This window comes from Terrapene carolina, unplaced genomic scaffold, assembly GCF_002925995.2.
Source record: "Terrapene carolina triunguis isolate 2854851 unplaced genomic scaffold, T_m_triunguis-2.0 Scaffold66, whole genome shotgun sequence".
Lineage (NCBI taxonomy): Eukaryota > Metazoa > Chordata > Testudines > Emydidae > Terrapene > Terrapene triunguis.
In genome coordinates, this window is record NW_020664417.1 from 84,414,550 (window position 1) to 84,516,760 (window position 102,211).

The window sequence follows — 102,211 nt, forward strand, 5'->3', positions numbered from 1 at the left end:
GTATTCACCCACGAAAGCTTATGCTCCAATACATCTGTTAGTCTTTAAGGTGCCACAGGACTCTCTTGCTTTTTACAGATCCAGACTAACACGGCTACCCCTCTGATATGTAAATAAAAATATGATTCATTCCTCGTTCTCATACTAGTTAGGGGAAATTTTTAAAGCAGTGCTGGTACAGGCGGTATGCTGATCAATCTTTTTATTTCTAACTGGGATTTGTGAGGATACAACCTTCTTTGGCTGTCTATGTTTAATAGGATCAGTAACCAGAAAAATGTTCACCCCAGCCATAAACAAAGTAAACACTTGCTTTTTTGAGCTGTGGAATAGGAAAATGTGATTAACTGAAAATTTCCTTTCTTCGAGTAATAAGGGAATAGGAGCAGGAGGAAATCCCCTAGGAGGGGAAGCAATGGGAATATTCTAGAGGGAAAAGGGGACTCCAGGGAGAAAGCCCTGGGAGGCAATGCTCAGAGAAAAGGGCAAGGAACATAGGCGCCGACTCCGTGGGTGCTCCGGGGCTGGAACACCCACGGAAAAAAATTGGTGAGTGCTCAGCACCCACCAGCAGCTCCCCATGGCCCTGCCCCGCCCCCCTGCTCCAGCTCACCTCCGCCTCCTCCGTGAGCGCGCCGCTGGGTCCTGCTTCTCCCCCCTCCTTCCCAGCGCTTGTGCCGCGAAACAGCTGATTTGCATGGCAGGGAGGGAGGGGAGAGGAGAGGGAATGTGGTGCACTGGGGGAAGAGGCGGGGCGGGGATTTGGGGAAGGGATCCAGTAGGGGCAGGGAGGGGGCGGAGTTAGGGCAGGGACTTTGGGGATGGGGTTGGAATGGGGGTGGGGCCAGGGGCAGGGATGGGGTAGAGTCAGGGCGGGGCCAGGGGTGCAGGCACCCACTGGCGCCGGAGAAAGTTAGCGCCTATGGCAAGGAAGAATCCTGCAGTAGACCATGAAGCAGGAGGGACAGATTGAAGAAAAGGGGAAAATCCCCTGGGAGCTGTAGCCCAGGATGGGCTGAGGAACTGGCATTGTGGTTTTTTGCCTATGTTTGGAAAATAAAACTGTACCTGGAAAGAGACGTGGCAGGGGTCCTTTGTGGTCTGGGACAAGCCAGCACTTTACATACTGCTATTGAAAATATTATTTATCTTAAAGAGCTTTCCTTATCAAGTCTGAATTCAAGAACCTAGATTATATTGCAAAGCAAGAAAAAAAGCATTATTGTATTTGAAATAAAACACATCTCTTAATCATTCAATTCCCTCCTTCTTCCCTTATTCAGGATTTGACATGATAATAACATCTGTATCTCAAGTTAAACCTCCAATACTTACAGTAGGTAAACTAATATACAATTCAGTGTAATGTTACACAATTAATTGGCCCAGATTAAGTCTGGGACCAAGTCTATACTAGAAACTTTTGTTCATATAGTAATATCATTTAGGAGTGTGATTTTTTTTTTTGACATCTCTACCTGAAAAATCTCTAGTGTAGATACAGTTATACCAGCAAAAAAGTGCTTTTGCTGGCATAGCTTATTCTGTTCAGAGAACAGATACAGTAACTCCTCACTTAATGTTGTCCCGGTTAACGTTGTTTCGTTGCTGATCAATTAGGGAACATGCTCGTTTAAAGTTGTGCAATGCTCCCTTATAAGGTTGTTTGGCAGCCACCTGCTTTGTCCACTGCTTGCAAAATGAGCAGCCTGTTGGAGCTAGCTGGTGGAAGCTTGGAACCAGGGTGGATCGGCAGCCCCCCCATCAGCTCCCCACACCCCTAAGTTCCCTGTGAGGCAGCCACCCAGAAGGCTATCAATTGCTGGGCAGTTCAGCTGTCCCTCCCCCCACTGCCCTGTGCTGCTCCTGCGAGCCTCCTGCTTGCTGTGCAGCGGGGCAATTGTGCCAATTGGGAAACTGGCCCATATCATCTTACTGAATTAATATAAATCAGTTGTAAACAGATTTAAAAGTTTTGTCTACACACGGACTTTGTATACATATGAAAGTTGCACTGGTTCAACTTCTTTAAAAAACTATTTTAGTTAAAAAGGTGAAAAATCCTTTGTAGACACCCTTATTTTGGGTTAAGCGGGTGTATTTCAATTTAACTTAAATTGGTAAAATATCAGATTACGACAAACTGAAATAAACTACCCTTAAACTGAAGTAAGGGTGTCTACACACAAATTTGCACTGGGTTCAATAAATCTGTTTAAAAGCTTTCCTTTAGTTAAAATGATACAAGTTTGTGTGTAGACAGGGCCTTAATGTGTCCTCATAGGGGTTTGCACTGGTTTAAATAGACCAAATTAAAAACCAATTTAGTTAAACCAGTTCGAGTTTTGTTTGTGAATCAGTCAAGTGCGCTTCTTTTTTAAAGTAGGTGTAATTAATTTTCTAAATATATATTTATTTTAATTTCATGCAAAAGTGAGACTCTTGTAACTTCATCAGTTAAACAAGCCTACTTCAAGCTGTGATAAGTACTTCTTATCATCGGCTGAGTATGTAAAGAAGTTTATAACTTTAATTGTATATACTGGTTAATCTCTTTTTAATAAAATTTGTACCAACTGCAAACATGCCATTGAAGTAAAAACATTAAATCAGGCATTCATAGGCACTGAAATAGTTGGAAAGACAAAACTTGACCTTCTTGAACATTGTTATACTCTTTAAGAAGTGTCTTTTAAATTTTTCAGTAAAAAAATTTTATGGAAAAAAATCTCTTCAATTTTTTTTTTTTACTCTTCTATTTTTATAGGCTTTTTGCAAGGATATTGTGTTGTTTTGCAAAGGAACAGAAAAATAGTTAATTCTATAACCAGAACCCTGTTCCATGAAATACACAGGTAACTGCCAGCTTGGGAACATAGCAGTAGATTAATACCCAGGTCCAAGTGTTTGCCCAAAAGGTGCATTGGGGCCTCAGTCTCAAACTCTCATCCTCAATGCATTAATCTACTGCTGTGTTGCTAGGCTGGCATCTTACTTTGCAAAAGATTTAATGGAAATGAGATGTGCTTTTCACAGGGTGGCCATGCAGGTTCAGGGGTCTGCCTGCATGGATGCAGTTACATACGCTGGGTTTAATTCAATGCTTTGTTCCTCAGTTAGTAGAGGCTGACAACAAAGCAGAATCAACAATTCTCTCTCCCTAGAAGGAGAGAATGTCTTGGCTTGCTCTCTTGGGCTCTTTCTTTTTTTAGGAGGGGTATTATTGGGCTCTGGGAATAATCACAGCAATTTGTTGGGGGTGTGGAGGAGGGAAGTGTGATGGGGTTGGATCACAGAAACCCCCTTGGGAGATGCCACCTAATGTACCAAGACTACCTCTGCTCCTGTTTTCCCTGCCAGTTCAGGGCTCCAGTAGCCTGTCTTGCTGAGCCAGACACCCAAGGTCTGAATTACTTGCCCCAAAGCTGCAGGTTTACCTGAAAACAGCTCACAGAAGTGTGCTTGTCTTTAGCACTCAGATGCCCAACTCCCAATGGGGTCTAAACCCAAATAAATCCGTTTTACCCTGTATAAAGCTTATACAGGGTAAACTCATAAATTGTTCACCCTCTAACACAGAGAGAGATATGCACAGTTGTTTGCTCCTCCAGGTATTAATACATACTCTGAGTTAATTAATAGGTAAAAAGTGATTTTTTTAAATACAGAAAGTAGGATTTAAGTGGTACCAAGTAGTAACAGACAGAACAAAGTAAGTTACCAAGCAAAATAAAATAAAATGTGCAAATCTATGTCTAATCAAACTAAATACAGATAATCTCACCCTTAGAGATGCTTCAGTAAGTGTTTTCCTCAGACTGGACACAATTCTTTCCCCTGGTACAGCTCTTGTTCCATCTTAGGTGGTAGCTAGGGGATTCTTCATGATGGCTGTTCTCTCTCCGCTCTTTGTCCTGTTCCACCCCTTTATATATTGTTTGCATAAGGCGGGAACCCTTTGTCCCTCTGGGTTTCCACCCCCCCCCTCCCCCACTGGAAAAGCACCAGGTTAAAGATGGATTCCAGTTCAGGTGACATGATCACATGTCACTACAAGACTTCATTACCCACTTGCCAGCACACACATATACAGGAAGACTCACAGGTAAAACACAGCCATCTGCAGACAATGGTCCTGGTTAATGGGAGTCATCAAGATTCCAAACCACCATTAATGGCCCACACTTTGCATAATTACAGTAGGCCCTCAGTTATATTTTATATTTCTAGTTTTAGATACAAGAGTGGTACATTTATACAAATAGTATGATCACACTCAGTAGATTATAAGCTTTGTAATGATACCTTACAAGAGACCTTTTGCATGAAGCATATTCCAGTTACATTATATTCACTTATCATGTTTTTATAAAACCATATAGATTGCACAACATCACAGGAAGTACAGCCCTAGTCCTGCAATCTGATTTCCTATGTGAACCCTGTTGTCTTTGGTGGGCCTCCACACAAATGTAAAGGTGCGCCCACAGGAATAAGCTTTCACAGTAAAAAGTCTCCCAAATGGGAAGAAGAGTGTAGGAAAAGAAAGGTGATTTTCCCCCAAGATCCAAAAAGTTACAAACAATGGTTTCAAGCCTTCTAATCACTGACATAAATGGGAGTTTTGCAATTGACTTAAATGGGAAGATTGAACCCAGTGGAAAATGTTCAAACAAACAAAAACTACCCTATTGGGATCATATCTGTGTTCAGTTTAGCCCAATATCCTGTCTCCAACAGTGGCCAGCATCAAATGCTGCAAAGGAAGGTGTAAGAAACTCTGCAGAAGCCAGATGTGAGATACTCTGCCCCATGGAGCCAGGGCCGGCTCTGGCTTTTTTGCCGCCCCAGGCAAAAAGCCCTCCCCCGGCCCCGGGGCCGGGGGGGGGGGGGGGCGGCCGGCTGGAGCCGGGGGGAGGGCGGCTGGAGCCCCGGCGGGGGCTCCGCTCTCCCCCCGGCGGCCGGGGGAAGGGCGCCAGGGGGGAGGGTGGCTGGAGCCCTGGGGCGAGGGCAGCGAGCCCCGGCGGGGGCTCGGCTCTCCCCCCCACCCCGGCGGCCAGAGTGCCGGGGGCAGGGCCGCGAGCCCCGGCTGGGGCTCGGCTCTCCCCCCGGCGGCCAGAGCGCCGGGGGCAGGGCGGCGAGCCCGGCTGTGGCCCCGCTCTCCCCGGCGGCCGGAGCGCCGCGCCGCCCCCCTCCAGGTGCCGCCCCAAGCACCAGCTTGGGTGCCTGGTGCCGGCCCTGCATGGAGCCAAGAAAGGGAGATGGAACAGGGGACTGGGATGAGGATCTGAGGTGTGGTAATGGGGGGAAAGGGACTGGGATAAGGAGCGGAAGGTTCTCACCACCAAAGTACACTCCCCTCAGAACCATTGAAATAAGGCAAAGGGGCCTGTGGAATAAATAGTATGTGATCATGTAATTAAAGACTATCCAAATGCATGGGTAACCTTAATTCTGGCATTTCCTAACCTTAACATTCTTTCAGTGTGGTTTTTGTATGTAATTCTATATAAATTCCCAATACTCCTTTGAATCTTGCTGAGTTATTGGCTTCAACAACATCCAGTGGCACTGAGTTTCACAGATGAATTATGCATTGTGTGAAAATTTTTCTTATCATCAGTTTTGAGTCCAGTCCCCTGCACTCAAGAGGACTAAGTATTATCTAGACCATCCCTGACAGGTGTTTGTTTAACCTTAAAAATCTCCAATGATGAAGATTCCACAACCTCCCTAGGCAATTTATTCCAGTGCTTAACTACCCTGACAGGAAGGTTTTCCTAATGTCCAGCCTAAACTGCCCTTGCTGCAATTTAAGCCCCTTGCTTCTTGTCCTATCTGGAGAGGTTAAAGAGAACAATTTTTCTCCCTTTTCCTGGTAACAACCTTGTATGTACTTGAAAGCTATTATTATGTCCCCCCTCAGTCTTCTCTTCTCCAGACTAAACAAGCCCAATTTTTTCAATCTTCCCTCATAGGTCATGTTTTCTAGACCTTTAATCATTTTTGTAGCTCTTCTCTGGACATTCTCCAGTTTGTCCACGTCTTTCCTGAAATGTGGCATCCAGAACTGGACATAATTCCCCAGTTGAGGCCTAATCAGCACAGAGTAGAGTGGAAGAATTACTTCTTGTGTCTTGCTCACAACACTCCTGCTAATAAATCCCAGAATGATGTTTGCTTTTTTTTTTTTTTTTTGCAACAGTGTTACACTCTTGACTCATATATAGCTTGTGATCCACTATGATCCCCAGATACCTTTCCACAGTACTCTTCCCTAAGCAGGCATTTCCCATTATGCATGTGTGCAACTGATTGTTCCTTCTTGCATTTGTCCTTATTGAATTTCATGCTATTTACTTCAGATCATTTCTCCAATTTGTCCACATCATTTTTAATGTTAATCTTATCCTCCACAGCACTTGCAATCGCTCCCTGCTTGGTATCATCTGCAAACTTTAAAAGTGTACTCTCTATGCCATTATCTAAATCGATGAAAATATTGAACAGAACCAGACCAAGGACTGTTCCCTGAGGGACCTCACTTGATATCCCCTTCCAGTTTGACTGTAAACCACTAATGATTACTTTTTGAGAATGGTTTTCCAACCAGTTATGTACCCACCTTACAGCAACTCCATCTAGGTTGTATTTCCCTAGTTTGTTTATGAGAAGGTCATGCAAGACACTATCAAAAGCCTTACCCCACAGCTATTGCTTCCCCCCTATCAACGTGGTTTGTTACCCTATCAAAGAAAGCTATTAGGTTGGTTTGACATGATTTGTTCTTGACAACTCCATGCTGACTGTTACTTATCTTATTATCTTCTAGGTTCTGCAAATTGATTATTTAATTATTTGCTCCGGGACTAGGTTCTTTAGTAGCTGTTTCTCCTATATCCATTACTTTAGTGACATTTTCAAATAATTTTAAATAGGATTAGTGAGGCCTGATTTTTCCTTACAGAAACTGTGTTAATTTTATTATTCCATTTTTAATTAACTTTTGACAAATTTACCAAATGCAGATGTAAGGCTTACAACTAGAGCCTTTTTAAAATCCAGGTATAACATTTGCTTCAGCGTCTGGCATCATGACTGTTTTTAATGAGAAATGGCATACTTTTGGTAGCAGCTCAGCCTTCGTTCTTAAGGTCCTTCAGAACTTTTTGGTCTTACTGTTTTTCAAATTTAATGTAATTGCTTTTGCACCTCTTTCTCTGTGGTGAACATTGATGCAAAAAATCATTTAGTTTCTCAGCAAAGTCCTTATCTTCCTTAATTGATCTGGGCCGGATGGTCAAGAAGGGAGTGGAGGAGTCAAGAGGCACCAACTTTATCATCAATCACTCTGATGGCAGATTGACGACCCTAAAGCAAAGGCATACACCCCCCCCCCCCCACAAGATAAGGAGTTGAGCCAAAGGGACAGATAAGAAAGAGCTGTGGATCCTCCCACTAACAACTCAAAATAATGCTAATTAAGAGCAACCTTGAATACCTCGTGATTGACAGTTCCAGTGTGACACAGCAAGGTCCATAGACTTGTATGGAAACTTATCACTATAAAAGAAGGGTGTATTGCCATGGGATTTTGGGTTAGTTCTACATCAACATCGGCGCTTCGAACGCATTCGACAGAGGCCCAGCTCTCATGTGCAGGGCAGTTTCAGCTGGCCACTGAAACTGACTGAGCAACACTAAGGACTGGTAACTATAAGATCCAGCTGCAGAACCTTTTGGTGTGTGTGTGAGAATGGAAGCATATGCTGATTTCAATGCTTAAATTGTACTCTCAAACACAGTGAATTGCCCTTTGCTTTAAAAGATTCCGTGTGCTTCTTATAAGAAGCTCTGCAGCATGTAACAAGACTCTCAACTGAGTCTAAAGTGGCTCATTTATTATACCCTGGAGAGAGGAAGGGTCAAATGGTGTCTAGGACCCTTAAACCGGTCCTACACCACCAGGTACAAGTACCTATCCCCCACCCTCTCTCAACTCATTGGGCTTTGGAACCCATGTCCCCTGCCAAGTGAGTGGCATTCAGTTGAGGGTGAGTCCCTCCATTGGGGTATACCAGGTACAGTTCTACTGCCCTCGGTTCACACAACAAGGATAACACTTTTTTACTCCTGCCCCAATAACAAGGAGACTAAGGATCCAATACCAGCCACAAGTGATCATTTTGGCAAGCAATCCCATCATGCTGAGCACCTAGGCAGGGTGGGTGTGTCCATGCAAATGAAATCAGCTTCTGAAGTCTTTTTCCACAGCTCACCACTAGATGTCAGGGGAGAGCTCATTCAGAGACTGCTTACAATGTTTGCTGTGTCAGGGACACGTTCTAAATCTTGGTATAAGCTTTATTAAAATAACATTGATTAGTTACTACGAGACTTTATACATTTGATGTACTGTAGGCATGGTAAATAATTATCACATCTTATAATGAATCTCATAGTTTTGCAGTAAAGGAAGCATAAAAAGGATTATTTTTCAGAAAACTGAACGCAGCTCTTTTGTAAAAGACATCACCGTAAGACACAATGATATTCAAAATAGTATAGTAAGATGTTAAGTTTTCTATTATACATATAGTTAATTGGTCCCTAGAGGTTTCAGATTTAACAGTCAAGTCTCAAAAAATGTACCTGATACTTACTAGCCTGAGGATTGATCTAGTAGAATAAAAAATACTTGAACAAAATTTTAAACACAACTTATTTTCCTAGTCTAGATGTAGCCTAAAGTTTGCATTCCTCAGGCAGTCTTCAAGTTTAGATGTGGGGGCAGGTAGCTGTTTTAGGGCAGCCCCACTTGGAGTGCCCTTCTGGGGCAGGTTGCAGCATGACAGGCATGCCTGCCTCAGTTTCCCCTCAGATGACCCAATAACTTCATTTCAGGGTTTCTTGTCTCAATATTACTTTACTTGGACTATGTTGTTGTAAGAAACCAGCCCCAAGGATATCTATAACAAAAGTCCCAAACACATCATCCATTTCTCATCCCTCAATGCCCCATATACCACACACTGGCACCTTTGCCCACATCTGGACACTCTGTCAGTCCTCTTCTGTCCTTCTACCAGGACAGCCACTCCAGCCCTTCCAACTGGGGAGTGCAACCCCTGTCTTCCCAGTAGGAACCTCCACAGGTTGCTGGAAGCATCCTTGCCAGGGGAGCATCCCTCATTCTTTTGGGACCTCTCACTGTCTCCAGCCCTGGAGATGTCAGCTTCTCCCGTTTTCAGCTCTCCTCGGCCCTTGGCACCAGCTCTGCAGATGACAGCCAGCAGGCAACTCCTTTGGCTGCTGCTCCTCCTGCCTTTAGCCCTCTCTAGTCCTTTGGCCCTGACTTAGGACACCAGTCAGCAAACCCATCTTGCTGATCTCCTGCCGTCCGCCAACAACCACCTTGTGCTTCCTTCCAGGACTCCTCCCGTCACTGGAGCTGGCCTATGGCAACTCTCACCTGCCCTTCCTGACTGAACCAATCTACTCTGACTCACTGGGTTTCTCGCTGATCCTTTTATAGTGTCCAGGAGTTGCCTCACCCTCTTAATTGGCCAAATTGGAGTACCTGCTCTGGCACAGGGGCACTGGACCTACTTCATGTACTGAGGCCAACCACCCTGTGATAGTGGTGTTTTAGGGATGCTAATTTAAAAAAAAAATTATTAACCTCTTTTCAAAGGTTTAACTTCCTGGCCATGCAAACAGACCCTGGTCTACCAGATGACATCCATTCTATATCTCCCTTCATGCATTTAAAAATTGAGCTTGTAGATGTCCATAACTTAGTTTTAACATAATTCTATTCCATTTTGAATATCGCCTGTTAACAAATACTACAGGACCTTCTCACACAGGAGTCTTATTATCTATTTAAAAAAATTGCAGCACAGAGTGACTGATTTAGAGAAATGGATTTAGAATTCAGACCACATTCTCCATTAAAACAACAATTTTAAGATGGTTCAAAATGTGGCCTTGTCAAGGCTGGATCCCCACTTTGAACTTTAGGGTTCAAATGTAGGGGCCTGCATAAAAACTTCTAAGCTTATCTACCAGCTTAGCTTTGGTCCGCTGCCACCATCACAAGAATTCCCTCCCTGGGAAGCCTTGAGAAACCTTTCACCAATTCCCTGGTGAACACAGATTCAAACCCCCTTGGATCTTAAAACAAGGAGAAGTTAACCATCCCCCCTCCTTCCTTCCACCCTCCTTTCACCAACTCCTGGTGAATACAGATCCAAACCCCCTTGGATCTTAAAACAAGGAGAAATCAATCTGGTTCTTAAAAAAAGAAGGCTTTTAATTAAAGAAAAAGGTAAAAATCATCTCTGTAAAATCAGTATGGAAAATACTTTACAGGGTAATCAAACTTAAAGAGCTCAGAGGACCCCCCTCTGTCTTAGGTTCAAAGTACAGCAAACAAAGATACACACTCTGGTAAAAAGGTACATTTACAAGTTGAGAAAACAAAGTAAATCTAAGACGCCTTGCTGTCTTTTTACTTACTAGTTTGAAATAGGAGAGACTTGTTTAGAAAGATGGGGAGAACCTGGATTGATGTCTGGTCCCTCTCAGTCCCAAGAGCGAACCACCCCTTAAAACAAAGAGCACACACAAAAGCCTTTCCCCCCCCAAGATTTGAAAGTATCTTGTCTCCTTATTGGTCCTTGGGTCAGGTGTCAGCCAGGTTACCCGAGCTTCTTAACCCTTTACAGGTAAAAGGATTTGGAGTCTCTGTACACAGAGAGCTGTTACCCTTCCCTTCATAGTTATGACAGGCCTAAAGGAAGTTGAGAATCTGTCTTTAGAAATTAGCCATCTGTAGCTAATTTGGATACATTTTCACTTTTGTTAATGAACACACTTAGAATTACTCATTCTCATTATGAATGTTTGTTCTGATAAAGCACTTGGTCTGACTTCTGCAGAAAAAAATCTGTGGGAAAACGAAAGTGTGTTAACCTGAAAAAATTATGAATAAAATCAAATTGCAAAAAAAAATAAAGGGCAACATGGTTGAAACTTTTTGTCAAAACATTATAAAAAATAATGAACACTAATTTAAAGATGTATCCTCAGGCATATACACAAAGGAAGTATGCTACCCATAAAACTTGGGGAATTGATTTAGTAATTTAGAGGACAGATGGTTGGTATTTGCTTGCTGACACAATAACACCAAATGTTCACAAACTTATTTTTCAAATTTTCCTGTCAATTGCATTACCATCATAGGATCTGATCCTGGAAACATATACATAGCTTAGTAATGTACTCACCTGAATAGTCTCATTGACCAGTGCAAACATGCTCACAGGATCGGTATTGTCAGCTTACACCTTTGAAACTCTGTTCTCGTCAATGTTTCATATGCATCCAGAGAACCACAACAAGGTGGGTAAAAGGTAGGCCAGGGAATCTAGATGAGAACCTGAATAAGAGTTTTAGCTATGTAAACAGAAAAAGAATGCCAGACCTCAGAAATATTGTGGAGGAAGAAATGGCAAGACTTGTAAATAACCTGGATTTGTGGGGCTAGAAAACAGAATCAAAGATGAATGTTTTTGAGGATGATGGTGCTATCAGTAGTTATGGAGAAAGGAGGGAGCAGAGGGCTTTGAAGAGAAGATAAGGCTTCCATTTGCCCATATTAAGATTAAGTTGATTGGGAGACACTACAAGGAAATGTTTTGTTTTTTTCTTTTTTAAAGTTCTAGGCTCTGTGTACATGAGCAAAAACAAGAGAGGAAGAGTTCTGGGTATGCTCAAAAGCTTGACACTCTAATCTCATCAACATAAATTGGTTCAATAAAAGATATTACCTCACCTACCTTGTCTCTCTAATTGCTATTATCAACATAGGAAAATCTTTTCTACTTACAATGGAATCCTGTTATAAGCAGGGCTGGGAAAAAATTACCTAACATCTTTTTGGGGTAAAAAATTCTTGTGCTGCCATGCTCAGAGTCTTCTCTAATAAAAATAGTAATACCACTTTGTGTATACCATTAATTATTGGACTAACATTTCAGAACAGGGCTGCATAAAATAAATGTTAACGTACTGAATTTGTCTTGCATTTGTTCTTTTATTCCTTGTTACTCATTTTCTCTCCTTCAACATTGTATCTGGGTGTCTTTTTCTCCATTTTGTTGTTTCTAAGTCTAGTTTTCCCTCCCTCCCTTTCTTTCCTTATTAGTTTTTGTTTGCTCCCTCCTTCTGCTATGTTCTCTTTCAGTCTCTCCTTCCTTCACCATTCCTTTCTCCTTATTTGCTTACTTGTCTCCAAGTCTCTCACTTGCTCATGTCTCCCCTTAGCCTTCTTTAACTTCTCTTCCACCACCATGCACACAGTTTTCTTTCCTCTAAATCACATATGTGCACAGAATAGGGTGACCAGACAGCAAATGTGAAAAATCGGGACGGGGTGGGAGGTAATAGGAGCCTATATAAGAAAGAGACCCAAAAACCAGGACTGTCCCTATAAAATCGGGACATCTGGTGACCCTAGCACAAAAGCAATATCTCAGTCTTGCAAAGACTACCAGAACAAGGTGTTCAAGTTATAATTTAGCCCACGAAAGCTTACGCCCAAATAAATTTGTTAGTCTCTAAGGTGCCACAAGGACTCCTCGTTTTTGCTGATACAGACTAACACGACTACCACTCTGAAACCTGAATATCTCAGAAGCTTAACAATCTTTACCTGCAGCCAACTCACATAAGGGTGTGAAATTTGTTCTTACATTTGAAAACAAAATTGGAGAAATTACAACAAGGCTGTGTGTTATCCCTATGCGCATATACCCAAGGTTAGAATTTATCACCATCACATTGTGCTTTCTGTTTACTTAGGGAATGTCTACATTTGCAGTCATAGAGTGTGATGGCAGCTCATGCTGACATACCCAAGATAGCTTTAATCTAACTAGTTTGGATACCAGAAGCAGTGACAGCTTGCTTTACTCATGTGGCAAGTCCATGCTGATTGCCTAGGGTTCCAGGCAGGCTTGTACCTCCCTGGCTGAAGCATGAGCTGCCTTGGCTTCACTCTTCTGATACCCGAGCTAGCTAGATGAAAGCTAGCTCAGGTATGTCCACTCAAGCTACATTCATAACCCATGACTGCAGTGTAGACAAACCCTAAATCAGCAGTTTTAAAATAATTTCTTAAACTGAGGGAGACACCAGCCAGTGTGACACAGATTAAGCACAAAGGAATTTGGACTGAGTATGAATGTGTCTCAGAGGAAGATTAGGCTGTTTGTTAACTAAATTAAACCACTAAAAAAGTAGCTTCTTTTTGAATGAGAAAACCTACTTCTTAGTGACAGAGTAAAACCTTCCAGTATAACTATGGAGGTAAAAGTCAAACAGCATGTAAGTCAGGATGGGGGCTATGCAGTTTACTGCACAAAGTTCAAAGATGTGCTGGGCCTGTTGTTGCCAAGTGATGGAATTTAATTATTTTAAGGTTCAAACAGCTTCTTTAAATAAAATTATAAGTGTTATTGCTTCCGTTGTGGAGTGAGATGGGAGTTTCTTTAATAATAGATAGCACAAGCAATAGGTACCAAAGTGAAATTATCTGAATTTGCCAGACAGGGAGCATTGTCTGAATGCATCGGCCCACTTAAAGTTTGACCAGGGATGGAACCAGAGTGATTATGCGCCCAAGGCCAATTATAATTTTGCCAAAACCAAAGTGCTCAAAAATAAAATAAACTAATATGAACTAATACATTACACTGACCAAATATATCTTTGAAGTAAGCATTAGTATATCTTCATCTCACAGGGTGCTGGTATCAGAAAGATATCAATAGGTATATATGTATATAGAAAGAGCAGTAGCACAGCTAGCTTTATGCTAAATAAGACAGACTATACAAACAACTTCAAAGATAAATGCAGAGAGGGGATGTAGTCTAGTGAATAAATTGGAAAATGGCACAGGTCCTGCCACTAGCTGTGGACTAGGCCCTAGGGCAAACGATCTATGACTTAGGGTATGTTTACACAGCAGGTGGGAGGATGCTTCCCAGCCCAGATAGACAAACACGCTAGTTCTGGTTGAGTGATCACTCTGAAAACAGCAGTGTGGTTGCGGTGGCATTGGCAGTGGCTTGGGCTAGCCACTTGAGGACATACCCAGGAGGTAAGGTGAGTTTGTACTCAGCTAGCCTGAGGCACAGCCTGTGTCACCATGGTCACACTACTAATTTTAGCATACTAGTTTGAGCAAAACTAGCATGTCTGACTACTCATGCTGGGAAGAACCCTCCCAGCTGCTGTGTAGACATACCCTTAGGCTACAGCTACATTACACACTGATGGCAGTGACATGTAAGGTCTATGTAGCTACATGCTGCAGTGAGAAAAGCAAGCTGTGTCCACACTGTGGTGTGTAGCTACTTGTATCAGTGAAAAGCTTCAGCAGCTCCCCACTGCTGGGAGAGGGGAGGCAGTGGGCTTTCCCAACTGCCTCCCCCAGCCAGAGTCTTTCCCTACAGCAGGGAAAAGTGCCAGCAGTAGGGAGTTGGCAAAGCAGGAAGCCAGCAGGGAAAGATTTAAGCAGCCAGAAGCTGGCACAGCCTTTCCCTGCAGCTACTCCTGGAGGCATTCTGCATCACTGCGCGGGTGCAGAATTCATGTCATCCACAGATTTCTTTGCTTCCCCACAACAATAAAAAATACTTCTCAGGGGAAGCAAAGAGAAGCCACAAGAGCAGTCACTTGCTCCTCCCAGGCAGACCAGAGCAGCCGGCAGAGACATAAATCAGCCTGGGAGGGAACTGGGCACCGGGAATCAACATCGGGGTGGGTGAGGCTGCTCAGGCATGTGAATGAGTGAACAAAAGAGGCTGTCCCTCTGGCTTGCTATTGCAGCATGCTTGGTGTGGAGGGGCAGGGCTTTGGGGTATTTGGAGGTAGGCATGAGGCAGGCTCTGTCCCCTCAGGCAGAGCATAATGTTGCAGCCTGCCTGCTTAGTTGTTCCCATTGTTGTTAGTGAATTGTTCCCATCAATTCCCCCAGGAGCATAAAGCAGGTGTAAAAGTTTTAAGGCCCCTTTACATTGCCAGAGTGATGTAAAGGGCCTTATTGTAAATGACAGTGTGACGTTGTGCAGTCTACATGGTTTTATAAAAATATAATAATAAGTCAATATAATGTAACTGGGATAGATTTAGAGAAAATACGGTAATAAGTGATATAATGTAACTGGGATATGCTTCATGCAAAAAGTCTCTTGTAAGGTATCATTACAAAGCTTATAATCTACTGAGTATGATAATCTGCTTTGTATCAATGTACCACTCTTGTATCTAAAACTAGAAATATAAAACATAACTCTGAGGGCCTATTGTAATTATGTAGCGTGTGGGCCATTAAGGATGGTTTGGAATCTTGATGACTCCCATTGTCTGCAGATGGCTGTATTTACCTTTGAGACTTCCTGTATATGTGTGTGCTGGCAAGTGAGTAATGAAGTCTTGCAGTGACATGTGATCATGTCACCTGAACTGGAATCCATCTTTAACCTGGTGCTTTTCCAGTGAGGGGGGGTGGAAACCCAGAGGGACAAAGGATTCCCGCCTTATGCAAAAGATATATAAAGGGGTGGAAGAGAACAGAGAGGGGAGAGGAGCCATCATGGAGAAACCCCTAGCTAACACCTAAGCTGGAACAAGAGCTGTACCAGGGGAAAGAATTGTGCCCAGGCCTGGAAGGTGTCCAGTCTGAGAAAAACTTACTGAAGCATCTCTGAGGGTGAGATTATCTGTATTTAGTTTAATTAGGCATAGATTTGCGCATTTTATTTTATTTTGCTTGTGACTTACTTTGTTCTGTCTGTTACTACTTTGAACCACTTAAATCCTACTGTCTGTATTTAATAAAATCACTTTTTATTTAGTAATTTACTCAGAGTATGTATTAATACCTGGGGGAGCAAACAACTGTGCATATCTCTCTATCTGTGTTATAGAGGGCGAACAATTTATGAGTTTGCCCTGCATAAGCTTTATGCAGGGTAAAACGGATTTATCTGGGTTTAAACCCCATTGGGAGTTGGGCATCTGAGTGCTAAAGACAAGCACACTCCTGTGAGCTGTTTTTGGGTAAACTTGCAGTTTTGGGACAAGTAATTCAGACCCTGGGTCTGGGTTGAAGGGGACTGGAGTGTCTAATTCAGCAAGACGGGGTGCTGGAGTCCTGAGCTGGCAGGGAAAACAGAAGCAGGGGTAGTCTTGGCACATCGGGTGGCAGCTCCCAAGGGGGTTTCTGTGATCCAACCCGTCACAGACAGTATGCATTTATAAGCTTGTGATGCTTTAGTGATTAGAACCGGTCGAAATTTTTGAACTGAAAAATTTTCATATCAAAATGTGCTTCATGAACTGTTTACTACTGACCTTTCTGAAGATGGTCAATAGCCAATATAAATTGTGAGTTTGATGCCCAGGGCCGGCTCTGGCTTTTTCGCCGCCCCAGGCGAAAAAGCCTCCGGCCGCATACCCCTTCCGGGGGGGGGGGCGGCCGAGCCCCGAGGGGAGGGCAGCGAGCCCCGGCAGGGGCTCCGCCCTCCCCCCGGCGCCCGGGGGCGGGGCGCCGGGGGGGGGGGGGGCCGGGGCCCTGGGGGGAGGGCGGCCAGCCCCGGCTGGGGCGCGGCTCCCCCCCTCCCCCCCCCCCCCGGCGGCCAGAGCGTCGGGGGCAGGGCGCCGGGGGGGAGGGCGGCCGGAGCCCTGGGGGGAGGGCGGCGAGCCCCGGCTGGGGCTCGGCTCTCCCCCTCTGGCGGCCAGAGCGCTGGGGGCAGGGCAGCGAGCCCCGGCTGGGGCTCGGCTCTCCCCCCCGGCGGCCAGAGCGCAGGGCGGCGAGCCCCAGCAGGGGCTCGCCGCTCTCCCCCCGGCGGCCGGGGGGAGGGCGGCGAGCCCTGCTGTGGCCCCGCTCTCCCCGGGGGCCGGAGTGCTGCGCCGCCGCCCCCTCCAGGTGCCGCCCCAAGCACCAGCTTGGGTGCCTGGTGCCTGGAGCCGGCCCTGTTGATGCCTCAGCCCTCACTTGCCTATGATATGCATACTGAGCATATGGTTGCTTATATTTATTGACTAATAACTAGAAATAAATGGTCAAACCTAGCTACACTACTATTAGACAAAGGGGTCTGGGGATTTCCTCCAATGCTCCCCACTGCCATTCTCCATCCAGGGTATTGAAGCTTAAATATATTATCAAAATAATTGAAACTGGCGTGATTATCTTGTGTTATTTTGACAAATAAAATATGCAGAATTTTGCAGAATTTAAAAATATTGTGCACAGAATTTTTAATTGTTTGCCCAGAATTCCCCCAGGAGTACTACAGCAGAGACAGACTCTAGCAGCGGGGAACTGCCAGATCCTCTTCCTGCTGTGAGTGTTTTCCTGTGGCAGAGGCTCTAGCAAAAGGGAGGTAGCTGGAATAATATACTGCTAAAAATAGCAATGTATTTCTAGTTTCTCTGTATTTAACATGGGTATATGAACAATAGTTTCCTTATATTTAACCTGTGTACATGATCAATATTATCTACATCACAGAGGTGTTCTGAGGGTTAAATTAAATGTCAAGTGCCTTGAAATGCTTGGATGACAAGCACTATTATGCAAAAAGAACAGGAGTACTTGTAGCACCTTAGAGACTAACAAATTTATTTGAGCATAAGCTTTCGTGGGCTACAGTCTACTTCTTCGGATGCATAGAATGGAACACACAGACAGAAGATATTTATACATACAGATGGTATGTATAAATATACATATATATTTATACATATACGATGGTGATATAAACACCACCCTATACCGGAAACCTACTGACCGCTATACTTACCTACATGCCTCCAGCTTTCATCCAGGACACACCACACGATCCATTGTCTACAGCCAAGCTCTAAGATACAACCGCATTTGTTCCAATCCCTCTGATAGAGATAAACACCTACAAGATCTCTATCAAGCATTCTTAAAACTACAGTACCCACCTGCTGAAGTGAAAAAACAGATTGACAGAGCCAAAAGAGTACCCAGAAGTCACCTACTACAGGACAGGCCCAACAAAGAAAATAACAGAATGCCACTTGCCGTCATCTTCAGCCCCCAACTAAAACCTCTCCAGCGCATCATCAAAGATCTACAACCTATCCTGAAAGATTATCCCTCACTCTCACAGATCTTGGGAGACAGGCCAGTCCTCGCTTACAGACAGCCAGTCCTCGCTTACAGACAGCTTACAGAATCTAATACTCACCAGCAACCGCACACCATACAACATAAACACTAACCTATCCTTGCAACAAAGCCCGATGCCAACTCTGTCCACATATCTATTCAAGTGACACCATCATAGGACCTAATCACATCAGCCACGCCATCAGGGGCTCGTTCACCTGCACATCTACCAACGTGATATATGTCATCATGTGCCAGCAATACCCCTCTGCCATATACATTGGCCAAACTGGACAATCTCTACGCAAAAGAATAAATGGACACAAATCTGACATCAGGAATCATAATATTCAAAAACCAGTGGGAGAACACTTCAACCTCTCTAACCACTCAGTGACAGACTTGAAGGTGGCAATTTTGCAACAAAAAAACTTCACAAACAGACTTCAAAGAGAGACTGCTGAACTTGAATTAATATACAAATTAGATACAATTAACTTAGGTTTAAACAGAGACTGGGAATGGTTGGGTCATTACACTAATTGAATCTATTTCCCCATGTTAAGTTATCCTCACACCTTCTATGGGTCATCTCGATTATCACTTCAAAAGTTTTTTTTCTCCTGCTGATGACAGTTCATCTCAATTGATTGGCCTCTTACAGTTGGTATGGCTACTTCCACCTTTTCATGTTCTCTGTATGTATAAATATCTTCTTTCTGTGTGTTCCATTCTATGCATCCGATGAAGTAGGCTGTAGCCCACGAAGGTTTATGCTCAAATAAATTTGTTAGTGTCTAAGGTGCCACAAGTACTCCTGTTCTTTTTGCGGATACAGACTAACCCAGCTGCTACTCTGAAACCAAGTACTATTATATATATGCAAAGCACTATTTGAGAATTCTGGTCTGTAGCCACTAATAAGAATATTCTCTTATGATTGAGTCTAATCAGCCCTTAGATGGGCAACTCTTGCTTCACAAATACAGCAGGAGCAGCGTTAACCTGACAGTAGAAATATTTGTTTCTCAAAGAGATAGCACATCAGCAGTTCAGTTAATCTAGATCTGAGTTATTTGTTCAAGGTGATTTTTAATGAAATACTCTATAAATAAAGACAATAATGCTGCTAGTACTTCATCTTGATGACTTCTATACCATCCTTTAAGGTTTCAGCTGCCTCTTGTGGTATATTAATGTTGACCACCCTCCCTTCATTTAAACTACTCCTTATAACGTACTACTTCCATGTACTATATAAAAATTATTTCACCAACAAGAGAGATTGTTCTGGAAAAGTGTTATTAAAAATAAATGTTCTGCACACTTTGAGATAGCCATATATTTGGGTCATTCAGGGTATTAGATCTCTGTATTGTGTTTTAGAATGAAAACTCCTTGGGGCAGTAGCAATATCTTCCACTATTTTGCACTATCCCAAGCACACTATCTGCCCAGCAAATAATAAATAAGGTTATCTTTGTCTTTATTTCACTTGAGGGAGATTTTATATATATACTGTATATATAGTATACACGCTGTACAATATGTTTCTTTTATGATAGAGAATAAACAGTTTTCTAATTGTTCGTTGATCATAAAGTCAACAGATTCCAGTTAAAAATGAAAAAAATTATACATTTAATATCAAAAGCAACTTCAAGTACTTTCAATACAGTTTAGTATTCAGTATATAGTTTTTATTTTTTTTTATCAAAAGTGTATTTGGGTAGATATTTAATATTTCATTTTTGAGCATTATTCATTTTTGCATGGAATTTAAAATGACATGTGTTTGGTGATCTTAACTAGTTCTTCATAAGAATCATAGTTCACACCACACAACCACTGCATGTGTTTCAAAACTGAGTCTGGCTTGGACAAAGTCAGAAATGCAGTGAATGTGTCTGGAAAATACACTACTGTATTCTCCCACAGTAGGTCAGGTTGCAGACCTTGGTATGAAGCAGTCCACAACACTGCTGCTTGTAAAAGAATACCTGACCTTAGCATAAATAGTACAGTAAATTTCATTTCCCAGAGCTACTCGTCCCTTAACCATTCAGTACAAAAATAGTTACAATTAGGTATATATTGCACCAATTTCCTCATTGTTATTACTTAACTCCACAAGATCCTGGATAGCTCTCACCCTGCATTAACTGTTCTCTTTGTTTCACTAGGATTACACTAAGATTTTAGAAAACATGGGAAAAGGGCAACAGACACACACATAAGGTGTGTGATAGTGGATTTCTATAACATTGTTAAATAGTGTAGTTAAGCAGCATTCACAAAGGAAACTACACATTAGACTTGGAGATCATTTTCTCCAGTAGGTTCATCATTCTCTCCTGTAGCTGCAGGCTTTGAACTTGAATGATGTTTTGCTGATCCAGGATCCTGCGCACCTCCCTACAGGTTTCTTCCATAGCTCTGCTTAACTTCTTTTGTTCTTCCAACATGGCTTCCATTAGTTTTAGTTTCTTCTTTTGGAAACTACAGCTTTGAAGCTTTCTTTTCTTAACTGGTCTTTCTTCAGCTCTGAAATACAAATATTTTTTCAACATTAAATTCATACAACTGTTAAACTATATCTGGGGCCTAAAATTCTATAGCCCTTTCTTGATCAAGTTATGTCTACTAGGGCTGATAAAAACCAACTTTATCCTACCATAGCTTTAAGAAAGTGCATTTTTACAGTTATATCATTTAGAAAAAGTTACTACTGAGCTTCTGGAAAAGACCCAGGAATTTCCTTGTTTTTAACAAGGGTTTAACTTTACATAATGCAAGGCAGAATATTAGCCTTTTATCCAGATATTTCTTACCCTTTAAGCACCAAAGTTTTATTGTGAGAGGTTGGTTGCTGTCTTTGAAGAACTCATCTTGTTAAAAATATATTTATCCTGGACTTGGAATTCTAACTCAATAGCTGCAGTAAACATCTCATCACAAGGCACTGCTACTTTAGGGCAAGATTGTAGCCCACTGTTACAGATCCTGCAGAGCTCTGCACCAATAAGGCTGTTCCCACTGTGGTGTAAGCCAAATCTCAAATCGTGCCCTTGCGGTACTCTCCGTGTGTCCCTCAATCAGTCTTTAAATTGTTGCCTGTAGTTTTCCCAGAAATCCACCACCATATGGGGAGGTGTGTGGTAAGAGAAATTAAATACTACTAGACAAAATAAAGTTCTTCAGAAAATCAAATAGACTATTTCTGATCTTTGGAGAAAAATCTATGAGTTAAGTCAACTCAGAGGCTACATAGGTGGATAAGACTACACATCCAGTCATGTTATAAACTAGCTGATGTTCCTCTGCCTGGACGTGTCAGAGCTCCCTCAACTAGGGAGATAACATCTTTAATAGCATGCACCTGCTGTATGTCCTTATCTGAAATCTGTAGGACTGTTACTTTTTTTTTTTTTTATTTTATTTCTGGGTGGGGGGGTTGTGTGTCACACCTTCACGAATCACTATTTGCTCAATGGTGTATCAAGAGCAGTTTCTAGGTTTTGGAATATAGTGTTCAAATTGTTAATCAATTAGCAATGGTCCCCCTTCAGTGCACCACCTCTGGATGGTCAGTGCTAGTCAGTCTTCTACACTGGGGCTTTGCGGCAGCAATGGTAATGAAGAAGAAAGGGGGGTTACAGACAAACAGTAACTCTTGTTCCCCAAATGTATTGCCGCCAAAGAACCACACTGACCTTCCCCCTTGTTCATTCTCCTTCAGAACCTACCTGTAAAAAGGTGCTTCAAGAAGTGGAGAAAAATTGGGAGACTTAAGGGGGGGAATGAAAGGGGTATTTGTATCCTCAGTGTATGGAAAATAGGGATCAAGACAATTGTGTGTGCCTCTCAACTGCCAATCACTGCTCAAAAGGTTTCTGTGACCATGTGGCTAAGCACAAATCTCCTAGCATGTGGCTCTGTAGAGGCAATACAGTTGGAGAACAAGAGCAACTGCTGGTATGATGATCTGGAAGGAAATAGAGAAAATAATTGCTGATAAAATTTGGAGATGATGATTGGCAGAATAGTAAATAATGATGAGGACAGGGCAGTCATTTAGAGTGATCTGTTCTCCTAGTAAGGTAGGCCCAATCAAACAAAATGTGTTTTAATACAGCCAAATGCAAGGTCAGACATCTAGGAATGAAGAATGCACTACATAATAGGGGTCTGAATCCTGGAAAACAGTGACTGAAATAGATTTAGGTTTCATAGTGGACAAACTCCTCAACATGAGTTCCAAAGATGATGCTGTGGCAAAAAATGGCTAATGCATTGGATGTATTAACAGGGGAGTAGTGAGTAGGAAGGTGATTTTACTTGTGTGTATGGCATTGGTGAGACCCGTACTAGAATATTGTGTTCATTTTTGGTGTGCACATTTTTTAAAAGATGCTGAAAAATTGGAGAGGGTAAAGAGAGGAGCCAGAAAAATTATTTGTGGGCTGGAGAAAATGCCTAAAAGAGCTACATCTTGTTAGTTTATCAAAAGGAAGATAAAGAGGTGACTTGATCCTGATGAATAAGTACCTTCAAGGAGAGAAAATACTGGGCACTAAAGGGCTCTTTGGTCTAGTGCAGAAAGGCATAACAAGAACCAGTGGCTGGAAGTTAAAGCCAGGCAAATTCAGAATAAAAATATTTGTTATTAATCATTGGAACGGACTACCAGGAAAATGGTGGATTATCTATCTCTTGATGTCTTCAAATCAAGACTGAACACCTTTCTGGAATACATGATTTAGATAAAAACAAGTAATTGGGCTCAGTACTGGAATAACTGAGTGAAATTATATGGTCTGGGTTATACAATAGGTCAGACTAGATGATATAATGACCCCTCCTGGTGTTAAAATCTATTAATCTATTAAATAGTTCCTTCCTAACCCCCTCCCAATACGAGAGAAATGGCAATATAGATGGCATCTCAGTGACATAAACAAGTCTATAAATTGTGTTTTGTCACTATTTTAACAATTAACAGTCAGGCATATAAATTCTTCCTCAGAGAGAAAATATGTTTTCAATCAGATAAAATCTATTTATAGTGTAGTTGGCAGTTTGATTTTTTTGGGGAGGGAGGGGGTCAGTAGAATACACTATTACATAAGGCTGTCAGATGTTTTATGGTTATTGCAATATAATGCAAGTTCTGTTAGTTCCCGAGAGCAAGACTCAAATAACAATAGGTGCCCCATTAAAAGAAAACAGAGATTCCAAATATTTATCTCATCTACAAAGTACTAGAAAATTCATTTGTTCTCGTTAGTCACATTACAGCTCAGCAGCAAAATGTAAGATTTTTTTTACAAGAGGGTCTCAGACTCTAAGGAATTCAAACAAAATGCACACATCTAGCTTAAACTATTTTTTGCTTTTAAAAAGAGAATATATATTTGTACTGATCAAAATGTAAATCTTGGCACTTTTTCTAATATTATGAGAGTTGAATATTAAATCCAGTATTTTAAAAGATTGTCATAAGATAGACAACTGCCTTCTGCTGCATTAAAGGATATTTGGGAAGCTGACAATGCTGCCACACAAAAGCTATTTTTGAGAACTTAAAAGTTTTCAAAGGTTTAAAGGTTTAAAAAACACCTGTTTGAAATTTTTTACTCATTTATTGTTGCAAGTTACACTTAAGATAACTATACCCAAAAAAGAGAAAATTATTTTCAGTTTACTTTGTGCATTTGACAGCTCTGTGTATAGTTTCACTATAGTTAGTTTTTCCTGCTTCTGTGTGTTTCAGAAACCAACAGGAGAGAGAGAAACATTTAAAAAATAGAAACATACAGGGATAAAAATACCAAAGTTGATGGGAGGACTTAGGGACGGACGCAAGCTATTTTTCACTCAAGGACCCAATATTGCTTTTAATTCATTTTTAAAAAACTAAATAGATTAAGACGACATTGTCCCTTTAGTGAAAAGGACATACGAAAAATCAGAATGGATCCAAATTCTATAGTTAATTCTTCTCTCCCTTGCTGCTCATTCCCAACTGTTGCTGATATATAGGATGATATGTTAATTCCTCAAGACAAAATCACTTCTTAGCTCAGTATTTTCCATACTACCGCTAAAACAAATAGCTTCTCTCTCAACATGGCAACTGCCAGTGACTTTAATCCAGCAGTTATCATTAGCAGCATTTCATGTCAGTCAAAATATAAGAATCTCCACCCTTCTCAATTTAAATTATTATCAAGAGAATTGATAGAATGGTAGGATTCAGGCTTCTCTAAAGAGGTCAATCTATATAGCTTTAAAAAAAAATACCTTATGACAATAACAACTCCCTCTTTTTATCCCCTTCCAGAGATAGGCACCATTTATACTGCAGGTTTGTGTCATCTTTGGTCATGAAGGACAACAACTGCATGTACAAGCAGGCCATGTCACTCATCTGACACAGTTATTCAAAACCATCAAGTTGTGTCTACAGAGCAACTTTTTTTCACAGCGCAACTGTGTCCAACTTGTGCACATCCACATCTACGATGTTTGTTTAAATGGGGTCTGTAATACTGCATTGTGGGGAAATCTGGGTAGCCCTCTTATACTACTGCAGCAGGGGATAGAGTGTCCAGAAGGCATGCACATTAGTACTATAGGGAGTAATATATTTGGGAGGTCCTATCACCCAGATTGGTGGGAGAAAGTAAGACGAGCCAACATAGTCAAATAGCCACAGTTACAGGAAGACTATAAGCCTAGGCTGATGGCAAAAGCAAAACATGGTTAACTGCCATATGGACATCCAGCGCATTTATAGCTACCTATGTAATTAACTGGTTACATACCCTTTGAAATTAGAATAATTTGGACTGCACACAGTCCTTGGAGTTTAACAACTGGGTAAGCACAGCTTAAATTGTTTTTAACTGAACCAGATTCTAACACTATTTGGCCAACTAGTGAGAACGAAATCAAATCATTTAGAAGTGAGTTCAAAACACATTTTAACGTAGGTCTCTTAGCTAGAGCACAGCTTTTAACACCTCCACACTTGCTGGCCAAACTGTTTTAACCCCTTTTACAGAGTGTAAACCTGTGGTAAGGCCTGTATAAATCAGGACAACCGAAACCTTTTCTTACCATTTTTGGCCTGACCACACTACAATGAAACTTAGCTAGTGCTTTCATGCAACTTGTCACAAGGTTTTCCTAATCAGTTGGAACAAGAACTGTTATGAACCTGCTATTATACCACATGCCACAGATAACTTAGGACTGCATCTACATTTGCAAATTTTATGGACAAAATTCACTACTGGTGCAGCTCTACTAGTAGTAGCAATAGTAGAAACTGTAGTTACCAGTGTATCATGAAATCTTGCTTTGAGTGACCTTTTCTACACAAACTATTTAGAGAAATCTTCCACTATTGCACTGGAGCGAATATAAAACAGCCACCAGTATTCTCACTGCAAGGGATGGGTTCTTCAGTCCCCCAGACTGTAGGAGGCAGATGTTTTGATTGGCTGGGTTGACCCTCCGGATAATTCCTCCCACTGAAGATCCCCTCCAGAATTTTCTCTGCCTCCAAAGGTAAAGTAGCCTAGGAGTCAGGTCCTCTGTAGACTGTCCATAACCTGATTAATCGTTTCTTCTTTTTCCTTTTTGTTTTAGGGTCTCTTTCCTTCAGCTCTCCACTCTTTTAGTTTGGAGTTACTAGCTTTTTAAAGGTCATTTAAATTTACTCTACAGGGTTCTGGGCATTTGTGGCTTTTTACCAAGCGCCTCCTCTCAAATTAGCTCCTGGCAATGGATGAAAAAGCAAAAAAGAAGGGAAAGGGCAGGGTCAGTACCCTGTGCTCAGCACCCTTGGCCAAGTATATTAAAAGGGAAAGTGTTCATTTTTGCACCCTCAACCTTGGTGATACCATGATTAGAAAGCAGGCCACCAGCCCACCCCAACAGGATAGCATGGTGGCAGCTGTGGACAGACGAGTGGTCCAGAAAGACAAAACATTGACAAAAGTGCCCTGGCCACCAGGGGCTCACTCCATGGCCACTGATGCAGACTGGCTGCATCACCAGATGTCCCATTCCAGGAGGACAGACTATGGAGGATCCAGGAGCTCCAGCCAACAGAACTGGCTCAGGGTAACTCCTTGGGGCTCCAGTCACCCCTCCAGCAGACAAAGCACCATGACAAGGGGCAGCGCATATAGCCAGGGACCTGCCACAGGCCGTGCTGCACCCCCTCTGACCCTCAGGGGTAACGAGAACCAACAGTATCACAGAGAAACCAGTATTCCACCACTGCCCCTTCCTCCCTTTACAGGGAGGGGGTTGATGTGGCCATTTTGGAGCCAGGCAGCTATTTTAGAACAGGCTTTTGGCAGAGCCTCAGCAGCAGCCATCTTAGGGCCCTCATCCCACAGAAGAAACGGGCACAGAAGGAGACAAACATACAGGCCACTCTTCATCCATTTCCCCATCCTTCTCCCTGGTGTCCAGGTGGTGGAAAAAAGGGACCAGAAAGCAGATAATAAAGAATCTGAGGTGAAGGAAATCCAAGATGATCACCAGGAACTCTTTTTCCCTGGACAGTTTTATAAGTCTATTCTGAGAAAAGCAATTGCCTTATTGGTTATCTTCCTTGATAGTCAGCCAAAAAGGAGGATGAGGAGGATGTCAAAGAGTCAAAATACCCATAAATAATTTCCAGTGAACTCTACAACTGACACTTACATTCTCATCCTGGCCTTACACTTTAAGGTCGTAAAAGCGGAACGGGAAAACCTGGCTAAGTCAAAGAGTCTGACAAAAAGAGCAAAAATCTATAACTTCCACCAGTCAAAAAAAGTGTTCTTGGTGGTTTTACCTAAAATGGACGGAGTCGTGTCAACTCTCATCAAGGACACTGTCCTCCCCACCGAAGGGGGCTTCCTGCTGACAGAAGGTGGAATCAGTTGTCTGCAGAGGCTATGAAGTGGCTTCAGCACCACTTAGTGCCTCAGCAACAGCCACCTATTTTTGCCAAAGCAGTTCTTGCTTATATTGAATCCTCTCAGACATTCCCAAAAAAGTGAAAAGATCCAAAGGATTGGGCTCCTCAAAGAAAATCTCTAATATATGCTCTGCTTTCAGATGCTTTCAGGTTCTCCGCCTGATCAATGGTGTCCAATGCAGTGGCAAGAGGGTGTATTTGGCCACTGACATGGAAGGCAGCTATTTCCACAGAACAGGTTTCGGTTTTCATGTCCTCGGGGGAAAACTTTGTCAGGGAACCAATAGAAAGACCTGCTCCAAATCACAGGACAAACCAAAAAAATCTGTCTCCTCCTCCTCTCCTCATATTGAGCTCCCCTAACAAACTCAGAAGAGTTTTTAACCTGTCTTTTCACTCTAGGCAGCCCATTCAAGGTTATAGAGCTTCATACAGATATGGTTGGAGACACAACAGATTATCTAAGAATAGTTGGGGGAAAGCCAGCTCCAATAAATTTTGACACACCTTCTCCACGAATGCTCTTAAGAATAATCAATGGCTCCACAACCTTCCCCTGTGAGGCCATCTATCTCTTTTTGTTCTCACCTGGTTTGCCTCCACCACAGACAAATGTGGGAGAGACATCATTTCCAGGGTTATGCCGTAGAACTTAGAAGGACCTTCTGCCCCAAAATTCTTCTCTCTCAATAATCAAGAAGCTGTTCTAGATTTAAAGACTCAACAAGTCAATTCACTCTCACAAGTCCAAAAGGAGACCGCTTAATCCACCCTGGCACCCATCACACTGGGGAATTTCCTAACCTCCATGGACTTGATGTGCACATATCTCCTCACCCCCATCTTTCCAACCCACAGACAGTACCTCCAATTTGCATAGTACACTCTGCACATGCCATACAATGCCCTTCTTTTTGGCATGCCACCATCCCTACAGTATTCAGAAGGGTCCTGCTGGTAATAGTGGCATCCCTACATTTTGATGTTATCCTGTAAGAGTCCCTTCCCTACAGAAGTCAGTCAGGGATGCTCAATTGACAGTACATACCTTTCAACAGCATGGGTTTATAATCAATCCAAAGAAAAGCCAGTTCATCCCTACACAGACCATAGAATACCTAGGGGTTTTACTGAACACCACACTCCACACTCTGGGCTTTCCTCTCCAGAGACAGGCAGGCATGGATTATGGAGCAAACATACAAGATCCTTCACAGCCCACACTCCTGCATGAAGGACTTACTACTACATAGTACTATATTCGTTTTCGTGCTATACCTACCCTCATGGGCAAATTTTCATTTCAATTGTTTACACTACTACATATTGAGCTCCCCTACTCTCTGTAAGACTTCCTTCCACAGCAAATGGTCCCTCAGATGGTGGTTACATCCGAAGAGGGACACCATAATGATGGATGCTAGTTTGAGGGGATGGGAGTTCACAGAACCCAACACATAGTACAAGGTCAGGGACAGAATCTCATTATACAATTAATCATTTGGAACTGCGAGTGATTTGTCTAGCCCTTTCGGCACTCCTTCCCACTTTAAACTCCAGACACATACTTGTATTCACAGACAATACCACTGCCATGACATACATGAATGGACAAGGGGGCACACAGTCATGCTTGTTACAAACGAAAACCATAACCTTTTTCAGTTAGGCTGAGAGAAACATTGTCAGTTCGAACCATGCATATCAAAGGGAAACTGAATTCCATGGAAGATACCTCAGCCACAGAAGAGCAGTCCAAGGGGTGTGATGTCTCCACCAGAGGGAGGTCAACCACATATTCCAGACTTTTGGGAAACTAATATGGGATTTCTTTGCATCCAGCTCCAACACCAATACAAATAACTTCTAAAGCAGGAGCAGAGATCTTTCGGCCAGGAGAATTGACATCTTCTCCCACATGTGGCCAAAGGCTCTTCTATTTGCATTCCCTCTTTTTCCCATGATAACACGCAAGATCCAACAGTCGCAGCAACAGCAAGCTACAATGATTTTGACCAGCCCTGGCCCAGACAACCTTGTTTTTTCAGACCTGTCTGCAGCCCCACCACTACCACTACAATTCACTCTGGATTTACTATCACAGGGCAATCTGTTCCATGGCAACCTAGCATCTCAGAATCTGACTGCCTGATTACTGAGCAGTCATATTAAAAAACAGTGCAGAGGCACCGCTATTGTCTTCAACAGCAGCAGCAATATTGTCCTCAGTGCCCATTTGGTCAGCCTTTTCCTCCTCCAAGGCACCAAACTACCCCAGAAAGAGAGAGATCAGAAATCAGTTGGGCTTGGGGTTCGGCCAGTCCACATGACTTCCCCTGGCACCCTTCAAGCATGCATTTTGACTCCTTGGTCTAGAACACTGTTCCAGTCATTGCTCCTCCCTTCTCATCTCTCCCCACTGGGACAAGCTGGCGCACGTTCACAATGCTTAGGGCTCGATCACCACTGACAGCTGGTTCCTAAGCACCATCAGATTGGGTTATGCCAAGTTCCTCTCCACACCTGCTTCCCCTCCCTCTTCAGGAGCCCCCTGGATACTGTTCCTTGAGCAGGTCCGTTTTCTGCTGGCTTTGGGAGCAGTGGAGGAGGTTCCACCAGAACACCGGGTGTCATGGCTTCTACTCCTGATACCCAAAGGCAAGGGAAGGGTAATACCCATCCTTGACCTTCACAGCAAATATATCAGGTACACGAAGTTCCCAATGGTCACTCTATCGACTGTTCTTCCTGCATTGCCTCAGAATGACTGGTTTGCTGCTCTGGACCTTCAGGACAACTACTTTCATGTCATGATTTTGCTGAGCCACAGAAAGTTCTTTTGATTCGTTGTGGCAGAACACCACTTTGAGTACACAGTGCTTCCATTCGGCCTCTCTTCAGCCCCCAGGTTTTTACTGAATGCACGGTTGTTGTTGTTATGGCATATCTCAGGAAGAAGGGAATTCACATCTGGACAACTGGTTACTGAGAGACAAATCCAGAGACAAAGTTCTTACTCATGTTGGCACCACACTATGCTTTCTCGACCATCTGGGTCTCAATCCTGAACACCAGAAAGTCAACCTTAGCCTACACTCAAAAATTGAGTTTATTGGGGCCCTGTTAGAGTCCACGACATCTAGAACATTTTTGCCCACCAACCATTGTCAGAGAATTCATCATCTTTGCCTTAGTCTGCAGTCTTAGCCTTCCATGACAGTTTGGACCACATGTCTGCTTTCATGCAGGTGATCCAGTTTGCAAGGTTGCATCTTTGCCCCCTTCAAATGTGGCTGAGGACAGTCTACCTTCCTACTTTTCATCCCCTAGACTAACTGGTTCATCTTCCTTCACTGGTCCTGGACTCCTTGCCATTGTGGATGCGTCCAGAGAAGGTTTGCCAAGGCATTCCCTTTGTCCTGCCCTTGCCAACCAAGTCACTTATTACCGATGCCTCCCTGATGGATTGTGGGGTGCACCTGGGGTCACTGAAAGTACAGGGACTGTGATTGGAGCAGGAGGCCTCAGATACATCCAAACTGTGCTGGAGCTTTGGACCATCTACAATGCGTGTCAAGCTTTTTGGTACTATGTCACAGATTCAAGTGGTTCACATACTTACTGACAATACCACCACGATGTAATATGTGAACCAACAAACAAAGGGGAGCACACTCTGGGTTGCTATGCCTAGAGGCGATCAGGCTGTGGCAGTTCTGCATCAAGGAGAATATTGCTCTGATAAGTATCAGAGGGGTAGCCATGTTAGTCTGGGTCTGTAAAAAGCCACAGAGAGTCCTGTGGCACCTTTAAGACTAACAGATGTATTGGAGCATAAGCTTTCGTGGGTGACTGCCCACTTCGTCAGATGCGTTGCTCTGATAGCCATTCACTTGCCTGGGGTTCAGAATTATCTCGTAGACCATCTCAACAGGTATTTTTCCCTGAGTCACGAATGGTCCCTGAAGACAAATGACCTTTGGGTCATCTTCACTGCTTGGGGCATCCCAATGATCAACCCGTTTGCTACAAGGGACAACAGGAAACGTCATCGGTTCTGCTCTTAAGAGGGCCTCAAGTACAGGCTCCCTGTCTGATGCTTTCCACCTCATCTGGCAGTTGGCTGTCCTGTATGCCTTTCCCCCAATCCTGATCATACCTCAGATCATCCTCAAGCTCAAGGCAGATCGGGCCATGCTCATTCTCATCGCCCCAACATGGCCAAGACAGTGCTGGTTGTCCGACCTTTTCGCACTCTATTCAGCCTTCCATACCGCTTCCTCCCCATCCCAACTTACTCACTCAGAACCAACGCACACCTTGCATCCTGCACTCAGCTCCCTGCATCTCACAGTGTGTCTGCTGTATGGCTGAATGAGAAGGAAGAGCAGTGTTTGGCAGCTGTCCAACAGGTCCTCCTTAACAGTAGAAAAGCATCCACTAGGATGGCCTATCCAGCTAAATGGAAATGATTTTCTGTGTGGTCATTAAGCCCCTGATGGCTTGTCCCTTTCTGTTTTGTGTCAGAAAACTGCATTCCTGGAAGCGATAACCTCTGCAAGGAGAGTGTGAGAGCTGCAGGCTCTTATAGCAGAGCCTCCTTATACACAATTTTCCAAAGACAAGGTGACTCTATGATCCACTCACAATTTTTGTCTAAAGTGGTCTCTCAGTTTCATTTGAACCACATGGTATATTTACCTGTGTTCTCTTCTAAGCCGCACTCATCTCTGGAGGAGCAGCATCTCCATACCTTAGATGTCCAGATGGACATCTTTTATCTGGACAGGACTAGACCGTTTCATGCTTTACCTCATTTGTTTGGGTCATGTGCAGATCGCATGAAGGGTCATGTGGTCTCTTTGTAGATGATCTCCAAATGGATAACATCCTGCGTCAAAAATGCATATGAAATAGCCTCGGCTATGCTCCCTCAGCAGATGTGAGTTCATTCTACGAGGGCGCAAGGAACATCCATAGCATACCTCAGTGACATTTCCATATTTTGACATTTGCAGGGCTGCTGTGTGGTCATTGATACATACATTCACAAACCATTACGCCATAACCACATCTTCCAGGGCGGACGCAAGCTTTAGTACCGTGGGCCCGCAGTCCTTATTTAGGTAGACTACGAGCGCTATTTCCTGGCGAGGGATACTTCTTGTGAGTCACCTAAGTGGAATACACGTCTGCATCTACTTGAAGAAGAAACAACTTGTTACTTACTGTAACGTGTTCTTTGAATCCAATATGTATTCCACAACCCACCCTCCATCCCCTCTGCATTGGACTCTTGTGTCCGGGCGTTTGGTGAGAAGGAACTGAGGGAGGGGCATGGCGGCACTACATCACATAGCCAAAGGAGGAGTTATGGCCACAAGATGCAAGTGCCGCCCCTCTATGGGTACTGCTAGGCAAATTTATCCTGCTCCAATGTGCTGGTCAAGCACATACCTAAGTGGAATACATGTTGGCATCATATCTCAAAGAACCATAGTTTCAATAAGTAACCATTTCTTTCATGACTCCCTTTCACACAGCTGCATCTTTTACATTATGCTTTTATAACCCACCCAGAAATACTTCTGATGCAAAATGAGGGTCATTCTATTCCCAGATACAAAAGGCTGTAATACCTATCACAAGTATCACTTTTAGCTGCTGGCAGTCCAAGGTGCAAACATCCTGCAGTTTTTCCTCAAGCGAGATGGATGAATACCTTAAACATTTTTTTAAAATACCTTGTTTGTGTTAGCAAATATTCTAGTGATTGCATTTACAGGTAGATGTGTTTGCAGACACAATTCATTTTATGTTATTAAAGAATATTTGCAGAAATCAAATTCTGAGTTTGCAAAAGAAACATAATTCTAGGAGTTATGCTGATCCAGTCAAGAATATCAGACATCAAATACTTACAATGAACTGCTAATTGTACAAGAATGACTTGTAAATTGATATATGGCTACAGACCAAGAGTTATTCACAGACATTACTCTGTAAATACTTGCAAACAGGAAATACATTTAAAATCATCAGCTGCTTGGGGACAGCTAAACTCATTGAAAGAAGTAGTCTCAGCTCTACTCCCTCAGCTCTCAAACTACTCAAACGTAGGCCTGAAAGCCCATTAATCCAGACTAGTTTGTGCGGTTTTGATTCTAGTTCAGCAGTTTCATGATTGCATGATTGATTTGTAATTTTACTGTTATCCATAAAACCTTTGTATTGCACAGACTCATGATAAGGATCTCTACGATGAACTTAATATTTTCTTCTGACAGACAGAAGACTGCAATCGGTTCTTATTTCCACCACATTTTTAGGATGAAAACTGAGAGCAGTGAAGTCTGAAATGTGAGTCGTGTCTACAACACTGCTTTAGGCTGAAATCATGCTGTCCAGGGGATTCAAATGTTATCAACAACGGAAAAGCATGTTTGCATTCCTCATATTATTTAATTATATTTAAAAGTGGCTGCAATGCACTTTAAAAGATGTTTGTTGGAAAACTGAAGCATAACTGATAATTTCATCAAGTCTGAACAAATACTTGATTTGCATTTTTAAAGCATGCGCGCGCTCTCTCTCTCACACACACATTTTAATAATAGTTGAGCCTATTGAAATTTCATACTCATATTGAAGGTAATAGCAATGGCTAGAGCAAGGCAAAATGCAGCTAAGAAACATGTAATAATTCCTACATTGTTATACGTATGCACTGCAGTACTAGTCTGGGCCACTCCTACCTTGGTAGAAATGCTATGCCTCTCATAAGCAGAGGGACCCATGCTAAATGTTGACAATATTGCGTGGCATTTTGTGGTGCTGACGTACCCCATAGACAAAAACGAAACCCTTAGTCTAGCTGTTTAGGTAAAGACCAGCAAACTCATCTCACTTGTGACTTAAGAAAAGCAATGGCAAGAGTGATTAATGTAAACATTCTAGAGTTTTCCAATTACACAACAGAACTAGTCTAATGTGTGAAATATGAGAAAGGAAAATAAAAAATTCCACCTCAACTTATAAGAAAGTAAGCTTGATGAGCTCTCTGAATGTTCATCTTCAAAACATTCTTCCCTTCCTTCATACGTAAACTGGTTATATGGCAAGTACAGAGGTGTAGACTTAGCTGATGGAGACTGCGAGGCCTCAGTCTGTGATGTAGAAGGGCCTGGTTGCTGACTTTCATGCATTTTCACATCACTGTGGTCTGTTACTTTAGACAGGATTCTATCAATGGTTTTGTAATAAGGCCAGTCAGGTGCGACGGTTTCACTATCAGTCATGCATTTTAATTTCCTGTAAAGGCATACAAGAGAAAAGTCTGATAACACAGAAACAAGCATTTCATACAGATCTTAAACCTCTATCTCAAAAATCTGTTTCAGTCACAAAAGATAACACTGATCATTTTACAGGCATACTAAAAATCCTTAATAAGCATAAAATTAGATAGCAGTTTTTGGCCTTTGATATCAAGTGAGATCATCAGTTTATTTTCATGATTTTGTCCAGTGGTGAAAAGGTGCACATTACCCCAAGTTGAGTTCAATATCAGTACTAAAAAATAACAGCTTCTACTAGTGAAGAGAATCCATTTAAATAATTGATAATGAATACACTTGTTATAACTGTGCTGGTTGCTCCCTCTTACAAAATGACAAATCTGATCAGGGTTTAAAACAGCATATTTTAATAAGAGCTAGTGCAGTGGTCACCAACCAGTCAATTACAATCAACTGGTTGATCCTGGAGCCTCTGCAGTCGATCACGATCTCTGGATGCTAAAAGTCCGGCGGTGGGGCTAAGGCAGGCTCCCTGCCTGCCCTGGCCCCGCGCCGCTCCCAGAAGCGGCCAGCACGCCTCTGAGGCCCCAGGAGAAGAAGGGCCAGGGGTCTCCACATGCTGCTCTTGCCTACAAGCACCACCCCCGCAGCTCCCATTGGCTGGGAACAGGGAACTGCGGCCAATGGGAGCTGCAGGGACAGTGCCTGCAGAGAGGGGCAGATCCTAGGTTGCACTTAAATTCAAAAAGTGATCTTGTGCGTAAAAAGGTTGGAGACCACTGGGCTAGTGAGAGTACCCCATCCCTCTGTAAATGGAATTAGAACTGACCAACTATGTCATAGGCTTTACTCTAACAGATAATGGAAATTCTCCCTTAGATAAAGTAGCAGGGGAATCTGGAGGAGGAGGATCTGAAGATGCTGAAAAGTTCTGAATGGCTATGATGATCATCATAATGCCCAGAGTGGATATAAATCAATGTTTAATATATATATATATACACACACACACACACACACACACACACACAACTGAATATTATTCAAATCAGAGTTTTAGAATCTAAATTAAATCATTTTTTTAAATAAATCTGTTTAAAATTAAATTTGAAATTATGACACCCTATGTTAAGACCTAAACTCACCATAATCCATTAAAATCATTTATATAAATAAAAATAATATCAGTGAGCCTGCCTCAAATTTTAATGAATTAAAGGATCCTGATTTTTTAATTATATACAGAAACATCTTTAATTTCTTTGGTCAAAATCAAGCTTTAAAATATGTCTCAATGTCATGTCTGCATTACTAAGTATCCGTATTGTTCTCAGTCTTTATGATGGACCTAATGTTGGTATTTACATTTTCCAAATTATGTACTTTTAGTTTCTGTTGTGCAGACAAACTTTTGCTTTAATTATTTTTAGTTTCAGTTAAGATAGAAATCGGAGAGAGAATATTTCCTTCATTTGGACTAGTCCTTTAAAGTCGAGAAACTGATTGGAAGTTGAAAAAGCACAAATGCTTGTTTCCTCTTCCAATGTATTAATAAAAGCCAGGTGGAAGAAAAGAAGATCTACTAATTCTAAAAATATGAAGGATGTGAGGCCAGATTTTCAAGATTTTCAGATTTAGGCACCTAAACATGCAGATAAAGATGCAGCTGTCTAAAGGGTTTTTCAAAAATGCCTATGTTGATTATTTCTTTAATTCCCATTGATTTCAATGGGAATCAGGCACCTACCCTACTTACGCACTTTTGGAAACCCCACTAAGCATCTATCTACATCTTTAGGCATCTAAATACCTTTGAAAATCTGGCCCATGGTGACCAGAACCAATCTGTCTAATCACTAAATACACTTAATACTTCCTTTGTTTAATAAATCAATTGATTTTACATAGAAGCATAGAATCATAGGACTGGAAGGGACCTCAGGAGGTCTTCTAGTCCAGTCCCCTGAACTCAAGGCTGGACTAAATGTTATCTAGACCATCTCTGACAGATATTTGTCTAACTTGTTCTTAAAAATCTCCAATGATGGAGATTCCACAACCTCTGTAGGCAATTTATTCCAGTGCTTAACCACCCTGACAGGAAGCTTTTCCTAATGTCAGAGGTTAAAGAACAATTTTTCTCACTTCTCCCTGTAACAACCTTTTATATACATAAAAACTGTTGTGTCCCCCGTCAGTCTTCTCTTCTCCAGATAAACAAACCCATTTTTTTCAATCTTCCCTCATAGGTCATGTTTTCTAAACCTTTAATCATTTTTGTGGCTCTTCTCTGGACTTTCTCCAATTTGTCCACAACTTTCCTGAAGTGTGGCGCCCAGAACTGGACACAATACTCCAGTTGAGGCCTAATCAGCATGGAGTAGAGCGGAAGAATTACTTCTTGTGTCTTGCGTACAACATTCCTGCTAATAAATCCCAGAATGATGTTTGCCTTTTTGTTTGGTTTTTTTTTTTTTTGGCAACAGTGTTACAGTCTTGACTCATATGTAGCTTGTGATCCACTATGACCCCCAGATCCCTTTCCGCAGTACTCCTCCCTAGGCAGTCATTTCCCATTTTGTATATGTGCAACTGATGGTTCCTTCTTGCATTTGTCCTTATTGAATTTCATCCTGTTTACTTCAGACCAACCTGAAAAACATGTTTCCAGCACATTTAAAGTTGTTTAATTTAACTAATAAAAACAATTTTAAAATGCTGTTTTTGTATATTTTTAATTGAATTCCAGGCTGGTTCTGCCAAACAGAAAGAGATTTCCACCTTCTGGAAACAGGAAAAGTACTGGGCTTGGATAGCTGTACAGTCCTTTTCTTGGGGAATACCACAACACACTTTTTCCTGGGTCCATCTGCTGGTAGGAAGATATAACACCCACTGCTTCAGCTGCCATTAGGACTGTTAGAGGAAAATAAACTTTAACATGATAACAATGGTGACAAATAGAGATGGGAGTGTGGAAAAATTGAAGTTCTTCCTTTCCAATGGTCCAGCACAGGGGTAGGCAACCTATGGCACGCGTGCCGAAGGCAGCACGCAAGCCGGTTTTCAGTGGCACCCACACTGCCCGGGTCCTGGCCACCGGTCTGGGGGGGCTCTGCATTTTAAATTTAATTTTAAATGAAGCATCTTAAACATTTTAAAAACCTTATTCACTTTACATACAACAATAGTTTAGTTATATATTATAGACTTATAGAAAGAGACCTTCTAAAAACGTTAAAATGTATTACTGGCACACGAAACCTTAAATAAGAGTGAATAAATGAAGACTCGGCACACCACTTCTGAAAGGTTGCCGACCCCTGGTCCAGCATGTGGCTAGCAGACTAGGATGAAGTGACAACTACTGGTGGGAGGGAAGTTAAGAACAACAAATTAGTTCGTTTGGGTTTTTAAGTAGTTAGTGTTCTTCTCTGAACTTTCAAGGTCTGATGAGCTTTTCCAGCTACAGGTGAGCTGCATATTATAGCAATGAATAGCAAAGCTTGCACAGCACAATCTGTATTCTTATTCTCTCTATGCATTCAAAATTTTAATGTCATACATGCTTTGAAAACTGCTGCTGTGATTTCACAATCAGATCAGACCATTGACACAATGTTATCTTTGACACATGGCTTCTTTGTTACACAATATCTAGCTATAGGACAGACCGTAAATTATCAACTTAATACCGAATACTTTTTTGTTTAGTTGTTAAAATTCTTTGCAATAAAAGTATTTTTCTTCTATTGCCACACATTGCTAGGTACACACTGTACACCTCTATATACTTCACAAGGGTTTCCCCATGCAAGTTACAACTGTGCAGTGCTATGTATTGGCAAGGCCTAATGTGCTCAGATTTCATTGTTTTAATGCAGAACATCTCAAATTGTATTATCAATAAACTCACAATCTTAGGGTAAATACTAAATAAAGACTGTAATGATAATTAAAATGTGGGTTTTCAGTGGGAGCTGCTGTTTATTGAACTTCGAAGTCTAAATTAGGAACACTGGGCTCTTTCTGACGGAGTAGAGACGTTTAAGGGCAGGACTATTCTGTTCTGAATCAGATTCTTTGACAACTACCGCTCTGCTTTCAGATGTCATCAGCCTCTTTGTCTCTACAACAGTACTCAAATTACTCCCCCTGTATCACAGTCATCCATTATTATGATTTTGAGCTAAATCTCACATCCTTACTCCAGCAAAATTCCCATTAAAGGGAGCAGGAGTTTTGCTTGAGTAAATGTGTCAGGATTTTATTCTTTATGCTCAAGTTCAGCTGTGCACCATGGCCCTCCCTTTATGTAGTACTATCACACTTTTGAAGAAATATCCACAGATTTGTCCAGCCACTGCTAGCGGATGCTATTATTCAGAACTAAATAGGTGTCCGAACACTCCTCTCACTCTAAATGCAGTGTGTGGATTTCTGTCTTGCTTCTGTTGCCGCTTACTTCAGCAACAGACTGGGAATATTGATCCCCACTGCAAACTGGGCCGGAGCACTCTGCTGACTTAAAAGGGGCAGCAGTGAAGCTGATGGAATCTGGACTCTGGGGTGGAGAAAGACAAAGGGATGATACTGAGGGGAGAGGAAAAGATAGGGAGTGGGAGTCCAGAACCACGGAAAAGAAGTGGAAACATGGCATATAGAGGCAAACAAAGGCCGCATTAGGTAAAACAATAGCATTTTATTCCAACTCTGTCTCTACAACAGCACTCAAATTACTCCCCCTGTATCACAGTTGTCCATTATTATGATTTTGCCAGAAGCTGGCAATGGGCGACAGGGGATGGATCACTTGATGATTTCCTGTTCTGTTCATTCCCTCTGGGGCACCTGGCATTGGCCACTGTTGGAAGACAGGATACTGAGCTAGATGGACCTTTGGTCTGACTCAGTATGGTAGTTCTTATGTTCTAACTCTGCCCCACAAAAGCTTTCTGATAAAATGATCAACAGTAAAATAGCTAAGAATGTTAGTATTAAATGGTCATCACCGGTTTCAGAGTTCACTCCTCTCATTTTAGAATCTTTTGCTGAGATTGGAAAGTGGAGTCTGAGTAGAAGAGAGGGACAGCTGAGGCCTCTAACCTCTATCAGACCACATTTATCCCTAATGTAGCTCAATTGAAATCAACAGCAGGGATGAATTAAGCTCACTGCTACTATCTCCCAACTTAGTGAGTCAACATAGGATCAAGTCATTGGAGGGTTTTCTTTGCAACTAAACACAAGATTATTTTTAATGAAATATTAAATTCTTTAGAAATGGACAGGACCAGAGTAATGCTAGTATAGTGTGTTATCACGTACCTACTTAGTCTAACCCCAGAGGCAGTAGAGGGGTGATAGGACCCATGAATAAGGCTCAGATTTTGTCATAGATATTTTTAGTAAAAATCATGGACAGGTCACGGGCAATAAGCAAAAATTAATGCAGCAGCACAGAGCCAGAGCAGTCCAGAGCCAAGGGCAGCACAGACCAGCCGAGCTGACAGGGAGCCAGGGCTGAGTTACAGTGGGGAGCTGGGGGCCCAGAGCTGGGGAGTGAATGCCCTCTGTGCCACAAGTAACACCGGAGCCGAGTGCGGTGAACAGCTGGGAAGAGTGAGGGGGGACCCTGGGCAGAGGGCCCAGTGCAAGGAGATATCGTCAAACAAGAGGTCTTGCAGGCTGGACTTGGAGGGGGACCATGACCCCGTTGGGAGGGCCGATGTTGGGGAGAAGGGTTCCTGCCAGCTAGAGCCTGAGGGTGTGTGGCAACTGCCAGAGCAGGTGTCTGACTCACAGTGTCACCGCAGCACAGCCAGTGCTTGAGAAGGAGGCCTGGGACATGTGAAGAATAGACTGGGATATAAGGGAAGTTCACAAAGACTGCTGTTTGTGGTTTCCCCGTGCCAACAGGGCAGGATTACTTGTTTCCTTTAACCTGTCTAATTTTTTCCTTATTTTTCTTACTGTCTTGCTCTTTAATAAATTGTATTTGGTTTGAACTTAATGTAGTGCTCAGTGGGCCAGGGTAGTGGCCGTTGTGGAGAGAGTACTCCGGACTGGGGACACTCTACCCCCTGTCCTAAGTGGCCATGACAAGACTGGGGGTTAAGCCTCCCAGGAATCCTGGGACCACCTTATTAAGGTTACAAGGACTCTGCCGCATGGAAGAGGAGTCTTCAAGGTCAGGCAGGCATCTGGGTAAAGGAAGCGGGAGTGAGGACTCAGGTCCTTTCACTATCCGATTCCACAGCGGTAGTGCAGAAGCCAGGAAAGTTCCCCACAAGAGCGGGACCATTCCCCCCGCTTACACTTATATAAACTAAATAGGCTCAGGAACTACTTAATAAGATACAGACTTTTTTCATCTCTAAGACACTAGTTTAAATCCAGCCCACATCAGAAGTCACTGAAAATGATCTCAAATGAGTTAGTGATCTCAGTCCCGTTCCCAGTGGACAGAAATTCAAGGTACAAAAAAACGTTACCACCACAACTGGCAATCTTGTTGGCCATGTTATTACAGCAAAATCAACAACTGAATGAGCACTGAGATCTAATTAACCACTTTCCAGGACCTTCTGTCATCTGGTTGAGGCACATTGGTGGAGCAAATTGTACTTATATTGCCTGTTTTCTGGATAACTAGGACTGTATTCGCTATATCAATTAATCCAGCAATTTCATGAGTATTAAAATACCTTTAAAATAAAATTATGAAAACATTAAATTTTAGAGCAAGTTTTTAAAGACCATGACTACTTAGAACAAATACATACAACCTATAACTTGATTTTTTTACTCTCTCTCTGTTCAACACACTATTGCTGGGTTGTGGGGGTATTATTAATTTATTATTAATTATTATTATTATGGTATTTGTTTGATATTACTACTAGCCTGGAGGAATGGAAACAAGCTTCATCTCCTGGGGTTTCTGAAAAAAGCTTTCAAAATAAATAATAAATAACACTGTTCATGCACAAATCAATGACGCGGGAGAGAAAAATGTAGGAAAGTACAATACTTAAATTGTGGGTCTGCTATGAATTATTGAAACCGAAGAGAAAGCTGGTAAAATATTCAAATTTAACTTTCTGCAGTATTTTGGCTGCACTTATCTTTGGTCATTTGCTGCAGCAAAGGTCAAAGATTCCAGTCATTTAATATCATGGAATATGGTGAAGAATTACACAAGGCACTATGTTTAATTGCTATCATGTACACATGAAAATTTAAAAAATTAATCTATGATTCAGATCATGAGACTGATTCAAATTTACCAATGATTAACATTAATTGACTGCAATTCAAATTAAAATGTAACAATTGCATCCTGTTTCCACAAATTTTGGGGGGAAGGAGAGAGGAGCTGGTTTCAAAAAAATAACAAATTTGCATTCACACAGCCTTTATTTTTAAAGCATCAAAAGGAATTAGAACTATCATATTGTTTAGTGTGCGTATTCTATAATCCTTGTATTTTGTTTTACAAGTCATTACATATTATATCAGTAGTAAAATAATAATAATAGCTCTAAAGCTTGTCTCTTTCACCAACATAAGTTGGTCCAATAAAATATATTACCTCACACACCCTTGTCTCTCTAATACTGTACATTGGCACACATTAAGATCAATATATTAGTGATGATAGGAATGTATTTTCTTTTAGAAGGACTAATTGTAGGTTTGTGGGTGCTGAATGCCCAAGTAGCCCACACTGTAGAAAGAACTTCAGGACATATTCTAAGCGATTCTAAATGCAGGAGATGACTTAGTAATGTAAGCAGAACTTTTGATACTCACTCTATCAGAAACCTTAACTTTCAATCCCAGCACGCTTGACTCAGACCTTTACCTACCAAGATAGATAAATGGGAGTACACCTCTACCCTGATATAATGCAACCCGATATAACACAAATTCAGATATAACGCAGTAAAGCAGTGCTCCGGGGGGGGGAAGGGGCTACGCACTCCGGTGGATCAAAGCAAGTTCGATATAACACGGTTTCACCTATAACGCAGTAAGATTTTTTAGCTCCCGAGGACAGCGTTATATCTAAGTAGAGGTGTACATGCAGTTTACTGCACAGATGCCTTTCACACAGAACATTAAAAACCAGTGTCCTATCTGCCCTAACGAGATACTTAAGTTTCCAGTGCACTTTTTCTTATAGTAGGATTTTGCCCAGCTGCATCTGCACTACATTTTTCATGTAGGTTAGGCCCTTGGTTGCCGTGGTGAATGAAGTGATTCCTTTATGTATTGCAGACAGGCAAACATTTATTTTAGGCAAGGTGCTTATTACCATGAAGTCACTGGAACTATTCGTAATAGTACATAAACTACCTACCAAATCAGACCATCTATTCCAATCTCCTATTTCTGACAGTGGCCAATACTAAATGCTTCACAGGAAGATGCAAGAAACCTCTTAGTGGACAATTGTGGAATAGACTGCTCATAGGGAAAGTTTCTTCCTAGCCCCAGACAATTCATGGTGCACAAGGATTTATATACTTTATATGTTTTTAAAATTATATCTAATTTAAATGACCAGTGTTCTCGTTATCCTTACAAAATGTCTAATCTTTTAAAAAATACTACTTAGCTCTTGGTCTCAATGATATCTAGTTGCAATGAGTTCCACCTGCCAATTATGTGTTTTGTAAAAAGTATCTTCTTTAATTGGTTTTAAATTTCATTGAATAACTTTGTTATTATAGGGAAAGGGGGAAAAGGAGCACCTGGTCTACGTTCTCTATATCGTTTGTTACTTTGTATGCCTCTGTCATGTTGCCTTTTATTGATTTGTCTCCTCTTTAAAGTAAAAAGTCCCAAACTTTTCAATATTTCCCCATCCGGAATTTTTTTCAAGGGGAGGGCTTACCATTGATTTATATAACAATATTATTATATTGTAGCATTATTTTTAAAACCTACTCCTTATGCATTCTAGCATTTTGTCTGCTTTTTAGACCACTGCTGCATAATGAACAAAGACTTCCATTGAGAACCATGAGTACTACATTCAGTAGCAACACTTGCAGGATCAGCCATAAAGTGCTATGGAATCCTTCAGGTTGAAAGGCATTATGATAAATATGTAAGAGGATTATTAACTACAAATTTACCTATTTTCCATTTTAGATCCCTGAAGCTGCAAGTCACCATTACCCGCTCCATGAGATGTCCCAGCACGCAGTGCACCAGCGACATCACATTCACCATTAAATATGCCTGTATCATAGAACCAGCAGAGGTGCTCAGGTAAGTGGCTGCCTTTTTACATTGTAGGGTTGTTTTGGTTTGTTTTTTTGGGGAGGGAGTAATATTTTTCTTTCTGAACTCGTAATATGTGGATAAACATCAGTATTTTCTGGCTCCGTGCTCTAACCTGATTCCTTTTGATGGTGACATCACTGGCAAACTATTATTATGGTGATAAGCACCCTAGTAATACCACAGACAGATGATAGACAGATATTTCATGAAATAAAAGTCTGCAATTTGTGACTGGGATGGTGGAGGGAAATAATAATTTAGATGCAAAATGACCTGGTTATCCTGCTACTTTTGCTAAATACTTGTAGATCAATTTTAACAACTCCATATACTTGTTACAAAATACTATCTGAATACAGAGCATTTTTCATGCTTTCCGTGCCCTCCATTTCAGTTCACACCACAGTGCACTGAAACGTGATGCATGACGTGATCTCCAAGTATCCTGCAGACACCCATAACATGAATTGAAACTCAGGTGTCCAAAAGCAAAGCAGACAGCAGAGTGGTAGCCAGTAGGTCCATTGTAATGTTTCCCATCTCCACATATTAATGAGAAATAATTAGAAAACACAAAAAATTGGGAGTAATCTCTTTTGCTTGTCTGTTTACTTTACATTACATTGTCTTCAAATAATATTAGGAAACTTAAGTCTCCATTATACAACAACAACAAAAATCTGACATTTATAAGTGTATTTCTGACTCCAATATGTATTAAAACAGTAACATGCCAACACAGGGAAGTCTTCAAGCTCCCCAAAGTTGGCATCTTAATGAGCATTGCAGCTCGGTGCATTTTGATACACCTCACAACATGGCAGCATGCATTGAAAGTGCTTCTGGAAGTTAATGAAAACATACAGGAATGAAAAAGTAAATTTTCCTCCATAGTTTATGTTTTACTCCCTCCCCTCCCAATGCTGCTTAATAGAAAAATATTAACTAGAAAAAAAATTGAGACTGTGTGATTGATAATAACAGAAAGAAAATTCAGAACAAAGGCTTACAAAAACCACCACTGCACAGAGCCATTACAGTACTCGAAATATCATGCAGTATTTCTGGACACCTGTAAAACCTAGGTACAATGGGATGTATTTGTTAGCAGAGAGGCTTCATGATTTAGTGAGCTAAGCAAAGGCCTGGTAGTCAAGAACTACTGAGTTCTAATTCTGGGTTTGAGGGTGACTTGCTTTGTAACTTTGGGGAAATAATGACCTCAGTTCCAGTCTCCCTATCTGTAAAATGGGGGTGGATAATACTTTCTTACCTTCCTTAGAGAAGTGTTGTGAGGATTAAGTAGGTGTTTGTAAAGCACTTTGAAGATGTTAAGTGCTGAGTATAAAATACTAGCTTTGACATTACAGAAAACACCTTAAAGACAATATTAATGGATTTGACAAACTGAGAAAGGGAAAATTCAAAGTTAAAGGGGCTTACAGCATTCACCCTAGTTTTCTATTTGATGAGTGATGTCTGCATGAAATACAGCAAGTGTGCCCCCAAAGAAAAGCAAGCAATTTTAACATGATCTGCTGCTGTAATAATCTCTTTTATTATTAATACTAGCTTTTCGTGGAGATGAAGTAAAAGAATCACATATTTGATTTTCTTGCATCAGAAACATATAGCTAAATGACCACTCAGGATTTCCAGTATGTGGCAGTTTGTGTCTCTCAGCGATAAGATTTTTTTTTTTAAAAGCAGATATATGCAAATATCTCTGCTAAGTTCTATTTTTTTCTAAACAACAAATGTGTGAATGTCTCAATCTTTCAAGCCAACTTTCCCTCATGACTGACATTGCCTCGTCTTTATCATGTTCTAGACACCTCTTCCCCCTTCCCCCACTCTCTTAGAGCAGTATTTACAGAGGACATTCATTCTTTCTCTGCAGATATAATAGTTGTTTCACTAGAGCTGCTTATAGCAATGTGTGTCACTCAGTAATAAGACATCCAATTATTTTTGGCCCTGTGAAGTATTACCCTTCAACTTGCAATGCCAAAAATTGGGAACTTCATTCCTAAATAAATTATTTTGTATTTGAACTTTTACTTGTAACACTGATTCTAACTGGCCACTTCAAACTGCAGCAGTTTAACTGCCAGGAACTGCTGACAAGCTAACATTATCAGCCCCCTAAACAAGAAAATATGTTTTAACACCAAATACATTTTCATTCCAATATTTCATAGCACCATTAGTTAACTATAAAGAAACAAAGTTGTAACAGAGTTTGAAAATAAATGAGAGGGAAAATAATAAAGATATAATAGTACTGGCAGGAGAGATTTTTAAAAGCGATATGAACAATCTTTAACCTTTTATCTATAGATTTCCTGTATGAGACTTTTTCTGAAAGGCAAATAACTCTGCGTCGTCCCTGCTAAAAATCTCTCAAAATAAAAAGAATTAACTGAAGCTTACCTGTACTGGAATGTCATATTTGTAATTTTTATCTTTATTTCCTCTCCGTGGCGAATTTCTCCAGTCATTTCAAAGAGTTTGTTAGCCATTTTCTCATAAACTTTGGCATTCCTTTTAGTTTGTTTCAGTTCATCAAAAAATTCTTCCCAAACCAGCATTAAACCTCTCATTTCTGCATCAGTCCAGTTTCTGGCCCTTCTGTGTTTCTCAGTCTGAGAAGAAACAATGTAACTGGGAATTTCTGCTGCAGCCATTGCTGATTGACCTAAAAGGGTTTTAAAAGAGGACACTTAATATAGATTGAGTTTTTAGTTTAGGTTTTTGTAGAGCAAGACATGCATATGTGGATAAAGAATTTGAATGACAACAGAACATATGAAACCTTTTTGCAACAGCTTGAAGCTTGAGTGCACAAAATGGGGCCTACATCTGACAGGCAGGAATTTAGTTAAAAGCTTTTAAACAGAGAAACGTCATTTTGATGTCACGTTTCCATAGCAACAGAGCAACTGCATAAGCTACAACAACAAAAACCTTTTAACTGAAAGCCAAAGAATCAGGACAAAGTTGACAGGCCATCAATATTAAAGCTTTTAAACACTTTAGGTTTAACAAAAAAAGATCTATGCAGCCTTTGAGAAGCTACTTTTAAGTTTCTACTTCTTTTTAGCTTTCTCTTACCTTTTAGGCAGACAATCTGCTAGCAGGGGGTCTTGGCTGCCTGAATGAGCTTTTAAGTTGTGCCTTGACAGACTCTCTAGGAGGTTGCAAGGACTGAGGCCATGTACACACGTACACACACACACACACACACACACACACACATTTTTACAAAGATTTTTTGTAAAAAGCTTCACACACCTTTATGAAAATATATCTGTGTATCTACAAAACAATAAATGCAGCCAGTCTCCTTAAAAAAGTGCCTGTATTATTTTTAGGAAAACACAAAAATAGCTTTTCAGTGTTTATTACTTACACACGTGCACGCACACACACACACACACGTTTATATATCTATAAAAAAAATATAAAGCCACTTTTTTTCCTACGATGCTTTCCTGCTGCTAAGCACATATTGTAGTCCTGTCAATATGAATTTGCCTTTTGTAAGTATCTATAACTGTATGTGTATTCTGTATTCCAAGTAATTTAGATGCTATTTATGCTATTTTATGCAGCCTGTGTGCTGCCTCAGGACTGTAGCAGAGGCATTTCACCCGCTTTATGGAGAACCTAAAAGGATTATTCATTGAGTTTAAAAAAAAAGGCTGCAAGATGCTTAGAACTGTAAATAAATTGCTTTGTTGTGAAGTAAGCATTTTATGGTAGTTTTCTATGTACAGAGCTAAATTCTGTTCACATATACACCAGTGAAACACCATTGATTTATCATATTAAATTGTATGACACACACTATGGGTCAAATTCTTTCCTTACACCCATGCAACCCCATAATGTCTATCATAAAAGAGTAAGATGCATGGAATCGATCAATTCTAGCAATATGACTAGCTAATGCACAAGGCATTAATTCTCTACATTCCAAATTAAACAACATCTTGTATAAAAACACACACCATCGTTTGTTTTCAGTTTCAGCATATAACAGCAATAACGACCTCACTGCAGGGTATTTCCTGGAGATTAATGACAGGCGGGGGTTAATGGCCTGAGGCTCACCCAGCCAGTCCTTAATCCCCAGGAAATGTTCTGTACCTCAATCCTTAATGCTTAAGTATCCTATAAATTGTAAGTCTTTTCATAACCACATCCTTGATCTTAACAGTAGTTTAAAAACTACACAGATTGGTTTGCATCCTGGAAAGGGTGAGGGGAGCCCATAATGCCCGTAAAAGGCACATGAAATAAAACCTTTAACTCATCGCTGCCTGGTCTCCATGTTATGTATTTTATTGTTGCACCAATGAAGGAACTGTGGAATATGTGAAGGGGAAAAAAATCAGAATTTCTCTATTTAGTAACTTTTACTCCAAACCCACTGAAAAATCTCCATGTGAGAAATATACCTACTGAGTGACAGGCTTCCTTAACAAAACCTAGCCTCCAAACAACATTACTTTTTAACTGCTAATATGACAGCCTAACAACTATTGCCCTTTTAAAATTTGTAAATAGCACCATATGCTGTCACAATGATCTTGCATGGTCTGTCTCTTGGGTGCCCAGCTGGAGACATCACATGATCGGTAGACAGATGGTGGTCAGAAAAGGATCAACTGGTGACAAGTTCATTTTATTAATTTATTTTTATATACCCAGCACACCACAAGGGGTTGCATGCACATATTAATAAAAACAATACCAAATTCAATTGACTAGTTTTAAAGCCAATGACAGAGGCCCAGCAGGACAAACTTAAGGAAGTAAGAAGATGTCTCAGAAAAAAAGGTCCTTAAGTTGTTGCTAGGATATTGAGTGTCTGATCTGGGACCAAATAATGATCTTGCATTTATACAGAAACCTCTATCCAAATGGACCCCAAACTGCTTTTCAGACTTTATTAAGCAATTATAGGAATTATTTTGCCCTGACATTCATCCACTAGGACTCTGAAAATGTTTTGTATTATTTTTATTGCAATCAGTCATGTATTAGACACTTTACATAACAAAGAGAAAGATATGGTCCCTGCTTTGGAGAGTTTACAGTCTAGTTTTAGACAGGGCACAACCAGCAAGGGTAACAAACAGGCGGGAGGAAAGGGGATGGAAGGGAACAAGGACAGCAGCAATAACTTCTTTGAGTGATTGTCCACATGTATTCCACTTCTGATCTACAGGTGCCCCGTGTGCATGAGTTTGAATTATTTTAAATAGCAGCATACTGGGGCCACGCCTGTGCTCCAGATGCTCTTGTGCTCCCCCTCCACAAACACCTGCCCGTATCTGAGGGCATAAGGGGAAGAGTGGGCCCAACCATCCCTCAGTTCCTTTTTAACCTCTTGTGGCAGCAAGATCTTACCCCCGCAGTGTCTATTTCTCTTCTAGTTACTGTTATTTTTTATTAATTAATATAGTAGTTAGTTTAGTAAAGTTTAACATGCATTAAAAAAAAGAGACACTTAAAAACTTGAAGGATTTTATCCCAGTACCAGAACTTCGCTGCAGTGGCGGAATCCAAGTCTCCAGGATTCAGATCCTATCCCTTCTGTAAGGAAGCCATTCCTATTAATTATGGATATTGTAAGTGCCTCTTCTGCTTGGTGAAGCACACATTCCAGATAAGTGCTTGATACGTTGCTCTTTTCATAAGAGGACACAAAAAGCGAGCAAATCCCACCTCAGGCTTTTCCTCCTGGAACACTCCATTTGAGCCTGAGGGGAAAAGACTAGACCATCTATGCTAGTGGTCCAGGAAGCTGCAGATCTACTCCAAGCTCCAAGATTTATTCTTCCTCAGAAATGCTGCACTCTCCTAACTCCTGAGTCATGAAGAGCAACGAAGACTTCATCTGCACCATCATTGGAGGAAAGTGGTAGAAAAGAGCCCCTGCAAACACAGGCCTTCATGTTTTCTCCCTCCATGGCCTGCAGCTCCATATTGCTATAGCATACAGTCATAGCCATTCTGGGCTCCTTGGGGCACACAATCAAATAGGAAGACTTATTCCATTTGCCCCACCTCTAGAGTCAAATCTCTCTCCCTTCAGATCTACTCAAGAAAGTCAACTAGTGCAAGACACTTTACATCAGCAGGAGCAAGACACTGAGCAGAAATATCTGCAAGAAACAGAGGATCAGCCCATCCCAATAGCAATATTTTCTTTTGATGAAGCAGTCACCCCAGCTGCTTCAACTCAATCAGATGAGTACTGTATCTTCCAGGAACTCTTACAGTGAATGCAAATACCCTGAAAATGCCAGTTGAGATTGTGCAGGAAAAGTCACACAAACTTTTCAACATTTTGCATTCATCCATGTCCTGGAGATTGGCAATGCCAATAAATGAGACTTTGTTAGAGACAGCTAGAGGGAGGTTACTAGTGGAGTTCCTCAGGATCAGTCTTCAGACTAGTCTTATTTAATATTTTTATTAGGGCTGTCGATTAATCACAGTTAACTCACGCGATTAACTCAAAAATTTAATCGTGATTAAAAAAATTAATAGCGATTAATTGCAGTTTTAATCACACCGTTAAATAATAGAATACCAATTGAAGTTTATTAAATATTTTGGATGTTTTTCTACATTTTCAAATATATTGATTTCAATTAAAACACAGAATACGAAGTATAGAGTGCTCACTTTATATTATTTTTATTACAAATATTTGCACTGTAAAATAAAATAAATAGTATTTTTCAATTCACCTCATACTAGTACCATAGTGCAATCTCTTTATCATGAAAGCACTGTGACGGTGCATCCCATAAGGCTTTATGGAAGTATGCTTATAAATGTTTATATGACATAACTGGAATATGTTTTATGCTACATATGCCATGTAACATATCTCTGTAAAGGTTATGATCTGCTGAATCTATTCCTCCTATTTGTATGAATGTATCATTTTTGTGTTCGAAGTTATGAATATTGGCTGTGTACTTGCTTGATTTCTAAGTAGCCTTAGTAACACATTTGGTCAGCTTTTTGAGAAAGGAACGTGCAAGTTAAATGCCCAATCAAGAAGCACTTAACGGACAATGGATCTTGGAAGGCTCCAATCCACATAAGAAGTCTACTTGAGGATGTTCAAGGCAGCATGTGAACTATGGCTGCTACCTGTAAGTTCTGAGTCATGCATGGACATGTGACTTGCCCACGTGACTCCAAAACTCCATCTTGGAGCTGGACTTTGCATAGGAAAGAGGAAGGGGTCTCCATCCACAAGAGAAGGTCTATTTAAACCCCTGGGAGACCCCTCCATTTGGTCTTCAGCTGGCTAAAGAGATAGCCTCTCCACCCCCAAGGATACCTGAAAGAAACTGGAACAAAGGACAGTAACTACAGGGGGTGTGAGTGATTGCTGGACCCAGACTAGAAGGAGACCCATCTGTAAAAGGAAGCTTACTGAAATTCCTCTGAGGGTGAGGTTTTTATCTGTATTCAGTCTTCTTACTGTATTAGACATAGACTTGCGTGTTCTATTTTATTTTGCTTGGTAATTCACTTTGTTCTGTCTGTTACTACTTGGAACCACTTAAATCCTACTTTCTGTATTTAATAAAATCACCTTTTACTTATTAATTAACCCAGAGTATGCATTAATACTGAGGGGGGGAGCAAACAGCTGTGCAAATCTCTCTATCAGTGTTATAGAGGGCGAACAATTTATGAGTTTACCCTGTATAAGCTTTATACAGGGTAAAACGGATTTATTTGGGGTTTGGATCCCATTGGGAGTTGGGCATCTGAGTGTTAAAGACAGGAACACTTCTTAAGCTGCTTTCAGTTTAAGCCTACAGCTGTTAGGGGACATAGTTCAGACCTGAGTCTGGGTGTGCAGCAGGCTAGTGGGTCTGGCTCAAACCAAGCAGGGCACTGAAGTCCCAAACTGGGAGGGCAGGGAAAGCAGGGGCAGAAGTAGTCTTGGCACATCAGTTGGCAGCCCCAAGGGGGTTTCTGTGATCCAACCGGTCACAAGCACAACTTACAAATGTAGAATTATGTACAAAAATAATTGCGTAAATATTGTATTCTGTGTTGTAAATGAAAGCAATATATTTGAAAATGCGGACAACATCCAAAAATACTTATATAAATAGTATTCTATTATTGTTTAACAGCGCAATTAATCACACGATTAATTTTTTTAATCGCGCAATTAATCGTGATTAATTTTTTTAATCGCTTGACAACCCTAATTTTTATTAATGATGGAAATCTACTGATGACACAAAGTTGGGAGGCATTCTCAATACAAGGAAAGGTGTAATATTATACAGGAAGAACTGGTTGACCTCGAGGACAGGAGTAATACAAATAGTAATAGAAATGGGATGAAATTTAATAGTACCAAAGTGCAAGGCTCATCAGCTGAAAGTGACAGTGGAGACATAGGTGCATTGGTCAATTGCAGGATGACCATGAGCCACCAATGTAATGTGGCTGTAGAAAAGACAAATGCAGTCCTAGGATCTATTAAGGCAAGGTATTTCCAGTAGAAATAGCGAAGTATTGGGTGCCCTTGTACAAGGCACTGGTAAAACCTCATTTGAAATACTGTGTACATCCATGTTCAAGAAAGATGAATTGAGACAGGAACAGGTTCAGAGAAGAGCTACTAGGATGATCAGTGGAATGGAGGGACTATTTTACAAGAGCAGATATTTAAAAAGATTGGCATGTTTAGCCTAGCAAAACAAAATCTGAGAGAGAGAATATAATTGTTCTCTATAAATAAATCGGGGAGTAAAAACAGGGGGTGAAGAGCTATTAAAGTTTAAGTACAATGTTGGCACAAAACCAAATGGGTATAAACTGGCCATGAATAAATTTAGGCTGGAAATAAGAAGATGATTTCTAACCACTAGAGGAGTGAGGTTCTGGAACAGCCTCCCAGTAGGTGTTGTGGGGCAAACAAACTAATTAGTTTTAAGATAGACCTTGATACTTTTTGAGTGGGATTGTATGATGGGGCAGCCTGCAGCAGTGGGGGGCTGAGCTCAGCAGTCCAATACATGTCTTATGTTCCTAAAATCTCATGCTTCAGGGTTTCAGCTGGTCATCTTTAGGGGGTCAGAAAGGAAAGTTTTCCCCCCAGTGTATTCTATGGTGGTGTGAGGTTGTTTTCTTTTGTCTCCTTCATCTGAAGCATCAGAGATGGCCATGGCTGGAGATGGAACATTAGATGGGGTGGGCCAGTGCTCTGAGATGGCACTGAGACTTTTCTCTCAGATACTTAGCTGTTGAACCTTGCTTACGTGCTCAGGATCTAACCATATTTGGTGTCCGAAAGGAATTTTCCCACAGGTCAGACTGACAGACCTTGGGTTTTTTGTTTTGTTTTATTTAATAAAAAAATTGAAATGCTGTTTATGTGCATTTTAATTGAATTTCCATGCAAATAGAGCTTGACACACATCACAAGTGAAAAATTAATCGTCATCTAGTAAATAAGAAATGCATCATTCACCATTTATACATAGTAAAATTAAGAATCTGATTAAATGTAAGTTAAACTATATAATTGCTTAAATAAATGTGTATAGCTATAGTGTAGTCCTCTGATAAGAAGCACCAAGTTTAGTGTAAGGCTATATTTAATTGCAAATATGTTTTGAGTGTTTCCAAGTAATGAGAATGAATCTTTCTTTAGGAAAATAATTTTAAAGGTGCAAATGCAAAATACAGTTAAAACAGATGATTTCAAATCAAGGTTTCCTGCTTGCTGTTTTAAATCATGATTAAATTAAGTTATTTAAATCTCTTTTATTTCAATCAATACACCCTGCTGGCAAGGAACCACAAGCCTTGGAGATTGGGAGCTGGGGCTACTAGGGCTTTCAGGCTTCTGGCTCCCCATCAGTCTGCCAAATTTGCTGCTGAGCTGGCAGGAAAGCAGGCAGGTTGCTGAGAGAAGGCAGAGTTCCCTGGAACTTCATTGAAATTGAACTGTCTTTGTGAATGTTTGTGAAACATTTCAATTTTGCCCAAGTGTCAAATTCCAACCAAAACACACATTTAATTGGAATTTTTCCAACCAACTCTGGTCTTGCAGTCCAGCTCAGCACAGACATTCCATCTGAGAGAGAAGAATGGAAAAAGATGCAGAGATGGATATCAGAGAAGTGGACAAATGGGGCATCAGGCTACCACCATTGTCTGAACAGAGAGAACAATGTGATGAAAGACTAGATCAGATAGGTAAGAAGGGTCAAAATTATACATAACCTTGACGTTAGTCTATGGAACTCATTGCCACAAGATATCATTGAGGAGTAGATGTTTATATTAGTAATTATTAGATTCAGAATTACATTAGTAAGGCTTTTTAAAAGTTTGGAAGGAATATAATCCCTATGCTTCAGGGCATAACAAATATGGTTAGAAAGAAACATCCCTATGTGCAGGTTATATTCTGCGACTGATTGCTTCAGAAGCATCTAGTGTCAGCCACTGTCAAAGACAAGATACTGGACTAGATGGACCACTAGTCTCATGTGTTCCTAGGATAACACTGCTCTACAGCCAAAATGCTTCTGAAATAAATGTAGTCAAACGTTACTAATTCTGGGTCACTGAGAACGAAAATGATGCTTAAAATTGTTGATTGGCTCTAGTTTTCAAGATATGCTATTGGGTCAGTATATACGACCCTTGACTTGGGAATGGCGGAGGATAAATGAGTTATAAAGGGAAGGGATCTCAATTTAAACCAGAAATGACTAAAATACATCTTTGACTGGATCTATGAATAAATCTATGACTGGGTTTGGACAGTACTTGCTTTTTAGGCAAAACAATGAATGATGCAATCTGAAGCTGGTATTGCATCATACATGATATGAATTGCATCATGTTTATTCCTAGAAGTCATGGATGATGCAATCATAACGAAGCTTACATCACTCTGCTGAACAAATTGCCCTATATCAGCTCTAGAAATCATACAGTGCCGTGCTCTCTTATTTGTCAGTGTTTGATTTTGCAAAGGGACACATTTCTGTTTCGCCAAAGTGAGCAGAGATGCCTCGTACTTGTGTGAACAGTGCAGATAACTTCTGCTATGTTTGTGGTGAAGTGACTTTTGCATCACAAAAGCGCAGTATAACCACTATGGTTAAGAAAGCCTATCATCTTTATTTTGGCTGCAAAATTGGAGATCAGGACAAGAGGTGGGCCCCACACATATGCTGCAACACTTGTGCAACAAATCTTCGCCAGTGGTTAAACAGGAAAAGGAAATCTATGCCTTTTGCAGTGCCAATGATTTGGAGAGAGCCAACAGATCATACCAGCAATTGTTACTTCTGCATGGTGCCTCCAGTTGGGAAAGGTGTGTCAAAGAAGAAAAAGTGGACTGTGCATTATCCAAACATTCCATCAGCTATACGCCCAGTACCCCACGGAGGAGGACTGCCGGTTCCTGATGCACCAGAATCATTCTCACTTGAGTCAGACGAGGAAGAGGAGGAAACTTCTGGTCCTGAACCATCAATGTCACAGGACCCACATTTTCTCCCATCCTCCTCCTCTGAACCACACCTCATAACACAAGGTGAACTGAATGACCTTGTCAGGGATTTGGAACTACCCAAGAGTAAGGCAGAGCTGTTGGGCTCCAGACTACAGCAGTGGAATCTCCTGGCAGGTGATGTTAGGGTTTCCATGTTCTGTGACCGTCAAAAGGATCTTGTCCCATTCTTCTTCATGGAAGGTGATCTTGTAGCTTGCAACAACATCGATGGTGTGATGGCAGCCCTCAACATCGTTCACGATCCAGATGAGTGGAGACTGTTCATTGATTCATCAAAGACGAGTCTTAAAGCTGTTTTACTGCATAATGGCAATGTTTTGCCATCAATTCCAGTTGGTCATGCAGTCCATCTGAAGGAAACCTATGACAACATGAAACAACTTTTGAGGTGCATAAACTATGACCAACATCAGTGGCAGCTTTGTGGCGATTTGAAGGTTGTTGCTCTCTTGCTTGGTCTGCAGACTGGATACACAAAGTACTGCTGTTTTCTCTGCGAATGGGGTAGTCATGCAAGAGATTCCCACTACATTAAGAAAGATTGGCCACTCCGACAGTCATTGAAGTCTGGGAGGAAAACTGTTCAGCATCCACCACTTGTTGAATCAAGGAAGATTTTGTTACCACCCTTACACATCAAGCTGGGTCTGATGAAGAACTTTGTCAAGGCCATTGACAAAACACAAGCAGCTTTCAAGTACCTCGGTGGAAAATTTCCAAGGTTAAGTGAAGCTAAGATAAAGGAAGGTGTCTTTGTTGGTCCTCAGATTCGTGAACTTCTTCGAGATGATGCATTTGACCATGCACTGCGTGGCAAGGAAAAGACGGCATGGAAAGCCTTCCAGTTAGTGGCAATAAATTTTCTCGGAAACAACAAGGCAGACAACTACATGTTGTTGGTGGAAAACCTCCTCAAAGCATACAAAAGCCTTGGTTGCAACATGTCACTAAAGAGACATTTTTTGCACTCTCATCTAGATTTTTTTCCACCGAACTGCGGAGCAGTGAGCGACGAGCACGGCGAGCGATTTCACCAGGACATTGCAACAATGGAGAAACGCTATCAGGGCAAATGGAGCCCATCAATGCTTGCAGACTATTGCTGGACAGTGACAAGAGATGCTCCATTTAATGAATACAAGAGACAACCCAAGAAGCGCCGAGTAGACACTGAATAGGACTAAACTATGTACATAATAGTTTTTTGCCTTTTGTTTCATAATAAATTTTATTTATATAACCCTCTTGCTGATTTTTAAAGTGTTACATAAACAAGACAAGTGAAATATTATCATGTAAAGCAACCATAAACACATGAAAAGACCTAGGTATACAATTTATGATTAAAACTCTACTATCTACACAATATACATAGACATAAAATGTAAAACTTAAATATCTTAGAAACAGTAGCCAATCAGTTGTTTTAATTGTCATATTTGAATTCAGCACATCAAAATACATAATAAATAGCACATTTTATCTCTGAAGCAGACGACTTCTCAAAAATTGTAGACCAGTGTAATTAAACATGTTGCTATGCAGACAAAGAGCTAGTAGAGGAATTCATAGCACCAGCAATGTGGTTATATTAATGGGCTGGGAATATGATTTAGCAGCTGTGTTTATTACTTGTATTAGGATATAGGGGCTTTGTGTTAACAAATGTACAAGACATATGAGAGAGAGAGAGAACTTGCAGTGGAATTGAACTAAACAACAGATGTATTGGGGATTTATGGGCACTTGAGCTGGTGGCAAAGCTCAATTGAAGAGCTATGAATCCAGAATGTGACCACCTTTTAGAAATGGTGCAAAATCTTCCTATTTGATTAGTCTTTTCTACAGTAACTAGAATATTGAAAGCATCAGTTGCGCCTCTCTTCCTCCCCACATCTGAAAAACAAATCAAAACCACACACACACACAAATCTATCCAAAACAAAAGCTTTATATAACTCAAAAAGAGAGTAGAGATGAAGACTCCACGGTTCAAGTCCCCACAAGGGACTTCACTATTGCTAATCTACTTCACTGTAACAAAAATGATGCTTACATACTATGGTGATGGGAGGCAGTACAAAATCTCAAGATAGATAATATGTATTTACCTATCACATTGTTTACAAAATCAAAGCACTCAAAGAATAGTTGAAGACTAAAAAATCTTGCACTCCCTTTGTAACAAATATTCTTATCAAGTTTTAAACATGAATATTTCATATGCAGTATAAAATAATGCATATTTCACCACAACACAATAACCTTAACTCTGACCCCAAATAAGTACTATTTCTTCATCAGTAATTCAACATATAAAAAACAACAACACAGCACCTTTCAGGAAGAGAAACAAAAATTATATGGGTAGATTAAGGACAAATTGACCAGTCTCAATTTCAAATTACCATAAGTTATATGACATTATTTTCCAGAAATAGCTATAAGTACTTGGCAAAAGAGTCCACTGTTAATTTATCAATATATTTACTGGTATTTTCTATTCAGTTAGATAATGAAAAGAAACTATTTTAATACTAAAAGATAAATAAATATTCCTTAAAATAAGCCAGTAGTCTGTGTTAGAGTTAAGGGTTTTGTGACTTAATATATTTTCCTCTAGTCTCTATAATAATAATAATGTTTGCTTCATAAGTGAAGAATGCCAGACTAGTGTCCTTAACTATTTCTTTTAAGTGTTTGGGGTTTGTAAATAATGTATTAAGTACACTGTTGTCATAAAACTGCTGTGTTTCTTTCTTTCTTTTTTTTTTTTTAAATAGTACCTACAGACAAAGCCTTGGTTTAATTTATTTAGATCTCTGTGCATCCCGACCCGGCGCCCCAGCTGGAGCACCGGAGCGTGGCCGAGCCGCGTGGTGCGGCCCCCAACCCGGCTCCTCAGTGGGAGCTTGCAGGCCAGCTTAAAACAGCTCACGGGCTGGATCCAGCCCGCGGGCCATAGTTTGCCCACCCCTGCTCTAGCTAGACACAGTTACACCAGTCTGAAAGTGCTTATTGTGGTATGGTATATTCTGGTTCAATGAAGCAAAGTAAGCTATGCTGGTATGATGCACCTTCTACAGTATAACTGTGTCCACACAAGAGCTTTCATCAGCATAACTATGTCAGCAAATAAAATCACACCCCTTAATTAAATAGTTATGCTGATAACACTTTTTAAGTGTAGACCATACCTAAATCAATGGAAGTTAAGTAAATGCTTAAATTTAAGCATTTACTTAAGTGCTGAGCTGGATAGGGATTGACGTATGTCCTTAAAGCATTTTGCTGAATCGAGGCATATATCACCAACCATATACTTTCATTATAAAATTACTTATTTTAGATTAAAGAAACAAGAAAAAAAAGAAGTAGTAAAGTATCCATAAGAGATCACAGAGGCTCTGTAACAGGTTGTAGCAACTATAGGGACAGACAGGCAGAGTTTCTGGAAATTTAAATATATGGTACGCAGAGAACAAAGACATAGTTACATAGACACAAATACCACACTTTCCTGTTTGAATTTGTAGATAAAGAGTCTAGTGTATCTCAGAGTTTCGCTTACTCCTGACAACTGTTTGCAAGTTCTTACAATATGGAACAGTCTTAGAGGTATGTAGATATTAGATATGTTCTTTTCCTGAAAAGTGAGCAATAAATACAATTTCAGTAAAAACCAACCACTTGCCTAGTTGATGGTTTCCTGAATCCTGGCTCAAGCGAGTTGACCTTGATCCTGATTGCTTACTGATGTAAGTAATACTGCTTACATTTGTATCTTTACTACATTTTAGGACACTAAATATTAGTATATCTATAGTGCATTTTAAACTGTTAGTATAATGCTAACTCAAATAATTCTTCAGAGATATGTTTGACTAAGAAACTGTGTGCTTGAATCTAAGAAATTTGAAAAGAAGAAACAATATCACTCAGAAATCTGTATTTGAGAGTTTATGCTGTGTTTGTGCTCTGCACTATTTCTCTACTTCAGAGTGTGTAAGAAAAACATCCTTGCTAGACAGGAAAGAGAAAAAACACAGAGGTTTTACACTGCTTTCATGACACTCTTTTGTTCAGTCTTGTTTCTGTAGCAAGAACAACAGTGCCATTGTGGTCCTTTGAAGATTGGTAATTAAACAATAGTTAGAAAAATACTTTAAAGAAGCTTTTAGTCCATCAAACATAACTCATCCTAACCTGATTCAAACAACATTAGGCCAAGAAAAGAGTTTGAAACTAAGGGTACGTCTATACTTACCCGCTGGTTCGACGGCAAGCAATCGAACCTCTGGGTTCGATTTATCGCGTCTTGTCTGGACGCGATAAATCGAACCCAGAAGTGCTTGTCGTCGACTCCGGTACTCCTGCTTGGCAAGAGGAGTACGCAGAGTCGACGGGGGAGCCTGCCTGCCACGTCTGGACTGCGGTAAGTTCGAACTAAGGTACGTCGACTTCAGCTACATTATTCACGTAGCTGAAGTTGCGTATCTTAGTTCAAATTGGGGGGTTAGTGTAGACCAGGCCTTACACATGATTCCAGCTAAACCAGTTTTTAACACAGTTTGGGTGGCAAGTATTAGAGCCATGTTGAATAAATGGGTTCTAGCTTGTTTTTGTTCCAGAAGGAGAGTGCTTTTGGCCCAATACCAAAAACCACTGGCCTTGGAGAACCTACAGTGAGAATCACTGGCAGTTTTGTGCCAGAACACCAGTCTTACTCTTCAGAGTGTGCTACTAGCTTGGCAGCCTGCTAAATCCACCGAGCAGCTGTTTGTATCCACATGCTGAGTTCCTGACTCTCTGCCAAAAACCACTATGGAAGCACAGCATAGGAAAGTCACAGCTCCTTTAACTACAGTGCCTCTTCAGCTGACAGGCATACTCCAGATGAAGACAGCAATCATGGAACCATAGGGTTAGAAGGGACCGCAAGGGTCATCTAATCTAACTCCCTGCCAAGATGCAGGATTTGTTGTGTCTAAGCCATCCAAAACAGATGCTCTCCAGCCTCCTTTTGAAAACCTCCAGTGAAGGAGCTTCCACAACCTCCCGAGACAGTTTGTTCCATTGTCCTACTGTTCTTACAGTTAGGAAGTTTTCCCAGAGATTTAATCTAAATCTGCTATGCTGTAGTTTGAACCCATTGCCTCTTCTCCTGCCCTCTGTGCAAAAGAGAACAGCTTTTCTCCATCTTTTTTATGGCAGCCTTTCAAGTGTCCGCTATCATATCCCCCCTTAATCTCCTTTTTCCCCCAAACTAAACATACCCATTTCCTTCAGCTTTTGCTCATATGTCATGCATTCCATCCCTTTGATCATCTTTGTCGCTCACCTCTGGATCCTTTGCAGTTTCTCTACATCCTTTCTATAAATTGGTACCAAAATTGGACACAGTACTCCAGCTGAGGCCTAACCAGTGCCACATAGAGTGTTACAATCACCTCTTGTGACTTGCATGCTATGCCTCTGTTAATACAACCTACAATTGCATTTGCCTTTTTCCAACTTGATGACTCATGTTGTGGTTGTGATCCCAGTTCCTTCTCAGCAGTGCTGCTGCCAACCCAGTTTCCCCCCATTCTATATTTGTGTATTTGGTTTTTCTTCCCTAAGCGTAGCACCTTACATTTGTCTTTGTTGAATTTCATTTTGTTGTCTATAGCCCAGGTCTCCAATTTATCCAGATCCCTCTGAATTTTAGCTCTGTCCTCCAATGTATTGGCAACCCCCACCCCTCCCCCAGCTTTGTGTCACCTGCAAACTTGATCAGTATGCGCTCTATACCTACATTCAGGTAATTAATAAAGATGTTAAACAATACCAGACCCAGAACAGATTCCTGTGGAACCCCACTTGAGACCTTCCTGCAATCTGACATCATTTCATTAATAGTTACTTTTGTTTGAAGTTGTTTAACCAATTATGTGCCTACTTAATGGTAGTTCTGTCAAGCCCGCATTTCTCCAGCTTACTTATCAGAATGTCACGTGGGACTGTGTCAAAAGCCTTGCTGAAGTCCAAGTATATTATATCCACTGCATTCCCCCTATCCATCAAATCAGTTACCCTGTCAAAGAAAGAAATCAAGCTGGTTTGGTTGGTAAATCCATGCTGGCTGTTAGTGATTACCCATTCATCCTCCATGTATTTGCAAATCGAATGTTTCATACTTTGCTCTAGCTTCCCAGGTATCAAAGCCAGGCTGACTGGTCTATAGTTTCCCAGTTCCTTCTTTCCCCCCTTTTTAAAGATGGGCACTATGTTAGCCCTTCTTCAGTCTTCTGGGACCTCTCCTGTCAGCCATGAGTTTGCATATATTATTGCCAGTGGCTCTGAGATTTCTTCAGCTAATTCCCGTCAGTATCTTGGGGTGAATAGCATCCGGCCCACTGATTTGAATTCATTCAGATTGGTCAGAAGATCTCTGATGTGTTCTTTATTTATCCCGATCTGCATCCCTTCCCCTTTATTGTCCATGGTAACTTTGCTAGTCGTCCAGTTACATTTAATTTTTTGAGAGAATACTGAAGCAAAGTAGGTCACCTAAATCACCTAAAAGTGGTAAGGAATAAGTCTCACTCAGACTCCATCTCAGTGGGGATAGCTAGGGGGATGCTTCTATTCTACAATTTAATCAGCCACAAGTTTAAAAAATTTGAAATTAAAGATGTCTGCCAAAAAATCCAAGAGAGAAGCACAAGAGTGCCTCCAGCTCTAGTTTGCTGTTCTGCCTAGAGGCTCCCAGGCATCCAGCCTTTTCCTCTTGCAAAATTCTGTTCAGCTGTCGAGCTCTGAAGGAAAAATTTATAAGGATGAAAACATTTCATAAAGAATATTTAAGGCATAGGATAGTTCCATTTTAGTTAATTAAGGAGCAAAATACTTAAATGTAGAGAACATTCAGGTATCATTGGCTGGTACTGGTGACAAAGTTGTATCAGGAATCCAAATTCTTGAAAATATTCCTAACGTATAAAATTAATCCAGTAATAATTAATACTTATTGCAGTCTGCCCACTCCTAAGACTCTCCAAAAATTAAAAGAGCCAAATTCACCAGTGCCATTCGGACTTCAAATGACTTACACTAGCAGTACATTTGGCTGGCATGGTTCCATCTGAAGCTGTTGGCCATGACAGCAATAATCCCAAAGTGACTTCTGTCATTTCTGAAATGGGTTGCCAAACAACAATTCCAGTCATCTCAAAAAGCCTCAACATCTTTTATAATGGGAGATATGCATAGCTCCCAAGAACCACTGAAGTGGCAGAATGTGCACTGCAGGTATTAGTTTGTCCTGACTTTGTTTCCAAAGCCATACTCCAATGGATCCAAGAGCTTTTAGCATTCCCATCAGAGAACTGGATATAAAAAGCTATTCTCCCCAGATCAAAATAGCATGAGTTTCTGGCAGATGCTCTTTCCGTGTCATCCCACAGTATGGCATACCATACCATGGCCTATGAAACCCTGTTGCTTAAATCATGGTCTGTCGTTATTAACCTCAGGATTGCTTAAGTGGTCTTTCACTGATTGTTTTTAAAGAGGTTCTTGACAAAATTTTTAGACAATCAGACACCAAGTTGCAACTTCAAGATAAAGCCAAGGCTAGAACCTTCAACATTAACTTAGCATCTCACAAAATGCAAAGGAGAGATAACAAACCTTCCAGAGGTGGGAGAAGAGTTTATACAGTTTAAGATATTGTTGACCCTATTAGCTGAAGCAGTTAGCCAGCATTCAGAGCCTTACAGACTGTTTCCATTATGAGGAGGAATTAATTATATGGAGTCAGGTATATCTTTGGTGTATTCCTGTTTATTTACAAAATCCTGTACAAAGTGCACAAAGTCCTGTTTCCTTGAACACAGTAGGAATAAACAGCAAGAGGCAGTTTCATTGCTCACAGGTCCAAATCTGTCTTTCCAGTCAGCACTCTGCCCAAAAGAAGCTCTCTCTCTTGGCTTCTGAGGGCCATGCTAGCAGTGCTTCTCTGGCTGTCCCTGACTTCCTCTAGCTGCTTTTTCTTCTAGCTTTCTACTTCCGACACCCAGACACACACATACATAGCTGCAATCCAATCAGTCCCCAGACCGCATGGTTCAGCTTCTATTCCAGCTTTGACATGCTAGTCCATGATTTGGTAGGTAGCTTCTATCACTAAACAAAAGGGCACTTAATTGCTCCCTCATTTAGGGTGAATGAAAGGTGGATAGCACACCTATCAGCTTAAATGAGGTCTGTGGCTGCCCACAGATCAAAGACACACATACTAGCAGTTACCAACATCCTCACCAATTTTATCACTCAAGACAGAGACAAAGTTCAAGGAAGTCATTCTGTCTCCTTTGATAAGTTCTCCAAAACTAATGCAAACCTATGAGCCACCTCCAGATTTAGGAGCAAAACTTCTCTAATTCAACCATCAAATACACCAAAGATCAGTACTCTCAGATGCCGAAATAATTGTTAAGATGGCATGTCTTCTTTTTTCCCATCCTATTTAATGTAATTATGGATGTTCTAATTGTTCATACAAATGTCTTTTTTAAAAAATCCTATGAATCTTTTAGTCTCAATATCCTGTAGCAGAGAGTTTCACAGATCAGTTATGCCTTGTGTAAAAAAAGAAGTGTTTCTACATCAGTTTTAAATATATTGCCTTTCAGTTTCATTGGATGGCACCTTTGTTCTTGTAAAATAAAATAAAGGTAAATAAGAACATCCATCTATATCATTCATTATCTAGTGTAATCTATTGTTTTGTTTTCCCTCTTAATCATCTCTCTAAACCTATGTGCTCCCAATATTTTCACTCTCTCCTGACACGGACATCTTTTCATATCTATAATCATTTTAGTCATACTTTTTTGGGCTCCTATTTTGTGATGAGTGACCAGAATTGACCACAGTATTTCAGGTGAAAGAATGCTATTGATTTAGGTCACCATGTTATTTTAATATTATTTTCTATTCCATTCTTTATCCATCATAATATTTAGTTTGTATTTTTGACCGCTGCTGTATATTGAGTAGAAGTCTTCATTGACCTGTCCTTCTGTCCCCCAACACTCCCCACCGCAACCATCCCCTCTGTTGCTCTACCTGCCCAAAGCTACCTTCTATCTGCCCCTCCACCAGCATACACTAACCTCTCAAAAACGTCCCTTCTCAGCACCAATCAGTTCCATCTTGTATATTGGCATTATCAGCTGGCAAACTGGCAGATAACTGAACTCCCTTGGCATCTTCTGAGAAGCAGGACAGCTCCTACTTTGAAATGCTTATTTCTAGTCACCACATAGGGACCAGGATGTTCATACTCTCTTTTTCTCTCCAGACCACATGGAAGGAGAGCCAGGGGCAGTCTCTCTGCTTCTGATGAGACCATCAACAAACACTCTTCCAAAGTTATTCCACTTCTCTATCCACATGAGAGGCAGAGAAGGGATTCTTCTTGCCCTGTCTGAGGTTAGAGGTTGCTGCCAAAAGCATAAGGGTATGTCTACACAGCAGCTGGGAGTGAGTCTCCCAGCCTGGATAGACGGATTTGCTCTAGTGGGGCATCAGCTAGTGCATGTTGCAGCTCGGGCTGGAGCTTGGGCAGGTGTGAGAGCCTGAGCTCTGGCAGGAACTCTGAAATTAAGATTTATCTTCCTGCCATTATTCATTCAATCTAAATGTTCAGTATTCCTACGTATAGATTGCAAAGGCATGTGTCACCATGGCAGGTATGTGTCTGTGAGAAAGGACTGCATGCACTATCCTTGCCAAAAAGATGGAAATATATAATTCAGATCATTGCAATTTGGTTATCAAGTAAGATTCAGAAGATATGCACCACTTTATCAGGGAAATGGTTTCAATGGTGGGAACAGTCAAGGATTCTGTCTCTGGAAGATAATATAATTTATTTACAAATGGATAAATTGAGAGACAGGCTTTGGGAAGAATTTTCAAAAGAACCCACTAATTCTGGGTACCTTAGTTTTGGATTGTCCAAACTGAGATGCCGATGGACTGATTTTCAGAGGTACTGAGCTTCCACAACTCTAACTGAAGTCAGTGGGTGCTATGAGTGCTATGAAAATTTTGCTCCAAGTGACTTTCCAAAGTGAATCACTGGCAGACATGACTAGAGCTCAGGAATTCCGCTTGTCAGTCGCATTACTAAACACTCAAGGACATTGTTTTCTACACAACCACATGGAACTCCCGAGGGGCCCCATGTTCATAAGCAAATCTCTGACTGCTCAGAAGATTTTCATATTTAAAATACTCATAGTGATAGCATAGCCAGGAATATTCTTAAAGAAAATACAAAGGAAAACACTAAATCTGACTGCAGAGACTCAAAACTAAGCAGCTTACAAACAAAAACACACCACACTTAAAATAATGTGTTCTAAGTTATAAAAGTGGCCAGTGTTTTTTATTTACTGTGCAAAATGAAAGCAATAGTGTGTTACCCAAGGGGGGCAGTCTATGTAACTATTTAAAACAACCTGAGTTAACTTTAGTTCCTGTTTTGTTATGGAATTCAGAAGAGTTCTGTATCATATTCTGATAACCTTCAAGACTGTCCAACTAATCAGGAAATGTTTCCCGCCAGGATCTCATTAGCAACATAAGAGAAAGTGTTCATCTCTTCCGACATACTCCAAGCTTCAGCTGGTGATGGTTGTTTACACACTATCTGTTGGGTCTTTCCCCAAGCTAGCTCCATTCTCTGTTGTAACATGCCACAAAGGGTATGTCTATACTGCAGTTAAACAACCTGCAGCTGGCCTGTGTCAGCTGACTCAGGCTCATGGGGGTCAGGTTGAGGGGCTATAAAACTGCAGTGTAGAAATCCAGACTCAGGGTGGAGCCTGGGCTCTGGGACCCTTCCCCTTGTGGAATGCCAGAGCCCGGGCTCCAGCCTGAGCCGGTTATCTACACTGCAGCTATAAGAACAGGAGTACTTGTGGCACCTTAGAGACTAACAAATTTATTAGAGCATAAGCTTTCGTGGGCTACAGCCCACTTCTTCGGATGCATATAGAGTGAAACATATATTGAGGAGATATATATACATACGTACAGAGAGCATGAACAGGTGGGAGTTGTCTTACCAACTCTGAGAGGCCAATTAAGTAAGAGAAAAAAAACTTTTGAAGTGATAATCAAGATAGCTCAGTACAGACAGTTTGATAAGAAGCAAGTGTGAAAATACTTACAAGGGGAGATAGATTCAATGTTTGTAATGGCTCAGCCATTCCCAGTCTTCATTTAATCCTGAGTTGATTGTGTCTAGTTTGCATATCAATTCCAGCTCAGCAGTCTCTCGTTGGAGTCTGTTTTTGAAGTTTTTCTGTTTTAAGATAGCCACCCGCAGGTCTGTCATAGAATGGCCAGACAGGTTAAAGTGTTCTCCCACTGGTTTTTGAGTATTATGATTCCTGATGTCAGATTTGTGTCCATTAATTCTTTTGCGTAGAGACTGTCTGGTTTGGCCAATGTACATGGCAGAGGGGCATTGCTGGCACATGATGGCATATATCACATTGGTAGATGTGCAGGTGAACGAGCCCCTGATGGTATGGCTGATGTGATTAGGCCCTATGATGATGTCACTTGAATAGATATGTGGACAGAGTTGGCATCGGGCTTTGTTACAAGGATAGGTTCCTGGGTCAGTGTTTTTGTTCAGATGACGGCTGCTACTCTGAAAACTGCAGCTATAGCCTCACAATCCAAGCCCAGCAAGTCAGCTGACACAGGGTAACTGCAGGTGTTTAATTACAGTGTATGCATACCCAAAGACTGAGGCCTCAAGTAGTGGATCAAGATGTGCCAATCTAAGCTATGGCATCCTAAATTTCTGTTTTTCACAGTTTATTTAACATTCCCCTTCTCTGCATACTACAACTCACATCAACGGGCTGGGAGGATTAAATCAAGTCCAACTCATAGCAGCAGATTCACATGGCTCTGTTATAGCCGTGGTAGTGCGTATAATGGACTTTCACCTTGAACAGTCGGTTTCAAGACTTCTTTCGTTGGCAAGAGTCAGTATAGGAGGATTTAGGTTTCTTAACTCACTCAAAATTGTATCTTTCAACCTCAGTGGTGGTCAGCCTTTTGTTCTACTTCCTTCTACCTAAGGTCTGTAAACCTTCTATCAAAGTGTAACCTTCTTCTGCACATTGTACATGACATGACCATTGCAGTCTTCTTGTTCTCCACTGGTGAAAGATCAAGCCTTGTGATCTATGTCAAGCTTATTTATTTGCTTATAGTTGTAGCTTACATACATACAAATATATAATAAAATGAATATTTTAATGTCTGATTTAATATTTTATAAAGATTTGACATTATCAAAACAAAACATTTTGATGGTCTGAACTGAAATATTTGGGAATTCGTGTTCCACAGGAAATTTCATGTTTATGTTTTGATTTGGACTGAAAACAACATCAAAATGTTGGAATTTCCCACAGAATGCAAATTCAATTTTCTGACTTGCTTTATACATTAATACTCTGTGGATCTGCAGAGACAATACATTTGAAGAACAAAAGTTGCTTAATAAAGTTTTTTTTTTCATGCATGGACTTACTGTTGTGGTTTGGCTAAGATAGTGTTTTAAGAAAACTCCTTGTCCACAGAAGAAAGGAAAACCATGATATAGCATGTTAGAAAACATTTAAACTAGGGCTGACAAGCAATTAAAAAAATTAATTGTGATTAATCGTGCTGTTAAACAATAATAGAATACTATTTATATAAATATTTTTGGATGTTGTCCACATTTTCAAATATATTGATTTCAATTGCAACACAGAATACAAAGTGTACAGTGCTCACTTTATAGTTATTTTTTATTAAAAATATTTGCACTGTAAAAATAAAAGAAATAGTATTTTTCAATTCACTTAATACAAGTACTGTAGTGAAATCTCTTTATCATGAAAGTTGAACTTACAAGTGTAGAATTATGTACAAAAAATAACTGCATTCAAAATAAAACAATGTAAAACTTTAGAGCCTACAAGTCCACTCAGTCCTATTTGTTCAGCCAATTGCTCAAACAAGTTTGTTTACATTTGCAGGAGATAATGCTGCCAGCTTCTTGTTTACCACGTCACCTAAAAGTGAGAACAGGCATTTGCATGGCACTGTTGTAGCCGGCATTGCAAGATATTTACATGCCAGATGCGTTAAAGATTCATAAGTTCCTTCATGCTTCAACCACCATTCCAGAGGACATGCGTCCATGCTGATGATGGGTTCTGCTCGATAACGATCCAAAGCAGTGCAGACCAAAGCATGTTCATTGTCATCATCTGAGTCAGATGCCACCAGCAGAAGGTCGATTTTCTTTTTTGGTGGTTCGGTTTCTGTTTCTGCATTGGAGTATTGCTCTTTTAAGACATACTCCACACCCCATCCCAATCAGATTTTGGAAGGCACTTCAGATTCTTAAATCTTGGGTCAAGTGCTGTAGCTATCTTTAGAAATTTCACATTGGTACCTTCTTTGTGTTTTGTCAAATCTGCAGTGAGTGTGTTCTTAAAACGAACTACATGCTGGGTCATCATCTGAGACTGCTATCGCATGAAATTTATGGCAGAATGTGGGTAAAACACAGAGCAGGAGACATACAATTCTCCCCCAATGAGTTCAGTCACAAATTTTATTAATGCATTATTTTTTAATGAGCGTCATCAGCTTGGAAGCATGTCCTCTGAAATGGTGGCTAAAGCATGAAGGGGCATACAAATGTTTAGCAGATCTGGCATGTAAATACCTTGCAATGCTGGCTACAAAAGTGCCATGCGAACGTCTGTTCTCACTTTCAGGTGACATTGTAAATAAGAAGCTGGCAGCATCGCACCCCACAAATGTAAACAAACTTGCTTGTCTTAGCGACTGGCTGAACAAGAAGTAGGACTGAGTGGACTTGTAGGCTCTAAAGTTTTACATTGCTTTGTTTTTGAGTGCAGTTGTGTAACAAAAAGAAATCTACATTTGTAAGTTGCACTTTCACAATAAACAGATTGCTCTATGGTACTTGTATGAGGTGAATTGAAAAATATTATTTCCTTTATCATTTTTACAGTGCAAATATTTGTAATAAAATAATATAAAGTGAGTACTGTACATTTTGTATTGTGTTGTAATTGAAATCAATATATTTGAAAATGTAGAAAAACATCCAAAATATTTAATAAATTTCAGTTGGTATTCTATTGTTTAACAGTGCAATTAAAACTGATTTTTTTAATCATGATTTTTTTTTGAGTTAATCACATGAATTAACTGTGGTTAATCGACACCCCTAATTTAAACATATTGTGGATAGCATGATTCAAAGCTGCATTGTGGACATGGTTTGAAATGAATTCAAACACTGAACTTTGTATATAATTTTGTTTGTAACTGGTATTTGTTTTGACTTGTAAAGTCATTTTTCTCAGGGGCAACAGTCAGCTGATAGGACTTATGTACTTTGTGGTCTATGATTAAAGGCTCTGAACTAAGTGAAAATGTAGAACTTTTGAACTTCACTTTCAATAGCTATGCTGGAAGACAATATTTTTTATAAAAGTATTTCCTTTGATAGATATGAGACTGCAGTCAGATTTTCAAGTAAATCCCAGAGCATCCCATAACTTCTATTTTTTCCTTACTTCTTAGAAAAGTGAGTTTAGCCCAAGTCTGTCTTTGACATCTCAGAGCTAGTCTACACTACAAAGGCATTGCTGATACAGCTATATTGGTATAGATATATTGGCATAGCTCCCTGGTGGAGATGCAGTTTATACCAGCAAAAGGAATTATTTTGCTGATACAGTTAAATCATCTCCTTTGATGGCATAAGCTATACTGTCAAAAGACTCTTAACTGCATCTACACAGGAGTTGCTGGCACATTGGTCAGAGGCAAAGGCTGCGCTAACAGCATAGGGCCAGTAGAGTGAGTTCAGCCTAGGGGCTGTCAATCAAGATGCCCGCTGAGTGACCTTTGCGGATCTTTACATGTGCAGAAATGACTCCTGGCCTGAGGAGAGCAGGTCTCCAGCTCCTGTTGTGATTGTGACTCAGGTGAAGGTTACTAGTCCTACTCTGCCTAGCACCAGTTTCTTTCTTTACCCAGCAGCAGTTTCTGATTTGGTAAAGTTAGAAGAAGGGGGTTACTCATCTTGTGCAGTAACTGTGGCCCTTCAAGATGTGGCCACCTATGGGTGCTCCACTGTAGGTATATCCATGTCTCTGCATCTCAGATTGGAGATTTTAAGTAGCAGTGTCCATTCGACCCGCACATGCGCTCTCCCTGTCTCATGCTCTGCCTTCAGGCTATCTAGCACTGTGCAGATCAACTGCCCTCAGTTCCTTCTCTATCTCAGAGCCCATTGTTAAGAATGCCAAAGTAGAGGGGAGAAGGGTAGGTAGTGGAGCACCCATAGGGACACACATCTCAAAGAACCAGTTACTGCACAAGGTGAGTAACTATTTCTTCTTCTTTGAGTAGCATCCCTAAGGGTGCTCCACTGTAGGCGACTCTACGGTGGTACCCCCTGATAGAAGGGTGGGGCTTCGGAGTAGAGTCTAATATTGATGATAATATGGTGGAGATAAACATGGCATTAGATGCTGAGTCATGGGTGATTGTATAATGGTCAACAAAAAGTATGAGCAGATGCCCAAGTTGCTGCTCTGCCTATGTCTGTGATGGGAATGTTTTTGATGAAGGCTACAGAAGTGGAAACAGATCTCGTGGAATGAGTTCAAACTCTAGATGTAGTTGGAGATTGCAGGTATGATAGCAATAGGTAATGCAGTTCGATAGCCATCTAGAGAGTCTCTGTATAGAGATTGAGGACCCTTTAGATCTCTCTGCAATAAAAAGGAATAGTCTAGGAGATTTTCTGATTTAGTTCTAGCCAAATAGAATGCCAGTGCTCTCTGGACATCAAGCATGTGTAATAATACTGCCTCTCTCTTGTCCCAGAGTAGCTTGGGGAAGAAGGTTGGGAGGTGTATAAGTTGGTTTATGTAGAAGGCAGAAGATATTTTGGGGAAGAACTTGGGGTGTGGTCTCAGTGTAACCTTATCTCTGAAAAAATTTGTAAATACTGAGTGTATCGATAAAGTCTGCTGAGAGGAACTCTTCAGTGCTGAGGGAGTCCACAGTACCTGCATTCTACTGTGGTCCAATGATTGGCCAGATGATGGTACTCTAGTCTTTTGTGTGGTGAAAGTGCGTGGTACCGAGGCTCTCCTTGTCTACAGCAGTACTGTTTTAGAGGAGTTAGTGCGATCTCTATCGCTCCTTTCCTCTGATGGTACCGATGACCCTGAGCCTGTGCCCTTCAGGTCTTTAGGTACTGGTGGTACCAGTACCTGAGAAGCCTGAAGCCTCATGGGCACCCTGTTGCAATTTGGTCGGTACCGAGGTGGATGATGTTGCCGGGGATCTTTTTTCCCCCGCTCAGTTCTTGAATTTGGGGACTTGTAGCCCCCTTTTTTGAAGTTTTCAGAGAGGAATCACGTTTCCTCTTTGAATCCACCTGAGTATGACGTCCCAAGGACGTTGACAGTCATGTTGGGGACTGTTGCTCCAGGGGGTCCCAGGTCCAGAGTCGGAGGCTGGTCTAACTGAACTTTCTAATATGAGGAGTCTGAACTTCAGTTCACGGTTTTTTCTTGTCTTTGATTTTAATTTCAGGCAGAAAGTACACTTCTGTGGTATGTGTGAGTCTCCTAGGCAATGAATGAAGCATGAATGGCTGTCGCTGACTGGAATAGCTTCTCTGCAGGAGAAACAGCATTTAAACACAGCAGAGCCGGGCATGCCCCTTTTCAGGTTTTGTTTCCCCAAGGGGGAAGAGATAACGAAAATCGACCAAGGACAGAAAGATAACTGTTTTTGAAACATAGCCTCCCTCTTCTTTGTTCCAAGAAAAAAAGAAAAGGAAAGGGGATAGTATTAATCTAACTAATGGAAACTACTAGCTACCCTATCAACTAGAAATGAAGTTATAAATAAATCATTCCTCAGATTCTGCTATGCGCTCTTTTTTAGGCCAAAAGCAGTTGAGAAGGAACTGACGGCGGTTTGCCCACACAACGCTAGATAACCTCGAGGCAGAGCACGAGACAGGGAGAGCACATGTGCAGGCCAAATGCATATTGCTACCTAAAATCTCCAATCTGAGGCAGAGAGATACAGATACAGCTACAGTGGAGCGCCCATAGGGACACTTCTCAAATCAGTGTTGCCAGCTCACAATTTTAATGCAAGTGTAAGCAGAGTCTGAATGAGCTCTCCCCTGACATCTAGTGATGAGCTGTGGAAGAGGGCCTCAGGACCTGATCTCGTTTGCATGGGCACACCCACCCTGCCTAGGTGCTCAGCATGATGGGATTGCTTGCCCAAATAATCACTTTTGGCTGGTGTTGGATCCCCAGTCTCCTTGTTATTGGGGCAGGAGTAATAAAGGGCTGTTATCCTTGTTGTGTGAATCGAGGGCAGCAGAACTGTACCTGGCATACCCCCATGGAGAGACTCACACTCAACTAAACAGCACTCGCTAGACAGGGGACATGGATTCCAAAGCCCAGTGCCTTGAGGGTGGGGACGGTACTTGTACCTGCTGGTGTGGGCCCTGCTTGTACACACTATTTGACCCTTCTTCTCTCCACTGTGTAATAAAAGAGCTAGTTTAGACTCAATTGAGAGTCTTGTTACACACTGCAAAGCTGAAATCACTGATACCCAGGTCTAAGTATTAGACCTGCTTTGAGGCAGTGTCTCTGATGCAAGAGACTGCCCAGAGTGCAACAGCAGTGAGGATCCCCACTAACAGCTGAAATCACTGAGAGCTGTGTTAAGTGGTAGGCCCTGAAGACATCTTGGTGATCGGGTGGCTGGTGGAGAGAATTGGAGCACAGCCCAGTGGAGAGGCGCAGTGAGCAGCCAGCAGGGCGGCTGGTGGAGAGGGCCAGAGCAGAGCCCCACAGAGAGGAGTGGCGAGCGAGTGCCTGGGCAGCGGCTCCACCCAGAGTGGGAGGTGAACTCTGCAGATGCACCTCTGAACTCTGGGTCTGCACTGACCAAGGGCAGCAACTGTGAGAGGGGCGCAGAGAAGGGACAGGCACGATAAAGGGACTTTTGGGTTGCTGGACTTAAGAACCTGAGGGGAAAAGGACACTGCACAACATACTTGGAGGTGGGTCTTTTGCTCATGGTTTATGTTTATGAACCCTGTTTGCAGTGTTTTGCCAAATTAATGCCAGGTTACTTCTCTCCTTTTATTGTATTGCTACACTCAGACTCTGTGCTTGCGTGAGGGGAAGTATTGCCTCTTAGAGGCGCCTAGGGGGTGGTGTGTAATCATCCCAGGGCACTGGGTTGGGGGTCGAGACATTTTTGCATTGTATTGTTGAAAAGGAACCCCTAGATACTGAACCCGGCCCTTGTTGCTGCCAACTCTGGCAGAAGGGTTACACAAGTCTTGCAATATTTGGCGTTTTTCTTAAAACCCCCTGGCCCTCATGATTGCAGAGACAAGCTTAGAAACATGAACAAAGTGCATCCTGAAGGCTCAGAAACCAGAAGACAAATAAAAAGTACCCAACATTTATTATTGGCTTAAACATCATGAGGTTTGGGGAAGGGGTCTCATTCACGATTTTTTAATGCTTGAAGTTGGCAATATTGCAGATATCACAGTGGAGTTATTGAAGAAGTAACACGTTAAGAGTGGCAGCAAAACCTCTTGAATGGAAGGGAGAGTTCTGAAGGCTTCAGAATACAATGCACTCACAAGAGGGTGGATATGGAATCAGGTGAGATATGGAGGAAGAGCTCACTTAACAGTTAGGGGCTGCTAGAAGGGACACTTACACTAGAGCCAAAGGAGGGCATAGCCAGCAGGAGGAATTAGCACTAAGGATTTATCTATTTATGCACTTTAGGTATTTTTGCACTGGTGTAGTTACATCGGAGCAAACTCCCAGCACAGATGATCTGCAAAAGTTAAAACAAATCTTGAACCGAGGAGATTTACTTTGATTTCAAACAGTATGTATGTTCTGCCCCTTCCCCCATCCTCCGGGTAAAAACCGGGTAAGTCGCATTTGTACAGCACATCTTCACTGTGAGTTTGCATTAGTGTTGCAACTGTAAAAAAAACATCAGGGTAATTTAGGTAATTTAAATAAAGTCTAGCTCAAGAAATTGGTGCTTCTCACTGCAATTAGTCACTTCACTCAGTTAAGCTCCTTCAACACAATGCACATGCACACCAGTGTAGCACTCCTAAGGGAATGTCAGAATTAGATTTATTTGTGCCTTTTCCCTTTAAGGATTGAAGGTCTGCTGAGGAAGTCAGAGGAAGTCAAAGGGGTTGCAGCAACAGAATTGTGTGCACACTAAAAGGACTGAGTAGCAATGGGGCTTGTGCAAGCCATATTTGTTTCTTTTTTGATATACTAAGTCTAATAAAACTCCAGTTTTAAAACTGTTCCTCATCTGGGAGTGTAATTCCAGCAGGACAGGATAGGCAGAAAAGGGACACACAATAGGAGTACTCTTTACAGTAGTTTTGTCCATTAACAGCGCACCCAGATGACTAATTATATATGAACCTCTGTGTTCAGTCAGATATTTTAAAACAAATAAGAGAACACATTACTGAGTAATATTGATGTAGGGTCCAATTGTGAACCCCTCACACTCTGACTTCAGTGAGACTATATGCGCACTCATAAGTGGGCCAGATCCTTAGCCAGTGTAGATACGAGTCCTACTGAGTCCTACAATGTTCTGAATGCCTTTCCAAGACCTGTTTTCTGGTCTGACCACATGTTTGGCTCTCTACTTCCCAGGTTGACCTTTGTTCCTCTCATTGTCTAGGAGTTTCTGCCACAATAATTGCCTTACTTGCAACTCTATGTAATTAGGCTGTGACAACAGTAGTTTTGTCTGCCATATTTGGGCGTCCAACATGACTCCATCCTCATGTGGTGTTAAACTTGAGTAATAGAATCACAGAATCATAGAACTGGAAGGGACCTCGAGAGGTCATCTAGTCAAGTCCCCTGCACTCAAGGCAGGACTAAGTATTATCTAAACCATCCCTGACAGGCATTTGTCTAACCTGCTCTTAAAAATCTCCAATGATGGAGATTCCACAACCTCCCTAGACAATTTATTCCAGTGCTTAACCACCCTGACAGTTAGGACATTTTTCCTAATGTCCAACCTGAACCTCCCTTGCTGCAATTTAAGCCCATTGCTTCTTGTCCTATCCTCAGAGGTTAAGAACAACAATTTTTCTCCCTCCTCTTTGTAACAACCTTTTATGTACTTGAAACGTATGTCCCCTCTCAGTCCTCTCTTTTCTGGACTCAACAAACCCAATTTTTTCAATCTTCCCTCATAGGTCATGTTTTCTAGACCTTTAATAATTTTTGTTGCTCTTCTCTGGACTTTCTCCAATTTGTCCACATCTTTCCTGAAATGTGGCACCCAGATCTGGACACAATACTCCAGTTGAGGCCTAATCAGCACGGAGTAGAGCAGAAGAATTACTTCTCGTGTCTTGCGTAGAACACTCCTGCTAATACATCCCAGAATTATGTTCACTTTCTTTTGCAACAGTATTACACCGTTGACTCATATTTAGCTTATGGTCCACTATGACCCCCAGATCTCTTTCCGCAGTACTCTGCAGTACTCCAGCAGATGTCCTGCTGTTGTGGACAGGACAAATTCAACTTCTATTTTAACTTAGTTTATTCAACCTTCATTGTGAAATTTGAGCTGTGAGACAACAGTTGTAAAATACAACTTAAAAATATAGTGTAGACACAGCCGTAGAGACCCAGAAATTTTAATGACTCACTGTGGCCTGTGAGTCGCATCTTTTGCCTGTTGTTCTTTGGTATCTGCGCAGCTGGCTTGCTAGTCATTAAGTTAAGTAACTGACTCTCACAGTAAATCACCCTCATTTTCATTGTTAAGGCCCTGCCTGTTACCAGGTTTCCTCCCTAACATGGGTAACTTGGCATCTCTAAGCATAGTTAATTTGCAACATAGATTTGAGGAGATTTAGTTTGACTATTAGGAAAAACTTTCTAACAATAAGGATTGTTAAGCACTGGAACATGTTATCTAGGGAGGTTGTGGAATCCCTGCTCACTGGAGGTTTTTAAGAACAGGTTAGATAAACACCTACCAGGGATGGTGTAGGTCGGGGTCGGCAACCTTTCAGAAGTGGTGTGCCGAGTCTTCATTTATTCACTCCAATTTAAGGTTTCACATGCCAGTAAAACATTTTAACGTTTTTAGAAGGTCTCTTTCTATAGGTCTGTAATATATAAATACACTATTGTTGTATGTAAAGTAAATAAGGTTTTTAAAATGTTTAAGAAGCTTCATTTAAAATTAAATTAAAATGCAGAGCCGCCCCGGACTGGTGGCCAGGATCCGGGCAGTGAGAGTGCCACTGAAAATCAGCTCACGTGCCACCTTCGGCACCCGTGCCATAGGTTGCCTACCCCTGGTGTAGGTATACTTAATCCTGCTCAGCACAGAGGGGATGGACTAGATGGCCTCTGAAGGTCCCTTCCATCTCTACATTTCTATGATTGCAAGATAAAGTAAGCAAATATTGTGGTAGTTTATAGAGGATACCTTGGTAAAGTCCCTGCACACCTACACACCAAGTAAGTTCACTAAGGGACAAACCACTGGTATACATGATCTCCTGGTAGAGTTAAAAATCCACCCCAGAGGCCTTTTCACCACTGAGGAAATTAGAAGAAATTAACATCAGTTGTTTCCTATAGCATGATTGTAACATGCTCTGTCTAAACACAAAACTCTCTCAGTTATGTTTCATTCATGCTGACTTGTGCTTGACAGACTAGACTTTACCATGAGTTAACCTTGATTGAAGCTGAGTCAATTGAGGCTTAATCATTATGTGTTGTAGCGAAAGCGGAATGTCACTGACAACAAACAAAGCAATTAGTCCTCCAAGGGTTGTTGCACAGTTCACTACCCTTTGCAAAATTGGCCTATGTAACATCCACTGCCTAGGGGTGTCTGCTGAAAGCGATCTTACCAGTACAAAGTCACCTGCAAGCAGACATGTGGATTCCTGCTGCAAGCAGCTTCCATGGAAACCTACTTCTCTTGGCAATCAATCTGCAATCCAGTTCCTGATCTATGAACTGTACTATGCCTTGTAAGGGATCAGATGGATAAACTTCCAGATAGCCATCGGCCAGCGTCCAGGTACTCATTGCTTTATAGACAAAGGCAGTACTGTGGGACCTTGGGCAGCCATGAGAGAAACCAGAAAGTATAGAAGATGGCATTTCTGTATCTTGCAGTGCTGAGAAGTCACTGAATTAGAGATGAGTACCATGAACAAGTATAAGGTCTGAAGGAGATTACCAGAAGATCAAAAACAATGAGCCTAGGAAAAGCTGCCTATTCTACACTGAGAGATAAGGTGGATTAGGTCATATCTTTTATTGAACCAACTTCTGTTGGTCTCTCTCTTACCTGGGACTGACACGGCTACAACACCACCGCATAGTCTACATTGAGACTGACAGGGCTGTGGGACCTTGCAAGTTGAGTGAATCAGATATATTTAAGCCAAGTGTCTGGTTCAGAACCGAAAAAATATACACTTTCAAGTCCCTCTTGAAAGTTCACCTCTGCTGTGATGCCACAGGGAAACCTGAGGACTGACCATGACAATTTTAAGGAGTAATTGGGGAGTATTTAATAAGTCCTGTTTACGTTAAATATTTTGTTAACATAATTGTGTTCTTCCCTTTGTCCATCCTTTTTGTCTGTCTTAAGATTGGGAGTTCCTCAGGGCAAGGATCATGTCTACTTTTCTATTTGTAAAGTGCCTAGCAAGTTGTGGTTATTACCAGAAATAATCAGCATTAATAATTTTTTTTACTTACTGTCATTTTTAAGGTAACTTGGGCCAACTATTTCACTATTGTGGTGCCTCTCATAATATTTAACAGGCCAATATTCAGAAAAAACAAGATCAGCGTCACTTTTAAAGATTATGACTATTATTATTTAATAATTAGATTGCAGTAACATCCAGGAATGCTATTGCAGTAGCACGCAGAGATATTAAACACATATTAAGACATTGGGTAAAACTTTCAAAAGCGCCCGCCTACATGAATTCAGAGCCTAAATCCCATTTTCAAAAATCTAAGTCTCATTGAAAGTCAGTGGGCTCCTGAATGCCTATGTCACTTTTGAAAAAGGGACTCATTTAACACCAATATAACTTGGGCACTTTTGAAAATTGTACCCACTGTCCATGCCTTGAAGCTCACAATTTAAAGAGACAAACAAACATATAAAGGGTGTGGGAGTGGAGAGATGGGATATGATCAAGTTTTATATACATTTAAATTTTGTATTAATAATTAATCAGCTGTCTTCATCTACCCCTCTACCTATCCATCATTAAATAGCTGATTTCTAATAGGCATCATGGCAGTGTGAGTCATGAGTAGGAATTTAAAGGAAGAATGTGGCCTTATACAGCTGGGAAGAAATATCGTGCCATCTTCTCACCCCAAAAAGCTCCAGGGTGCATGGCTTGCTCCACAGATTCTAGACATTCTATTAGAACAATCCTGGGACAAATCATCTAAGATGCTGCTGAAATCAAAATATCTTTGGATGCCAAATGGGACAAACTAACTTCTCATGTTAATAGTTTCTATTTACAACTGCACATAGAAAATCTGTTTGTTTTCTTTAAAAGAACATCCTTTCCAGAAAACTCTGGTGGGAAGAGGAGAGGACAACGAGTTGTATTTTGCCTGAGGGGAGAGCAGAAGTGATATCCTTGGCCCAAAAGAAAGAAGGGGGCTGCAGAGAGGCCAACCATCTGAGCACAGGAAAAGATGCTGGAATCTCAGGACCATAAGGAAATTTAAAATCAACAATTTTTCAAAACTATAAGCCTTGAGGAGTTATAGCTCACTTGTCTGAGAGTAACTAGTATTATAGTCACTCAACAGCCTCTGAGACAGCACAGTGGGAGAAAGAGAGCAAGTTGTCTGGGAGAAATCCAACACTAAGACGTTACGTGAACCCAAATCAAATTCATTTGAACACGTCATGTGTGTATTATGTTTTTCCATATACACAGAGCAAAACAATCTAGATTACTCCGTAGGAAAGAGTGAAAACAGTGATTTAACTAACATCCTTCATCTGAACTGAAAACAAAATGGCAGCTGTTTATATACTTTTGAATGACTGCAGTACACACTTCATTTTATACTGTTCCACTGTATTCAAACATTCAGGACACAGAGTGACCTCTCTTTTCAGATACACGTCTACAACTGTTTAGATTCTTTTGTAAAAGAAAACATTTTATACCTGGTGTCCTGGAAGCAGAGGATCCCCCATGGGCCAGGAAATCAATGCAGGAATCCTCACAGCAGACCACAGAGCTGGAGCAGAATTTAGCATCTGGGTGAGAACAACAGAGTTTGACAGGATAAATCAACATGTGGAGAGGAGAAAGAGGAAACAGTTCAAAACAATTGAGGGGAGGGGGAAAGAGGCCAAACGGAAGTTATCTTTTAAAGGTTTGGCTGAGGTGGGCTTAATTACATTTAGTGTGCAAATAATTTAGCTTTTAGAATAATGTGGACAAATACACTCCCTATGATGTAAGAAGGTCGCTCTGTAAATGCCAAGCTCAACTGCCTAAACCTCCTACAGTCCTCCTCTCCTGACACCAAAACAAGTGACAAATGCCCTGATTCAGCTGCCTTACCACCTCCTGCTACAGGTACCTCCTTTAAAAATGCCCCAATTCATCCAACTACCCTAACTACTAGACTCTTCCTCACATACATACCTCATCCTCACTTCTGAGCTGCCACGCTCTGCCATTAATAAATAAAATAAACAACAACACTTAACACTTCATTTGCTGCTCTTCAGAGAATCATAAATCATTGTGCAATGGTGAGTTCTGGAAGTATCATTATCCCTCTTTTACAGTTGGAGAAACTGAGACTCAGACATTAAGGGTAAAATTTTGAAAAGGCCTTAAGTGACTTAGGAGCATAAGGCTCATTGAAAGTCAGTAGGAATTGTTCCCTGAGTGATGTAGGGGCTTTTGAACATTTTACCCTAAGTGCCTTGCTCAAAGTCACAGCAAGTTTCTGGAGAAGACAGGAATAGAATCAAAATTCTCCCATGACCCTGTCTACTAACTAAATCATGAGTTATATGAGTTTCCAAGCCCCAAGCAACCAATCGCCTTCCAAGCAGCTCTGTGTCCTCTGGCAAGAAATTAAGCCATATTTTAAAGGAACAAAGGCTTAGGAAAGCTTATGTAAAGATTGTGGACCAGATTCTCAGCTGATGTAGATTAATATAGCCCTATTGAAGTCAATGGAGCTACATCAGTTTACATTAGCCAACGTTCTGGCCTATTATTTAAAGTTAAAATGACAGAATCTTAACTCTGTTCTAACTCTACTGAAGTGTTTCTTAGCTACAAACATTCTACCTTGAATTTTTAAGTGTTTGTTTGAGCCAAGGTTAAAAATGCTGACAAGACTGCTCCCCCCCCCCCATGGTTTTAAGTGGATCATAAAATGATCTGTTGCCTATCAGACTAAGAAAGTTTCTCCTTTACAAACTATTGTGTATTTTATCTGGTAACTTGCTTTCTTCTTAAAAGGCAAAAACTATCTGCAGATTAGAAGATTTTAGTTGCAAAAACTAAACTAAAGCATTTTCTCATAGAAATGTTTCAAAGGAGCTATTTGCCTATTGTTTTATTGCGTATCTGTTGTTAAGTCTTTAATTTGAGTATGTATGTATTCTTTAAAATATTGCAAGTGATTTTCTTCAGCTTTGTTGTCCCCAATAATTCTCTACATCTGTATTAGAAAGGACATTTAGTGAAACCACAACTGCCAATATTGGAAAGTTATAAATAAGAGCACTTGGGGAGAAAAATGGGGGGCACATTGTGATGTCACTGAAATACATTAAACATGAAGATATTTTTGGAGAGACAAAGTGGGGAAATGATACATATTTTTCTAAATAAGGATTATTGGTCTAACAGGGAGCAGGCTGAGTAACTACAATTGGCAGGGTGTTTTCCTGGTTAGCCTCAGTCTTCAACTTCAAGAAACTCAAGAACATTTATTGAACCAGAGTAGAGGAAATCTTCAATCTGAGGGAAGGTGGAGGGGCTATTAGCTGTTTTTGAGTTGGTTTAACATTCTTATTTCTAGTGTCATAGTTTGTATGGCATTTGACCAACCATTTCCCTATCCTGAAAAATTTACAATTTAAAGTGAGACATGAAGAAGAATGACCACAGCACTTCAATTTATAGCTATGCTAAGAAAAATCCTTAATATGGCTTACATTTGGCTGTAGGCCAATGGGATCATAGTTTATGTGGCCAATACAGATGGACCAAATCATGTTAGAACAATCATGCTTTAGCCTAGGGAGGGACCAAGTATAAATGTTTTTAATACTCATGTGTAAGACCATTGTAGACAGAAGTCATGAAGCGCAAGTTCAAAGTTTCTTTGGAGTTTTATCCTGGACACACTGCACACTGAAATCTTAGCAACATCTTTTTCTCAGACCTAGCTTCAAGTGATGAAAGAAGTCCAAAGTATATACTGATAAATGGATAATACTGGGCCAGACTCTGTCTTGCAGGGGATGTAGTGTAAGTTTGGCACCTGCTACTGTCAGAAGACAAGATACTGGGCTAGATGAACTATTGGTCTGACGCTGTATGGCCATTTTTATGTTCTAAGTCAGGGCCTGAGTTGTCCCATAGGTAGGGCCCTACCAAATTCACGATCCATATTGGTCCATTTCACAGTCATTGGATTTTAAAAATCATAAATGTCATGATTTCAGCTATTTAAATCTGAAATTTCATAGTGTTGTAATTATAGGGGTCCTGACCCAAAAAGGAGTTGAGGGGGGGGGTTTCCGCAAGGTTATTGTGTGTGTGTGGGGGGGGGGTTTGCGGTACTGCTACCCCTACTTCTCCGCTGCTGCTGGCAGTGCTGCCTTCAGAGCTGAGCGGCCGGAGAATGGCGGCTGCTGGACGGGAGCCAAGCTCTGAAGGTAGAGCCGCCACCAGCAGCACCACAGAAGTAAGGGTGGCATGGAATGGTATTGCCACCCTTCTGAGCTGGGCCCTTGGTCAGCAGCCACCACTCTCTGGCCACCCAGCTCTGAAGGCAGCAGCACAGAAGTAAAGGTGGCATGGTATGGTATTGCCACGCCACCCTTACTTCTGTGCTGCTCATGGTGGGGCACTACCTTCAGATCTGGGTGCCCAGCCAGCAGCCACCGCTCTCCAGTCGCTCAGCTATGAAGGCAGCACAGAAATAAAGGTGGCAATACCATGAACCCCCTAAAATAACCTTGCAACTCCCCTGCAACGCCCTTTTGGGTCAGGACCCCCAATTTGAGAAATGCTGGTCTCCCCTATGAAATTTGTATAGTACAGGGTAAAAGCACACAAAAGACCAGATTTCATGGGGGAACACCAGATTTCACAGTCTGTGACGCATTCTTCATGGCCGTGAATTTGGTAGGGCCCTACCCATAGGGTACATCCACACTTTGAACTGGGGTTGTGATTCCCAGCTCAAGGAGACATACCTACAACAGCTCTGATTATTTTTAGCATGCTACCTGAGAGCATAGCCATGGTGGTACGAGCAGCAACAGGGGTTATCTGCCCTGAGTATGTACCTGTCTGAGCCCCTCCCACTGCTCACACTGCCACAGCGACACTATTTTTAGCACACTAGCTCTATCAGAGCTAGTGCAGGTATGTCTATTTGAGTTGGAAATTGCACCTCAAGCTCCAACTTTACCCATACTGACATATGAATGCTGCTTTTATTTATTAGAGCTGACTGCTTTTGGGGCAAAGTCCTCAGTCAGCCTGAACTATGGGTGTATGTCTATCAGCTTTTATCTATCTGTTTTGTCTTCTCTTCTGTCCCCCCAGACAGTACACTTTGTTGTATAGTCTTCCTTTTGCTCCCTTTGAGCAGTCTCCTGCCTCCTTGGTTCTTAATCTGGAGATAAAAATAAGGATGCCTCACCTGAATCCTTACTTGTTTCCAAAACAAAACTCAAAATCATACTTATAAGGCTCTGAAGCTTTCAGATAATGTGTCTCACTCTGAGTTTCCATCCAGGATTTATAGTCCTAAAATATTATGGGACAAAGGCTGTTCTTGAGATTCCCAATATAGTTTTACGGATTCAAGAAGTTAAATCAGTGATTCTCAAACTGTGGGTTGTGACCCCAAAGTGGGTCGTGACCCCATTTTGATGGGGTCACCAGGGCCAGCACTAGATCTGCTGGGAGCCAGGGCTGAAGCTGAAGCCCAAGCTCCACCCCCACCCGGGGCAGCGGGGCTCAGGCTCCCTCCTCCCCCCACCGGGGTCATGTAGTAATTTTGTTGTTGGAAAGGGGTCGCAGTGCAATGAAGTTTGAGAACCCCCGAGTTAAATAATTCAGATAAACACCCAGACTCTTGGATACATATCTGAAATGAACCCAAACTTTGAACTTTGCTCACCATGATTATTGTCAGGATAACAGACTCTCAGAACAACTAAATCAAATTTTCACAAAGGTGCTCTTGTATGGGTTTCCTGTTTTTGCAGTTAAAAATAAATGAATAATTTATGGCTAAAAGACTAAATCTTAAATGAACAAAATGCACAGCAGTAGACCAGGCACACAAAACTTTGTCATTATGTAAACACATTATCCCTTTTAAACATGCTCAGTTAATTTAGGTTTATCCAAGTTCTTCAGCTTTCACTACTGTAATCACATTTAACAGATCTAGACAGTAGTTTATAAACTTTTAATCACTAATAGTGTAAACAGTTCAGCTTTTAATCCCATTTTTCAGAGTTAGTTGTCAGACAAAACATTCTTTAGCAGGATTTTTTCCCTTTCTTTAGTCTCCAAAGCCATAATCTTGCAACTGGATCTGCATGGGCAGGTCCTTGCAGCCACAGGGAGCCCTATTGTTTTAAGCAGAACTTGCAGATATAAGACAACTCCTGGATGGCTCCAACTGCAGAATCAGAGCCCTAGATTTTAACTTAATAAAACTACATTTCTGTGTAAGCCAGTATAAGCAAGAATGAAAATAAAGAAAGAAATCTTTTAAAAAATCCAATCTTAGGTTTTAGCTTTTTTTAAAAAAAGTTTACAATAATTTATGAAGCATCCCCTCAAGATGCGGGCACCCGGACATAGGATTAAAATCCTAAAGTACACCTCTACCCCGATATAATGCAACCCGATATAACACAAATTCGGATATAACGCGGTAAAGCAGTGCTCCGGGGGAAGGGGGGGGAGAGACTGCGTGCTCCGGCGGATCAAAGCAAGTTTGATATAATGTGGTTTCACCTATAATGTGGTAAGATTTTTTGGCTCCCGAGGACAGCGTTATATCGGGGTAGAGGTGTATGTACAATAACCCAAATATACTTGGCCATCATCTGCTTAGCTCGCACAGAAGAGTAGGATAGATGGAATTAGGGGACATGGCCTAAATGACCGTGGCCAGCCTGACTAAAAAAGAAAGGGCTCATTTCAGAAAACAATCACAGGACCACTCTTGACACCTTCAGAAAGGGAGTTCCATAGGCAAGGCATTGCCTAAGTGTAATAATGCTCAGGACAGCAAGGACAACTCAGCTAATCTTGCTTGCTTGTGGAAAGGAGTGTGCTTTAAGAGCCTCCATGTAACAGAATTACCTTTCCAGGACATGGGTGAAGTGATTTAAAATATTCCTTTTTTGGTAAGATTTTCCTTTTTCGCCGTATGCCTCATTCTGTTCCATTGGAATCTTGTATATCTGCTGCTCACTATATTGAATTGCCCAGAATAGCTAATTATAGCCTGCTCTTCAATAATGGCTCAACCACTTGGTTTCTCTAAGAATGAAGTATTTTATCAAGTGCCTCCAGGCCTCAAAGCCATAGGGGTTAACGGGTTAATTCAACTCTCAGGCATACATTAAATCATGCTAAGAGCATTCCACAGGAATGCCATTCTGAAACCAGGAGTGTAGAATGAATAGTAAACCCTATGTATGTTCTATCTAGGCAATAGAAAAATACACTTGCTTTTTAAATTCAGCATCAATAGCTGACATTACAGGGCACAATTATGACCAGCTAGAAACCATAGGTGGATAATGTTAACACTTTGGAAGACATCTGTTAAAAAAAAAAAAGGGTAATCCATGCTGTGTGAGCTGTGAGAGTTATACTGTGTGTTAGGTAAGAGACATTTCATAGTCTCACCACCTGTTTAAAAGGCAAAACAGTTTATGATTTATTTTAGGAGCTGAACCTCTCTGCCCCTTACACAAATACATCATACACACACACACAGCTACACTAGGGTAAAGCATAAAAAAGAACCTACAGTCATGTTCTAGATATTGATCTATATCAAGCTGTTAAAAACAGAAGTACTAGCAGTCTCTTAGGAGTTTGCTGTAAAAGCAATTGGAATGGCAATTAGCAACAGCATAGCCTAGGAAAGGAGGGAGTTCTAACTACAAGCTAATTAGGAGGGCAAACACTGAAGCTTGTTAGCTGAGATGATAATGAGAATTATATTTGAGTGGCAGCAGACTAGCTATTCAGAGTTAATTAGAAACCTCAACTGACAGCATATTACTCTTAAGAGCTTTCTAAAAAAAACAACTAGAAAAACTGTCCTGCTAGCTATGGATCCAGTATATGATGTTGGGTAACTCATGGTCAGTGTGTTCTTGGAAGCAGCAAAAAAAAAAAAAAAAAAAAAATGCTAAGAAATCATAGTAATTTTGCAGCACGTGAGAAAGGTAAAGAGCAGCAGGTAAATGGTGAGGTATGTACACCCAGATCTTTTCTGGGGTAATTTTGTTCATTTGTGATGAATTCATATGCTGGAAGAGTCTGCAGTTTATGTAGCCCTGTTAATAAATTATAAATATAACAAATTACACAAGAGCACGTGTTCAAAAGATTGCTGCATATCCCAAATACCAACATGGGTGTGGTTTGGAAATGGGACAAGGACTTGGACCCAGTGAACAGCCCTTGACATACCTTCCATCCCACCCACAAGCCTCTCATTTTCCAAATCTCAGCAAGGGGAAGATTGCTGTTATCAGATGTAACAGGGTGAAACAACAGCTGTATGCAAGTTGCTTCCACTATGCCTCCTGCTATCCCTGTTCACTGGATTGTATTTCTCTCTCTTTCCCCCCTCCCTTGCCTTTGTATAATTAGGGAGTAAAAAAATCAATAATCTTCAATGGAAAAATATGTAAAATGGAATTCCAGAAATGTGAATTGTGAAGCGTGGCCTTACCTGGGCTGAGTTGCATGGCTGATTCCTGCTATAAACAGAACACTGGGAGGAAGGCAGAGAAGTGTGTGTTTAAATGTTTCCTCTGTGTCTGATTGGAAGAGCAATAGCTAGTCACTGGGCAGGGGTGAGGCCTGGCCAAACTAAAGTAGGCTGATCGTTCAAGAACACAGATTGATACTGTAGAACCTGCACGCTGGTTTGTAGAGAACTTAAATACAGGAAAATATTCAAGTACCGTTGGGGAGAATGAACAGATTAAAATAGTTACTGGAATTTTTAATGTCGCTATGGCCCCGTCTATACTGTATTAAAACTTGCACCATTTTAACCAAAAATCTGTTTTTAAATCTATTTATTGAAGCCAATGCACATCCATATGGAGACTCAATTGATTTAGCTTAATTCAGTAGTAACCAAATTCAACGTAAAATCAATGTAAATCAGATTTAAGTCAGAGTGTGTAAGAGCATCCACATAGGGTTTTGCACCAGTTTAATTCAATTGATTTAAAAACACACCATGTTAACCAAGTGTGACTTATAACATATGTAAGGGCCCCTTACTAAAACTCGGGGTTTTTTTTTTTGGTTGGCTGGCTCCCAGAACCAAAAGAAAGGGGAAGAGTCAATAGGAAATCAGGACCCTGAGACTGACAGTCCCCAGGAACAGTGGGGAGAAGTCAGTGTTCCAGGTCAGCCTGATTGACAGGGCAAGCAGGCTAATGAGGGAGTCAGGAGGCCTGAGGGTGTCCTGTCCTCCGTGTGAACTGGAATTGCCCGGGCCAGAGTGGGGCCGAGCTAAGGAGAGAGCAGGGGTCTGAGCTGAGGTGGGTAGCAGAGCCGGGCCAGCTAGAGGGGCCAGAAAAGCAGGTCAGTGCTGGGAGCAGAGCCACAGAAACAGCCCAGAGAGCAGACCTGTGCTGGGAGCAGAGCTGTAGCAACCAGAGCCAGAGGGACCAGAAAAAGCAGCCCGGGGACTGGAGGCAGAGCAGCAGCATCAGTGCTGAGGCAGAGTGGTGGAGCTGGAGCTGGAGCAGTCCAGAGCCAGATGCGGGGAACAGCTGGGAAGAGTGAGGCGGGACCCTGGGCAGTGGGCCCAGCACAGGGAGACGCCCCCAGCCAAGAGGCCTTGCAGGCCAACCTTGGAGGGGGAGCGTAATTAGGGTTGCCAACTCTCCAGGATTGGCCTGGAGTCTCCTGGAATTGGCATTGATCTCCTGGTGACTATTGAAAGCAATATGGGAGATTTTAATAGGATATTTTAAGAAAATGACATTATGTCATGGTGGGGGGGGAAACCCCCCTGATATAGCTTCAGTCAGATTTGGCAACCCTAATTGTAACCCCGATTACCAGTCTCCACCTCCCCACACACACACACACACACACACACACACTGCTCAGGTAACAGTCTAGGAGGATGGCTGAAAAAGGTTCGAAGAGGAGACTAAGTCTGTGTTCCTCATGTTCTGTATCCTTGTCAGATGGTGCAGAAGGAAATGTTTGTGACTTGTGCACTCCAGTCTCCTTATCCACAGGGTCAGAAAGGTTTTGCTTCAGCTGCCTTTCACAGCCCAGGAGCCAGTTTCCCAGGTGCTCCCCACCAGCAGGGAGTCTGACAACCAGGCAGTGAATGTCTTGAAGGACATCTTAAAAATGGAGATCGATCAGGCTCTGGAGGCTGTTACATCGAAGGACACATAAGCATAAGCAGGACTGGCTGAATCTGCCAAAGATGGAACAAAAGAGCAGTCGGTAGGACTGTTTAGGTTGCGCACCCCCCGCAGCAGAGGTTTCATAACCCTCCCTCAGGCAATTCAGTCTCCATCCCTTATCCCTGTGGGAAATCAGGAATTATGCATGGAGGGGAGAAGGGAATACCCCTCAAAGGGTAGGCAGGGACCTTTTGAATTTGGTGTGAAAAGTGCCTTCACCTCAGAGGCCGTGGTCTTGCGAGCCCCAGCCAGTAGCTGAAATTTATTCTATCCACTCTGAAAAGGGCAAAGATGAAGAGATGTCTATTAGCAGAAGAGGACTCCTCATCTGACTCAAGTTCCTAATCCCCACCAGTCTAAGCAGTAAATTAAGAAAAAGAGGGAAAGTGTTCAAGAAATTGCCCAAGAAAATTTGGAGAAAACTGGCCTGTTCTTCTGGGGATAGCAGTTCATCTGACTCATCACCAGAGAGCACCAGAGCTAAAGGCTTTGTGTAGTAGGTTTTCACCCACAGAAAAAGCCTAATAAAAGGAATAGAATTGTTTGTGTGTGTTTCTTCTTCATCTTTGTTTATGTCACCACCTTCATGAGCATCACCAAAGAAAAAGAAGATTGAACCTATTTCCTAGCCTAAGTCCAATAGCAGAAAAAGAAGTAAAAATGAACATCAGGATCTTTCTCCACAAGAGGAAGGTGTCAAACTCAGTCTGGAGTGAAGGATGAAGTCAAGCAGGCGGATCTTTTTCCAGCTGAGTCCTTTGAGAAGACATTATGAAAAGTGATTAGGTACTTGAGTAGTTCTTCACATGCACCCATTTAAAAAAAAGAGATTCTACGGAGGAAGGAGAGAGGATTGGTATAGAAATTTAAAAAAAAAATTCCCAACCTATTCAAAATCTGAACCACACATTCTCCTTCGTGTGTTTTTGGGAAAGTAATTAAAGCTGAATGGGAGACAATGCAAAGTCTAAGAGACTGTCCATAAGTGCCAAAAAAAATTCTACAATGTATACCAGATCAAAGCAGACTTCATCTCTCTTCCCAAAGTAGATGGGACAGTTTCAGCACTTGTCAAAGACACTGCTATCCCAACAGAAGGGAACTTTTTCCCTGAAAAAACCCCAACGACCATAATAAAATGGAATATCACCTTGCTGTACATTTAAGGCTGCATCTTCTTCTCTGAAGGCTTCTGCTGCAGCAACATGTTTTTGCAAGAGCAGGACTGGACTGGGCTGACAATTTGACAAGACTGCCAAAAAAGGCTAAAAATTATTATGGTTAGGTTCAGAGTTAAAGAAAATCTCAGCGGCTTCAGCATTCACAGCCAATGTGATCAGGGAGTTTTCAGCAAGTGCCATGGCTTCCAATGTGGCAACCAGATAGCACCTCTGATTACAAACCTGGAAGGGTGACACACAGGTCAAAACCATGTTAGCAGCTTCAAAATATTCAGAAGGTCAGGTATTCAAGGAGCTATTTGACAAAGTGGTGGTGGAGACAAATAAAGTAAGGCCTTACAGAATTCTCCTGACTCCAAATCTGGAAAAAAAGATTGCCTGCCTTATTACAGGTCTAAATATCTTTTTCATGGCTGCTCCTCTTAAGTGCAGACGGTGACACTATTGTAAAAGCAAAAGGAACAAGTCTAAGACCAGAAATGGGAGAGACCAGTCTTGCTGAAGTGCAAATTCTAACACTAGAAACAACTCCTGACTACTGTCAGGAGACATAGGCGCCAACTTTCCCCGGCATTCCCCAGGAATTATAACATTCCCAGTAGGAGAACACTTCAATCTCACTGGTCACTCAATAACAGACCTAAAAGTGGCAATTCTTCAACAAAAAACTTCAAAAACAGACTCCAATGTGAAACTGCAGAACTGGAATTAATTTGCAAACGACACCATCAGATTAGGCCTGAATAAAGACGGAGTGGTAGGGTCATTACAAAACCTAAACCTAAATTCCCACATACTAATTTTCCCCTACTGTTACTCACACCTTCTAGTCAACTGTTTGAAATGGGCCACTCTCATTACCACTACAGAAGTTATTTTTCCTCCCTTGGTATCCTATTGTTAATTGAATTGTCTCCTTAGACTGACTTCACACTTGGTAAAGCAACTCCCATTTTTTCATGTATTTATACCTGCTCCTGTATTTTCCACTCCATGCATCTGATGAAGTGGGTTCTAGCCCACGAAAGCTTATGCTCAAATAAATTTGTTAGTCTCTAAGGTGCCACAAGGACTCCTTGTTGTTTTTACAGATTCTGCAATTTGCTCACAGGACTGATCATTTTCAGTACAAAGCGCTGCCTTTCAGACTGTTTCTTTACTGTTGTCGATGGCCCTGCTGTTTCAGCCTCTTACTTTCATTTCTTTTCATTCTGATTATGTTTAGCGCTTTCCATGTATTCTACAATTGTCTGCCTTTGAATGTAATCTACGGCCTTGCTACATACAGTACAGAACAACACATTACCATCAACGTGAAATTTGTTCTTGCCAAATTCAGACACTGTCTTTAGGGGTGATTTTTAAAGTTTTCGACATCTTTTCATAAATTTAATTACTCACGTCTGGAGGCTGAAGTGAAATTTGAGATGCATTAAAACATGAACCCCTTTAAGTAAACTCTATACACCAGAAGCAGTTTATTACGGTATGTTTAGCTAAGTAAATTTAAAGGGCATTCAAAAAATCAATCACAAGACGGGGAGGTTGCACACACTGAATAAGTGACACTGGTACTGTCATAAACAGACAGTTAAGGGTTAATTCCTCTTTTACCTGTAAAGGATTAAGAAGTTCACATAGCCTAGCTGACACCTGACCAGAGGAACCAATGGGGGGACAAGATGTTTCAAGAGGAAGGAGGGAAGTTCTTCTTTTGTTCTATTCATTAAGTTCTGTACCGGAGTGAAAAGATCCAGGAATAAACCAGGGTAGTGAGTATTAGCGAAGGAATGAATTAGCTTATGTTTATTTCCTTTTGTGACTTTTTCTTTTTGCATAGAGGAATAATCAAATTGGGTTTTCTTTTGTGTAACTAAGGTTTTTGCCCAGGGGAACATCCTCTGTGTTTTGAATCTGTTGTCTGTGAGAGTAGCTTACATGCTAATCTCACAGAGGTATTCCTTTCACCCCTTTTCTTTAATTAAAAGTCTTCTTTTTAAGAACCTGATTGATTTTTCCTTGTTTTAAGATCCAAGGGGTTTGGATCGGTGTTCACCAGGAAATTGGTGGAGAAGTCTCTCAAGGTACCCAGGGAAGGGTTATAGTACTTGGGAGGGAGATGTTTGGGTGTGTGTGTGGGGGGGGGGGAGACAGAGTTCCCGAATGACTCAAACGGTTGTTTAAACAATTTGGTGGTAATTAAGCTTAGTGGTTCTCATGCAGGTCCCCACATCTGTACCCTAAAGTTCAGAGTGGGGGTGAAACCTATGACATGGTGGTAGAGGTGGGATTCAAGGGAAGTACTGTCAGAAAAATTTAGTTAGTTAATATATGGTTTGGGTTTTTTTTAACAAAATGTAAAAACTAAAAGATTCTCTGTAAAAAACACAAATTCAATGTTTTTCCATTGCAAATGGATTTCTAGGATCCCTGCTCATCAGCCTGTGTTCTTTCCATGTCTTGCTGATCAAGTCTCAACAGGGTACATATTTCACCATCCTCCAAGTCCATGTTTTTGTCTTGTGTTCATAGTGGCCAAAGGTATTTGCAGTTTCTGTGAAATATATGCCTATCCACTATGTTATGAGAGTGAGGATTTAGCTGTTCAACACATGTAGCTTGCTTCCAAAATGCATGATTTATCCTGAGGAAATAGGAAGATTTCATGACAGGGTCTACCTGGCTGTAGTTCTGGGTGGTTACCCTGGATAGTAGGCTTTGGCCTTTGCATGTCTCTTCATTTTTGTCTGGTGCTTCTTCTATCACTGCTAGCTGTAGTAATGCTGGGGCTGTAGGCACCAAGGTACACTTTGCATCTTCACTTCAAGTGTTGCCCTCACAGAAAGCATTAATAGCAGCTCAGTTCCATTCAAGGATGGTTTGCCATATATTTTCTTTGCTTTTTTGCAGCTTTCTTTACTAAAGTTTTAGCTATTTTAACTGCCAATTTAGCATTGCCATTTGACTGACTGTAGTATGGTGGTGATACAATATAATTGAATTCTCATTCCCAGTTGCATTGTACAAACTCACTGCAAGTAAACGGAGATCTGTTGGGGACGAGACCTGCTTAAATGAAGCATTGCTTTGTCTAGGGAGGTCTCTGCAGTACTGTCTGACAGTTCATCTATTCCCCAAAGTCTATACAACAGTCTACAGTAATTAAGTAGTTTTTGTGATTTTCTACTTTTCTCCAAGGTCTATTATTTCCTTTTGCTGCTTGGCCTCCCCCCAGATATATCCGAACTGCTCACCAGGTCTCTGATATCCTTGGTCACCTTTAGCCAGTAGATGGCTCCAGTTTTATTCTTGAGAGAATTTCTGTTTTCAGTGATCTGGGTATTATGATTCAACTACCTTTATATATGATGCTATTTTGTATGTTCAGCTTGTCTCCATAGGGCCTGTATTGTTAGGAGGTGGTGGTGGGAGGCAGCATCTCCTCAGTGTCTGGCCATCCTGCCAAAATGATAGACGTGAGCACTTCTAAGTTGTGTTGTACAGTTTAGTTCTCAGATTCTTTCTAGCCTGGTACACGTCTGGTAAACTTGATGCTTTCTATGTCTTTCTGTGTTCTCTGTATTTCATTCAGTTACCATATTTTAATGCTGCACCGGTGCTCTGGATAAGAAGTCAGCTATGTACATCTCAGTCCCTTTCCTGTGGTATACATTTAAGTTGTAGATTGTTTCAATAGCATGTGCTGAAGGCATTTTAGGGTCTCTAGCAGTGCCTTAAAAATGGCTCTCTGGTAGTTTACTGTCACTTTCTGCTGCTCAAACTTTCCACATGTGAACACTCACAATTTGGGCTTATCTTTGGTTCCATTGGCAATAATGGTCCCTCCATGCAAAAGCTACCAGCTATCCTTTTGTAAGAATGATGCTCCAAGCACTCACTCTCTCTGGCATTGCTGGTATGGTTGCCTCTTTGTTCTCATAGTAGTATTTCAAAATGAGATAGTTGTTCACCAGCTGCTTGATATGTGTGATAGCTACATCATGTTGAGGTGACCATGTCCAAACTGCATCTTTGTCCATTAGTCACATCAGGGTTTCGCACACATCTTATAGGCTTGGAAGAAACTGTCAGATAGTTTACAAATGCTAATAGTCTCTGAACTGATTTAATATTTTGGTGTGTGGTCATCTACTGTATTATTTTTACCTTTTTGGGGTCAGGTCATAGTCCCTGGGAGGTCAGCAAGTGTCCCATACAGTCAATCACAATTTAATCTTGCTTCTATTCAATTTTAGATTTAATTCCCTGGCTCTTTTTAGCAGACAGATGAGCTGCCACGGCTTCTGCCCTGCTGCCTCAGTGTCCATATACCAGAATGACATCAGCTATGACACTGATCCCTGCCAGCCCTGTTAGTACATCTTGTTAGCAGGATATTCTTCTATTGCTGGTTTGATCCCAAATGGCGTTTTCAACCATCTGCACCTATCTGCTGGTGTCCAAAATGTAGTGAGGTAGCTGTTTATTTTAACCAGTAACACTTGTCAATATCCATCTTCAGCCTCAAGTACTGAGAATATTGCTTTTGCCAAATCAGGTAATATTTCTTAATTTGGTAGGAAGTTCTTTTTAGTACTTTAAATTTCTTGCGTTTATTCAGACGCGCAGGTTGTCTGGGTTCTAAATCACTATTATGCTGCTTATCTAATTTGTGGGCTCTTTAACTTCAATAATGCCACCTTCTTTGTTTCCCCATTTGCTTTATTGCTCCCATTAGTTTTTCCTCTTAATGCAGTGGTTCTCTGCAGGTGCTGTATTGGCTGAATTGTATCTATTTCCAGGAATAACATGCCTGGAAGACATCACAATCTTCAAAAACATCATGGTAATATTTTAGCTGCTTTGCTGCAGGGACACCATAGTACATTGTCTGCTCTAGATAGATGTCTTGTTTGCTTGTGTGTCTACTGTATGCATCATTTATCTGAGGTTTAGTATCACTAGGTTCATTAATTCATCTGTTTCAGCAGAAAGCAGTGGCTCTTGTACGGTCTATACTATCTGAAACTTAAGCCTGTATACTTTTCCTTGGTACACTCCTTGTAATTTATATTGTCCTAGTGGTATTATGATTGTGCCACTGTATAATTTTAATTTGGCTGGTAATTTTTTTGTTTTTTGTTTTGTTTCTCTTGCATACACTAAAGAAGTGTTTGTAGTGTAGCACATTCACTAATGCCCCACTGTCTATTTGGCATTCAGTTTCTGGTTTATGTACTGCAGCTTCGTTTTTCTATCTGGTGCTAGTCTGAGCTGTAGAAACCATTTATTTTTGCTGATCTGCACTGCATTAATGTCATATACATGCAAAATCTTATCCGCTGAATTACTGCTTGCTTCCTTGATATGGTGTTTTCTTGTCTGCAAGCTTTAGCATAATGATTTTCCTTGACACAATTGTCGCATGTGAACCCATACGCAGGGCATTTTCCACTGTCTTGTTTTTCCTACAGGGTACCCACTGATGTTCCTTGGTGTTTTGCTCTCATCTTGTGTGCCTTGTATTTGTGCATTTGCTTTTGCATACATTTTGGTGTATTTTTCCTTGTATTTTCATTCTTTACCTGTGCTATTTTGTGAATTATTTGTGTCTCTGTTCCATCTGTGCTCTGTATTGGGATGCGAGCTTGCTCAATAGCTTTGCACATTTCTGTACATTCAGATTCTTGATCACAGGTGTTGAAAATATACCATTCATATGTCACAATTACATTGAAAATGCTTTTGGAGCTCTTTTAGGATTTTACATGGGTCCTTCCTAGTTCTTCTTCGAGTGCGGTCCCTGTGGGTGCTCCACTTCAGGTGTTCGTGCGCCCCTGCTCTCGTAATTGGAGATTTGTGGTAGTAGTGCCCGATTGGGTCGCACATGCGCGGTCCCCATCTCGCGCTGCTTCAGGTGGTTAACTGGTGCTGTGCGACCAACCCTTCCCTCCCCCCCAGTTCCTTCTCTACCTTTAGCTTTGAGTCGGAACACTTAGCAGCCGTAGCAGTGGTTGCGGCCTACCTCCACAGAAATGGAATCATGATATTCCCGTACTTGAACGACTGCCTGCTGAAAGCACCAACATGGCAAGAAGCCTTACAAGCCACTGAACAGATGGTGACCCTCTTTATAAGATCAGGCGTCCAAATAAATGCACAAAAGTCCACTCTAACACCTGTGCAATAGCTAGAGTTCATTGGGACCCATCTCAGTTCTCCCGAGGCCACAGCCTTTTTCACTCTAGCCAACCTCATATCCACAGCAAGAAACAATCCACAGGTATCTGCCAGGACTTGCCTTCAACTTCTCAGCCACATGGGCGCCATGATCTTCGTCGTCAGACATGCAAGATTACACATGCATTGCCTGCAAGCGTGGCTCCATATAAACGATGTCCCACACAGACACAGCATAAAGAAATGCCTCACTATGCTGAACAAAATAAAAGTCTCCCTACTCTGGTGGACACAACCAGACAACGTCTGCATGGGGGTGCCCTTCGTTCAGAAGGCACCAACACTAACCATCACCACAGATGCTTCACTGTTGGGCTGAGGGGCACACCTGGATCTGCATTCTATCCAGGGCTGCTGGTCCCCTGCAGAATCCCTTCTCCACATAAATCTGTTAGAACTGCAAGCCATCCACAAAACCTGCTCCCACTTCCTGCCAATCATCAAAGACAAGACCATTCAGATCCTTACAGACAACGTGGCTTGTATGTCTTACATAAACAGACAAGGGGGAACACGATCGCACTCCCTATGCGTGGAAGCCATGAGACTCTGGCAATGGTGCATCAGACACAATAGCCACATCACAGCATCATACTACCTTGATGCCAGAACACCATGGTGGATACTCTAAGCAGACACTTTTCTCAGGCCCATGAGTGGGAGCTTGACAACCATATGCTCCTACACATATTCCAACAGTGGGGGTTCCCAACGATAGACCTCTTTGCAACCGGAAGAAATACCAAATGCCACCATTTCTGCTCCAGGGCAGGTATTGGCACACATTCTATGGGTGACACTTTTCTCATCAAATGGAACGCTCCTCTCCTATATGCCTTCCCTCCCATCCCCCTCCTGACCCGAGTGATCCACAAGATCAGACAGGACAGAGCCACAGTAATCCTAATAACCCCTACATGGCCCCTACAAATCTGGTATCCTTTCCTTCTCAGGATGTCGGTGCGTCCACCACACATGCTCCTGCTTCTGCCTCATCTGCTGTCCCAGGACGCAGGTCACATTCTGCATCTGGATCCACAAAGACTCCATCTCAGAGCGTGGCTCCTTCATGGCTCAAGGGATCGGAGATAATCTGTTCGGAAGATGTACAAAACATATTATTAAATAGTCGTAGAGCAACTACCTGTCGCACGTACCTAAACAAGTAGCAGCGATTCAGTGCCTGGTGCCAGCAAAGACAGATGGCATCAATTTCAGCCTCCTTACCCTTAATATAAGACTACCTCTTAGAACTTAAAAGGTCAGGCCTCTCCATGAGTTCAATAAGAGTACACCTCTCCGCTATCACAGCTTTTCACCACAAAGTGGATCAACTTTCTGTCTTCGCTCACTCACTCACCAAACGTTTCCTCAAAGGCCTCACCAATGTCTACCCAGAACTACGTGATCCTCCACCACCATAGGACCTCAACCTAGTCCTTCAGGCCCTCACTGGTCCCCAGTTTGAACCCATGGCTACATGCTCAGTACTACACTTTTCCATGAAGGTGGTGTTTCTAGTGACCATTACATCTGCTAGATGTGTAGGAGAGTTGGGTGCTCTCATGGCAGACTCCACGTACACTTTTTAAAAGATAAAGTATCCCTGCAATCGCACCCCAAGTTTTTACCTAAAGTCGTCTTAGCCTTCCACCTTAATCAACCCATTTACCTACCGACACTCTGCCCCAAGCCCCACGAGGACAGAAGGCAGTCCACACTTCATACTCTCGACCTACGGAGGGCACTGGCCTTTTATATAGACAGAACAAGACCATTTCGTTAATCACCCAAACTGTTTGTCTCCATCACTGAATGCTCCAAAGGGAGTGCCACATCCAAACAGAGGCTCTCCAAGTGGATCTCTGATTGCATAAAACTATGTTACCATCAATGTAACCAACAACCCCCTCACGGGGATTCGCACGCATTCCACCAGAGCCTATCAACCTCCGTTGCTTTGCTTAACAATGTACCCATCACGGACATCTGTAGGGCTCCAACCTGGGCCTCAGCCCATACCTTTATGCAGCATTACGCATTAGAGCACCAGGCAACGTCCGATGCCTCTTTCGGGCTCACTGTACTGTCTTCGACAACTTCAACTCTGAAACCCCCTCCTTCCACCTGAGGGCACTGCTCTGAAGTCACCTAAAGTGGGGCACCTACAGGGATAGTACTCGAAGAAGAGAAAGTTACTTACCTTGTGCAGTAACATAGGTTCTTTAAGATGTGTGTCCCTGTGGGTGCTCCACGAACCTCCCTCCTCCCCTCTACTTTGGAGTTGATCACTTATTCTCTGCAATAGAGAAGGAACTGATTAGCACAGTGCTAATTAACCGCCTGAAGCGGCATGAGACGGGGAACGTGCATATGTGACCCAACTGGGCACTGCTACCACAAATTTCCGATTACGAGTGCAGGGGTGCACAAACACCTAAAGTGGACACACATCTTGAAGAACCTATTTTACTGCACAAGCTGGGTAACTTTCTCTTGTGCTGCTGACACATCCAGATGCCGTTAGAGCATGTAGCAGCCTTTGCCTGTTACACCTAATAATGTGCTGCTCTAAATTTTGTTTTCCTTTTTAACTAGTCCAGTTGCAATTTCAGAGTTTCCCATTGTGATATGAAGACTGTCCAGTTGCTAAACACTTCCTCTTTCATGTCCATCTGCTCAGGGACAGGAATCTGGTATGCTGCCATTATTATTATTTTCAATAATCTTAGTTTCTGATTTCACATACCTGCAGGAGCCGACTCACATCTGACAGTACATTCAGTGCTCAAGCATAAAAAGAGAGTGCAACATTTGGGTTTTCTTCCTTCTGCCACATACGTTGTTCTTTCTCAACAAGCACTTCCTGAAAGTAGAGTTCTTTAAATTCCTATATATAACAACACTATAGCGTCCCCTGTTGGGAATAGTTTCTATCCTCTACATAAATGCTGGCTGCATTGCAGCAATGTGGTATGTGCAGCATATAGTTTACAAAGCGTTTGTGGGGATCCTTCAGAATTAAAGGCCTTTTACACATTTAATAATGAAATATCCATTTCACACAAATTTTGATACATCTTGAACAGGACCAAACTAAGTAAAGATCCAGTCAATACAGAGTATTGCAGCTTAGGCCCAATGGGAGTGAGACAGCATTTTTGCACTGTTCTAAATAAAGCTTACCAATGTGCAAAACTTTTTAAGCCTTGAGAAAAACTTTCATGTCATTCTGCAAAGGAATCTGGGAAAACTTTGATTTTTTTAAAAGCGATATTAAAGAAAACATTAAACTTGCACCTCTTTCTTTCTTCAGTATACGTAGCACTATGACACATCATTTGCCAGAGTAACTGCTGTTCAAGGGTAGGCAAGGTTTCTATCAAAGGGACAATTATTTTACTGTGACACATAAGGAGAAGAAAGTCAAAGCTACACATTGTGAGGGGAAAGACAAGTGCTCAAAGCTAAGTGAAAATTCTACAAAAGCCTTTACATCAGGAAGGATCACATCAAAAGCTGGCTGTGAATTCTAGTTTTTATCTGCTAGGAATAGTTCCCTCAAAGCTTTACCCCTACCCACATCTGAAAGCTCAGTGTACAGTCTGAGCTCTAATGGGCACAAGTGCAGAAAAGACTCCACTTTGAATGAGTCCAGTCCAGACAGCAAGCAGGGTTCTCTGTGCATGGCAGGACATATAAGACTGACCTTAACCTTTGAGGCTAAGTTTAAACTGTTCAGAGTCTTTGGCTTTCATTGTAAATTATGTTTTAAAAAAAACTTTATTCTTTTGGACCCTCCCAGGTTGATAGAAGCATAATATACCTATGCACCTATTTGACAGCTGGGCTTGAACCAAAATTCAAGGTCCAAACAGCCCCCAAATTTGGGGAGTGAAGGATTCAGAGCCAAGTTTTACAGCTGGCCTCATCCATAACTCTGCACAGAATTCACATTATAGCAAGTACAAGGCTCTGGGTTTTTTTTCCCCTCTTCAGTGTTCTCATTTAAAAATTTTTTTTTGCTTTTTATTGGGTTTTCTGGATCAGTATTACAGTTCCAAAGCACTCTGAAATTCTTAGATGACAGGCACCAGATAAGAGCAAATTATTGTTTATTTCATGAAAGTTTGTGAACAGGACGCTAACAGATAATTGAATGATCAAAATCACTTTCAAAGCTCAATACCTTTCTTAGGACAAATGACAGCAAAATTCTTATCCCAGACTTTAATCAAAATTAATCAACATTTTGGAACCTTAAAAAAAAAAAAAATTCACAAAGCCACTAAATTACAGATAAAAATGAGTGCAAAAATCCACAAATCCATTATTGTCCTCCTTCAAGCTCTCCTCTGCATACATTTGTTGTGTCTCATCTTATACTTAGGCCTTATTTACACTAGAAAGGGTGTGCTGGTATAGCTAGTTAACAAATGGAGAGACAGCTGATACTAACAAAAGAATGCTTTTGTTGGTATAGTTTATACCAGTTTCCCGAATGAATAAGCTATACCAGCAAAGAACTTCTTTGCCAGCATAAAATTGTCTATACAGTACTCAGACTTTTCCTGATATAGCTATGTCAGTTGGGGTGTGATGATGTTGGCGGCATAGCTATGCCAGCAAAACTTAAGTGCAGACCAGGCCTTAGATTTAAGCTCTTCAGGGCAGGTACTGTTCTCTTTATGTGTTTGCCCAGTGTCTAGCACAATGAGGGGAGGCCCGTTGGTACTTCCACAGTATAAGTGATAATGATAAAGTAGACTAATCAATGGCTGCTGGAATACGTAACCCAAACCGAGATATAACCAACATCACAGCAGAGAAGAGAAAATAAATTAATCTCATTCCCTCTTAAATTAATATTTTTCTATTTTTTGACACAAAAAGGGAACATCTGTAGTCTGAGAAAGATTCACCCAACCTTACACAGTTGCCTGGGTCAGAAGTGCATCTTCTCTTCCATTCTTCAGCAATGATGCTGTTTATAAATGTGGACAAAATACAATCCAGACCATCACATTGGGGCAGTGTTTTCATATAAATGCTGATGGGCACTATATAAAAACCTAAATAAGAATCATGAGCCAACTGAAAATAGCTTCTAATTGCTAACCCAAGGCTAGATACCATGGTGATGGTAGCACTAGCAGTGAATAGTGAACAGACAGAGTCTGTTAAAAAACAAAAACAAAATGATGCTTAGCTACTGTTCCCTTGTTAGGGACAAGGAGAACCCCCAGGAGTCATATGCTAGATAGGGTTGCTGCATCCTTTCCTTGCTGATCCTGATCCCCATGCATACTCCAGTAATCAGTTCTCTAAATAAAAATAATAAATAATAATAATAATAACAACAACAAAAAACTTAGGGGACAGCAATTTTCTCAAGTGTCTCCCCCCCCCACACACACACACTTTTTAGTTACACTGTCTTGCTCCCATTTTGCTCTCCTGCCCATTTATGGGCAAAGTTTACAGATGTGGGTGACCAAAGTTAAGCGTCAAAATCTAAATTTAGTGATCTAAAAAAGTGCCCTGATTTTCAATGGCGCTGAGCATTTGTAGCATCCATTGACTTCACTATTGCTCAGCACCACTGAAAATTAGGCCACATATTTAAATATGGAGTTAGATGTCTTGCTTTATCCATTCAAGTTTGAACACTGTAGCCTGTGTGGTTTTACCTTATGCCAGCTCAAGGTCCTCCTGGTTCTATTTATGCTTTACTCTTAGTTTTCTGTTTCTCCTTTCGCTCACTAGGTCACTTCTGTCACTCCTTCACACTTTCAGGTCGTTTGTAAGAAATGGTTGCTTACCTGTACAGTAACTGTGTTTTGTCTAGATGTGTTGAGTACACCCAGTGCCCTTGAGCCAGAGACTTTTAATCAGCAGTACCCGTTGGAGCAGCACATGCATCCTGAGCGTCTTTGTGCCTCCAACCGAGAGCAGAAAGGACAATGGCCACCCTGATCTTCCTTCTGTTCCTTTGCTCCAGAATCTTGGTGTCAAACTCCAAAGTAGCAGAGAAGGAGGGTGAGCTGTGGAATGTGTGTGCACCCAACACATTTAGAAGAACCAATTACTGTATTGGTAAGTATCCATTTCTTCTTTGAGTGCTTGTGCACGTATATATTCTACTTCACAGGATTCCAAAAAGTACTCCTTTAGGTGGTGGGAATTCAG

At 41.3% G+C, this 102,211-nt stretch overlaps 1 protein-coding gene across 2 annotated transcripts; it reads right to left on the bottom strand.

Moving 5' to 3' along the window:
• Positions 1 to 19,920: 19,920 nt before the first annotated feature.
• Positions 19,921 to 79,923, bottom strand: MSANTD1 (Myb/SANT DNA binding domain containing 1). 2 transcript variants are annotated; one of them, XM_024214914.1, is made up of 4 exons: positions 79,848 to 79,923; positions 46,235 to 46,499; positions 34,233 to 34,517; positions 19,921 to 20,767 (listed from the first exon to the last, which is right to left on the bottom strand). In XM_024214914.1, exons 2-4 carry the CDS (start codon positions 46,486 to 46,488, stop codon positions 20,527 to 20,529), a joined length of 780 nt encoding a protein of 259 aa, XP_024070682.1. In that variant the 5' UTR covers positions 46,489 to 46,499; positions 79,848 to 79,923; the 3' UTR covers positions 19,921 to 20,526. The 2 variants fall into 2 exon arrangements, with proteins under 2 accessions (XP_024070682.1, XP_024070683.1); XM_024214915.1 differs by lacking the exon at positions 79,848 to 79,923 and adding an exon at positions 46,617 to 46,638.
• Positions 79,924 to 102,211: the final 22,288 nt, after the last annotated feature.

What these genes read in the sequence shown, in the direction of transcription:
- MSANTD1 (XM_024214914.1), bottom strand. Translation starts at nt 46,488, where the DNA reads ATGGCTGCAGCAGAAATTCCCAGTTACATTGTTTCTTCTCAGACTGAG. An exon ending in AATATGACATTCCAGTACAG is followed by an intron (nt 34,518 to 46,234) that starts GTAAGCTTCAGT and finishes ATGCCTTTACAG; the next exon opens with GAAATTAAAATGCATGACTG. An exon ending in TTACTTTCTTATAAGTTGAG is followed by an intron (nt 20,768 to 34,232) that starts GTGGAATTTTTT and finishes TTTGTATTTCAG; the next exon opens with AGCTGAAGAAAGACCAGTTA.